This window comes from Neolamprologus multifasciatus, chromosome 1 (genome assembly GCF_963576455.1).
Source record: "Neolamprologus multifasciatus chromosome 1, fNeoMul1.2, whole genome shotgun sequence".
NCBI classification, from domain to species: Eukaryota; Metazoa; Chordata; class Actinopteri; order Cichliformes; family Cichlidae; genus Neolamprologus; species Neolamprologus multifasciatus.
Genome location: NC_140439.1, coordinates 30,564,130 through 30,708,308, shown reverse-complemented (window position 1 = coordinate 30,708,308; position 144,179 = coordinate 30,564,130). Strand labels below are relative to the sequence as shown.

Genomic DNA, 144,179 nt, shown 5'->3' with positions numbered 1-144,179 from the left:
CAGATTCTGACCCTACTATCAGAATGTCTTAGCAGAAATGAAGACTTAGAAGTCAGACCAGGCACTGTTTTTCCAACCTTCTATTGTCAGATTTTGGCAAATCTGTGCAAATTGTAGCCTCAGTTTCCTATTCTATTCTTTTGAGTGGTCTTCTGCTGCTGTAGCCCATCTGCTTCAAGGTATGTTCAGAGATGCTCTGCATACCATGTTTGTAACAAATGGTTATTTGAGTTACCTCCTGTCAGCTTGAAGCAATCTGGCCATTCTTTTCTGCCCTTTGGCATCAACAGAGCATTTTTGCCCAGAGAACAGTGTGTGGATCAGCAGCTTCCAAAATACTCAGACCAGTTCCTCTGGCACCTGCAAACCATGGCATGTTCAAAGTCACGTAAATCACCTTTCTTCCCCATGTTGAAACTCGGGTTGAACTTCAGCAGGTTGTCTGTATGCCTACAAGCATTGAGTTGATGCCATGAAATTGGCGTAGAATTTCTTTCTTTTTTTTTCGAGCTAAATAGTGAAGTGGCTGGTGAGTGTGTATGGACAGTGTGAAAAATAATAGTGCAAAATGATAGAGCAGATGTGAAATGTGCAATAGTGTGATACCAGCTGAAGTCATTTTTCTTTTACTGACTAGAGTGTGTAGAGTTTAGTTCAGTCCAGTGCCCAGAGTAATTCTTGCGGGTATTTCAACAACAACTTCAACACAACAGATATATGTTAAATATGAAACTCATTCATGCAACAGTTAATGGTCGAAATCATTTCTGGATTTCACAGTCACCAATGTATGTATACCCATGACATCACAGAAGGCAAACAAGAGAATACTGTGGAACTGAAAGAGAGGCTTTTCAGATTTTTCTTACTCTGCAATGATAGAGGTATCCATAGTAATTAAGTAAGTCAAATAAAACCATTGATAGTACAGTAATGAAATAAGCCATGTTATGACTGAAGCCTCAGAGTCTTGGAGAAGCTATTGTAATTGAGGAGCAGTTGTGTTATCCCAAGCTCCATTAAAATTTCATCAACCTTGCACATTTCCATGAATGGCATTATTGAAATTATGCTAAATCACATCAGCTTGCCTGCTTGGCAATGCAACGTTCCCCATTACAATGACCGAGGCAAGATTTCCAAAGTCTAGAAAGGGTCTGCATTTGATTTAACAGCATGCTTCATATTCTAAACAGATGCTGAAAAGCTACTGAGTATTGGCCCTTGGCCTCTGAATATTTGGATAACAAAAGTAATAACATTGAAACCTACTCATTTTATTTATTTAAACAAATGTAGAACATGTTTTGAAATAAAGTATGAACTAAACCGACTCGGGAGGCAGTTAGACCTCATTTTTAAAATTCTGTAGATGTATTCTCTTTATTGTATAGCTATTTTGTGGATCATACTGTTTTTCATATTGCTATTATTCAAAAATATTCACATATTTAATCTCTGCATTTACTAAATAATGTTGGGGGAAAACATTGTCCCATATATAAGAAATTGATTTGCATACAAAATAACACCATGTTATTCAAAATGCAGTGCAATTCATGCTGCACAAAACACATACAGAAAAGCCCATCGCAGCTTGACACTGTGTTGTTATTGCATGTAACTTGGTTTGTGGTGAAATATTCATCCGGTGGAGAGAGTGCCTACTCTGCTGCCTCTAATAAGTCACCTGCTAACACACTGAGTGTTACCTGTCTTAACCTAGGCCATGAGAACATTATTATGATTATAGCAGTGATTTCATGATACCTTCCTGTTAATAATACATGATAAATAGCTGGATGAATGGAACAAAGCAGTGTGTAATATTAGGTGACCCCATGTTATTAGCACTGAGAGGAACCATTAGTGGGTTGCCTTAACCTGCCTTAATGAGGTCTCCCTGCTCTGGGAGTGAATGGGACGATTGGTGCATACAATAAAGAAAGTTGAGGCTGGAAAGCCCACACAGCAGCGTCTGTTGAGGGAATGCTTCATTTGAAATGTTATTTTAAGGATGAGGAATTTGGTCCATAGATAGGTTCACTTTATAGATTTTTTTATTTTTTTTTAAATACTGCTGAGTTTAAAAAATAACCCTTGCCAACTTAATCTTATTATTTTTTTAATCTTTTGTTGAATACACTACACTTTGATCTTCCATCAGTCTATCAAACATCCATGTCAGACATACTTAATTTTAATATCTGTTCCACAAATATAAATCCATTCGTGTTTACACTGTACACTGAGCCATTCCGTCTATAATGGGATTAAATAGGAAAACCAAATACTGTGTATTATTGAAGTAGTAGTATTAATAAAAATTATGTAATAGACAGGTTCTGGTAAACTGCATAAACATAACATGGAGATAATGCAAAGTATAAAACTGTCATGCATATGAGTAAAACGTTGGGCTCTGTTTGAGGGACAAAATAATTTGCTTCACCACCAAGCTCCAAATGTGCCACCTACAAATGTTTTCCCCTAAAAATGAGAAACTATTAACTTAATGTTATGTTCCATTTGCAGAAGCAAAGGTACACGTGGGCAAAAAATTGTCTTCAGGGATACAAAAGTCAGGGTGTGATATCTGTGTGTAAGAACATGAAAAAGCTGGAAAATCTGCATCCAGAAAGACAAATCAATGATAATAATAAATAAATGTGGGTATTTTACAAATGGCCAAAAATGTGTGGTGAAATATTAGATGTAATATTTAGGCATAAATAATTGAGTTACCTTGTTAAATTAACACTGTCCATAACAATTACAGACAGGTAGGACTGACAATACTTATTCTTTTACTATCAGTTGTGGCTGCTACCTGCTACTTAAAAATGGCTAATGTAGGTAACTGTGAACAGTTAAACAGCTAACGTTAACGTTGCCTGTGGGATTAATGTTCATGATAACTGTTTCATACTTCAGTGTAGTTGAAATGGAAATTTACTAACCTCTACTTAATGAAGACTGGGGTGCCAGTCTTTAATATGCTTCACCAAGTTTGTTGCATCACTGTTTGTGTGTTTAGTTGTTAGCAAGGTGGAGGGGCTGTGTGCCAGTCTGCAGTGGTGCTGGTGCAAATGACTAAAATGCAAATGAGTCTAATCTGAGTTTAGTAGGAAGTAATATCACTTAGTATATACAGTATACTGGCTATGGTACCTACTGAAAAAATAAAAAGCTGGATTTTCAAAGTTGTGGTGAAGAAAGGAACCATAAGTTGTGGTTATAGGTTATAACATATCCAGTTATGGTGGCATCCCTACATTTTACTAATAAATTTTGTTATAAACAAGTAAATTAAAAGGGGAATGGAATACACTGAAAAGCACATCCATTTAAATTGATATCTTGCCCCCCAAGCATCCAGAATTCCTGTTTTTACACTGGCAGGAGCACCCAGTCTGGCATGTAGTGGAACAAAATATCTCTTTTGCATCACTCAGCGCTACAGCTCTATCAGCGTGTTGCCAGTTTCTAAAGTCTATTCTAGCAAAATAATTAATGTCCTTGTCAATCACACATTAAAGGCGAGCCCAGTCTCGATAGAGTAGAAGTCAATATTTAGAAACTTTTCCATGTGTGACCCAGAAATTGCATGCTATGAAGTAAACAACAAAGGAAGGTAAAGAAACATTTCATGGGTGCAGTTTAAGCTCAATTGTGCTGTATGTGCTGGCTAAATGATGTAATGCTTTAAATATACAAAGCCATAAAGCTAATTACACGAGTCAGTTAATTAAGTAGGGTAGTTGCTTGTCCTCTCTAAATGAAGGGAAGGTATGTGGGAGGACTTTTAGCACAGAAGATGGGAGGAAGGGGGCTTAAAGATGTGCTATCAACAATTTACAAAGTACTAGACCAGTCAACTGGACATGACAGATGGCTGCCAGACTATACAGGGAGATGTCTCGTGGATTTGTGTAATATTTGTGAATATCAATACATGAGTGGACTAAAGATATGTGAGCTGTTGTGTGACAGATTGTGAAGTTGCAACCACAGGGTTTGCTGTGCTGTACGCCCACATACTGCTGTACATTGTTAATAGAGAATAATGTTGTCATGTAGAGCCACATCTTTATCCAGTTTTCCAGTTTGCAAAATAATCAGCAGTTTATGTCATATTTATGCCTTCTTATGTCATTTCAAAAGATAACCATTACTGCGTGAAAATGGAAATTGACCGCTGTCTCACTTGACAAAATAAATTTTTAAAAAAAAGTCCAAATAAGAAGACATGGATGTGACAAGTTTGCAAGGTGACATGCTGAAGTATTATTATTGTTATTGTTTGAGGTATTATTTTCTGGCAGCGACTTGCATTTCTTCCTGTGGGTGTCAGGTGATTGACAGTAAGCGCAGCATAAAATAACGTGCCTGCTGAGATGAAAATACAAAATGCAGCCACAAACAAAGGCAACAAAACAGACGCATTGCCAAAAAACAGACCGTTAACCTAATTAAGGTATTATATTTACCAAGACAAAATGATATGGGTTTCACAATTTGCAACTACAAGATGAATAAATGAATAAAAATGCATGTAATTCAAAAAAAGAAAGGGGTGCTCTTCAGAGACACTGCTCAGACTAATTTTATGGTTATCAAAAATCACCTTGAATGTAATACTTTTGTAATATTTGGCTTGTTTGATTACTGATGGGGCAGTTTATATTAATGACCTGTGTGTGGACAAGATGGACATGGAGACACATAGGGGGTCATCTAAATCAGAAAAAGAAGCGGCAGGAACATTACTTGTCAGTCATGTGACAGACCCTCATTACACTCACACATCACCAAACCAAGTGTTTATTACACTGGGAATCGGGGAGAAATCAATCTAAAATGACAGCTGTTCAGTCCAATCCTGCAGAGAGTGAAGTTGACGTGTACATAGTGTGCACCTTAGTGACTGGTCTACCTGAAATTACTGTGTTCAGCTATCCAGGGTGAGATGCTATCTTAAGATGTTATCTGGTTACATTATAGCTTCTGCTGGCAGCAGTTTTACAAGAGCGAAAAAGAAAGATCAAAGAAAGCAAGGTTTAAAACGAGTGAGCAGAGTTGTGCAGAGAGAGAAAAATTAGTAGAAAAGAGACACAAAAAAAATCCCAGTCTAGTTCAATAAAGCTATCAAAGCAATAACAGGAAATAAAGCACTTCATCCTCCAAATACCGTAATATCTTTTAAAAAAGAAATATTCCAGTTACCCACAGATATTCTTGAGAGAAAATGGAAAGAGTTGTTCCTTTTCTTCATTCAGAATGCTGCATTTTCAATATATACTGTTCCCAGAAGGATAAAGAAATGAACAACTGCACAAAGCAACACTTCTTAGTATGATGTGCTGTTCTGGGTCTATGGGGAACCCAGAGCATAGCACAGCTGTTAAGTACTTTTAGCAGTGCTATTGTTCAGTGAAACAAAAAAGCCCATTCAGCTTGGCTGGTTTCCAGAGCACTCCTATAGTGACCAAATGTTTATCATTGTTTTGACACTGCATAGGACAGGACAGCATGGGGTATGCTTATGGATAGCCGTGTTGAATCTGTGTAGTAGTATGCGTGTAGGGAGGAAGGTTGCACAGTTCATTATCCTACAGTAACAAATGAATGCTATGTTGTACCTAGCTTGGCTCTTTGATAACTCTTTGTAACATGCATCCTTGTTTTTTTTCTTTCTTCTATTTAATTGGGATAAATCAGAATCTCCAGCTCAGTGAAGAAGATCACGTAGAAAATTTAGAACATTCAAAATCTAACGTATTTCAGTATTTAAGGGAAAAGGAAAACATGTGTTTTTATTAGTCGTTTTTCCTATAAGCGATCTTTGTTCTGCCTCTAATAATCACTGTTTTCTTCCGCCCTTGAAGATTCCAGAATTGAGTCAGTCTTTGTTGTAACAGTATAGGACAGAAATGAAAGGTGTTGCATTATCTGTTCTGACTGCAGTCCGATAGCTGCTGCTGCAGTGATTGTGCTTCCCCTTTCTCCTTACCCATTTAATCTCTTCATTCTGGCAGTGTGCACAGCCAGGACAGTTCTGCTTTATTCTAATTGCATACTTTCGATTAAAAAAGCTTGTTTTCCTTGATTACTTTGATGTTGAAATGGGAGCAGGGGAGCAATTCACATTCATTCGGCAGTATGTTTTTCCCCCCCGCTCTTTTGTGCTAACAGCAGAATTCCTATTTATATATTGGCAGTGGAACTAAATTACTGCAAACATCTCTGTGGGCCAGCCAGGCATAACAGATTGGCAGGCTCCTGTATTATATCAGTGCCCCCTACTGGCTGCTGGAGGAAATGCACTATTGTTCATTCCGAGCACGTATGGCATCAGGGGCTGGTAGAAACAGTGGAATAGGCTCCTCATTTTTTTTTTCCTTGCTGGGCTGCTGGATATTTGCTAAATAAATCCCTCATGACTAGGGTTCATCAGCCAGTGCACTGCTATGTGCACATACCATGGATTAATCCACTTTAGCTCTACATTTTACACATTTAGCTTACACTATTTTCTAGGAAAACTTAACTTGCCTCTAGCAGGCGTCATCTAAAAATCAGAAACCTTAAGTTCCCTCTGGCTTCTCAAAAAATGAACTTTATAATTGCATGGAATTTGTGTATACTTTCCCCATGACCATGCAAAGATAAAAAACTGGACTAAAAAAGTCAGATAGAGAAGAAAGATATGAGGTTGGATATGAATCAAAGGGGAAGGACTGACATCCTTAAAGAGATGAGTATTCAAAAGAAAGTCCCCAGAGCAATATATGCATAGAAATGGTATTAAGATAGAGGGTTAATGATTTCTTATCTATGTTAATGCTAAATGCTGCATTCTACATTGTTTACATGACTATAGCAAAGCACAGGACTCAGCTGTCCATAGAACAAAAGCTTGATCAGCTATATATCATTCATACTCTTCACTGATGTTAACCCACTAGAGTAAAGGGGCAGGTTTGCAACTAAAGGCGTGGGTTGACTTCCCCACTGGGATGGAAGCTTTTCTCCCTAGAGTCCCATCACACACTGTGACAACACTGGCAAACATCAAGGGGCTTTTGCTCGTTTTATATTTATATCCTCTGTCTTTTCTTCTCACACAACAGTGAAAAAGCAAGTTGCACAAGGATGCGCAAAAATGGAACAAACACTGCCTTATTGGTCCATTAGCACTTAGCTACAGGTCAATTAGGAGTGTTGAACCACAGGTATCTCAGCAGGTAAAAAAGATACAAAGTCAAAGCAAGGTATTTGAGAAAAAGGATCTTCCTGCGACGAATTTGTCCAAAGACAAATAAATACTGACAGAGACAAAAGTCATGAAGGAGAAAGCTCTGCACACAGCGAGCTGTAATTACTGGAGACATAAACAGGGTCAAGTGCAGCCAACATAACATTGTGGCAAATGGGTTATGCCACATAATGAAATATGGATCTTGTATTGACTATGAATTAGAGTGTTTTATTAGAAGCAGTGCCATTTTAAGACTTGACACTAATGAATACATAGAAATGCCATGAAAGCCTTTTAAAGAAATTGCAATATCAGTAAAAGTATAAGATAATTAAGCTTTTTTTTCTTTTTTGAGAAAAGCTAATGCCAACCAGTGAAATTTCAGAAAAAGTCCACAGTAGCCTGAGAACTGAATAATGTTTTCTAGTTGTGCCCACCTGTCACATTCATAACACAAATATGCATCTTATGCCCTGAAAAAGTGCAATTATTGCTGCATTTTTTTCTTGTAGCAAATCAATGCTGCTCAGTTTCAGTTTTAATATAATGGTTCTGTTGACGGGCACCTTCCTTGTGCCATCGTGTCAAAGCTTATGCCAGCTGCACCTTGGGATGAGGTTGTTTGTCTTCATTAGCATCAAGTGATTCGTCAGTGTTTTCATTAACAAGGTCCCCTCCTGTATTTGTCAACTGCAGTGAAAGGCCAGAGACACAACAGAATCTGGGTCACGCTTTAATCGTTTTCATGCTATCTCCACCACTCTCCGAGGTGTTTGTCTTCCATTAGCCGAGGAGAGACTTTCCCACACTGGGGGTTTCTCGAGCAGCTGGTACAGCCCTACCCTGCCAGGCTTGAGAATGGAGGAGAACGAAGCTGTGGCTTCTGTTCTAAGCATTCCTCATCATGCAGGTGCATTCCCACCTGCATGATGGCTTTTCTGCTTGATGGCAGCAATGAGATCCAGATGAGGTGAGGTACAATTTACTCAGCCTGGAGATAGCCAGGTGTCTTGTACAAACACACCCTCGGAGTAAGTAATAGTTGCATAAGCGGCATTCAGTAACAACACAACAGTGTTACAGATTTGAGATTCTATTTTGTGAATAACACTGAAGCGGCACTTCCCAATGACCAAAATTGGGATGTTGAAACTTAAAGCCTGCATTGCAAATACACTGAGAATACAGGCTCAGTGATGCTTTAAACCTGAATGTTAAGCTTTTGAAGTAATGCATTCTGATTTTCAATGAGAGAGGACACAAATATATTTATTCAAAAATGTCTGTAGGGGAAATACTTGGCTGTAATATACCTACAAAAATAACATTGCCTTATGTTAAATTTGTCTTTTTTGTGGAACCTCATCTCTGTTCCTAACTCTTAATAAAAATGACTGTAGATACTGGGTTCAGTGTACATTGCAGTGATTAGCAGCTGTGATTTAAGTTCTTTCTTAATTAACCTTGTTCTTTAATTCCCTCCCCCACTAATTTCCAGGAGAGACAATGGAAACTGTACTGACTTTTTGTGGGACTGAGCCTATTCTGACAAGGTTATAGAGATGGTGTATCTCACTGTGAGCAAATTAACCAAGTTAGTCTGTAGTAAGTAATGAAGATAATATGAAATCGTTAATCTCACTGACTTTGAGTGCATTTTTGGTTATAGATTTTTAGGTAGATGTCTTCTTTTATCTATTGCCTTCACCAGCTATGTTAGCCTCTGCCACATTTTCAGTAAATATTAAAGCTGTACTTACCTGGTACTGAAATAGGTCTGTTGAAAAAATGAGTTTGTTAAATTGCCATGAATTGATTTCTGCACTCATTGTCAGCAGAGTGAAAATAACGAGAAAAAAACTCTAGTTATGCCAATTTGGGTATAGGTCCTCATTATTCCAAGAAGATCATATACTCTAAACTCGATGGACTAAACTCTAAACTAGCTACTTTGACTATCTAATCACTTCTATTGCTAACACAAAGCCATCTTTAAAGTTGAAAACCAGCCCAAAGAGCACTTCACAGAGAAATACTGTCTTAACTGCTGCAGGTTGAAATTGAGGCTAAGCCTGACTGCCCATCACTGCTTTTCTTACCTATTCAGCTTTGACTGCTTGACTTGGGTTGGCATGTTCTCCTTAAACTTGGAGTCTGGAGGTCTTTGCTATTAGCTTTGTGTTAACATGTTATCTTTTTAGATGCTTTACTATCATGGCCGTGCTCTTTCATGCAATAAAAATGAAAATAATGTCTTTATCTGCAATTTTCTGCTTCCTCCACAGCTGAAGTCAACTGATGTAGCAAGTGTGCTGGAAAATTGTTTTTTTGATTTTTGTTCTATCCTAAAGAAGAACTTGTATAACACTTTGATTAGTATCTATAGTGTGAATACAGATTTTTGTACACTACTGCATTACAGAAAAAGGTCATGTAAATACAGTCAGTGAGGAACAGACTGTGAGGTCTCTAGCAAATCCTTCAGCTTGTGCCTATTGATGTAGACCATTGAGGATGTTCAGGCAGATTTATGACAATTATCTTGTATGTTTTTCTACAATTTGCTAGAATTTAATTGAATCAGTTCTCTCATCTATTAGTGAAATGTTACAACACCAGTGGCACAATCAATCTACAAAATAGTTGGAGAGTTTTTTTTTCATTAAATTATTCTCAAAGAAGCCCATCATTTTTTTATATCTTTAGACCTCAACTTACAGAAACCAGCTTAACCTTAAACTTATTGATAACTGCCATGTTTTAATTATTTTATGAACCAAGGAATTTGCCACCTGAAATGACTTTATCTGCCTATAGCCTGTTTTGTCGGCATTATTTTAAGGAGCTATTTATATATTGGAATTTGCAACACCTGGCTGTTGCTTTCCTACTGATTATTGAGAACAAGCCCAAATCTTTTGGGGTTCCCCAACTTCTAAATCCTGTTCTCTAACTTTCCCATTTTGAAACTATAAACAAAACAGATTTTACTAACCTGGCTGAATATTGACAAGAACTTCCTTCAATTTAACCATCTTTATTTGCTTAGATTTCAAAAGGAATATGAATGGTTATTGTAATTATTTTGATCAGTATTGAAATCACAATTATTAGTCAGAATTATTCATTGAGTTTAGTGACATGTAAATATAATGGCACTTTCACATTCATGTTCTCCTACTCTGCTAATGTACAAATCTAAATAAAACTGGTATTCTTAAAACCTTATTATTCTAAATTCTTAGTAAAAAAAAAAAAAAAGAAGACCAAAAAAACATAAAATTACATCAACAAGGCACTCCTCTCCTGTCACTTTTATATTGTCTTTCATGCCTGTTAATTAAAGTATATTTACAGAGAAATAAGGTGTTTATTTAATGGAAACGAGTGCCTCACCTAGAGGCAAAATACAGTACAAAGTCTTTCACTCTATTCATTAGAGTTTCATGCATATGAATAACACTTGTACCTAAGTACTTCACAGCTGTGATATCCCTCTAAATGGGGGGCTAGCATATATTTTATCCAGTATGTTGACCATTTCCCTGAAGCCTTCATTACCCACTGCATTTATTTATCTTTGACCAAATGGAATGTGATTTCAGTGCATTTTTTTGAGCTGGACGGATCCATTATCAAGCTGCACAGGCTCACTTTTATGGACGTCTGAGTTGATGTTGGATGATTTACATTAGCAACCTCTCTATTGTTTTTCCTTGTCTTCATGCATTAATCATACTCTAGTTTGTGGTGTGTTTTCTGCCAGTTGAATAAGTTAGCATAGATACAACTCTGAAGCATTTTCTGCATATGATTTGTCCCTGGTTAACATTTGCCCTGAATCCAAAGTATTTCCAAACAATAAATGATGGTCTGCTTCGGGTGACAAGCTCTTGACCTTCTGTTGTGCCAGACATTTGAATTTTGTTGTGAATCTCTCTCTTAATGTAGTGTTATCAAGGCTATATGGGAAAAGTTCAATCTGCGTGGTAAAGCAAACAGTTCTGCACATGCAGGCATGTGGATAGGCAGTGACTTTAGGAAGCACTGCTTTTTGCTTTTGGTTTGTAGTGTGTTGGCACATATTGTCAGTATGGCTAAATCATGTTCATTTAATTTTGGGAAGACAAAATTTTGAGATATATATATATATATATATATATATATATATCAGGCAGCTGATAAATGCAGAATGCAGGACAAATAGTAAGGGAGTGGCAAGCTAAATTCTAAGAACATGGACTAGCTGTCAGCTCATAAGAGGAGCTCTGTGCTCAATGATTATGGGCTGAATAGCTGGAGGCAGGGCATCAGAATCAGGTCAGTCTGTTTACTGATCAGCTCTGAGCCTCCAGAGAGCTATCGGCTAACAGTGCTGTGCAGCAGTGTAAGGAGTGTTTTCACAACCAGTGTAGGTACCCACCGCCAAGGGCCAAACTTGGCAGAATTTATACATGCAATGGAAAAAATATCTCAGAAAACTTGATATTCATCCATACTTCAATACATGAATCTTTATGTCCTTCCAATAAACTTCTCAGTTAACCAAAAAAAATGTAAAAAAAAAAAAAAAAAAAAAAAAAAGACAGTCAGATTTTATTTGTTTTGTTTTTGGGGGTTTTTTTGTTAATTTGAAATGGAAAATGTTAAACAATGTCAATTTTTTGAAATAGTTTGGTTTGGCAATGATGTAAATGAATAAACATTTGTAACAATTATTATTCAGCATCTGTTATTGGCACAAGGTAAAAATGGGAGAATCATTAAATGACCTTTGTGGCTGCAGCGTCTCATAGCCGAGACATTTCCTGGGTGAGGATTTGGGGCAAAATAGTGTGTTGTTTATTTGCAGTGTATGTATCGGAAAATGTTTAATAAAACACATTTTTCATACATAGTTTTGGGAGATATTGAAGAGAGTGAAGTTAAGACAAGTCATTGCTTGGCTGTTTTTTGTTCAGACAAGATTCTCAGTGTGTGATTTTCACTGGCTTTTCCCATCATGCATCACAGTTACTTTATCCAGCAAATTATTAGTGCCCTATTCAGTTTAAATGTGACACACCAATGTGTGTAGAGAGAGAAAGAAAGAACTGTATTATATCCAGCATCGGTAGCAATAGCATCACCTGGTCAAACCTGTTGTTTTTCCAATAGGGTTGTCTACAGACTGTACAGTAGACAACCATCACGTTGTCTACTGTACAGTCTGCATAACAACAGAGACCATGGGCCAAGTTTAACATATGGAAAGCATAAGGGCAGGATAATTATTTAGTGTATGATGCAAACTTTAGAGAATTTTAGCTGGGATAATACAGACAGCTTACAAGAGTGGAAACAAGAAAGCCTCTTTTGATTAATTCTTTGTTCTACTTGTTTACAAGATGCAACATTAACAATGCAGTACTTTTTTTCTTTACTAAAATGGATATTGTGTGGGATTTCTTTTGCAAAGTTGCTTTGTAAACATAAGAAGACTGCTATATTCAAGCATCTGCCATGCTGCATCAAGGATATGAGGCTGTGAGAGCAATAAGCGCTAATTCATAATATTAGCAGCTGTGACTTCTTTTTCAGACAAACACATTTTCTGTATGTTGATGTATATATGGGATTAATTCATGATATAGTAACCTTCCTGGTAAAATGTTTGCATCAACTAATCTCTTAAAAGTATGAGTGTGTGTGTGTTCCCTGCAAGAAGGTGCTGATTATTCCTATTAGATTCGTGTTGTGTTTCAGGCAGAGTAACAGCAGTGTCATCTGCCAATGTTATTTCATGCTCGGTTGGGTGTGAATCAATTTCATTCCAGGGAGCAATTACTGAAGATTGCAGATTTTTTTCCATCCTTCCAATCATAACATTTGAATCAAATCATTGTGTGCTGCTCAACATACAGTGCCAGACTCAAAACACATCAACTGCTCAGTGCCGTGAACATGCTACGTCTATGACAGGCCGTTTCAGTTTCCCTCAGTTTTAAGCCACAGCAAAATAATCCCCCATGTTTTCTGACCTCTTTTCTCTGAGTCAATAAATACCACTCCTGACCCTGGTGAACTCTGACTCAGAGCGTTTACATTGTTGGGCCACCATAGTCAAACAATATGCTGGATGGATGGGAGATAAAGCCTCACACATTCTCCCATTACTCACATAAAGAATGCTGGCCCCTCTGCAATGGACAGAAAGCCTGGATTCCAGGGGCCTAGTTGAGCCAACACTGACAGTTATTTCTGGCCTCAGAGCTGGAATGAGGCAGACTGAAAGAAGGGCAGTCTGCACAAGGAGCCATGCTTCAACAGTTAAAAAGGCTGATCAGTTTGAGGTTGTGCAGCTCTCACTAACGTGGAAGCTGTCATTCAAGTCCAGCTACCTCTAACTGGAGGACAGGTTCCATCCATGGATCGCTGAACAACACAGACAGGCCCTTTTCAATTAGAACTGGCTGCAATGTATCCGCCCCATCTTTCACAGGCTTTTAGTTAGACATAGACGACTATACTGGGAAGGCTTCAAATAAAGATCATTATAATTAAACTGACAAAGCTTCCAGGACACAGAAGTATTAAATTAGTTCTTAAATTTATTCTGAAATAATATGTCCACTTGGTTGCTGATTGATAGAAATTAAAGTGGTACTTTTTAAAGTGTACTACAGTAGATAATATACTTTCACTTTTTCTAAATTTTCTTCTTTTTCTAATCTACTTTTTAAACAGATTTATAAGATAAAATACTATATTCGTAACTGAGAGTTCTTCAAGATTAATGTGCACGTTTTTTTAATTACTGCATGTAATACCTAAATTATGGAAAAGTGTGGAAAAGTAATAACTTACCGGGTTATCTTTAGCAGCAGCAACTACAATCAAATACTCAAGTATAACTTGGGGTTTTCATCTCTAACCTCACTGTGGCGAAAATTGGGCACTCTCATCTTTGCAGAAATACTTACTTGCAGCCATGTTTGAGGCTATGTGGGCATGAACTGCACTTCTCAGCATTACAGTGGGGTTTGGGTCTGGACTTTGACTAAGCTGCTATACATTCTTTAGTGGTTGACTTAATTTTATGGTTGGGATCATTTTTCTTGCTGTTCTTATTTTGGTTTATCACAAATAAAGATGAACTGACAATCACTTTTACTTTTATGTCGTAGAAACAAACTGTTCTACCTCAGTTATAGGAGGCAACTAGTGGTGATGCCATGACTACAGACCATAGAAGGTGCGACATGCAAAATGGTGGGAACACAGAGCAAGCAGGTCTCAAAGTTTGCTTAACCCCAAGATATGTGATTGAAGACTACCAATCTGATAACAATGAAAGGGTAGTAAATATGTTGGACAGCTGGAGTTTCCCAGCTTTCTGGATTCCTGTTATAGTCCAAGTTCCTTGTCACTTTCTACATCAGCAAAATATCCCTATTTTAAGTTCAGTGTACATTTATTTATCAAAAACACACACTACATGCAGTTTTTATGTGGGCATGAACTACACTCTAGATTACATATATTTATGTACATATGACATAAATACATAAATATAGTAGTAAGATTATAGTAGGATTACATCTGGCACTGTATTTGTTGAGAGATGATGAGATAAGCTGAAAACTGTCATTAACCTTGACGATATCAAAGCTTTTCTTGTTAAGAAACATTTCCTTATGATCCTTATGATAGGTCTGGTGTTTACTGAAGTAATGTTATCAGCAGTTCTACAACCAATATAAAAGTGCAGACTGATAAAGTTATTGTAATCAACCATGCAGTGTCTAGATATGCCTAGTTTTAACAGCTATCCAAATGTTTTGTTCTCTGTAAATGCCCTAAGAAAACAATGATAGGCCCCCCGGTGCATGCAGTGTTAAGACAGTATTTCTCCCTATAGGCCACACATCCCTGCAGAGGTGGCCAGTAGACTAAAGGTCACCAGCTAATGAGCCTGGCTACAGTAAAGACACAGTAACAGCTTGAACTTTTGCAGAACCTTCAAAAAATGAATTCAAACTTTGTGAACAGGAACATCCATATTATTCAGCCACAATGAATGAAGTGACCTTTTTTCCTAGGGTGCAGTTCTGGAAATTTCATTTAGTTTGTTTATATATTTGCAGGCAGCTTAGTGAAATTATTACAGTTTCATTGGAACAGCAATACTTGCATGAAGCGTTTTTCTAACAAGTCCATACTGAGGTATGACATTATATGTCAGCCATAAGGAAACGACTATTCTAAAAAATCTGATTTGGAATCTGTGGAGTACGAATTGCTTTGTAACTCATTCCAGGATATTGTATTTCAGTCGCCTACTTTTTCTTTTCTTCTGGTATTTTTGTTGATTTCGGAATAATGTGCTACTGGTGGGACATTTTAGTCAACTTTACGCCTGTGAAAATGCTCATTGTAAGCGATGGTGTGATTAAACAAAGCTGGTAGTAATCATGTCTGGTTCAGCCGCAACCCGTTATCAGTGCAGTTTGTCAGGTGTTTTTTTGTACTTAGTAACTAAGGGGGTGTACACTTTTTCCCACAGCCGCAGTTTATCCATACATAATTCAAAACGTTTGTTTTCTCTGGTTGCCTTTGTTTTAGATTGTAGATGATCTGGCACGCTACGTAAGGTCGCACATTTTGTTTAATTCCTAATGAACACATGCTTATATTGTTGCCATTGGATGTTTTGTATTAGCGTGCAGTCAGATAGGGTTAAATTTTACAGGCGACATTGTTATAGATAAAATGTCTGCCATGAAATGTTTTTTGAAATTGAGCGAGGAGCCAATAATTGCATCTCCCCCTTCCAGAAAGATTATCTGTTTTAGCATCATGTCTTTCCTTTGTCACAGAGGAACACCTGGGAGAGAGTGTGAGCACAGCATACACAGATTTCCGCCTTTCATGCCTTGTGAACTACTCATCCCTTTCCTGTCCATATCACACAGATAGCCGACTGCTTTCGACAAGGCTGCAATCATCGAGCCCTGATTTTTCACTCAGATCTCCACAATATCAAATTGACAAAAGGAGAAGAAGCTATTTCTGAAAGAGGCACAAGAGCATAAAAAGCCCCACAAATAGAAGAAGAATCGATAGAGATTCTCTTTTTGCAACATTGGGGATGTGCGATGTGGTGTATTGTATGGTACATCAACCTTCCACCCACACTTTGCAGATCTAAACAGACACTTCGCTTGTTGTTCGTTGTGTTGCCACAGCAATATTTCTATTTATCCTGTGAGACAGCTATACAAATAGATGAAGTGCAACAACATGACATTTTCTGTACTTCAATTACTTTGCAGGGCTGGGCCACGTGGGTTAAAAGCCAACAAACCATAACTTTCCCTGACATTTCCTCCCCCCACAGTGACCGTTGATGGATTCTCCCTGACAAAGCATTCATTATCGCAGAGAACAGAGAGTGCACTAAAATCTCTTCTCTTTTCTTCTCCCCTCCATCCTCTGCCTCTCTGTCCAAATCGAGATGAACTCAGCTGCAGAAGGAGAATGGGCTCCACACGCACACACCGTCTGAAGGAAAAAGCGTTGAATCGCTGCAGGATATTCACTGGCAATCAAAAAGTATATCCTTATTGCAAGGCAGCCATTATGGTGCAGTGGGCAGAGGGGCATATCAAATGGAAACAACTGTTCTGTGCCAGCTCAGATTTGATCCTGCTACAATGAAAGAGCCTTCTATGGAAATGAGCTACGATGGGATGCCATTGAAGATTAGCTCCCTTTTATCATTTATCTCAGAGTTCAGTGCACTGAAGCTCAGTGGTCCAAGATGCATCAAGTCACCATACGTGACAGGCAGTGCTCCAACCCCACCGCCCTACCCCCCATAAGCCCTCTGGAAGGGTGTAGCTAAGATGTACTATTCAGACAGCTCAATCGGTGAAACCGTTGCGCATACATATGCAGAGGTCGAATTTGAAGTCTGGCTCAAAAATAAACCTGTGCTCCTTGTTTTACTTTCTTTTTTTTTTAATGTGATCGCATAGTAGTCAAACATGCGTAAGGGAGCAATTTACATGCCAGAGTTAATGTCTTAATCACATCTCTTTTGGATGGATGCAAACATACACAAACACACACACACACACAAATACGCACACATTTTATTCACCTACAGGCAGGGGACTGATTGTCTGATAGCATTAGCATTCCTGTCCAAGTCTGGTAGAAGCAACACAGGAATCAGGCTCACTTCAAGAGGTGCACATCGCAGACAGAAACACATCCATTCACTGTGGACAGGGTAATAAATAAAAGAGTAACCCTGTGGCAGTAACAAGCCTATAAAATATAGCTATGTTTTACAAGTGAATCAGACGGATGGGCAAGAAAGATGGTTGTCTCGCGATAGTCAGGTATTTTATAAGGCTGAGAGTAGTGTGTGACTGTGCAATACTGCACTCTGCTGCAGATTGACTCTGCTTCATCATGATATGAAAATCTCACTGTCACAGCTTGAGTTATCATGTTTACACTGCAGAGATGACACGCTTCTCGGGTGATGTGCTTTTTTCGTAAGATATGAGCTGGATTAGAAATGCATCCAAACGTCTTGACACAAAAACTCTCTTTTAGAGTTTAAATACACACCTGTTTAAAAGCTTCAAAGCACTTTAATTATAAACTTTAATCTGAGAACAAAACTGATTAATAGATCAATGATGTAGTACATTAATTTATGGCTATAAAGTACTAAAGAATATTTTGTATATATCAATTTCCCAATCCTTATGATTTGATTTGAGTTGGAAAATTCATCAATTCTTAATAGGGCAAAGTTTTGTTGTCATATAAAGAATTGCTTGAATGGCAGTAGTGGTCAAAATATGGCACTTCTGGCATCTAAGATGTATTGATCTCGTGTTTTGCAGTTTGGACAGATTGACCCAATGATCTCGTTCTGAGTAGATTATAAAAAAGTGAAATAACACATAACATGTTGTAATCTGATTGTATGGCAAAATCATTTTTCTTTCATTCATATAGAATTTGCAAGGTAGGGCTGTTTTTTTTCTCTTCTAGACACAATTTCTGGTTTTTTATGTCAAAAACAGCTTGCAGTGATGGCACTCAGCATGTGCCGGAGGTTCTAGTCATGCAGGATGACCTGAAACTGGAAAAATCAACCTTTTAAAATACTAATACGAAAGTAAAAAAGTCTATTTATTCCTGAAAAAGTATTGGAATTATTCATTTTGATATTATGTTGTAAATCTTTTTGTCCTTTTAAATATTACAGTATGGATACTTTACATGCTTTCCAGTGTTCTTATTACCACACTAGACATTGCAACCAGAACACAACTATATCACAAGTGGACAAAAGATAGAGAAATTGCTCTCAGGCTCCAGTCTGGCTGTCATGCCACATTCACGCCTGGTAGACACACCACTGCTCGGTAACTGACTCTATGTCAGCTCCAACATATGCACATCAAATTGTGGATCAAAACGCTGGTGGACATAGCATCTGTTTCACAAGAACTAAAAGCCAACCAATCAAAGCAAGCTAACTCTGCTGCCTCAATTACTGGGATCTCCTGAGCAGCCAAAACACTGGCCTCATCATGTGAGCGTTAGCCCCACTCCTGTCCGCCGAGACTGCAATCAGCAGCACACAACACAAATATAAACACATTAGCTTTAATTAGATTGTGGCCAGCACTTTGACTCCATCAAATCTAATACATGTTATGCTGGATGTAATCCAGCTGGTTGCTATGGTATTGTTGCTGTTGCAGAGGATGGGGGCTGGGCCAATGCGTGCTGCTGTGGAAACAGATCTTTTTGACTGGAGATTTAGATGGGAGAATGTAAGTCTGGTTAATATGAATGCGTGTGTAGCTCATTCTCAAAAAATGTATACTGTTTTTCTGTAGGTTTGCATACCAGAGGGGAGTTTGTGCAAGTTTGTTAAAAGTGGTTTGGGCATAGCTGTTTGTGTAAATCCATATCGCACACACACGGGTCTGTACAACCATAAACCATCTAACATATGCTTTGTAGAAGTTCACTTTGGATGGAAAACGAATTGGGGCAAAAGGCAGGTCTGTTCATGATCCAAGAGGATAATGTGGAGCACGTTTGTGTTGGCCGCACAGATGACCCTGGGGCCTCGAGAAGGCTGGCGATCTGTTTGCGTCCTGACTGTTATTGTCTTGTCTGTTTACCGGCTGCTGGAATGCAAGATGCTATACAGCTATGCATTCCAGCATTTGGAAGAAGTGCAGTCATACACATTGAAATGTATGCACAGTTGTAAACACATGGCATTTGACTGGTGGACTTGTGGTCGTTTGTATACAGAGTCGAAGCTTTGATGCAAAACAGCTCAGGTCTGCAGTTCATCAGATTGAAAAGCAGTGGTTACAAACAGAGTACACATAAGCACACATACTAAAATTATAACCAAACACAAGTGTAGATAGAAACATAACTTTGCAAACATCAATACACAAATATGCACGCACATTTGTACAGGGTGAATTATATGTGTAGACTCAGTGATATACTGATTGCTTTTTTAATGCCATTAAAAATTCAAAACTCAAAGATAATTAGGAACATCACATGAGGCATAGAAAACCATCACATTTTCATCATTCAGATGCTTAAGTGAATGAAGTGGTTTGTCCTTAAATAATGTTTTATCATAAGGGTTCATTAGATAGGATTGCCTCAGTCTATTTTCAAATGTGTCCATTGTCATAAATACGTCATGGGTATTGTCATTACACCAACACACCATCATCAGTAAGAACTCATTGTTGCCCTGCCTATATTCTACATTTCCCAGTTTTACCTTTACCACATGACACTGGTCAGAGTCTGACAGCTCCAGAGACATCACCGCTGCCATAGACCAGAGTCTCTTCAGCCCCCCCAGACAAGTCCTGCAGATATTTCAGTCCTTTCTCTTTAAATTTATTAAGACACCTAGGGGGCTGGCCCATCCACAGCCTTGCTTCTTATCCATTATGACCTCAAGGAAACCCCTCAGGTTCAGCTGTCGCTCCTACTGTCTGTATTACAATGGCATCCCTATTGCCATATTGTCATTTTGTTTACATGGTGATCTATAAATCAGAACATCTAAATAATCCTAACATGTACTTTCCATGACAAAGAGAGGTAAAAAAAAAAAAAAAAAAAAAAAAGCAGGAAGACTTGAGGAGTATTATTCCAATGTTAAAGGAAGCATCTTATGTTTCTTAAAAAATAACATTTTGCCTAGTATAAGTGTTATGTTTCACACAGCAGCTATTATATCTGAGCAGGAAGAAGATGCCATTGTTGATGCTATTCAAAATACTAAACTCTTATGCAGTCCTTTGATAGTTAAAGACATTGGGAAAAAAGTAAATAAAAAATGTATGGAATTTGAAAAAATAGTAATTTCTTTGCCTTAATTACTTTGAATAAAATAAACAGAGGAATTGAATAAATGAATAAACATATATAGCTCCTGAAAGTTATGGGAATCTGCTTCCTTCATAAAGAACTGTTATGTTTCTGTCAAAATCACCCAAGAAAAATGTTTATTATAATATTAGATTTATTAAACAGCAGGAATGTCATTCAGACATTGTGTTTTTTTCAGCTTCAGATCATCAAACTGTGACCTAATCTGCCCCTTATACTTTGACAGGATGCGTATTTTCACAACAGCACTTGTATTCCTGAAAGCTATTAATAATTCCTTGAATAAGTCTGTGTTATGGCCACATAAAGTTGCTTGTTTTTGATTGGCTGGGATGACCACTGATACTGTAAACCCAAATATTTCAAATACAGTTAAGTGCATCTAATGATGTGTAACGGGTTGGTTACATAACAAGGCTTATATAACCAGCTTGTCATACACTATACTGATCAACCCTGTTGGTCAGTCAAATTAAAGGTAAACTGTTTCCCCACTCAGAGTGCTGGACACACTTGGAGAATATAAAGTGCCATGTTTATAAATTGCATTAGAGATTACATTAGGTGGTGGGGATGGACAGCAGTTACATAAATTACACAACTCTTCCAGCAAAACCTGGCATCCAGAGTTCTGTTTGGTTTGTTTATTCAGCAGACGCATTTTGTTGAGAACATGCAAAAACTGTGAAAATAAACAAGCTGGAGCTCAAGTCACTGTGGATTATTTCCATTCATTTAAACCAGACCTTGATCGTTCCCCACCCCTTACAAGGAGTTTTACTTACAAAATGTAATAATTAGAGGGCAACAACACAATTCATGACATATTTGCCTTACAGTTAATAGTTTCTGTAACACAAAGACAGTTATTTTTATATTAAGATAAGTTCATTGCAGCCTCTCCACAAGATGCAATGTGAAACTTGAAGGTTAATAGTTTTGATTACCTGTTAAGACAAACAATATAAGTTGTTTATAGGCTATTTACAATATGGTGCAAAAGTCTTGAGGCACCTTATTTCTTAATAGTTTGCTTCCAAGGAGCCAAATGTTCTATATACTTTTCAAAATGGTCTCAAAAATAGTAATACAAGTCCAGTCCCTGTACCTGACACATAACACCATTTGAGAAACATAAAAAAGTATTTTTGCACCTGCTATTACCCTGAAATCTAGCATACAGTGGGGCAAAAAAGTATTTAGTCAGCCACCGATTGTGCAAGTTCCCCCACTTAAAATGATGACAGAGGTCAGTAATTTGCACCAGAGGTACACTTCAACTGTGAGAGACAGAATGTGAAAAAAAAATCCATGAATTCACATGGTAGGATTTGTAAAGAATTTATTCGTAAATCAGGGTGGAAAATAAGTATTTGGTCACCTCAAACAAGGAAAATCCCTGGCTCTCACAGACCTGTAACGTCTTCTGTAAGAAGCTTTTCTGTCCCCCACTCGTTACCTGTATGAATGGCACCTGTTTGACCTCATCATCTGTATAAAAGACACCTGTCCACAGCCTCAACCAGTCAGACTCCAAACTCCGCCATGGCCAAGACCAAAGAGCTTTCGAAGGACACCAGGAAAAGAATTGTAGACCTGCACCAGACTGGGAAGAGTGAATCTACAATAGGCAAGCAGCTTGGTGTGAAAAAAATCAACTGTGGGAGCAATCATCAGAAAATGGAAGACATACAAGACCACTGATAATCTCCCTCGATCTGGGGCTCCACGCAAGATCTCATCCCGTGGGGTCAAAATGATCATGAGAACGGTGAGCAAAGATCCCAGAACCATACGGGGGGACCTGGTGAATGACCTGCAGAGAGCTGGGACCAAAGTAACAAAGGTCACCATCAGTAACACACTACAACGGCAGGGAATCAAATCCCGCAGTGCCAGACGTGTTCCGCTGCTGAAGCCAGTGCATGTCCAGGCCCGTCTGAAGTTTGCCAGAGAGCACATGGATGATACAGCAGAGGATTGGGAGAATGTCATGTGGTCAGATGAAACCAAAGTAGAACTTTTTGGTATAAACTCAACTCGTCGTGTTTGGAGGAAGAAGAATACTGAGTTGCATCCCAAGAACACCATACCTACTGTGAAGCATGGGGGTGGAAACATCATGCTATGGGGCTGTTTTTCTGCCAAGGGGACAGGACGACTGATCCGTGTTAAGGACAGAGTGAATGGGGCCAAGTATCGTGAGATTTTGAGCCAAAACCTCCTTCCATCAGTGAGAACTTTGAAGATGAAACGAGGCTGGGTCTTCCAACATGACAATGATCCAAAACACGCCGCCCGGGCAACAAAGGAGTGGCTCCGTAAGAAGCATTTGAAAGTCCTGGAGTGGCCTAGCCAGTCTCCAGACCTCAACCCCATAGAAAATCTGTGGCGGGAGTTGAAAGTCCGTGTTGCTCGGCGACAGCCCCAAAACATCACTGCTCTTGAGAAGATCTGCATGGAGGAATGGGCCAAAATACCAGCTACTGTGTGTGCAAACCTGGTAAAGACCTATAGTAAACGTTTGACCTCTGTTATTGCCAACAAAGGTTATGTTACAAAGTATTGAGTTGTATTTTTGTTATTGACCAAATACTTATTTTCCACCCTGATTTACGAATAAATTCTTTACAAATCCTACCATGTGAATTCATGGATTTTTTTTTTCACATTCTGTCTCTCACAGTTGAAGTGTACCTCTGGTGCAAATTACTGACCTCTGTCATCATTTTAAGTGGGGGAACTTGCACAATCGGTGGCTGACTAAATACTTTTTTGCCCCACTGTATATGGTGTATAATATGGAACCAGCTGTCTGTTTTGTCTTTTCCTCTCCCAATATGCACCATGACCAATGTGACATGTGCAAGTCCATCTCTGGACCTCCAGTAGAGCCTATGTTTTTACCAAGTGTGGACTAGTTACATCCAAATTGCATTTGTCTAGAACGATGACCCAGAAAAAAGAAGGTGCTGCTAAGGCATGCCATCAAGTACGGCAACCTTGTCTCAAATATCCCACTTTGTCTAAGTATCAGCCGGGCAGGAGGTTTAGCTGTGCACCTACTAAAGCTACGAAATCTACCACATCTGGTGTGTAATATGCCCAATAAAAAGTGTAAAACAAAGGAAGAGGCAGAAGGGTAGGATAGAATAGTATCTGAAAGCCATTGTTTTAAGAAATAGACACAGGACATGAAAGGTGCATCGGACCCAATACTCACAGAAGGGTCTCAGTGTAAGGTTGCTGTCAAGAAGCCAGAGAAACAGTCTAATGGAGTGATGAATCCAATTTTGAGATTTTTGGTTCAAATCATCATCAATACATACAAAGGAGGTCAGTAGAGAGGTACAACAGTAAGTGCTACAGTCATTTCTAAAATCTGGTGAAGGCTCTATGAAATAATGAACTATAAATTATAATATGAACACAGAAAACTGCTAACAGATTTTGACCCACCAAGGGAGATAAAAAAGAAGAGCTTTAGAATGTCCTTCAAGAAGCCTGGTGAGCTATTTCTGAACACTGCTTAAAGAAATTACAAGAAAATTGGCCTAAAAGAGTTCAGGCTGTGTTAAAGAATAAAAGTGATCTTACCAAATGTTAACTTTTCAATCTCTGTGTTTATGCGTTATATACTGCATTTCCATGTCTGTCCACACATGTTCCAAAAACGCTGCACCTGTTTTCCATTTTCCTACCAAAATATAAAGAAATGAGGGTTGGCTCAAGAATTTGTACACTAACATATACTAGATTCAGAATGCAGATGTACTGTACGTGTAATATTGATATTGTTTATGCTGTGTATATTCCTCTATTCCACTTTTATAGAAACAACTCCATAGGTTAATTCTTACTTTGTTGTCTGTCTTACTCTGGTTCTTTATATTACCACAGCTTCTTGGCTATGAAGGGAAATACTTGAGATGGGGGGGTTTTTTCAGTGTGGAGTGAACCCAAAGAGAAACCCTACAAATGACACAGCCGCAGCCTCAGCAGATCTCTGGCCAATGGACACAATGTGTGACGCGCAGAGCTTTTGCTGGTGTAATGTGCAAACATTACTGTTTGAGCTGATCTGGCTTTAGCCTGCACTAGTCTCTCTGCCTCTCCAAACTTGGAGAGCAGCACCCAAAGCTGTGTGCAGTTACACGTCTCTAATCCTGTAATTACTGGCCCATCAGCGCCTAGTAAAACCATAATTGGAACCAGCTGTCTATTTGTTTTGTCTTTTCCTCTCCCAGTATGCACCATGACCAATCTGACATTTGTAAATGCATCTCTGGACCTCCAGTAGAGCCTATGTTTTTACCAAGTGTGGACCAGTTATGTCCAAATTGCATTTGTCTAGAACGACAAGCCAGAATAAAGAAGGTGCTGCTAAGGCATGCCATCAAGTACGACAACCTTGTCTCAAATATCCCACGATTCCACTAAGTACCACCAAGGCAGGAGGTTTAGCTGTGCAACAATCCAAACAATAGGCCATATATATATATATATATATATATATATATATATATATATATATATATATATATATATATATATATAAAGGTTACTCAAACATAAACTGACAGGCAACCAGAAGATAAGGCCGAATGAGACAGTTGTATTTATGTAAGCATTTCCCAGAAAGAGCTGTGTTCTTGAAAAAAATAAACGCCTTGGTTCAAGAAATGTTTTCTGCTTTCATAATAGGTTATTTCAACCCTGTTGACCTACAGAAGCAAAAATCTAAATAACTCTGTAAAATAACTCTGTACTGACAATAAAAACATAACTGTGAAAACTTCATAGTTTCATCTGTTGACACGTTAGCTATGTAGACTCACACCACCCAGTTATATGCACATGCATATGATTACTATTGCTAGAATGCACTATAATAATTTGAGTGTGCAAGTGAGGCAATAAGAACTTGGGCATTTCCTCTAATCTGTCATTGATTTGATAACTGCTGCTGCATATGCCCTTAGTTTTATTTGCTTGGCTAATATTTAAAGGCACTCTGTGGTGTTTCCTTGTACTGTAAAAGTACAAAAGTTAAAGTGCAAAGCATTGCAGAAGGAACGCCTCCAACTCTGAAAATTGGAGAATGGCAAAAGCAGACTCTTTTATAAACCTCTGCTGCTGTTGTGTGTGTCAAGCACAGAAAAAAAAGAAAGAAAAAAACATTTCTATCTGCAAACATTATTCATTGGGTGAATAAAAACAAACTGATACAAGTTTATTTTCTCACAAATAGTATGCCTTATACACAAGTTTAAAAAAAAATCAAAGCACATACTTGATATTTTGGTGCTCATTCCCTGTGCATAGATAAGTGTTTACTACTCCAGAGAAGATGTTCCTCACAGCTATTCTAACCTTCATTTTCATTCAATTTTCCTGGTGAAGGTCATTGTTTGCTTTCCCCCCTCTGTATACATTACATTTCACAGTCTATTGCTTCATTCTCATCTAATGACTTGCAGGCTCCACTGTCTGATTTGCCAAAAATGAAAGTAGTCATGACAGACTAAATGACTTCAATTCTACTCGGCAGTAGAACTACATACCCTCAATGAAAACCACGCACTTGATAAATAGCGAATAGAGAAGCAGACAGAGCAAGAAGTACAGTCATGATGCAATAAAGCTGAACCACAAAAAAGACATGATTAAAGTTGTTTATGCAATACAAAAACGGAAATGGTTATTTTATTTTGTATTGTGCTTTTAAAAAATTGCATTTCGTCAGACTGCGTGATTATAAAAGCCGCCTGTGCGATGTTGTCTTTTAATAGTGCAACTGTTTTGTATTTGTGAATTTCATTTGGAACAAACATAAGGCACGGAACAATTCAGCTTGGACATATTTGAGTTTATTCCTGATGATTAGAACTACTTTAATAGATGTAAGAGGATAACCTGCTATCTAAAATAAATGAACCAAACTGTATTCCAAAGAGTTTGGATGAATTTAGCAATTATTGACACCACTTGATATGCTGTGTAACACTGATGTCTGATAATAGTACTGCTTATCTATCTTATCTCAAATTAGATAATAGCCTTAGCATATAGAGTTTGCAGATTTTGTTCATAGTGTTCAATAGAGTACCTTAAGCCAGCATCGCCTTTGGGCTCAAATTTAAAATGCTACAAATGCTGTAACAACACAGGATAATTTAATAGGTTTCTGACTGCCAGTCCCCAGGAGCCAACACAAGACAGGAGGGGGAAAAAGCAGCTATTCTAATGTGCGCTTGGCTCTCTCTTCCTTGCAACTAGCTCTGATAGGAATGATGGTTTTTATATGTATCTCTTTCTGAGTGGAGGCAGATGTTCCGCATTCTCCAGCAGTGCTCCGTTCCAGGGGGAAATCAGGGAAAACTACGCACTATAAAATTAAACCACTGACACTTCACCGGCCCTGAAACCAAACAGGGCCTGCAGCATCGGCAAGCTGGAGCGAATCCATCATTTCTCATTTTTAGAGGGTTCCATCTGCGCTTACTTTCATTAGCACGAGCTATATCTGCAGTGAGCTGCTTTATAAAAGATAAACACTGCAATACTTATTTGTCAGGTCCCATTGTGTCCTGCATGAAAAATTTAGGAACACCACATATAAACAGGTACAAAAGCTAACATTATCTGATTTTATTATGTGCAAAACATCAGTAATTATTTACATCATTGTGTGACACAGTGAGATTGACTCTGTCCTAACAAAGAGACAGCCTGTTCAAAATATGTGTTTCAGTCTGAATAAGATATTTTTGGCTCAGGATGGTACAGATGGTAGGGCTGATTTCCTGGATGAGTCATTAGAGCTTTATTGTTAAGTCCATTTTCCAGAAATGATTTGTTGCTTTTTCAAAGTAGGAACTAAAAATCTACTAGTTAGTAAATGCACTTGAATACTGCACACACACTGGTGTGCAAATGTTTTTGCCCATAAATGTAAATTGGGGATGCTTTTAAAAATGATGGCATGAATTGTTTTTAATCAGGATTGATTCAGTATAAAGCGGTAAACAAGGGACAAAAATCTCACACGTGCGGTTTTTTAAAGTAGCTGGCAGGTAGATTGCCAGCTACTGGCGATGCCAACATCTCTCCTGTCGGTGGCGCTGTCACTTGGTGTTCGCTCGCTCTGTGGTATAGTATCGCTTCCTGTTCCTGCTCAAACACAGTGGTGTTTCTGAGTAGCTTATTTGCTTAGCAGTTTAATTAACAACTTTTAAATACATTCTTTTTTCACAGTATAATCTTCACGTGCTTCATCCGAAGCACACTTTCTCTGTACTCACTACCTAATTTATAGCCAAAGTATTCACTCACTGTCTCTGTACTGTTTCGCTAGCTTAGCTCGTAGCCGACCCGTTAGCACCATGGCTACTTCACCTGTCCCTTCTGCACTTTCTTGCTCATTGTGTCAGATGTTTAGTTACTCCTCGGCCTCCTTTAGCAGTAATGATATCTGTAACAAATGTAGCATATTTGCAGCTCTGGAGGCCAGGATTACTGATCTGGAGACTCGGCTTTACACCCTGCTCTCACCCTTAGCTAGCCAGGCCCCTGTAGCTGGTGCAGCCGAAGATAGCGTAGGCCCCGCTAGCTGTTCCCCGGCAGACCCCAAGCAGCTGGGGAAAGATGGCTGGGTAACGGTGAGGAGGAAGCGTAGTCCTAAACAGAAGCCCCAGGTACACCACCAACCCGTTCATGTGTCTAACCGTTTTTCCCCACTCGGTGACACACCCGCTGGGGGTCAAACTCTGGTAATTGGTGATTCTGTTCTCAGACATGTGAAGCTAGAGACACCGGCAACCATAGTCAATTGTCTTCCAGGGGCCAGAGCAGGCGACATTGAAGGAAATTTAAAACTGCTGGCTAAGGGTAAACGTAAATTCAATAAAATCATAATTCACGTCGGCAGTAATGACACCCGGTTACGCCAATCGGAGGTCACTAAAATCAATATTGAATCGGTGTGCAACTTTGCCAAAACAATGTCGGACTCTGTAGTTTTCTCTGGTCCCCTCCCCAATCAGACCAGGAGTGACATGTTTAGCCGCATGTTCTCCTTAAATTGCTGGCTGTCTGAGTGGTGTCCCAGAAATGATGTGGGCTTCATAGATAATTGGCAAACCTTCTGGAGGTTTTCTGGAGGAAACCTGGTCTTGTTAGGAGAGACGGCATCCATCCCACTTTGGATGGAGCAGCTCTCATTTCTAGAAATATGGACAAATTTATTAAACCCCTCAAAACATGACTATCCAGAGTTGGGACCAGGAAGCAGTCTTGCAGTCTTACACGCCTCTCTGCAGCTTCTCTCCTCCTGCTACCCCCCCCAAAAACCCATCTCCATAGAGACTGTGTCTGCTTCCAAAAAGACAAAAAACAAACTAAAAACCAGCAACAAACAACTTAAACATTTACAAAGAAAGAACAATACAGTATCCACATCTGAACCAAAGAGTAAAACAGTGAAATGTGGATTATTAAATATTAGGTCTCTCTCCTCCAAGTCTCTGTTAGTACATGACTTAATAATTGATCAACAAATTGATTTACTCTGCCTTACAGAAACCTGGTTGCAGCAGGATGATTATGTTAGTTTAAATGAATCAACACCCCCGAGTCATTCTAACTACCAGAAATCTCGAAGCACAGGTCGAGGGGGCGGTGTGGCAGCAATTTTTCACACCAGTCTATTAATTAATGAAAGACCAAGACAGACTTTTAATTCATTTGAAAGCCTGATGCTTAACATTGTCCACCCCAGCTGTGAAACTCAGAAACCAGTCTTACTTGTTATCATCTATCGTCCACCTGGGCCTTACACAGAGTTTCTGTCTGATTTCTCAGACTTTATATCTAATTTAGTTCTGAGCTCAGATAAAATAATTATTGTGGGTGATTTTAACATCCATGTAGATGCTAAAAATGACAGCCTCAACATGGCATTTAATCTGTTGTTAGACTCAATTGGTTTCTCTCAAAATGTAAAAGAACCCACCCACCACTTTAATCACACTCTAGATCTTGTTTTAACATATGGCATAGAAACTGAACATTTAACAGTGTTTCCTGAAAACCCTCTCCTGTCTGATCATTTCTTGATAACATTTACATTTACAATAATTGATTACGCAGCAGTGGAGAGCAGACTTTATCAAAGTAGATGTCTTTCTGAAAGCGCTGTAACTAAGTTTAAGAATATAATCCAGCCACTGTTATCATCGTCAATGCCCTGTACCAACACAGAGCAGAGCAGCTATCTGAACGCTACCCCAACAGAGGTCGATTATCTTGTTAATAATTTCACCTCCTCACTACGTACGACTCTGGATACTGTAGCTCCTGTGAAAACTAAGGTCTCTAATCAGAAGTACCTGACCCCGTGGTATAATTCTCAAACACGTACCCTAAAGCAGATGACTCGTAATCTGGAGAGGAAATGGCGTGTCACAAATTTAGAGGATCATCATTTAGCCTGGAGAAATAGTTTGTTGCTTTATAAGAAAGCCCTCCGCAAAGCCAGAACAGCTTACTACTCATCACTGATTGAAGAAAATAAGAACAACCCCAGGTTTCTCTTCAGCACTGTAGCCAGGCTGACAAAAAGTCAGAGCTCTTTTGAGCCAACCATCCCTTTAACGTTAACTAGTGATGACTTCATGAACTTCTTCACAAATAAAATTTTTATCATTAGAGAAAAAATTACCAATAATCATCCCACAGATGTAATATTATCTACAGCTACTCTTAGTTTCATTGATGTTAAGTTAGACTCTTTTTCTCCAATTGATCTTTCTGAGTTAACTTCAATAATTACTTCCTCCAAACCATCAACGTGTCTTTTAGACCCCATTCCTACAAAACTGCTCAAAGAAGTCCTGCCATTGATTAATTCTTCGATCTTATATATGATCAACCTATCTCTAATAATCGGCTATGTACCACAGGCCTTCAAGGTGGCTGCAGTTAAACCTTTACTCAAAAAGCCATCTCTAGACCCAGCAGTCTTAGCTAATTATAGGCCAATCTCCAACCTTCCTTTCATATCAAAAATCCTTGAAAGAGTAGTTGTCAAACAGCTAACAGATCATCTGCAGAGGAATGGTTTATTTGAAGAGTTTCAGTCAGGTTTCAGAGTTCATCACAGCACAGAAACAGCTTTAGTGAAGGTTACAAATGATCTTCTTATGGCCTCTGACAGTGGACTCATCTCTGTGTTTGTCCTTCTTGACCTTAGTGCAGCATTCGATACTGTTGACCATAATATCCTATTAGAGCGATTAGAACATGCTGTAGGTATTACAGGTATTGCACTGCAGTGGTTTGTATCATATCTATCTAATAGACTCCAATTTGTGCATGTAAATGGAGAGTCCTCTTCACACACTGAGGTTAATTATGGAGTTCCACAGGGTTCAGTGCTAGGACCAATTCTGTTTACATTATACATGCTTCCCCTAGGCAGCATCATTAGAAGACATAGCATACATTTTCACTGCTATGCAGATGACACCCAGCTCTATCTGTCCATGAAGCCAGATAACACACACCAATTAGTTAAACTGCAGGAATGTCTTAAAGACATAAAGACTTGGATGGCCACTAACTTTCTGCTTCTTAACTCAGATAAAACTGAGGTCATTGTACTCGGCGCTGAAAAGCTTAGAAATATGGTATCTAACCAGATTCTTACTCTGGATGGCATTACCTTGGCCTCCAGTAACACTGTGAGGAACCTTGGAGTCATTTTTGACCAAGATATGTCCTTCAACGCACATATTAAACAAATATGTAAGACTGCGTTCTTCCATTTGCGCAACATCTCTAAAATTAGAAATATCCTGTCTCAGAGTGACGCTGAAAAACTAGTTCATGCATTTATTACTTCCAGGCTGGACTACTGCAATTCATTATTATCAGGATGTCCAAAAAACTCACTGAAAAGCCTTCAGTTAATCCAAAATGCTGCAGCAAGAGTACTGACAGGGACTAGAAAGAGAGAGCATATTTCTCCTGTTTTGGCTTCCCTTCATTGGCTTCCTGTTAAATCCAGAATTGAATTCAAAATCCTGCTCCTCACATACAAGGTCTTAAATAATCAGGCCCCATCTTATCTTAATGACCTTGTAGTACCATATCACCCTATTAGAGCACTTCGCTCTCGCTCTGCAGGCCTACTTGTTGTTCCTAGAGTATTTAAAAGTAGAATGGGAGGGAGAGCCTTCAGTTTTCAGGCCCCTCTTCTGTGGAACCAGCTTCCAGTTTGGATTCGGGAGACAGACACTATCTCTACTTTTAAGATTAGGCTTAAAACTTTCCTTTTTGCTAAAGCATATAGTTAGGGCTGGACCAGGTGACCCTGAATCCTCCCTTAGTTATGCTGCAATAGATGTAGGCTGCCGGGGGATTCCCATGATGCATTGAGTTTTTCCTTTCCAGTCACCTTTCTCACTCACTATGTGTTAACAGACCTCTCTGTATTGAATCGTATCTGTTATTAATCTCTGTCTCTCTTCCACAGCATGTCTTTTATCCTGTCTTCCTTCTCTCACCCCAACCGGTTGCAGCAGATGGCCGCCCCTCCCTGAGCCTGGTTCTGCCGGAGGTTTCTTCCTGTTAAAAGGGAGTTTTTCCTTCCCACTGTCGCCAAAGTGCTTGCTCATAGGGGGTCATATGATTGTTGGGCTTTTCTCTGTATCTATGAAGCGCCTTGAGGCGACATTTGTTGTGATTTGGCGCTATATAAATAAAATTGAATTGAATTGAATTGAATTGAATAGATTGTTGTAAACATCTAACACCTGCTTTACAGAAAAGAAATAGAAGTCAAAAAGCTGACATGGTAAAACAGTTTTGGTGGATGCAAATTTGTGAGTTCTTTATTATTGGAGGGGCTACAGTTAGAAATTCACTGATATTAAGAGATTTCCTTTCTATAGAAATGACTACAACCTCCCATAAATAATGTTGTGTTAAATATGGTTCTCCAGACTGTTGTGGGCTGGTTCTCATAAACATAGTAAAGGAGAACTGTTCTGTTGATTGGGGCTGTTTCAGATACTTGTGCCTCTTTATCTACCCTTAGTCTGATTTGATAATGTTGATAACAGATAATAGATCATGACCACATTATCGGAGAACTCCATGTTCTTCTTGTGGCTAAACTGTGTAGTACAAAATGACTCGCAGTATGTTTTTGGTCATTATAATGCTGCAGAAGAAATTGTACACATGCGGTTTTTCATGTATATTTGTTACTGTTGTTCTGTTTAGTAAATTTTTATTCATACTGCATGAGAATAAAAATAATAACAAAATGAAAGTGAAAGCGAAATGTAATTGGAAAGAAAGGATAAACATCGGATGCTTAGAACAAAATCAAAAGATGCTGTAGCCTGTAGCTTGATGCACTCTACAGTATCTCTGCGTGTTCCATTTGAAGTCAAGAGTTCAGAGAATTTTCAACTTGTAGCAGCCCCACAAACCCTGACTTAACAGTGCAAGAGGGCGACAGCATGCACAAAGATTAGTAAAACTGCACTGCTACTTTTATGTATTTGTGATTTGCTCCACTGGCCAGACTCTGTGCATGAAGTGTTTTAAAGTGCAAGACAACAAGCACTGAGCTGCATTGGCAGTGATGCATGAATGGCTCTACCTCCTAAGGAGCAAAACAAATGCTGTTTTTCTTTGTTTTTTCCACTTTATGACAAAAACACGCTCAACTCACAAGTGACATCACTCCCAGCTCCATCATCCCACTTCTGCAGTATGGAATTCAGCACCTGACCAGTTCGATCTCCCTAAGCTTAATTGATGGCGTTAATAAAATGTGTAAAATCAGTGTATTTACTTTCCAACACAGATTTAGTATAAGATCCTCATACAGACCATTTTAATTATAGTAACTCTATTAATTTTTTTTCTATTTTTTTTGAGTGAGTCCATTGTAACTATTTAGCCTTTAAAGTTGCCTCCACTAGTAGCCAATGACACCCAGTTGAACCTGGATAAGAGGATTAGGCCTCAAGCATTATGGAAATGGTAAAGATCAAAAGAGAACCAGCAATGGTCAGGCTGTTCATGCAGGTAGACTGGTGGAACAAAGCCTTTTTAATTACCCTTTTAATTGCCCCTTTAACAGCATGAATTAGCATTTTAATGATGGGTATGTAATTAGGGTGGAAAAGGCTACAAGAGCTGCAGGCTGCTAATAATGCCTCTCAGCTCAGAGATCACAGCAACAGGAGACAAGAGCAGCTGCACCTGAGTGCCAACACACACTGCATCACACAGCGAACAATGAACAGATGCTACATACACACACAAAAACAAACACCCACACACACAGAGCTTTCCGCACACACAGATATATGGATTCATATATACAAAAGTTTAGCAGTCACTGGGGTGAACAATTAATGGACATCCAGAAATGAAGAGAACTCAGTAACAAACGTTTTCTCACACACGACTGCTTGCCAACTCTACAAACGCCTGATTAAATCATTAAACTGATCATTAAAATAATTACACATCATCAGTCACTACCCCAAACCTGGCAGTTTCTTGTTTGTGTTACATTGTAGTTCTATATTGGGAGCAATGATCATGTTATCTACAACATACAATAACAGACACACTTGCAAACAGACCACTTAAATACAAAGACTCATACGCGCACATTTCGAACACATAGCCTATCAGTGCACGACTTACAGAGGATAGCTTTGAGGACCTTGGCAATTACACCATTAACTACAACCTCCCGAGCTTCCCCACTCTCATGTTGAGATGGAAACGATGGTAAAGGATGAGAGTAGTTTTGCTAAAGGCTTTCCAGCTAATTAAAAGACTAACGTTGCTTCCAAATGACCATTAGGATGCATTTGGCTTGTATGCAAAAAAGGCAGAGATGTACATCTCATCGTAACATCGAAACGCAAGTTGAAAGCAGGCACCATCAAACTTGCCAGTGTGTGTGTGCGTGTGTGTGTGTGTGTGGATTATTTGTTTCAACAGAAACCTTTACCTGTGTTTACACGCAATGCAAATTGTTCAGCAATCTAATTTATTTACATATGAACAATAACTTAAATCTGCCTGTAGGAGACACAATGCAGGCAGTAATTATGTGACATAATGACAATGTTTGAAAAACAACAGCAGCCACATATCTGATTATACTCTAGTAAGAATATCTGCAGTGCAATAATGGAGGCAGCTACCTAGAAGCTCATTGTAAATTCAAAGTATTCTTTTTCTTTTCCACATAATGAAATATAAATGCGCTCCCTCTCATTGACCCTAGATTTGTATTTTATGAGAGTCTTTGCTGCTATTATTTACATTTAGACACTAATACCATGTTTGTTTGCTTGCAGCTTTTTATTATGTGAAACTTGTAATCAGCCGCAGTCTGAAACCTGCCATTCTTTTCACTTGTCTTATTTGATTGCAGCGTCCTTTTACGAGCAAGCAAGTTTTATTTAGCACTGCAATAGGATTATTTAACCAGCACTTTGGTCTATCATGACCATCTTTGTGTAGTTTTGTTTCTGAGGAAGAGAGAAGGGGTTATTATGCTCTGGACGTTTGTCCTAATTATTTTTCCCACAGATGAGGTTGCATTCCTCATGACCCAATCACGGAGAGGGGATAGCTTGTTATTAACGATCTGAAGACAAACAAACATGCTGACTAAATGGCATCCATTCAAAATAACCTTTTTCCCTTTTTTTTCTTTTTTTTATTTGGCTGTCCTCGCAATGATCAAATTCAAACAAACAAATGTAGAAACACAGCGAGCAAAACAAATAAGAGAATAATCTTAATATTTTTAGCATGAGAGTTTCAGCTTTGGAACAATGGAACAGATTTTTCTCTTTTCCCTTGAGGCATGCAGGACTGTGGCATGATGACACAGCGGGCAATAATGCCATTAGCAGACTATTACTGTTATTTGATGTGCATGAAGCAGCCCTTCTACAGATGGTTTAGTAATGTTCAGGGTATTAGGCCTGTTGTCATGGTGAACACAAAGGCTCCAGCAAACTGTCGGGGAAAATTATTGAGATAATAAGCCTTTCTTGTCCTAATGGATTTGTTTCCAGTGATGTTAAATGTTGAACACACATAAGTGTGTCAAGCCAAAAGCACAAGCCAAACAGACAAATACAAACATTCAGTTGTATTTGCTTTATTATCCTTTTGATATATGGCATACATTAAATATGTAGGATTTCTCAAGTATCCCCATTCCTTTTCTTCCCTTTTGTGGTGCTTGGAAGTCAGTTGCAACGTTAGAACGAGGCCTATTCTGTTAGAAGTCATGTATACCCCACAGACATGTCAGATGATAATGAACATGAGAGCCTGTGAGTGGGGGTCTGTAGTTAAAGATTGGACTCAATAGCGGTTGGGCTGTTGGATGAATATGTTGGCTGTGATATCTGTTTGGTTTTTTTCACAGATATTTGTGGTCAGCTTCCTTCAGCTCTGTAAATAACTGTCTTGAATGTAAAAGCATATGCTAATGGGAAATGTAGTATGATTTAAATTGTCTTAACCAGCCCATCAAATACTGCTATTAAAGCTGCTGGATTCAGAGATACAAACAAGCTGTCCTTTGATGTCCCTTTATGCAGCGGCTCATGGTCCCAACCTTTTACATGTAGCCACTCATTGTTTTCAATTTTAATACATTTGATACTATTAATCAGAACTTTTATATTTTTGATCCAAATCGTGATTTTTTTTTTTTAAGTAATTTTGTTAAAATGTGGACTGAGTATCCAGCATACATCTTTAGTGACTTTAAAAAACAAGAATTGGGTGCACAAGTTTGAATTTATTTTGAATTTTCTCTAATTCACACAGGATCAAAATGATTGATATGGGCTGAAATATACAAGCATATAGTATGTATTTTTAAATAGGTTCCCCACTTTTCCTGCGGGTGGTCTTCAGACCAATTTGTCTTATACTAACTAAGAGGAACTACCAGTTGTAGTTAAATGATTTTGGCCTCGTCAATTTAAACGATGTTGCAGAGCCTTTGGCACCAGTTATTAAAAGATTTAGTGAGTATATGTGTTTATTTGAGCCTAAATCTAAACTTTTGATCCTGTGTAGATTAGAGAAAATTCAAACTTACACCCAATTCTTGTTTCATTGAAGTCACTGAAGCTGCATGCCGTACAATCAATCCAATCTGGAGTGAGAAACACATTAAAAACCCCAAAATACCATGACATTACTCATGGGCAGGCATTCACACCTCTGATGAGTCATCATACTCTAGATCCTTTTGGGTTCCTGGATGAGTACAATTTCAAATCATTGATTTTTTTTTTGTCTTGTCTTTTTTTCTCTCAGTGATTGAGGGTGGCTAACAGCATCGTCAGCATGACCTTGGTTTGTTAAGAAAGGAAAGGCAGTTGGAAAGGCAGTTAAAGTAAACTGGCCTTGTTATCTGAGCTTCTGCAGGCCCCGCTACCATCCTTGCAGTTTACTTTTTGGTACTTTGATTACTCTACTCTTTCTGTTTAAGCTAAAATAACCAACCCATAAAAATGAAACAGAATCAATATAGTATGCGGTTAATATTTACCTTCATGAACAACACAAAGCAATAACATGTACAGAATAATCACCAGTGGTATTAAAATCTGTTTAGACAACTCACAAAGCCTATATAGTGACACGCGTTTGCTTTTACACACTTTTTCTTATCAAATTTGATATTTCAGAGAGCTCACTTGTCCACAGTCACAATAGGAAGAGCTGATTCTGCTGAAGGTCACCCTGACATCAGAGCTGAATGAATGACATTTAGAGTACAATTTCCTATTTTTCACCATTTTCTTTGAAAGGAGTTATGCTACGTGAACAGACCATGCATGCGTCCACAGAGCCATACTCACACACAACCATACAGAAGCCTTTCAGCTGCCGCTAAGCTATTGTATTCTTCTACAGTGAGTTACATTAATGACTTGTCCTGTCCCCCGGCCACTTCCTTCTCTCTTTGGATCCCATCAGATTTAAAATATAGACTGATGATTCAAAATGTATTTAAAATTTGAAAATGAATTGATGGTCAAACACTGAAATAGAATATACTCAAAATAAAGTTCTTAGGGAAACACTCTAAAATATTTCTCAAGAGCCTTTGGTTATCTTCTTAATCCCCAGAAGAATCAAGAAGTACATTAGACATTATTTCAAAAGATTATGTATTATATAAATGTTCTCTTTTTGCTTATATAAATTTCCAGAATTATAGCTGGTACTTTTGCTTCTGTTATTAGAAGCTGGTATTTACTTTCTAACCCTGTTGCAAAAGGACATGTCTCTTTGTGCTCCTTTCCAGGATAATCAAGTCATCCTTGTTCACATGCCTCCCTATATCTTTCCCCCAGCACCTTGACCTTTATCTTCAGCTAAATCTTATTTGCCTTCAAGACTTTATAGGGTTTCCCAGTCATTCATAATCTATTTGCAGTGTCCTACAGACTTTTCATTGGTATGACATTTGACAAAAAACTTAATGGTAAGATATTTCCGTCCCTGTATTTGTTCACCGTTGACTTTTAGCGATTTATTTTGGAAATATTGAGTGAATATGTTGTGAGATGCTTTCCTCGGGTTATGTTTTCCACAGTTTAAGGAAATTTTAGATATATATTTCATCAATCATTTATATTTATGAAGGCAGAGGAAGAAATAAGAAAAAATGTTGTCTAAATATGTTACTGTTTACTGTCAAGTTTCAACAGAATGCAACGCACTACATAAAAAACTGTAGAATTACAATTATTAAGTGTCACAAAATATTGAATATAGTTTATGTAAAAAGTATATTTATAATCATGTAAATTATGTATAAAAATCTTCGACCTTGAAATTTCTTTCTACACATTTTTTAGGATATTTAGATGCGATGCATGTTAGGAACTCTTAAAGCTCATATTTTCAAACTGAAAGTACCCTGGGGAATATGTTAATGTTACTATGTTAATATGAAAATGTTACTGTTTACTGTCAAGTTTCACCAGAATGCAACGCACTACATCAGTGGTCTCCAACCTTTTTTGCGCCACGGAACGGTTTATGCCCGACAATATTTTCACGGACCGGCCTTTAAGGTGTCGCGGATAAATACAACAAAATAAAACTAGTACCGTACCGAAAAAAATAAGATTTATTCATAACACACATGAAAAAACCCAGGAGAACCGAGTTAACAATAAAAACGATAACAAAATAACGCTGAAAACCAATAAAAACCCTGAAAACCATACATTTCACACCTGAGCCTCAACTCTCGCGGCCCGGTACCAAACGACTCACGGACCGGTACCGGTCCGAGGCCCGGGGGTTGGGGACCGCTGCACTACATAAAAAACTGTAGAATTACAATTATTAAGTGTCACAAAATATCGAATATAGTTTATGTACAAACTATATTTATAATCATGTAAATTATGTATAAAAATCTTGGACCTTGAAATTTCTTTCTACACATTTTGTAGGATATTTAGATGCGATGCATGTTAGGAACTCTTAAAGCTCATATTTTCAAACTGAAAGTACCCTGGGGAATACCAACATGACTCTGATTTGCAGTCAAATCCACAGAAATAGCTGAATTCTTACCATAAACAGCTTCTAATAAGATCTGGACAATATTATCGACAGCATTTGGAAGTGCAAAATGATATGTGCATTCTAAAGTTTAGTACCATGGATACTGTTTGGTGGTATTATGCACAGTTTCCATTGACAAGAAAAGAAGAGCATAGAGCAGCAGGAATAGGAGAAAAATAGTTCCCAAATTTCACAGAACTGCAAACAGTGCACACAATGATTCAATGGCTTGTAGAATGACCTTTAACAGCGTTACCTTGAAGTTAATGCTTTCTGTATAAATTTATCAATTTCTTACACTGTTGTGGGTGAATTCAATTGAGGTTTGCAGGGATTTATTTAGGCACAGCTCTGTTGAGGTCAAATACAGCATTCTGTTGTCGATTTGCTACTGTGCTTGGAATCTCTGTCCTGTTGCATGACCCAAAGTTGACCAATCTTTAGCTGTTGGACAGATGGCCTGACATTTGACTCTACAGTGCTCTGGTGTACAGAAGAGTTCATGGTCGACTCAATGACTGCAAGGTGCCCAGGTCCTTGCAGTCATTGCAGCAAAATAAGCTCAAATCATTACCCTCTCCACCACTGTGCTTGAGAGTTGGTATGAAGGCTTTGTGTTGATATGGTATGTTTGGATTTCACCAAATATTTCCACTTTGGTCGCGTCTGTCCAAAGGCTGTAGTTTTAAAGGTCTTAAATTTTGTTCAGATGCAATCATTTTCTTTTTTTTCCTCCTGGCAACCATTCTAAACAGGCCATACTTGTTCAGTCTTTTTCTAATTATACTATCATTAACTGTGATATTTAACATACTAGCATGCTAGGTTTTTGTAGTTTCTTTGACCATTGCAACCTTGGGTTAAATTCACTGGGAAGTCCACTCCTGGGAAGATTGGCTGTCCTGAATGGTTTCCGCTCATGAATAATCTTTCGCACAGTAAAATAATGAACTTTAAATTGTTTGGAAATGGCCTTACAACACTTCCCAGATTGGTGGGGAGCAACAGTTGCTTTTTAAAGATCATTACTGATGTCCGTCCTCCTTGGCATTGTGTTAAAACCCTCCTGACTGCTCCGGACCTACAAACTGCCAAAACGTCTGATATAGAGGTGGTCACACTTGCTGATGATCAGTTAATTACGTGCATTTGAGTAACAGCACCTGGCTCCTCTTAATTCCTATGAAAGAAAATTTGCAAAATGGATGAAGACTGACCTCCAAGATCATGACATAATAATTTATTTTTTGCACCATTTGTCACATAAAGTAGATTTAATGAAAGAAGACAGAGGGAGATCCCAAACTCAAAGTATAGTTGCTCTTGCAGGACCCAAAACCTGCAGCGAAAAGAAAACAAAAATGGATGAGAAGAAAATGTTGGACTTTTCTGAAGCTGCTTGTTGTGGAATTCCAATTTAGTTCCACTTTGTTTCTGAATAGTGTGCTCTTGACTGAGCAGAAGGGTGCCATGGAATTTGAGACAACCATATCTTAGTATTTAAAAAAGAAACAACTGCAGAAAATGTTGTAAATGAACTGTTAATTTAATGTGTCAGCTCTTCAAATATACTCATTTCCCCATTAAAAAACAACAACAAAAAATGCTTTTAAAAATATAAGGTGATGGAAGCAAGTTATATCCAAATGGAGCTGTTACAGGAATTAAAATTTGCAGGTGTGATAATGTTTGTATTGTGAGACAGTGGCATATTTGACAGCCCACTTTTGCATCCTTTAAACAAGCACCACCAACTCATGAGTGTCAGATGACATACATGCAATTTTGTGTGCATTTATGTACCTTGAAATATTTACTTGCACCTTGATGTGCATTTGCCACAAAAGGTTTGAAAACCGATAGAATTGGGGTTTTCTACCAAACATTATTTCTCTATAAAATAACATGTTTCTCAACAACTCTTCTTCTTTTGTCCTTTAGAGCCGATGCACTCAGGACCTCATTTATGATCTGCTTCTACTTCCTGCAATCGGTGGCTATGGTGCAAGCTTCCTTGATGGTCAATCGTCAATTTTTGATATCTTTCTTAATGTGGTTTCTCACGTTGTCTTTAACACTGACTTTTGCAACTTCTGTTAGGCTGGTCTTTTGCACCATGGGAGCTTGAACGGTATCTGCCCATGATCCCAAGTACTTGAATTTGTGAACCTTGAGATGATGTTTGGTGTGATTTGGCACTGCATAAATAAAACTGAATAAAACAGAAGTGAATTGGACTTTAGCCTGTATGAGTATGCATGAGTTCATAGCGATTCCAAAAGGGGTGTCCGTGTCTGTGAATATTGAACTATCACCAGCAAACATCAAATGAGTTAGGAAGCCATCTTCCCCAAAATTGGACTCCAGTGTTCAATTTTTCTCCTTTATACGAGGTTTGGAGAATAGTTTATGAGTCACCTTTACTAGTTTAAACATATTTGAGAGAAAATAGTTTTTGGTTTTTTGTATTTAAGTGGAAGTCTAATAGTAATATTTGCCTCATCTGTAAGAGATGTCATAGTTTGATATAACCAACACAGTGATATATTGGCTAAAGAACCTGAGAGGACTTGTGCTTTGATATGATAATATGCACTACCTCGTTTAGATATGTTGAACCAAAGATTCAACCACAGTAAAAAACAAACAAACAAACAACAAAAGCACTTCTTTGAGATTCCTGATTTAAACATCCTTGTTTACGTCTGGTATCACATAATGAGGCACTGTGACATCCTAAATGTATAAATTCATCCACCACCACGTTTAATGCCTTGAAATACAGTTGATTGATTCAAAAACTATGTTGGCATTATTTCTGAGCGTTTTCCCAACTTCAGTTTTAGTTCCCAAACTTTTACAATTCATGGTTGCAGCTTTTTCTCTTCACACTTGTTTCTGTGGGCATTATCAAGCAGAGCAATTTGGGACACACCAACAGATAGATGTCAGACCCGGAGACTTCTAGCTTTGGAGAAAAATCATTTTGTTTTTTTGTGTATGCCAAATGTACCAGTGTTGGGGGTCTATGTTACGTCTTCAAATATAGATTAAACCAAAAACGTGTTATATTTCTGATATGAAGTCAAAGTGGGTTGCTCATTGAGAACGTCTTAGCTATTTTTATACAATCAGCTGTTTACAAACCAGCACTCCAAAGGCCTCTGGGATCAGATGGTTGTGACAAGTTCTTAACAATGTTTTTTTCTCTTTTTTTTGAAAACACAAAATAAAGAAAGCCATAGCCCTCTAAACAACCAGAAACATGTTCTTGCACCACACTGTGAATAGGATGGTCTCTGTAGCCTGCAGTTGTGGGGGTGTAGGAGGAGGAGGAGGAGGAGGGTGCAGGCTGGCTGGAATCAGTGACATTCTTCAAGGCCAGTGTAAGATTAAAGACCGGGGCTGTCGTGCCTCTGATCATATATTCACAAAAGATACCCTGTGAAGAACACATCTTTAAAGAGAGGCTGGCTGAAAATAACACCACTACTTGTGAATATTTGTGGCAGGGTATTATACATATCATATAAATGGTCTATTACTGAGTAAGGCGCTTACAAACCAAAGACTTTTTTTTAACTTGCCCTTCTCATTTTTTCTCAGTTGTGTGAGCAGCTGCCTCCAGTGGCATGAGTTTGTCCTCTGTGATTTTTTTATGTGTGTAAAAATCACAGATCCTAGATTTGGATTTAACCGAAAGACTTTGCAGTCTCTCTAGCTCTATTTTTTCTAATCGCAATACCGCCAACAATCTAGCATTGTTGCATTGAGCTTAAAGAGCACTGATTAAAAAAAGCTAACAGCCTTGGGCACAGTGTGCAATCACAAGCATTTATGCAGAAATGAAAAATGTCAATAGTGCTTCCTTCCATAATATTGCCTATTTCTCCGGCACATAACACTGGCCTGTGACTCATGAACATAAATTCAGTGCACATAGTATACTAAACCGAGCAATGATTAATATAACTTTCATCTTGGGTTTGCTTCACTTGGTGTGGCCTTGAGCTTTTTTATAGTCATGGCACAGTGGAAAAATGTAATGGCTTGCTATTCTGCATGTCCTTCAAATAAAATATTTCCATAATGGATTCTCATTGGTAGATATATATACATAGACTGCACCATAAGCTTTGCCCTCTTTGTATCTTTCACAAGAGAGTTAATCAAAAACTCCGCTTGATCTCACAGCCCCTGGAAAGCAACAGCAAATGGCTGTTGAGAAGTATTAATATAATAATCAAGCGTTTCAGGTTGCTCTTAATTCAATTGTCTCTCTTAACATTTCCCAGCTATGTCAATCAATGTGCCTGCCTTGTCTTTAAAGCAACAGAGGAGTTATCCATTCCGGCACCATTAAAACATCAATGTCTCATTTCTGCTAAATGGCAGAGGAAAGATAATTGGCATGTGTGCATGCATATTAATTAACTGATAATGAGACGATAAGGCCCCCTCTTTATCTGCAGGTGTGGAGCCACTAATCAATTGGCAGTGAAATGGGGTAAAAATGCGCTTCTTTTATCCCACTACTGAAATTAAAAACCTATTTAGTACCACGTTTTCCAACAAAGTGCTTTTCATTTATCTTCTCCGGCACATTATTCAATCACACTTTCCATTTGTATAATGGTAATATTTTCATGTAATTTCCCACTGCCTCTGAGATGGGTATTTTTGATATGGCTTTGTAAAATGGCTATTCCATTCCAGCTCCATTCACTGGTAATAAACTTACAACCTATATTTCAGATTAAATGTCTTCAGCAAATGGAACCAGCCTCAGAAGTCTCACAGCAGCAGGGGAAGATCACTCCTGCTCCCTGGTGGAGGCAAAGGGAACTGTTTCCCTTTCTCTATGCCCCCTGGTGGCAAGGAACATAAAGTTCTGGAAGGTCTTCTCAATCCAGCTCTTGGCAGCAGTTTGTTATTTGTTGTATAAAGACTGTCCAAATGAACACCGGTAGCAGCCCTCTCATATGCAGAGCATCCCATCTAGCTGAGAGCTGCAAGGTACACAGAGCTAGCACATAAGTTGACTGTCTTAAAGAGTTGCTGCTTTAGCCTACAGCAGTATTGGAAGCATTTAAAAGAGAGTGTTGTAACTATCAGCCCTGACCAGAGGTGTGTGAGTGCAAGTAAAGAGGAGGAGGAGAAGAGAATGAAAATAAATGATTGTGAAAAAACAAAGCAAGGTACGCCGCAGGAAACGACGCCTATAAAAGAACATAAAGGCAACAGAGGTTTAAGACAACACAATGTAATACTCCAAACGAAATATTTATCACAAAATAGTTTCTAGACTTTGACAATAGGAGTCGGATTTCTTCGGAAGTGTACGTATTTGATTATGTGTGCCTGGCCCAGATGACAGACGTTGATGGACAGTAGTGCAGCGTCGCCTCATCCTGCTTACAGGTCCTCCTTCACCCTCGGACAGGCCAATCTGTGCACACAGCAACACAGACACCACAGAACCCTTCTCAGTCACCACGCAGCCCATTTGTCACGTCAAACTGCTTCAGAAAGACACGGCGGTCAAGTTACAGAGGTAATTGTATCAAAGTGACCCCTATGCAATGGTCATAAATTGCTTACTTTACAGAGAGGTGCTGTATTCTTGTTCATTGATAGAACTAAAAGGAGAATGAAAGGACCTAGTCAGGTAATAACTAAAAATCTTAAAGGCAGATTATGAATAACATTTAAGGAGAAAATGGTCTTACAAGAAGAAGAGTTAGGTTCGGTGTAAAGGTGGCGCTCAGCTGGAACTCTTCGTTTTTTCATCTTTTTCTTTTGTTCCATTCGTTTCCTCTGCAGGCGCCTGCTTGGTGGAAGTGGCAGTTTTCGGCCTGTCCTCTGGCTTTTCAGAAGGGTCAACCACTGTGGCCCCCCTACTTGTGTTGCAGCCCATGATTTTTCAAAATTTGAGAGTGTGCAGCGTGTCGTTCAGCTGATGGTTGTCCACAGGAGTATGAAGTGTCAAAACCCTGGTCGTCACCTTAAAACTTGTGTGTTGTGGGCTCAGGTGCATTTGTTCTCCATGGCAACTATATGACTTCCTGTTGTGTTAACTTTGTTAACTTGACAGCCTATTGGTTTATTTTACAGTCCTTTGTCTGTTGTATCACATTGCCTTTTTGCAAATACTTCCCTAAGCGACAGTGGTTGAGAATTAACTCTGAAGCAAAACATGGTTACTGATAAACACTGAAGCGGGCTGTGTGTCAATCACAGAGTAGCTATGGTTACTGACTTTTCCACAGTGGAAAAATTTGTGTTTTGATTCCCTTGGAGGAGTGAGTTTTATCCATCGTCATTTCACAAAATCCAATTTACATCAAACTTTATAGAGCAGAAAGAAACAGGTGTAAAAGTCAACAACTTGTGATCAGAAAAGTTAGAATTTAAAAAAAATCAAATTTTTTTTTTAGATATTGGATCTATACATGACATGTTTCTGAATTATCTTTTTGTGAAGTGTCTTTCAAACTCTTTGAAAATTGGTTTAATTTACAGGTTAAAGTGGTTAATTTGCATTGTTGTAAAGTTTACAGGATTGTGATATGCTGGATGGTGCAGAGCAGGCTGTGGTGTGCACGGTCACTGGGAAGTTAAGAGTGTCAAGGGTGGCCGACATTAAATTAAATTTAAGGGGATGATGCTGTTTAGATTCATTCACTGAATTTGACCTTATATACTAGCTTTATTGTGTCTAGGGGTTTGCTCATATCTTTCTATATTCAACTGCCTAAATCCACAAAGACCAGTAAGCAACTGGTCATATTCTGGACACAAAGTAAACTCTACTGGAGCTAACAACAGGAATTCTTACGTGACGTATTTCTAAGTTATTCCGTCGCTGAAGTGCTACAGCTGAGGGTTACCCCACCTTTGAAATCGCACGTTAACCCTCGATGTAACACAACATAACAAAAAGGAAAGAGGCAGTATATCAGGAATAGCACAAATTAGTTACCAATTAAATTTTTCAAGGAGGCAGATTAAATTAGCAAAATAAACTACAAAACTCATACAAAAAGAAATCACCACAAATAGAACTGCGGCTGAACTGAAATTTGAAAAATTATATAGAAATAGAAAGGCATCTGTTCCATTGCCAAACCCTAGTTTTTTACATGATGTTGCACTGGTTTCTTGGAGGTTTCTGGTCCTGACTGGGTGAAATTGGTTGCAAAGAAGGCGCTGCACTGAACTGGTTGGGAAATAGACATTTTTCCTAGCAACAGGTAGTTGACAGGATGTCACTGACTAATCTGTAGGCCTGTATGACTGGGATATTAGCAATCATTTTCCCAGCGACTGCCACTAACCTCCAACCATTCGCAATCAGCTGAGGACTGCTCATTTTCCCCCTTCATGATGGGTTGGGGGGGGTTCACTTGATCCCACATTATTAATTGTCATCAAGTTAAAATCTTGTGGTTAGTGGTCACGTGTCTTCAAAAGCTCGGTAATACATCCTTATTGTTAAACTTAGATTTAAAGAAACTTTGTTGCATCAGCAAATGATAATGAAGCCAACTTCTGTCAACTGACACATGTATCATTCTGCGCAATAAATCTCAAAGCAAAACACTTTTCTGTTTGGAAAAGATCTTTAATAAAATCACCGTGCAGTTTTTGATTGATGTGCTGTTGAATCAGCTGTGATACTCAGTCTGTAATAAACGGTGGCTAAAACTGCTGACAGGATTTTTAAAGATTTATTGAGACTGAATTTGTTTTAGCTTCTACATTTATGTTGACCAGTGCAAGTTTCTGCTACTGTAACAGCACTTTTCATTTATTATTTTTGCAAAAGTCTTACTTTAGTTTATCCTCAATAGTTTTGCGATAAGTTGAATGTAAAAACAACTTTAAATTAATTTAGAGTGGTATGCATCAAACCCCTAGTATCACCAATATGCAGTCAGAATCAAATCACTTCAAACTTCAGTATTCATGCAGGTCATAGACAGGAGTTAATGTTAGTATGTACACTCAAAATTCCAAAAGTAAGTCAAACATAAATCAAATCAGTCTAATGAGAACAAATGAGTACATCCTCAAATTAATCACACAGAGCCTTCAAATATGGTGTCAGTTATTAGACTCTTCTTAGAGAGTAATAAGTCTTATTTCAACCTCAGACATTCAGGGTTTGGTGTTCCCCAGTTAATTTAAAATCAATAATTCTGCGAATCATCTAAAAAAAAATTCTTGTAGCTAAATTTAGTTAAATTAAAAAAAATAGCTGCCAAATTGTCCATAATGGGTTGCCTCAGCAAATTATGCAAGTCTCCAAAGACCCCAAGCTTTCATCAGAGGATCTGCGGTCAACTCTTTATGTTGTAGACAGTGCAAAAACTTGACCTGCATAACAGGAATGCCCAAAACAGCAAAGCTGTAGTTTTATAGTTAACATAAAGGCAAAGACCAAGGCTACTAAGGCACATCTAACACAGAGTTGTTCAGCCATGATAACAGTACATGTGTGGATATATTATGGTTATGGGAATGCTTTGCTGCTTCTGGGACCTAGCAATTTGCAGTCATACAACTATGAAGTGAGAATAAAATTTAAAATATACTTTAAGATAACCTTGAGTTGAAATCTTTCAACAGGAAAATGATGGGCATGCAGGGAAATCCACCAAAAATTGAGTTTAAAAAGTTCATTGAAACATTTCAAATAAATAAAACATTTTGCATACATGTAAAGGTACCATGTTATTATTATTATTATGTGAGATTTAAGTCATTAAGATAACAAACTATAATTATATAAATGTAGTCTAATTATGCAAAAATGACTAAATCAAAATTTTGTTTTGTTATATTAGCTTCAGAGGCCTAAGTTACACTTTTTTTTAACAGAATTGTTAAATTTGTGCACAAAAAAAACAATTTTTGCCCAAATGTCTATTGGATGCATTTGTGGATACATTTATGTTTTCATATTACTGTAAATATTAATTCCTGTGGATGCAGACAAACACTAACTAATCTGCCTTTTAGTTGCTAAAGTCCTGTCTCGGTCGTTTTTTTATCTAAGAAAAACTCACTGGGCACTTTGCAGCCTTGTCTTTCTTTAAATTCATACAATATCATGAAGGACACTTCCATCAGGCAGTAACCCAGGATGACCAGTCTTCTATTACTGTGCTGGGGATAAAGTGGCTCATTCACAGACCTTCACACATGACTATTGGTATCAGAAAAAATGGTTCCAAACAAAAGAGCCAAGCAACGGAAATTTGGTACTTTGAGCTGACAGAGAATTTGTCAAAAAGTAAATGTGTGCTTTACTTCCATCGGAGTGGAGGTTAGGCCTGTTAGCTGGAATAAGCTAGACCTGGTCCTGGTTCATTCTTGTAATGCGATCGTTGAACACATTTCTCAGTCGTCTCTGCCAGGCTGACTGCCCATCCAAACGAAGCCTCTTGGCTGAGGATCCATCTCCTAACTCATCTCTATCCAGTGATACCGCGTAGCATCGCACGTTTGGTGACCTGCCCGTTTTGATCATGTTGTTGATCTCACGCAGAAGCTGTGAAAAAACGGAAAATAATATTCTACTGTGTGCGAGCAAAGTCAACCATTTTTATTCACTAAATCATTTCCAAAATAGGAATGTAGAATGTATTCAGCCTAGATTGTACCCCAACACACAAAATTATTTAAGACGATCATGTGAAAACGAAAACACCATATCCACACACCTCTGGAGGACTTGAGTTGAAGTAGTAGCAGAGCCCAGTTCTGTGAGGGGAAGGGGTTTCCGTGTTGTATGGTGAAATGGAGATGGACGGGCTGTTGGACAGCTGATAACAGCGAGGAGATGCTTTCCACTGTCGAGGGTATGGAGACAAAGGAGGGGTGTCTCGCTGGACAAGAAATGAAGTGTAAGCATTACATGGAAAATAAACATTTCCCATTTTTACTGAGTTCTTTGTTTTGTGACATCAGCTCAGAAAAAAGAAAAAATGTTCACTTACTAATGAGGTTTGAGCAAACTGTTTGGCAAAATGCTGCATCTTTGTCGTGTAGACCTGGTTGTAAAAATGGATGAGATTGCCCCGCTCCTCCTGCCCAGGTCTTGGATAATGTGTTGATGGTGTGTTGGGGGTTAGGATAGTGCTGCTGTGCTTTCCATTATCTATAATCAACAATATAATAAAAAGTTACTTATCACTGTGGAACTACTCTTGGATAATGGATATAATGCAGGTAAAATGTTGTAAGTGAATCATTTGGTAACTTGATGGGTGTCATTTTTCTTGTGCAATGAGGCATTGCTATGAGTTCTACCTCTGTATAATACTTTATTTGGATCTAACACAACACATGCTGCATTCGTTTTCTTTAACTCTACCACCACTAGTGCCGCTGTTTCCGAGCCACATAGCCAGCTAACAATACATGCGCATTTCTTTGCCCACAGTGGATTGCAAGCATGTGAGGATGCATTACACATATAAAGCTACGATGGCAGTGAGGGCAATATTTAGTCCCATTTTCCATACTTATTGGGACGAATTATGTACATTACTGTAATTACAAGGCTATTTTGTAAGTATGTTTTTTAAAACAGGTGTTCCATAATATTTTAAATATATGACTTTTTTTATTTAAAAGCTTTCTTACTGATTTTTTTAATGGTAGAATTTTCCTCCATCCTTTCTGAAATCAGCACGTTTTTGCAGACCTGCAGATAGAAACAGTAAATGCTGAAACAAGTGCTTTGAGTTGCTACTGTCAACCTGCTAACCTCCTTGCAAGACTGAAATGCTCATGTAAAGCAGGTATAATGATATTGTCACAGTTATTTAAAAAATTTACCTGTTAACCTTAAAACATTTGATGATAAACACAAAACAGAATGTCGCTAAAACTGATGGAATCTTGGAATAAGTGGGCCCAGCTGATACACGTTTCAACCTGTATCGCTATATTTTGTTAATTCACAGCTGTACACTAAAGACAGCAAAAAATAAAAACCAAAAATAAAGAAACTTACACTTTTGTTGGCACGTGGCTGTGACTTGTAGCATTTCATTATCTGTTTGAAGGGTATCTCCATCTTGGTAATCTGTAAAGGCAAATGCCACCACGTAACTGCTGAGTGTGTGTTTTCCAATGAAGTCCATGCATTACCAACATGGATTCTTTTTAGGATTACAAATACAGTTTTCCTGTATTTTTCATGTCAGTGAAAAGCGATAAAAACTCAGAACATCAGAACATTAATAAAAAGGCTTTTTCAGCTGACAAGTGCCCTCACAACAGTCTTTAATTTTATTTCAACACCAAGTAGGTCTTTTCCATAAAACTGTAAATCTGTAAACCTCCCTGAAGGTTTTAGCTGATTCTGTGCCTGTGCTGAAGTTGCTTTTCTTTCGCTCAGCAAACAAAGTTGATGTATTAAACTTTTGATGGTGTGGTCACTTTTTGTCTGAATCCTTTCGATATGGTAGATTTAGTTTGTGCAAAATGTTTTACAGAACCGAGCACTTTAGAAACCTTCAGAAACTTGTCTTACGTGTCAGTTGTGATTCGCCTTACCATACAGGTAACTTGTTAACCTAAAAACAATGCTACATACAACATTGAGTAACCTGTTATGTACCATATGTAACAGTTTACTCAAATCCAGGGTTTCTGTTTCAAAGGAAGGGATACAAGCTAAAAGAATCTGACTTTTTGTACCAATGAACCTCACTGTGTGTGAGATTGTGTTACTAAATCACAAATAACTGTCATTTGTAACACATACCACATCAAACTCTGACATTACTATACTATTCCTCCTTGTTTGATGATTGAAATTTCACTTGGGTGTTGTAAATATTCATGTAGGTTAATTCAACTTTATTTTATTTTATTTAAATAGCACAACAGTCCAACAGCAGTTGCCTCAAGGTGCTTAAAATAGGTGTGAAACTCTTACTAAGACTAAGACAACATGTCATGTTGTAAGAATAAGTGGAAACTGGTCAACTGGATTAGTCTTTGGAAAACTTTTGAACCATCTCTTTCACTAATAATAGCCTCTAGACAACAGAGACACTTCAGATATTATAAAGATACTATTAAAACCCACCTTAGCTATGATGTAGATAGCACACATGAGCAGTTGGTCCAGGTGACGGTCTACCATTAGACAAGAGCAGTGGACCAAGGAATACTCAAAGCAGGTCCAGATCTTTAATCGCAGCTCATCAGATATTTCCAGCGTGGAACACAGCTCCCTCAGACGCTTGGCCATCAAGCTGTAAACCTGAGATAAAGACAGACATGACCACACTGAACATGCCATATAACAACAATGGTAACTGGACCCATGATATAGAACTGACCTTCCGAGCAAACAGATGGAGGGAGCTGCTTCTCTCTTGTCTGTTTATAGCTGATGGGGAACACTGCTGCTCTGTCCTGGTTGAGTGGTTCATCCCCAAACTGACATCCACTGGCAAAAATAGTTTACCACTCAATCTATAGTAATAGTGTAAACAGTTTGCAGGGAATGGTTTTATTTAAAATGAGTCTTTAGTGCACTGTGTTAATACCTCTCGGCACACCTGGATCCGTTTGCATTGGACCTTCAAGCCTATTTGGATGCATTACCTACATTTGACCCGAGGCAAAACTCTCATTAGAACCCGAACTGTTCAAAGAAAAATTTAATTGCTTTGGATATGTTATAAAATTTCCAAATATTGATAATATATGATGTCAGGCAAAGAGTATTTGTGTTATTCCAAACCTGTTGGCAGGTGGGCATATGGCCCTCGTTGGGTGTGATTTCATCCCACAGTGGTGAGTCGCTGATCCAAGCCAAGTTCTCCAAAACCTTCTCTTCCACTTGGACGAGGTGTGTGACCACATAGTGAGGCAAGCCTGACCCAACCCGCCAAACAGGCTCAATCACCTGTGAGAACAAAGAAAAACAAAAGAGGGAGCATTCAAATCACAGACTAAATGTTACTGTATCACTAAGTGTACAATATATGGCAAAAAAAATACCTTCCAAAAGTGGTATGGTGCCAGTTTGAGGATCTGAAGGAGCAGCGGGAAGTCACATGGTAAGCTGTTTGAGGTTACAGCGATCTCCAAGCAACAGGCCACCAGACAGCGCTGGAAAAGATCATGCTCCAAGATGCCCTGCATCAAACACACCTGTTTTACATGCATTACAAGCACCAGCTGCTTTACTTCAAAGATGACTCAAAATAAATAAAATACATAAGTTATGAGATCACAGGTGCTGTGAGACATTTATCTGTGACTGCTCAGTTAATATGGTCAAAGCTCAGTTCCATCTTTGGCCACCAGATGGCGTGCACTTACTGAGATGTCACTGAAGCCCAGCCTTTTCCTCTCTTGACTGATCAGGTTCTCCAAGATTCTGTGATACCAAACCCCTGCCTCGTAGCAGCACTTTGCTGCCAACTCTGGGAACAATATTAGGTAGATTATTTTTGGCACGTATCAACAACACGGGCTGTATTCCAGAATTTCACACCTGCTATCAAAAGACAGCCTGCTCTCTAATCATAAGAATTTCTGTCAACCAGATACACGCTAAAGGCCACATTCCACTGTAAAATCATCACTGTACCTTTGGTCTTCTCATTTCCCTCGTCGTCCCTGTAATGCTGTAGAAACATTTGCAGCATGCATTTCAGTCTTGTTTGAATCGCCTCAGTCGAATCTCTGGAGCAAGCCCTGAATCCAAGGCATCGTCACAGAAATTTGAGCAGCACAAAAGGAAATGGAAAATGTAATTCAACAATATTCTGCCGCTGGCATAAAGTGGAGGTGTAAGTTCTAAACTGTAAATGAAATGCCACACGTGTGTTTTTTAAAGCTCTTGCTTACAACAGTAGAAACTATATTAAAGAATTCCTAGTACAGAAACTTTATCAGCTCTGTGTGTTTACACATTATTGATCTTGACCACACCCTCAGTGCCTTTTAGCAAAACACCAGATGTTAACTACACTATGTAGCTGTTAAATTGATCTAGCCACATTTGTACAGCGTGTGAGGCTGGCTGATGAAAGATCTGAGGCGTGTTGCGTTTTATTGCAGCTATTAGTGCTGCGAGTATCAGTATCAGGTTGACGTACACACAGCCTACACAGATAAACACTGTGTGAGTCAGTAATGCTTTGTAACTGCAGGGCTAACCTCAACATTGCGATCAGACAGTCACTAGGGCCAAACCTTGGCTTTCCCACAATCCCCTGTGGCACAGTTGCCATGGTGACCTCCTCACTCACACAGGATGAGAGTCAGAGCAGGAATCAAATGGACACCTAAACATGGAGTGAAAAAATACACATTTTGTTTACAAACTAGAGGTAACTTTGCATGATTCATAATTGAAAATATTAGCTTGTACGAGGACTTGGTGCATTCACTGTCAGTAGGACCTGAGGCATAGGCAGACTAAGCAGCTGCTTATCACACCCCAGATAACTGCATCATCATCAGTGTCAACTACTGATTTAATCATTTTCATTCTAAATGGCTCAACTTGGTTCTCTATTGGACGGTGTGCTGGCAGACCATAGCGAGCTGCAGTGAGTGTGTTTTGCCACAGGGAGGCAGTGTCCAACATTTGTGGTACAATCAGTCTGTGTGCTACTCTTCCTTGCGCTGTTGTTGGTCTGTGCAAGTCACAATGTTATAACATACAAAGTACTGAAGGAAAACCAAGTGTTGGAAATATTCAAAAGCGTCCACTGCAGACCCTTGTCTGCTTTAATTCTGTATTTTTGAGCTTTGATGAATTTTGCCACTTTTACTGTTCCACTTTCACCCCCATTCTTTTCCAGTTGGCTTGTCAACCAATCAGCAATCACCCTACATCCAGTTGAGCTACTTACTATTTTAGAGGAGCATGTTTGCATAGGTTAAAGAAGCATGATAATGTTTTTTTATGATAAATTTGTTAATACTTTTAGCTAAATTCTTTATCCATAAATGTAAGTTTGCTAACAAAACACCACATTTCTGTCATTTTTTTAAGGATGTGGAAATGTACATACAATCTATATCAGACTCCACCAACAAAAAGGCTCTCAAAACAATATATGTATGTAAATTTTTGCGTGCATTCTTATAATTGTTACTTTTTTCTTTTACCCCTGGCTTTGTGTGTTCATGTTCTGTTGATTTGTATACTTCATCTGTTCGTATGTTGTATACTCATTGTTTGTTAAATAAAGTTTAAAAAAAATGTTTGCATAGGTTAAAAACCTCTCACTGCAGGCAAATAACTCGAAAAAAATACACGCAACCTTTTGACAACGACTAACCTAAAAGCAACTGAACGGTGCTGTGGCTCAGGTGGTAGAGTGAGTCCGCTACTAATTGGAAGGTCCAGGGATGGGTTGTCCGGTGTTGTGCGCATGCGCAGAAACAACGGGTAGGATGGTTTGCCAGGTAGGATGGATTCCCGGAACACCGGCTCCTCCTGGTCATGTGTCGAAGTATCCTTGAGAAAGATACTGAATCCCAATTTTCATCTGTTGGAGTGAGTTTGTGAGAATGTTAGATAAAAGTACGTAGGTACACATACAAGCACTGCATGATTTTGTGTGACTGGATGAATTAGACTTTTAGTAGAAAGTGTTTTGAATGCTCAAATTAGCAAACGGTACTAAATAAGTACCAGTCCACTTACAGCTACACTGCTATAAAGCTAGCTGTTTGTTAATGGACTGCAACAATTGTGTCTCAAAAAAATAAAACCACACTTTTAAGCCTGTTAATGTATAGTGGACAAATGGTCAAGCATGGAGAATATATAGTTAATACTGACTGGTGATGGATTTTACTGGGAAGGGTGCCCAAAAGCCAGCTTATTTACAGAAACGTCAAACTATGGTCTTACACCTGGAGTTTTATATTTGCTGCTGCCTTTCTTGTTATGGATGCATTAGATGGCCTGGTGGTCTTGTTGACAGCACCACTTTCCCACTCTGTTCATTTGCCTTTAGTGACTCATGTGTACTTCCTGCTCTGAGGCAGCTGTGAATAGTCACTTTTGTTCCTGCGCACCTCACATACTGAAAACCTAAGAAAAACATCTCAAACTCAGTTTCCCTGTGCAGGGCAACTGTCAATTTGGCAAGTCGTGTAACAACAGGAATATTTTAGATGCCAGAGAAGACTCATGAGGAAATAATAAGTTAAATACTGAACCATCCTTGGCTCACGTGAATAATAATGGTGGATAATATTGACTGTTAATCTCTAAAAGGTGTGTTTCAAAGCATGGTTCAATCACTCTGCAGATCTGCTGAGAATTGAATACTCCGTCCCCTGGCGGTAAAGTCCCCTCTTCTTTTTACAGTCTCTTTGTGTGCTACCACCAGCGTGAACGAGACTCTGTTCCTCTAACCATTCTCACATGTGCTGTTTATTACTGCCTGTGCTGAGTCAGTCTACAATGACTGCGGATGACACTGTAGGTGGATAAGAAGCAGTTTTGCTCAAAAATGTGCCATAAGGTTTTCAGAGTAGAGCACGTCACACTCAACATTACTATTGTGATTTCCTAATATTTCCTTTCATGTAGCTGTACTTTATCCCCCACTAACAAGACAAAATCAGAACCAGAATTAGTTTAATTCTGACCTTTTGCTTAATCTCCAACATAAGGACATTTCTATATACTTATGTGATCATTGCAGCTGAATGGATGTCTTTTGATTCTCTGTGTTCCAGATTTGCTCACAACTTACTGTTCGTGTTGGTTGAAGCAGCAGCTGTCTGATGCGTTTTCCATGTGGAGGAAACGGATTTCACAAAGATGGTGAGGTAAAATGGCAAGAAAAACTCTCATCGTGCACTCCAAATTTTAGTCCAAATGCTGATATCAGTCCAGTGGCATCTTAAAACATCAAGTTGTGTCTCATTCTGACTGACTTCCAGCTGCTGCATCTCAGAAGAGACAAACAGGAAGTTGGAAGCATCAATATGCATGCAGCTTCTCATAAATATGAATCACACCCTATCTTGTTATCTTTAGCAGGAAGATCCTGGCAGCACGGTGTCGATTTAAAAACACCACAGATGTGTTTTCTGCATGTTTGTTTGCTGTTTTAATTTTGCTAAAAGCTGGCACAATATCTAAATCACACCCATTTCCTGTTTCCTCTGGACTGGACTCCACTCAAGTCAACTCACATGCAACTCATGCTAAGTGAAAATAGGCCTACTTTCACTTTCTAACATGTGCTAGTCCCTTAAAGAGAATTAAACTAAACATCGCCTTTATCTTGGTTTATAATCAGACTTTGTTATTCAGTGCATTACAGCCTGCTGAAAAATAGCTATATAGATGGTTAATGTGTGCAGAGGATTCTTTTATTCTGCAGCTTTTAGGAACACTGAAGCAGATCGTGTAACTGTTGCATTTTACTCCAGATAGTCAGCTGACTTCCAGTGCAGTTTATTATCTCTGTGGAACTTTCAACATAGCTCAAGAAAACAGAACTCATAAACCAGGATCAAAGTCACTCACCAGTGTCAGTGGCTCTTCTGGGATGGTGTTAGGTCAAACTGACAGACTTCTGCTCTTAAAAATCTCTCCTGTGTGTTTGTCTAGTAGCAGCAGAGCAATGCAGCATGATTCAGTGCAGCCAACCTGCTGCTCTGCAGGGTGAGGAAGTTCAGCCCATTGGCCTCTCACCATAGACAAGCCTCAACTTGTCATCTGGTCTGGTTGCTAAGATAAGTGCCAAACAGCAGTAGAAGCAGTTAAACAGGTCACTGAGCACCACCCTGAGGAGAAAAGAAGGACTTGCAGTGAAGAAAGGCCCTCTGCTGCAAGAGTTTGGTATGTAGCCTTGTTCATTTGCAACATTGCTGGAAAAATATGGACACTAGAGTTCTGTATCTACTAACGTTTATGCAGTGTTTATGTGCAAATGGATCCGTTAAATTAGCAGTGAATTGAATGTTGTTTTAAAAAAAAAATAAAATCACAAGCAAATATGTAATTGTTTTCTTAAGAAAATACTCAGAGTGAAATAAATTATCAAGCCTCATCTAGAATATTAACAACAAAATTGTTTTTCCTACTGCGTTATTTCAGTCACACATACTTACCTGTTGTGTCTTCGCTCTACGGCCTAACAGTTTGGGTGCTCACTGCTTCATCATTGTGTGTTACTGTGAGGTAGTGCCCTTCTGCAGGATGTGTGTAACTAAACTAATGTTGAGGCTACACAAATATATTAAATTACATTATTAGTAGTATTATAACAATATATATATATATATATATATATATATATATATATATATATATATATATATACATACAAACATGTGTGTGTGTTTTTGCATGTGTTGTGATGCTGAACAAAAATTTGATATATACATGTACAATTTTTTTAAAGGATTCAAGACAAAGCGGTCAACTCCTTGATATAACTGAATTCTTCAAAAAGTCCCTGGGACAAAGTAAAAGACACACTTAATTGATAGTCAGAAGAATATGTTTAATAAAAATAATTAAACCTCAATTTCCTCTATAGAACTTCATAGAAAGTAATCCAATAAATTACAAATGACTTTTAAGACGTGTTTTCCTGCACTACATTAAGAATTATTTTGACTACACAGACCACAACTTGCAAATATATCAACTGTCCAATGAGAAAGAAAGAAAAAAAAGAAAGTAAAAGACACAAACTGACCAGGGTGACATTTAGGATACTATCAAGCTTGAAATAAAAATACAAACCCCATGATGGTAGTTTTGTCATCTCAGTGATTACATGTATGAAAACCTCCCTGTACAGCAGTAGTGTGTTTTGTCGTTCCTCTTGCATATTGGTCATTGTTTTCTTGTGTCTGTGTTTAATGCAGATTCAGCACAGCCTCTTTAGCAGCAAGCAGTGCTTTCAAGGTCTGTATACAATATAACCTTTACAAAAAGAAGGAAAAAAAGGAAGGAAAGCAATGAAAGCGAGAAGTCCCATCTTGTGTCTACATTTCTCTCTTAACGAGGATTAACACAGTCATCAATCCATCGCTGCGGGGCAACAAAAAGTAGCAAAAGTCATCAGTCAGTCACCTACAGCAGATGTAGCAGTGGCTGGGTGTTTGCATAAGGGCACTACAAGTTTAAAGAGCGTAGAGGTGCAGATATACAAAATGACAGTGGCATGTTTAAGTTCATTGCTCAGACATAGAAAAATACCGTACTGTTAGTAATAATAATTAAAAAAGAAAAAAATGCAATTGCATTGCAAGCAAACCCATGACGAGGTCTATATATAACAGGCATACAAGAAAACCACATTAAAGCAACATTAGAAATCAGGCATGTCTTCAGTCTTTGTTCATGTCTGAACCCACGGAGAAAAATGCTACAGCTACACTTAAGAACTAAACAGGTTTTTCAGCGGGCTGTCACCCTCAGCCCAAACAGAAACCTCACCTCGGAAATAATTTGTGTATCTAACAGTCCACTGTGTAACAGCAGTCCTAGAGCAAGCACTGTTGTGCTGAAAGAGACTTACAAAAAGGTACTTCGGTTCGAGTGAACTCCAGTGTTTGTGTGTATATCCTGGTTACAGGTTTAAAATGGACATGTGCACGGATGCTGAGCAAAACACACAAGCATGGACAGTGAGCGTAGATGTGAGCGGTGAATGAAAGAGAGTGAGGTACAGGATAAGGGCACTTCTACATCTATCTGAAGCTCTGTTTGTCAGAAAACAGAGTTGAGGGTGAAGTGAAATAAATCAAGACAGCGCTGAAAACTCCCAGCAACAAAAGCTATTATTGAGCCCTTCCTGAAGCTAACCCGTGTGGCACTGCGTAAAATTTAATACTTAGACAATGACAGTGATACTACAATCTTAGCCAGGAACTGAACTATCTTGTGCTTGTGCTCCATGGGCTTTGTAGGAACACAGGTTGCCATGCAATGCGTATCATCAAGGACTTGAATCCTCCAAATTTCCAAAGAGAAATTTCTGACGGTATTAAAAAAACAAAACAACAAAAAAACAACAACAGCAATGTGGTGTTTACGTCTCATAGCCTGCCCGCCCCCACACCACCACCTAACATACAGCCTGGTGAGTTATGGATGCGGCGAGAGGAGCAGCTCAGGAAGCAAAACACAGAGGAAGGTTTCATTTAAAATAAAATCAAAAAAGGCCTCTGACACACATTCCAGCAGAGATGAGAACATTGTGTACATTGACAGATCACACACACACCCATGCACATGTACATTTGCACAGTGAAGCCAATCCATTTAGCAAAGTTGAGGTAAGATTCAGTCAAATACATCGGGGTTGTAGAAATAATATCCATCAACACTACGAAGACCAAACAACTCCGTCAAGACCGCCAAGGGTCAAAGGGCAGTTTTTTGGCACACAGTAGAAGGTTTTTCTCTGTTACCGCAGCTCAAGGAGCTTTTAGTTATAATTAAGAAATGTGCAGGTGAATGTGAATGCCTACTGTTGGTGGCTAAAGTGCGCCTTGAACATGCTGTGGCATGTTTGTAAGGTGATGGTGAATATTAAAATGTAAAGTCAGACAGTAGAGAAATGAATTATGTTTAACTTTTTTAGATTTAAGATTGTGTACGTCTGGAAAAATAATCATTTTACCATTTTTCCAAGTCCTTACTAAGGAAGGAATCATTTCCTGACTGGACAAGGAGAAGTGATAAATAACCTCTTCAAGATGATATGAAGGTATTTGACAGGTTTGTGAGGCTGTGAGAGTTGTGCACTCGGGTAGAACATGGCAGACAGAGAATCTACAGCTTCAGTGACATTCATTAGCTGCCCAAGTTATTGCTGACATATCCAACGTATGATCTGCAAAGCATAAGTGTCAACGAACCTGTAAAAGTACTATTTACAAGAGAACCCAAAGTGTTTGTCAAGTGTCATTCCCCACACCCCTGACAATCAAAATATATTAATAGTACAGCTCAAAGAGCGTGTTGATGTAGTTTTACTTCTTTTAATAAAATTAATCCTGACATAATTACAATAATGCCTTTTTTGTTGCAATAATTGCATGGTACAAGTTCAGAGTTCAGAAATCTACTAAAGTCTGACATGCAAAATGTCTCAAAACAAGACTGTACCTTGTGAACAAACATTGACATTTTATTTCAGTTTCTTTAGGTCAGTTTTTCCTATTTTTTTATTTATTTTTTAAAGGTTTTTGTAGTCTTTATTACAGAACATTGTAGTTAGTTCTTGTATTTACATGTAAAGAAATCACAACAGAAGTGCTGGAAAATCCATATATATATGTGAATATATGTATACATTTCTAGGCAATACATAAATAAATTTATATTTATATATTTGTAGGATCAGTCCTCATCACTGGAGTCTGAATCGTCTGAGGATGAGGAAGAGCTCCCAGACTCTGATGAAGAAGACTCTGCTTTCCCTGAACCTTCAGGACCACTGTTATCCTTTTGTTCTATGGATTCATCCTCTTCCTCCTCCCCCTCATCCAAAGCGTCTTCCAAAAGCTCGTCTTCCTCCTCTCCATCCTTGTCTCCCTCTGGCTGCTCTGTCTCCTGATGTGATGACTGGGAAACTGAAGGTAGAGGAGGAGCAGTTGGAAGGGTGGGGTCACTGTTTGAGCTCTGTGGCTGTGTGGTGGACACAGGAAGGTTAAGGCCTGGAGTGAGAAGCATCCCTGGGTAAAGCATACTGGAGAGTAACAAGGGGTTAAGAGACAGTGGCTGACTGGAGGCTGCAGAGGCAGCTGAAGCACTTTGTGTGGCGGAGGAAGAGGAAGCAGAGCTGGAAGTGGAGGAAGGAGTCGTGTTTGAGCCCTCTGTCCTTTCTCCTTTGGTGTCTGAGGTGTGAGAGGGGGCTTTAGAGGCAGTTGGCTCTCCTGTTCCACCGCTGGTTATTCCCTTTGTTTTCTCTTCAGAGCCTCCTGCAGCTTCCTGAGCAGGCTTCCCAAGCAAGCTGCCCATACTAAGGAGGTTTGGCAGTCCAGCCATACCAGAAAGCATCATGGGAAACATGGCAGCCAAGTTACTTGCAGCCAGGTTACTAGCATCAGACGGCAGCCCCATCAGGCCTGCAGTGAGCTGCAGGGACTGTAAATTCTGGAGGTTTTGCTGGAAGGCCTGCAGACTCGTGAGGTCCATTCCAGAGAGGAGGCCGTTTGCCAGCAGTGGGTTCAAACCTAGTGCCGAGGCTGCCGGGTTAGGTGGTGCTCCTGCCGCTGCAGCTGCAGCTGCCGCTGCCTTGGCCAAAGGATTCTTAGGTCGCCGTCCACGCCGACTTACCTCCTCGGGAACAATGGGTCCAGTCAGGATCCTGTCAAACATGCTCTCTGGGAGGTAACCCTGGAAAAGATGGAATGATGTTGGTACATTCCCCAATATAAGAAAATAGTCAGGTAGTGACAGTGACAACAGTTCACTGTTACATAATTAGGCTCATTGAGATAAAACTAATGTTGTCCTAAGAGAAGAACAGCACATATTTGAACATATGCATTAAGGTTAGTCAGGCCAGTTTTACTATTATCTGCACTCAATAACATGAATGGGGTGAATTTAAAAACCATTTCGATGGCACCAAACTGCCGTCTCTAAAATGATCAGAAACAGGTTAAAACCTTCATGACAGCAGAACTTACGCCTGTTTAAATTTTATAAGGTATAAATTTTATAAAAGTGTTACTCTATAACTTACCGACTGTTTAACAACATCGGCCCATTCAGGCGGGACTCCGTACTCTGGGTTTTCCTGAAGGAATCGGCATAGGTCCTTCAGCGGAGGAGCAAAGGCTCCACCAATCTTCAAGAAAGAATACAGGCAACATAAACCCAAGTGCACATCACTGTTATAATGTACACACTATCAAAATGATTATTAACAAATTAAAAGCCATCTTTGTATTTGTATGGCTGGTTATGACTTAAAAAACACCACCAACACACCTTGCGTGCATTTCTCCTGTTGATGATCTGGACCCTTTCTTCTCCCGTCAAACTGTTCACATCAATCTTGTTGGGGTTTCTACAGCGGTGCCTTTTCTGCTTTGGCCGACCATCCTGGAAGTGGAACTGCATTTGCATCTTATTTACCCCCTAAACATGAAATGTAACGACAGTTAGTTACATAGAAAGTCTAACTACAAGAAGTTTTCTGCTCATACTGGTTCCTCTGTTTTTTAATTAAATATGTACTAAATAAAATAATGTTTCTAAATATCTATTATTTTAGTTAATCAGAAATTGTCTCTTTTCAACAGACAAGAAGAATTTGAAGCCCTTGGAGCAAAAAAGTAAAGACTTACACAGATAAAAGCTCCTGTGTCTGCCACAAAGCCAGGGTTTTCTTTTAGCCACTGCTCCAGTTCTTTCCTCCTGGGAGCATCATCCCCAGCCAGCCGGGTGCCATCTTTCAGGTTGATAACCGGGACCCTGCTCTCAGTGTCTGCAGGGACCTGACTGGGGTTCTGACTGTAGCTTGATGCAGGGCCTGGAGTCATGCCCACCTGGCCAATACCCCCCCACCCTGGAGGTACCTGAAAGCATATGAGCATGTCATTATATACTGTATACTTTGCAGAACAGCCATTAAAAAAACAAAAACAAATCAGAAGAGCACTTTTAACAAATATAATTGGTTCCAAAAAATAAAATAAAAAAAAAAATCAGGAAATTTGTGATTGTTTTCTGATTTCTAGCATAACACGCTTACTAAGAAGTATGCTCAGCTAACAAAACAACTGCTTACCTGATCGGGAACTGTTGGGACTCTACTCTTGTTCATGAAGAGCAGGTCCATTCCCTCAACGTTCTTCCTCCTCCCTCTCCTCCTTTTAACCACTGGCTGGCCATCTAATACTCCATTTGGCCTCATCTGACCAGTAAGACCTGTAGGAACTGGAGGAGAAACAGCCTGTTAGCAGTGAACTACTGTGTCAGAAAAAGGGCTAACTGTAAGTCTTTTCTTAAATTGGAGCCACATTCATATTTTGGTGTCAGGACTTCAACTTTTTCTTACATTTAAGAATATTATGAACAGACCAGATGATTTTCTTACAGAATTAAGATATTTAATGACTATTAAGTGTCTGTATTGAGTACACAAAGCCAATGCAACAGTCCAGACTGTTTTTCTCTGTAATTTAAAAAGATCCTTTGCTACCATCTTGTGGTGCTAAAGAAAAACAGCATTGTCCATTTCAGCACACTGTGCAGGAACAGATGCTCAGATCTTTGCTCTATTTACATTCAGATATATTTTAGACAGCACACATCATCAGGCAATAAATTTCTATAGTGCAATGTATTCCCTTTTTGGATAACACCAACTGTTTAACTGCACACAACTAAAGCCTACTCAAATATGAGTAGTCCTTCCTGTTGCCTAGAGATTTGCGTATTCATATGCCAAATTTGTTGAGGAAGATTATTTTTAAAGAAACATACCCGTCTGGAAGCTGGACTGAGGTTTGGTGATGTCAGCAAGTCCTGTATCTGAGGCACTCTGGAGCTCATGAAGCCGAGCCAGGTACTGCTGCTGGGCCTGGGGACCTTCCTCGGACTCCAGGGGCCTCTTCAGAGGTAGACCCTGTTTCTGGAAGGTCAACTTCAGACCTCCCTCCTGTTATACAGACACAACAGTGTAAGACAAGTCTAGGAAAATGACTGTCGGGCAAATGTACAGATTTATAAAGAAAGAAAAGCTTTAGACTTTATTTGTTGAGTCTGTCTGAGACTTTCCTGAATGATCACATTCTTTTTGTCTCGTGATTTAAGGATGACTAGGACTGTGTTGTTCTCATTGCTCTCTCTTAGTGGAAATGCTGACTTGAGATCTTTGTTAATTCATCTTGTAAAAAGTTTCTCACAAAATAAAAACAAATCTTGTTCAGATATTTTCTGGTTAGTAATACTGGGACACATGGACACACAGTGGGTAGTGCTTAGCAAAGCAGTGGGTAAAGCTTTTTCAGACTGGAGTTGAAAGCCATGCCAAAGCAATAGCTGCTGTCAGCATATAATATCTTAATATTGAAGGTAACAAGCTTCTGGTGTTTAATGATCTGTGATGGTAAAAACCATAAATTTGGAAAATGATCCCCATCAAAAAACAGCATAAAAGGAAAGATGAATACAAGCAAATCTGAAGCCTGCCATGTTAATGGCCACATTGCTTAGGAGCATATCAGAGAACACCCACAGCAGAGGTTTCCATTTCAATCTGATTATTAGCAAGACCCCCTTCAGTCTAGAGAGGCTTCAGACTGAACCTTATTATATTCTCATGACTGACTGATTTGTGCTCATGTAATCACAGCCCAAGAGCCCAATTCAAATTGAGTGTGTGGGAAAAGAGAGGAAGGCTGCTATTAAATTAATCTCTCCTCCTGCCAGGCAGTCAAAACCACTAATCATACCCAAAGGAAAGCAGGAAGAAAACCAGAGAAACATGCTGAACACGGCAACTAACACCGGTCATGGCAGCAGGAAGTGGTAGGGTCCTAGGATTAGGGCGAAGCGGAGGGAGGAGGGGAGGAAGGGAGAAATCAACATACATCGTTGAGTTTTACTGAGAACTCCTTGTTTTCTGCAACATGCTTGGTCACCTTTGACCCCTGTGGTGAAGCAGAGGGGTCCTCGCACATGCTGTTGGCATTGTCCAGCAGCTTGGTGGTGTAGAAGGAGGCCACAGCGCCTCCAGGCTCATAGACCCGACGTGTTCCCGGCCATTTGCCTTTAAGCACTGCCTGGCAAATGCTGTCCAGGCGGTTAATAATCACGCGATCCTTAAAAAGCAAGAGCCACAGAATTTTAGTGTGATTTCCCCACAGCACCTGACCACACTGTGAGTGGACATACTAATGTGTTTTCAGCATTACATCATCAGCAAATTATGCAAACCGCACATATACATAGTTAATCACCTTTGGCCAGTACGATGCAGCCAGCATGTACCCTCCACCCTGGAAAGGGTGTGAAGAGTTGTTGGAGATGCCATTCTCAGCTACATGGGTGTCTTGTGTTTCATCCTGCGTAGCGCTCAGAGATGCCACACTGTCCTCATCAAATCCCTTTACACTTGTAACAGTGGGGACTGAGAAAAATCGCCAAAAAGACATTTGAGATCCACAAAGAATGCAACAGAGAAAATGCATTTATTTGAACCTAGATAAGCTCACTGTCAGCACTCCTAACAAAACATTACTTGCTTTCAGTTTTCTGGAACTTACATAAGAAAGTACTCACCCTTCTTTTTTCCTTCCTCTCCCTCACTTTCACTGTCATCAGAAGAAGATGAGGAGGAGGAGGATGATGATGAAGAGCCAGAAGAGCAAGATGAAGAAGAAGAGGAGGAGCTGGACCCTGAATGTGATGAGGAAGATGAGGATGACGATGAAGAGGAAGAAGAGCGTGACGTCGAACTCGAGGAGGAGCCATCTGAGTCGGACTCTGTGCCACGCCTGGCGTCCTTGCGGCCCCTCTTGGTCTTCTTCGGTTTCCTCTCTGAGGAGTTGGGTGTGAGGGGTTTCGTCCGTGCTGCCACCATCTGCCTTTCATTGTCCCTGGCTACTGAAACAGGCTTCTCTTCCAGACCCGTGGGAGTAGCTGGTGCTTGAGTCGGGGTCCAACTTGCTCCCTGTCTTTCCTTGCTCTCCTCACCCTCTGAAATTGGTTCCACTTTGGGCGTGACCCCACATAGGTCTGCGTCTCTTTGAGTGGGTGGAGGCAGTGGAGAGCCTGTCAACACTGAGGTGGTGGCTTGGTACTGAGGGTGTAAGAGCGGTGTGGATGTACGTGATTGCTGCTGTGCAGCTTTTGTTTGGCTGTAGTTGCGTTGGGCAGCCATGAAGCTGAGTTCAGGGTCTCTCAGAATGTGGTAATCAGTGCGACTTACGCCATGCTTTGCAGCACCAATTAGCAGGTCACGGTCATGAGTACCAGCCTCCCACCAAACAGGTAAGTCAGAGCTCATCTGACACAGTGGCAGACGCTCGTACAATAATTGATGTCGAAGGACTTGTTCCCTCACCTGCCGAAGCAGCTCTATTCTGTACAGGGTACGAGATGCTCGCTCTTCTGTAATGGGCTGGATGTTTAGAGAAGGGTCCACTGCAGAGTCTGGAACAAAACGAACAAGCCGGTTTGAGAAAAAAAAAAAAAATTCTCAACAGGAGACTCTCAGACGTGTTTTTGTCTGGAGCGTCAATGTCACAGTGTTTATCTTTCCACAAATGATTAACCTTATCAGTCGTCTACCTCAGAACTGCTGATATAGCTTGTTTACTAAGTTGTTACAGACCATCCTCCAAAACAGAACCTTGGAGTCAGGATTGAGTAAGCAACATACTACATGAAGCACTGTTTTCACGTTAAGTTATCCAACTAAATTGATTTTCTTGATCAGATCAAATGGCTTAGAGACACTAACTGTTGAAAATAATCTGAAGGATCCTCCCTTCAGATATAGGTGTGACTGGACCATAATATATGACACTGTGATCTGCATACATGTCTGCAAATAAGAAAATGAGCATCTGACCTCCCTCTTTAGGTGGCAGGCGACACACACGTCGGCACATGGCAGTAAAAGCACAAAGGTATTTCTGCAGGCTCTCATCAGTCTTCTTGTGCAGCCGAGCCATAGCCCTGAACTTGGTCCAATCAAACCGCCCGAGGTTTGGGTCAAAAACGACACCAAAAGTGGAGACAACGCGATAAAAGTCAGCCTCTTCTCGTCTGGTCCATCTGTTGAAAGTGGAAAATAAATTTAAATTATATTAATTAAACATACGCTCTCTGTCTCTCAAAAAAAAAAAAGATTTCTGATGTCTGTGGTTGACATACTATTGACCAGTCACGTTTGAAACTGCGATACTAAGAATGGAATTTGAAAAAGTGCATCAGATAACTGATGGCTATCGTTAACAATCTTTATTTGTATTTACTATTTTTACTATTTTTAAAACTGAAAATGAATATCCATTGGCCCATTTGAAGTCCTAGAAAATTGGCTGCTGCTCTGGGAGGCTATGTCAGCACATTGGGTAATGGGTTCCCACACTGCCCATCCCCCGACACATAATATTCTGCTTTTACAAGAGCATATCAATTTTGAATTGCTTCTTTGTCAGCCATCACTGATATAATCTGTGTTCTAACCTTTGTTGCCGTTCAATCTTAGCAGCCATCTTGGGGTTGAGGGTGTCGTTGAGCGTGGGGGGTAGCGGGCAAAGTGGCGCAGACAGCACCATAGTCTGCTGGGAGGACTGAGACTGAGTCTGGTGGATGTGTAGGATCTGGCGGCTCTTGGTGTAGCGCTGAGAAGCTGTTATCAGACGTCTCAGCCTGGCTGTCAGCACTGAGGGGGAGGGCCAGTAGGCACTTTCACTTTCTGTCACTGGAACAGGATCTGAATTAAATAAACAGCAAAAAGAGTGGCATTATTTCTAATGTTTTTATTAAATTTACCACTTGAAATCTCTAGATTTCTCCTGCCCGTGGGAGGCCTGTGCTTGTAATCATGATAATTTGCTGTGAATTACAAGCATCTAATACTTACCTCCAGCACTGTCAGTGATAACCAAGTCTCCAGGAGAAGAGGCGTCGTCCTGAATGAGAAGAATTTATGTTTAAAGAAGAATACCGGAGAACTGACAACCCCAACAAGTCAAATTAAGTATCAAATATCTTGATGCATGCTCAATCATCCAGGTAAGGAAATCCTAAAAAGTTGATTCTGTTCAGCTGAACAGAAAAACGCTACATCCACATGAACAGAATAAAATTTGGGGGAATAAATATCAAATAGCAACATTCACCTTTGAGTCTTGTGACCTTACCTCCATGTCGTCCTTTAACAGTGCTGGAGCCGGCTTGTATTCTGGATCATCCACATCCCTATCCACATAGAGAAAGTTTGTGCCTTGTTGTTTTTTTTTGCAGATGACAGATTAAAAGATATCTGGACCAGCCTAATCAAATTAAAGTAAAAGACAAAGTATTTTAACAGTTCAGGACGGTGTCGTGTACTCACCCATCCATGAAATCATTGTTTCTCTGTTCAGCAGCGATGGCCTTCTCATCTGGTTTCCCCACACGCTCTAGGAAACACAGGGTAGGGTCTCCACGAATAGTGTTGTACTTCTCATAACCTGGGAAAGCACAGGAAGATAAGTAAACACCAAAATTAGTTAAGGATAATGCATGGAAACAGATATGAAGTAGACAAGCTGGTTCATTTCCCACCAACCAAAAATATTTTAGCAGGTTTCCACTGATGGTACTTTAAATAACAAATACGGACTTTTCCTTTTCACCAAACTCACCACTATCATCACGGAAAAAGCTTAACTTAAAGCTAACTTTTAGTTGGAACTTAAAATCCAGAATTACATTTTTTGTACTGAAGTTTTAAAACAAACAAACAAACAAAATAAAAGACCCCCCCCCCCAAGCAAGTCACATTAGTAGAAAAACTGTTACCATGCTTAAAGACACCCAGCAGAAGACACTTGTCAGAGATTGCATCCCACCACAGGGCTGGAAGCTCTGAATTGTCAGGCTCTGGAACCCAGATCTTTACTTCACTGTAGAGGACAAGAAGACGCACAGCTTTAGACGGGTATTATGGGGAGTGATGTTTATACATTTCAATATACTTGCTGATAGCTGTGACCGTTTTTCAAAATATACTTCTTGATGTATTGTTAAAAAGCAGCTGGATTTGATTAAACAACTTCAAAAAAACAAAACCCTTCTACATCTATTTGCTTCAATACAAACATCTTTTATTGTTAATCCATACAAAGCTATTTGTAAAATGTAAATAGTAATAGTCAAAGATGCAAAAGCACTGTAGTTGAACCATCTTGTTCTTGAGCAGAAAATAAATAAGCCCCGTCTTTCACCAGCAGGTGGAGCTCTGCAACCTTCTAATGAATTTGGCTGATCATTTGTTCCCTCAACAGGTTGATACCATAGGCTAATGACACCACTCCAGGAGAGAAGTCTGTGGCAACGCCTTTAATCCTTTAATCAGAGTTGTCATTTAACATCTCTATCAAGCCATTTACTGTTGTATTAAGGCAGAGGAAGCATTGGTCTTTTCTGTACAGTGAGATTGCGACTAGTGTACAATTATAAAAATGCTGCATAGAGGTTTAAAAGCTGTCTACTGCTAAGTATAAACAGATGAGTTATGTCCTAGGAAGAGTATAGTATAGTCTTTGCCAAAAATAAATTCTAATGGAGACCCAAGCAATAAGAGTTGCAGGAAAAACTCATCTTAGTGATAAACGGTTTTAATTCTCAGTGCAAGCAACCCAAGTTGACATCAGACTAGGTAAAAGTCAAGCTCACCTTGAGTCCACGCCATCTAGCACCTTCTGGGCCTGGCTTCCTATCACCTCTTGTTTCAGGTAGTAGAGCATTCTGACCCTGAGCAGCACCCTGCACAGAGAAAACCCACTGGTCAGAACAAAGCCCTGACCACTCAGCCCTGCTGAGCAAGCAGAAGTAATACACAATACACAGACGTACGCACACAGACTCACCAATTTGTTGGGCAGAATGCAATTAAATGTGTGGTCAGACTACAGACTGTATTGTAAACTCATTTCATTTTCACTTATACATTTAGTCACATTCATCAATTTATGCCTATAATCTCTCATCTTTAAGTGTACTAAGAGCAAAGTACAGCTATAAATACTCCACTGTACAGGCCTTTGACGGAGCAGGAGACACTACACAACTCTTCTGAAGAGACCGGCATATGTGCCAACACTGATCAATTAACTATGAATTATTGTATCACTTAAAGTGACATTATTGTATAGACGTCACAAGGGAGTCATGAGCACATCCACAGCTCGGCTCTGAGGACTGAATGAACAGACAAGCGTCTCTCTCCAGTTGTCATGTGGTTGTACTGGCAGTAGATGAAGGCTGGGAAGTCGAGGCTGACAAGGTAGAGAGGAGGCTGACTCACAGGGGAGACATTAGCTCTGTGATGCATGATCGCACATTACAGGCAGCAGGCTTTGAGCGCAGACAGTGAAGTGCTGGGAACCGATGTGCTGGTGTACCAGAGCTGTAGCGTCTAGCAAGCCTTGAGATTTTCTTGGTGATGAAGACCTACGGTCTAGTCATTCTGTAAGAATACATTATGATGCCTGTTGGCCAATTTTGGTTCTAAGGTTTCAAGGACAAAAATAAATAAATTAATGAATGAATTTTGAAAAATCCTAAAATTATTTTTTTAGGTCACATCTCTGTTAGTACCATTGTTGGCAGGCTAGTCTGCTTCCTTGTATTTGTGACCACTTTTCCTCATCACTTATACCACTATATTCATACATCATCATATGGATCCATTGCTTCTCCTGCCAAGGCTTCTTTTCAGCACAGCTTTTCTATCAAGAGCACTGAAAAAACTGTGGGCTGCTGCTCACAACTACATCATGTCAGGCATTCCATCTTTCTTCTGGTATAACTAGGCTAAATATTGTTATAAATGAGCCCAAAATCCTTCTTTCATTTACTGACACGACCATGAACAACCGGAGGGCTCCAGAGTCTGTCCGTCTGTAGGAGTGATGGATGTCTATGTTGACCGGCCTGGACTTGTGGCTCTGGTAAATTAGAGCTGAACGTCCTCCTCCCTCCGTCCTCCACCCTCCATATTCCTGTGTGACTGGACCCGCCCAGGAGCAGCTGCTGCTTCCTCTGCCTGTCAGCACCCCTTTTCCAAGCCTCTGTTAGTTGCATTTGTGTTTGTGTGTGAGAGATGTGGTTCACTCAGAGAGGCTGCAGAGGATCTCAGCACAGTCAAACACAGTCTTTCAAAAACAAATAACCCAAGTATGTCTGACATGAGTGGCATGCAAAAAATCTCCAATGGGCTGTACATAGAAAACACCATCAGCGTAACAGAGAGATTCTTCCTCATAGATAATATTCTCATCCAAAACACGCACTGACCATAAAATGCCTTCTTAAACCTGCATAGTATAAGTATATTTTCATAACTATATTCTTCAGCATGCAGTAAAAAAGGGGAAAAAAAATCGACTGCATTTTATTCAGTAAGGTCCAAGATGTTCACATTGTTATCACCCACTATGACCCAGTTTCATAACCTGTTGATGCTTAATCTTTTCAAGTCTTTTAGGAAACAAGCTACAGTAATTTACCCCTTCTTCCCATAGCAACCATTGCTGTGCAAGAGCTGTGTCCTACATTTGTGGGTCTGTTAAGAAGCCAGTGCACACCCCCACCCCACCAGTCACATTCCAGGTCCTCAGAGGGAAAACGCACAAGTCAGCAAACCCTGCTAGCTGCATGTCCCCAATTGCCCGGCGTGTCACATATCAGACAATCCCTGGATTCAGCAATACTGGAAAAGGAAACAATGGAGAACTTTCTATGGAAGCTTCAGTGCTCTGCATCCAAAGCCCAATGGACACAAGCTCTGCGTTTTATAGCGCTATTCCCCCCTCTGTAAATAAGAGAGATCTATGACAGCCATTAGATGGGCTGAAGTCTCATGAAGATTCTTATCAGCTAGTCTCAACGTGAAGTCTGTTAATCAATCAGCGGACTGTCAGCTCCAATACATGTTTTAGTGCTTCCTAATTATTGTTGCTTGAAGGTGCCGCGGTTAAAATTTGAGCCATGTGCAAACTGTATATTCATACACTTAGGCTTCATTACACGAAAAATAAATCGAGATCATCTTTGTTAAAAGAGAATAATCACCACCTGCCAGTTTCTATAATAGCTTAAAGTTTTACATCAGTACTCACACACCTCTTTCTCACGCACGGGAGACTAAACAACACAGCAATAGACAATTAGTCCCCATCTCCACTATAAGCCAGTTAAATGCATACTCTCTTTTATCTTATAATGCTTTTGAAATAGCAATATAGAACCTCTATATTGTGGTCATTTGGAACATTATTTGTCTTAATTGATGAAACTCAAATTGGATGAAAAGTGTCATAAGTGAATACTTACTTGTTGCAGTGGTGTTTCAGGTGCTTCTTATAGCCATCGTCCTGAAGCATATGCTCAGGGTTGTGCTTCCTGAGCCACTCAGCCTTGTGGATGTCAAAAGAACTAGACTGGGTCTTCATCTTTTTACCCTTTCTCCCCCGAGGAACTGGGGCAGACAAGCCTAGCAAAATAAAAAAGTAAGTGTTGTGGTTCAAATTAATTCTTACTACTTACTGATTGTAATAAAGTCAGTAAATGTCAGCTTGAATTGCTGAGACTCACCTAAGTGATTCTGCAACTCCTTTGTGCGTCCATCCTCGGTAGGGGCTATGAGGTCCCACATGAAGCTTTTGATTTTGTCATCTCCACGATAATGGACCAGGCAGTAGGCCAACAAGGCCCTGCAGATGGACTCCACATCCCACTCAGTCAACTGCTTCTTAAAACGGCCATGGTTGAGGATATCCTTCCAACGACCCCATCTGGAAACAGAAGGGGAATGCCACACTTAGGAATACTCATTTGAGTATGGAAGCAGACTCTATATACAGTTTGGATGACGTTTTTTAAGTGTTAAAGCAAAAATGCATATTGCTGTAATTTATAATCCTGATGGTCTTGTTTGTTTGTATGTGAATGGAAAAATTCAAGTGGAGATAATAGGATGTTTAATTCAATCTATTACAAATTTTTCAGGAGCCTCTTTGTTGACAAAAATTCAGGTGAGTCCTTCCAAATACCAGCTATGTTATTTAATAGTTAGTATTAGGTTAAACTTATTAAATGTATCTTACCCATAGACAAGCAAGTTCTTCTCTACTCTGAAGCACTCTGTGCGGCCATAGCTGTTCAGGCGATCGTAGTTTCGTCTGAGCTTAGGTTTGGTCTCATCGCCGTCACTCTCGCCCTCTGAAAGCTCTGCTAGCTCATCCTTGGTGGCACTAAAGGGCCTTGTCTGCTTTCTAACACGAGGAGTGTCAATGACCAGGCTGTTCTGTAGAGGGGGAAAAAATTTCATGGACTTTATGTCTTTTATGCAGTTAAAGGGGAATAGATGTCCTGTGTATGTCACATTCCAATTATCCATTTCTGTGGATATTGTATCCATTTTAGTCTGGTACTCACTCTGCCGTTGACCATATCCATATCAATGTCAGCCTTTTTGGCCCACTTGTCCCAGAAATTAGGGTCATCCAGGGAGATGTCTGTACGGTTTCCAGATGCTACAAAACTGGCCTGAAAGCAGACATCAGAATCACATTAAGTTATAATCATATTTGTTTTTCCCCGTATGCCTGTGTCAGGAATTGGCACAGGTTGAGAATTTTAAAAAGCCAGCGATATGCAATCTCCACACTCATGTACACAAAAGGTGATAAAGCTGATGTTAAATCATTTGTACTTAACGAGTTCTATTTATCAGATTTCTTGTTTTTTTACCTTGGCAAAAGTGGATCCTCGTCCCTCAGACTCAATGGTAATGGTCTTTGTCCTGCGCTGCAGGATCTGGTCAATGTCCTCCTCACAGAATTTGGCCCCTTCATCCTCCTCATCCATGATTGCCCCGTAGGCCCCACGTCGCAACAGATCTTCAATCGCCTTTTTGGACAGCTGCTGCTGCACAGCCTGTAAGGTAAAGAAAAAAAAATCACATTAAAGTCATAAAACTATAACACGGTTATAATTACATGATAATAGTTCACAGATTACAAAATAGACTTCAGGTGTGAAATGGAACCACAGGAGGAATGGCACTACATAATGCATGAGTTGATCAAATCTCCAGTTGACAGAAATAGCACACTAAATGCAGGCACACAGCTAGAGCAATTATTAAAATGACAAAATTAGCAGCTATATATCCAACCCCGGCATTTGTTTAGTATGCAGATATGTTCAGTCAGACCAGATGTAGAAAACTGCTAATACATCCTCCTTATAGTTCATATAACTCCCAGGGGACACAAACTGCAGCTAAGCATCCACCTACACACCTCACAGTGTTGACACACTCCTTCACAAACAGATTAGAGTCTAACAGGATCGGTTACACATCAAGTGGAAATTTTAAGAGTGACCTTCACGTTTTAGTTTTTATTTTTTTGTTGGCTTGACAAGAAAAAATTGGCTTAGTGTCATTTCACATTTGCTACAGTGTCCTCCTAATGTAATTCAGTATCCCCGGGTATGTATGTCAACTTTTATGTTACTGGAATGGCAGCTGAAAGAAATGCAGCATTGATCTCTTGTCTTTTATAAATGTAATAAATTTCAGGAGATCATTAACTTGTTTCATATCCAGCTTTTCAGAGTTTAAGATGGCAAAGCTGGAGAAGAGAGTGGACGGTGTACTGTTCGTTAACAATAAACAGAACACTTCGATCAAAAAACAAAAAACATTTTATTATAATTTATTTGCATCTCCCCATATGAGGGATTAGTCATTGGCGCTGGGGCTCGTGTAATTCTGCAAGATGGTTTCTAATTTACAAGATTTTAAGATTTAACTACTCGTTTCTATTCCAGACCGTATGGACAATTCTCAAACTTACCCCTCCCCCAGTGCCTCCTCCCAGGCTGTTATCTCGGCCACTCATGCTCTGCAACACTGCTTTATCCAAACCCAACTTGAGGCTGGCGCGATCAAACATTTCTCGCTCATATGAGTTCCTGGTGATCAAACGGTACACCTTCACTGCCTTGTTCTGACCGATGCGATGGCAGCGAGCCTGGGCCTGTAAAGTATACAAAAACTGAGGAAACTGCACCGAGCATATAATTTGTTTTAATATCTACACATTGATTTGTCAGACAGCTCTTCTTAAACGACTCATTAAAATGAGATTCAACAAATAACATGTAAGTTGTTTGTGGAATGACTGAGCATTCACAACATGTACTTTTGACTAGACACAGTGTAATGCACTTCCCATGGTGGCTAGTTTTGCTGCCTATTAATTGCGTGAGCAGATCTCAGATAACTGTTAGTATGCCACTTTCTCGAAACAGCAATAAAACATAATCTACAGCATTTCGCTGAACCCACTGCTGAGTCCTACCTGCAGGTCGTTTTGTGGGTTCCAGTCAGAGTCGAAGATGATGCAGGTGTCTGCTGCTGTGAGGTTGATTCCCAGCCCACCAGCTCTTGTACACAGAAGGAAAACAAAGCGATCTGAGTCAGGCTTACTGAAGCGGTCGATGGCAGCCTGTCGCAGATTTCCACGAACCCGTCCATCAATACGCTCGTACAGATACCTGCAACATAAATGAAATAAATATGATGAATGTTTGTACAATACCTTTTTAAATTGTTTATTCTGACTTCTTGTACATGGGATCCAGGTATAGTGCTTATCTAATCGAACACCTCGGTATGTTCAAAATGTGGGCGTTATTCTTTGACAGCCATATTTATCCATACTCAAAACAAGACTACAGTATTATGGTCTTCACACTATCAAGTATTCTTGTTTTGTTTTGTATTCCCTTTTTCTTAACCCGAGAAATATAAAACTATTTCTACAAGAGGTGAGTATGCTCTTTCATCCTCGTGTCCACAATCATCCCCTCCTACAGTCCTACCCCTTGCTCTTCCTGAGGTTATCCACTTCCACTCAAGAGAAACATCAGAATCTCCCACTTGTCTAATGTGATGGAACCCTGAAGGCTTTTGTAACCTACTGCTGAACCCTGTCTGAGGTCTGTGTTGCACAGCACCTCACATGTTTACAATAGCTTCAGGTTTGTTCTAGCTTCTGGTGGGCAGCCAGCAGAAAGAAAGAAGAGAAAGAGAAAGGAAGAGCTAGAACAGGACAGTGAAGGGCTTTAGCTGGAACTTAGTTTGTACACATTAGCTTTATATCTTTGATGAAAGAGGAAAAAAATAATTCACGTATACTGATTGAAATAGTTCCGTGTATTGCACTCTGAAATTTAAACCTAAAACCCTGTGAAGGAACTGAGACATTATCAAGTTAAAAATGCTAAAGAGAAGATTAAAATAGCAGGCTGTCGTGTAAAGTGCCTGGCAGTTTGGTGTGATAATTTGACATCTCTTTGAACATAAAGGAAATTAGAAATTTAAACACTGCAGGTAGAAAGGAACATTTAAAACTACTACTAAGTGTACAACTAAAACCTTGTTTGGTTGTGTACAGCAGATATGGTGCTTCCTTACTATCAGACTGGATAGAACGAGGTCAAAGGTAAGCGAGTAAGGGCCATATCACATTTGAACTGCAGGACTACAGTTTGTCTAGTTACATCCTGTTACCTTCTCTGAATGAGGTAGTCTTCCAAGATGTCCAGACAGCGGACCATTTGGGAGAAGATGAGCACCTTGTGCCCTCCTGCCTTCATTTTAGGCAGCAATTTGTCAATGAGGACGAGCTTCCCAGCAGACTGCACCATAGCCTGCAGGTGAAAGTCTAGGGCAGTAGGGCTGTGCACTTCCCTGAAGTCTTCTAGGATCTTTTCCTCTGCTCCTGTCATAGCAAAGACATGGGCGCATTAAAAATAAGGGACGCAGTATTGTCAAAGTTAATTATTTTATTTAAAGCCTGATTTCAATTCAATGACTGATATATAAGAGCATAATTATATGAGAAACAATGGTACTTGTGTACCATAAAAAAGCAGATTAAAGAAAGAATTTAAATTTGCTAAATTTGGCTGTTAGCTCTAGAAGGTGAGAACAAAAGTTGTTAGTTTGCAGTTATTACAGAACTTCTTTATTTAAGCTTTCAGCGCTGTCCTACCTTTGATTAGGTAGGGGTGGTTGCAACACTTTCTTAGCTCCATCATAGTGTTGACCAGGTTGGGCATATTTGCCGGGCCAGCTCCTTTAGCCAGGAAAGAAAAATTCTTCTCTAGGATGGCACGGTAGTATTTCTTCTGAATGTTGGTGAGCTCAACTTCAATGATGGTTTCCTCTTTCGGAGCCAACTTCTTCTCCACATCTTCTTTCAAACGACGCAGCATCATAGGCTTCAGGATACCCTGAAGCTTTTGCACCTGTGGGTCACAGAGACAGTTTGAACTCACCTTTGGCAGCTGCTTCTATGCTGCACTTGTTTGGGGGCTAAAAATTGTATGTTTGAAAAGGATACAACTGTAGCTGTGTTGGGTTATAACGAACAGTATTATCCAAGTCATCAAATTTCCATTTCCAAATTTAGATTTATTGCATTTAATAAGTGTATTTTAAAAGTTACAGAGCAGCAAAAAATGAAGAAATTCAATTTCTGTTCCATATCATAGACAGACACGTATCATTACACATGGAAATGTGTATTTCACAAGTATAGTGGGTGATGCAAAGAACCACTAAAAGTAGATGACATACATTATGTAAATAATCACTGGCTAGAAGTGTAACTCGGTGTTAGCTCAGCAGTTGACTGCAAAATTGTTTTCATTTCCAGCTACTGTTAAGAAATGCCACAGTGGGGAAACTATTTGCATCATTTGGTGTTAAGAAATTGTAACACATACAATTTCACTCTTAAAGCAGAAGTCGCTGAAGAGTAAAGCTGATCCAAGCACAGTATTTTATATTACAGAGACACCTTCTTCATATTATCATTATTATTGTAGCTTGCCAAAGAGATATAATCTAGGCCATCTCATATGTATGTCTAGTAATTTCTTTCCCTCATCTTATGAAGACCTACATCTCACAAATCATGAATTTGTGCTGTAGTGCAGCATCACTGTGTAGATACTATTACACTCCAAGGACTAGGCCAGCTTTACAAAGTGCTTTTTTTTATTACACACCCTGTGCAGGACTTCATTTAATATCAGTTATGCTGTGTGGAGAAAATAAGTCTCCTAACAGCACCAACAGCTTTTACTATGAAAAGGATTACACATTTCTAAATTTAGTTCCATGTGTTGAACGCTGGCTGCTCCAAATTTTTCAACTTCCACACTCCTGACATTGAGATGTTTTTAGCAGCCTTCCGTTGAACACCTCTTTGGTAACACTGACTAAAAATGAAATGCCAAACAGCAGTATGTAGCAGGAACTGCGAAACTGTCACATAGTCCAGCATTGAGCAGTGTAATACCTGTTGTTAGTTGTTATTATTCACCATGTGTTGGATGTGTGTGTTTTATGACTGTGCCCTAGTTAGAATAGGCTCCAGTTCAACAGTATCTTCACATCTGATGAGCAGTGTGTTTGAAATTTGGCTGCCCATTCATAAAAAAATTACCAACACTGAAAAGAAAGATCTCTTTTAGATTCTGCAAATATTAAGGTGCTGTGTGGAACCATAAAAGCACAACAACACAACACACATTGATGCAGTTTTTCTCTAAGGTGTATTTTTGTCATGGAGAATATTGAGACAGAATGTGCACATATCTAAGCTCACCTGCTCTTCAGTCTTAAGGTCTCCAAACTCCTGCATGAAGGTGTTTTCAGAAGGGAAGCGTGCCGGCTCCAGAAAGTGAAGCAGGCTGAAGAGCTCTTCCACTGTATTCTGGAGAGGAGTACCTGTCAGCAGGACCTTGTGTTCCTTGAAGAGGACAAGAGTTTAAATGTGAAGTGAAAATTGCTTCAATTGGTATTTCTGAATAAAATTCGGACAATGTGTAATAATTTTCTCTAAGCTCATGATTTATCTACCAGGTTCATGAGCTTGAATCCCTCTAGCAGCTTGCAGTTCTTGTTCTTGAGACGATGGGCCTCATCAATAATAACGCAGCGCCACTCTATGGCATTGAGTTCGGGACAGCCTCCAAGAATCATCTCAAATGTGGTAATAACAGCCTGAAACCTGTAGGCACCACGTATGATACGACCCTGAAGACAAAAAGGGGAGAAGTGTACATATTTCATCCGTTTAGTTAAAATATCGTATTTTATCAGCTAAAGTATGCTCAATGTGTTTTGTGATTAAAACTATTTTGTTTTCTGTTTACACAAGCTGAATCTGAAATAATGTACTGGAAAAAGTGCTATAAACAGATGCACATGAAAGGTACATAGTTCTTCTGACACAGCTTGTCCTTTTCTGTGTTGACATTAGAAACCCACATATTTGCAACCTTTTTAGCTGTTGACAGCAAACACAGGGTTTCCTTTATTTAGACTTCTCAAACATTAAAAAACATACATTATGGTTAGGAGGCTATCTACAGCATATCCAGTACACAAGCACCTGCCAGTGAGTATTTATTATTTGTTTATTTGTTTGTTTGTCTGGGGAAGCTTTGCTTTCCCCCGCCCCTCCATTTGTATCCATTGCCTTGACAACAGTCCTCAAGGGATACTCAGTTATCCAGTAACCCCCTCCCACAGCTAGCCAGCCAGCCAACAGGCTGCTGTTGAGGAGTCAGCCACTATGATATGCCTGAGCAGCGATGACAGAGATCTCCCCGTGGGGGCTGCTATGACATCACAGGCTGCCTGGGAGACAGGCTGGTGGCGGCTCCACTCTGTTCTCCTCTCGCCTTAGATTCCTCCTACGGTTCGTCAGAATACTAAAAGGTCCTAACTGCCTGCTGTGACACATCACATGGCCTGCCAACCACATAAAGCTTCTGTTCAAGGCTCACTAACTACCTAGCAGCCTACATATTGTCAGGCACGGGCCCTATTTGGATTCTTGCTATATGCATATCTTAGTATTATAAATCAGATATTTGTTGAAACGCTATCTCTCCCAGTGTGAGCAAACCCAAGCTGTTTATAGATTTATATTTTATACAGGCTGACAAAAATCAATACAGCTACGAAGTGATACCTTTTCAAGCGATTCTGAACACAGCCTTGACACAAACCTTACAAACAACTTGCACCAAGCACAGAAATCCACTGTGCTTGAACTGTTGTTTGTTCCTGTCTTACAGCAGATGAGTTTTCCTTGAAAAACATGGTGTTAAATGAGGTTGCTGCACTAGCTATAGGACTGTAAAGGGTATCTGGCGTTTGTGTTGCACACACAATCACGGTTTTCCTGGCTTTTCAATATCCGACTCCTATTGTTATAAGAAGGCCTCCTGCTTTGAAACATATCATTACACTACTCGTAGGATTTCATGTTACTGACACAGTGCTGCTGTTTTTTAAAAAGCACTGTGATTACTTTAATCAAAATGAATCACAGCCTTTCACTCTTAAAAGGTAAGCACAGCAGAATTGAGTTCTGCTTGCCTGTCTTTAAAAAGGAAAAATTAGGTATATATATATTAAAATGAACTAAAAGACCTCCAAATTCTTACATTTCTCTATGTGGTTGGTAAGAGAGACAAGCTGGGAGCCCCCCTGTGCATCCAGAGCTGATTCCTTTATAAGTCCTTAAGTCTTCTCATAGCCAAAAACAGCCAGCGTGGTGATATACAATCATATTACGGTACCTACTACACATTGGCCAAAACTATATGAAAGGATGCAAGTAATATATAGCACATTTCAGCTTCTTAAAGGGCTCCTTTCTATATTATTCTCTTTATTGTGTGACAGAATAACACTGGTACTTGTAAAATAAAAACTACTGTGCTCAAGAGCAATAAAGGTGAATTCTTGTGTTGAAGCTGTTGTACTCATTTTAAAATTTAAAATTTTCTGCGCTTGATATATTCATTTACCTGTGCATCCCTGAAATACATCTCATACTGCTGGAGCATCTGCCTGCTGACCATGCTTCCATGGTAAACGATGACATTGAGGTGGGTCCAGGTACGGAACTCCCGCTCCCAGTTGGTGATGGTGGAGAGTGGGGCAATTATGAGAAAGGGCGCTTGGATTCCAACGCGATAGATTTCTTCTAGGAAAGTGATGGACTGTATTGTTTTCCCTAGGCCCATCTCATCTGCCAGGATGCAGTTCCGTCTTAGAAAAGAAAACAGTGGATTTAGGACAAAAAGAAAGCAGGAGAAAATAAATTCCTTGCTTTGTACAAAAAGTAAAGTAGGTGGGGGAGGGGGGGGGGTGCAAATGTTTTGAATCTAAGTACTGTATGCAATTTTATCACAAACACAGAGTGGTGTATATTATGAGAAATTCTTCTCTTCTAACAATATACAAAATATGTACAGACGGCCAGGGGAATAGGTGAAAAGAGGAAAAGCAAGAAAGTGAAAGGAAAATGCAGAACTCCGGTGACAATAAAAAACAAACAAAAAACAGTGAAAACAAGATAATCAGCAGTAATAACAGTCCCAAGATATCATACAGCACACAATGGTAAATGCAACTGCCTCTGCTGCGTGGTGTACTCCAGCTAACCATTTATTCAGCTGTCCAGTGGGTGGGGGTATTATGTCTTGATGCTAATTGCAACGTGCAGATATTCCCACTGGCCTCTTAAGCAGCTCTCTACTTTTGATGAATCTCTCTGCGTAGGCATACACAAACTCCTGCATGCTCACACATAACAAAACCAATTCCCAGGGTTAATGCAAGCGCACTGACACTGTGTTCAGCAGATGTACTGTGCAGCACATCTTTTGAGATTGTAGGCGAAGAAAAGCAAATGTCGCAGCAGTATGCACCTTGACAGGAAATTTGACTACCCTCACAGGCCTAAGCAAATAATGTGAATACAGAAAAACACAAGATGGTCCCACACACACAGGATTCAAAGCAAGATAAATCATTCATTATTTATAATCCGCAATGCCAATACACCCAAAAGACCTCTTCTTGAAACACAAAATGTATGTAAAATAAATCAAATATACTACAGTATCCTGAACTGATAGACGTTTCTGTTATTAATCCAATTTGCACTGATACAAATAGAGCAAAGAAAACAACAAAAAACCTCTTTGTACAACGCTAAACAGATTAGCAACACTACATATTATATCCCCAAAAGAGACCACAGAATTGGATAAGCACATCTCTGAAGTATAAAAAACAAAATATTATTACCTTTATGAAATTAGGGCACATTACATAACCACTGCAATTTGTGATGTGTATGAAATTATGTGCCTTTATTTTTATAAAACAATGGTTCCATAATTAAATTTGATTTCACTTAAATTAAAAAGAAGTGTGTGTGGGGGGGCTCTGTGCAACATTTCACACAGTTGACTGCTGATGGTTTGAATCATATCTATGAAATAGACTCCAATTTGTTCATGTAAATGGAGAGTCCTCTTCAAACACCATAGGTTAATTATGAAGTTCCACAGAGTTACGTGCTAGGGCCAATTCCGTTTACATTATATATGCTTCACTTAGGCAATATCATGTATCATAGCATACATTTTTATTGCTTTGCAGGTAATACCCAACATTATCCATTAAGCAAGATAGCACACACCAATTAGTTAAACTGCAGGAATGCCTTTAAAGACTGGATGATTTTCAAATTTTCTGCTTCTAAAATTAGATAAAACTGAGGTTATTGTACTCGCCCCAAAAATCTTAGAAACGTGGTATCTAACCAAATGCTTACTCTGGATGTCATTACCTTGGCCTCCAGTAACACTGTGAAGAATCTTGGAGCCATTTTTGACCATTTAATGTGCATAACAAACAATACGTAGGAGTACTTTATTATATTTGTGCGCTCTCTCTAAAATTGGAATACCCAGTTTCAGAGTGATGCTGAAAAACTAGTTCATGCATTTATTACTTCTAGACTGGACTATTGTAATTCATTAATAGTAGGCCCTCCTAAAACTCTTTGAAAAGCCTTCAGCTGATCCAAAATGCTACAGCAAGAATACTAACAGGGACTTGGAAAAGAGAGCATATTTCGCTCATGCTGGCTTGGATCTTGTTAAATCATGTCAAATCTTATCAAACCAGTTTCTTTAACACGGCAATGACTTCAATGAAATGAAATGCTCTCCAAGTTTTCTATTGGGCTGTGATATTGCAACCCAATAGAGCATCTCTGGGGTGTGGCTGAGTGGGAGATTAACATCAGCTGACAACTACAAAAACTACGTGATGGCATAATTTCTGTACTGTGACACCACTTAAAAGCTATTTGGGTTTTTCACAATAGCTGCAGATTTTTTTACAGGTATGCATACTCACAGTGCTTAAAACTAACCTGTTGTACCAGTTGAAAAGAAGCCAGTTGACTCCTTCTAGCTGGTAGTCCCTGAGGCTGTTGCCATTCCTGTATTGTCTCGATTGTTCCCTCTTCTTCCACAGATTGGCAGGGGGACGCTCCTAAGTGACATATATGGCAGATAGGAAGTTAACTTTACATTTTTGATGAACACTTTTCAGTAGAACGTAAATATTACAAATGCATGACACAATTTCTTATACATAATGTTAGCATTATGACCGTACAATTGACTGGCACCCCATCCAGGGTGTACTATAGCCGAGATAGGCTAAAGGATCTGTAACTTATACAATAGTAAATTGGATGTGGAGCTAGCAGCAGTGGTCATAAGCAAAATGTTGGTTATTTGAGCAAACTGGAGAATGACAATGGTTTAGAATATATAAAAAATAAGGAAATCCAGCAGTGTGACATACATGCAATATAAAAACAAAATCTCCAGCACGCCAACCTTGCTGCATCTGCAAACCTATATGGTAACATTGCACGCAAAAAATGCCAGTGTATCTGATATATACACAGGGGTGTAGAGGTATAAAAACTGACCTATTGTTACAACCACAGGTATGCAAAGTGTGAACTATTATAGTGGACAGGGAAATAAAAGACGAAAGATAACCTGAAACTAAAACTGTCAGTCTTCATAGTACAAGTTACACGACTGATCTCTGTGTAGTCTAGTTATAAATACAACAGTTTGTTGCTCAATAAAGGGGAACTATAGAGTATGATAAAAAACAAAACCAAAAAACATTGTTCTCTTTGAAGATTAGTCTATTTCTTTTCTCCTAATTTTGACTTCAGTCTGTTCAGTACATCTTGCGAATCTTCAATAGAAAATGTTTTCCTAGTTTTACCTTTCCAATAAAAACATCAATCACTGATGTTGAAGTGACTGACAGCAGGTGTTTGTCTTTCAAGCTCGCTCATACCCCTGTGCGAGTGTTGTCTTATTTAGATCACTGTAATATGTGTGTGTACACGCACACGCACACACGCACACATGTATAAGAGTGATAAAGAAACATGGAAATACAGTGATAACTGAAGAAGGCTGGCAGGCACAACTTACCACCCTGCGTGAGTCTGGCTTGGCTGCCTGCAGCTGCTCAAACTCCTCAATCTTGCTCTGATCTACATCGTCCTTCAGCTCCCAGGTGCTGTCTTCATAAGGCAGAGAGCACCACTTTACCAGGTAGTACACCACTTCCTGTAACAAGCAGAGGAGGATTAGCACTGAAAAAGACTAGAGTGAGGCCAAGCTTTGCTTTTACAATATTAACAAAGGCTGCGAGGAAGCCCATTAGGATGGCCTTGGGCATTTCTGAGATACAAAGACATTGCTAGAGTGGAGAATCTTTTGAAAGGAACAAAACCATGAAAACCATTCAGGAACTTATACAAATACAGAACTCACGTATGTGATGAAATGAAAAAGGATTCGCTTACCTCTCTTGTATCTTTGTCCTCGCAATATGACACCTCCAGCACTCTATCTACTTCTACGTAGTCAGGGTTAAATGGCTCCTCTTCCATCTGAGCGAGACAGAAGGAAAACACAAAAGGAAATGAAAAAGATTAAATAAAGAGAATAAACCAAAGTGCCCACTCACCATCTGGAAACTGAGATAAACATTATATTGTATCAAATGAGTGAGCAAAGAGACTCAAATATATGCACGCAGATGTGTACTGAACGTGCAGTTGCATCCTAAAAGACACACCAAATTGTGGAGACACCCACACCCACTTATAGAAATGTATTCGACAAAAAGTACCCCCCCCCCCCCCCCCAAAAAAATAAAAACCAAATAATTGTGTCGACACACAAACCAGTCGCACATTCTTACATCTGCAAAGAAGAGTGCCCTCTGTGCCTGTTTCATCTTGAAGCGTTTGATCTTCTGCTGAATCCTCTTGTCCTTCTCCAGCTGCTGTTCTGTGGCCCACTCACAGTGTAGGTAGGAGCTGACACACACACACACACACACACACACGAGATCAGTAAGGTAAGGGACTCGTGCAATCACCTAAACAGCATCTGGGGGAACTGCTGAGGCCAGCAGGTGTGATCACAGATTGCAGATGTGGTCACAGTCTCTACTGGCATGCTGTTCTCAGTCATATTTGTTTAGAAATATTAAAGTGTTTTCACATTCATATTTCCATCCTCGTTATCATTTGGCTGCGAAATGATGGATGTGATCTGGCTGATGACAGATTATCTGCCACACACAAAAACAAAATTCTGGGAAGCTGAGTATGACACTTAAATCTTAATTTCCAAAACATTAAAACTGATAATTTGGTGTGTGAACACGCTAGAATTTGTATTCTTCTTTATTAACAGAAAAAACAGTAATCATAACATTGAGGACACGACAATACTAAAAGTTGTCTCATGCATGCCTGTGATGTATTGATGTTTGAAAAGTCAAAAGTTCTTAATTACGTCCTCTAGCTTTCATGTTGCCTGTGTTTCTATAGATATATCTATAGACAAAAACATATATGCCACTAACCACCCAGAAACTACACATGAATAACTTACTAGTTTTTGTATTTTACAAAAAACTCTTCCACCTCAATGACCACTCCTGGAGAGACCTAAAGAAAAAGAATGAAAAAACATAACAATGAGAAGCAATGCTTTCATTTAGTTTTAGTGCTATAATAAGGGGGGAAAAAAACATAATACAACGATACAACTCAATACATAGTCCCAAAAATCTATTAAGCTAAAAATTTGCAAGAGAAGCTTTTATCACAACTGTGCAATGGTTAAAAAATAAGGCAAAACAACAAATTAAATATTTACCTCCTTCTTAGCAATACGAGAAGACATGATTTTGTCAACAACAGCAGCATCCTCTTCACTGGGATTCTCCTACAGAGAACATGATATGGTTAATGTCAACTGATAAATTCATAACAGTCACCCCAGAGCATTACGTTGCATAAATGTCTTCATAATATGATAACAAAAACAAACACCAGATGCTCTCTTATGCTTTACACATCATAAATCCCTTTGTCAAATTTATGATTCTGCATTACATAAAAATATCCCAGAATTATCTAATTAGAAATTAGAGGACAACTAATTTTATTTTTAAGTATTAAAATGTTTCTGTGGCCCTTTCTAACTTCTGTGCTGTTGCATCTAAATCATAAAAAAGAAAAAAAAAAAAAAAAAAGGACAGTGCAGTGAGTATTATCCTTCTTTTTTAAAGCCTTACTGCAGTGGTCCTGGTTTGTACGTCACAGTGTGTTGTTGAAAAGAACAGGCTATTCAGCAGAGCAAGCAGTCCTATTGTTTTTTGTTTTGTTTTTTTACTGAGTGTGTTTGTGTTCTTTTATGGTACAAAAATAAGATCTTCCCAACAATGTTTATGTGCATTATTTCCACAAACAATTCTATTTCTTTTCAAGACAAAACTCTTAATACATGTGAAAAAGAGAGACAAGACCAAAGTGGAGAGGTTTGGTCATAGAGCAAAGCACCATGGTTGACAAAAATCAAACAGCATATCAGCACAAACACCTCATACCAACTGTTAAGAGCAAGTTGGAGGGACGATTATTTGGGCTTGTTTTAAGGCCACAGGACATGAGCACCATGCAGTCACCAAGTCGACCACAAACTCCCCTGTATACCAAAGTATTCTAGAGCCAAATGTTAGACCATCTGCCCGACAGTTAAAATCTTGGTCTAAAATGGGTAATTGTGGACCATGATCCCCAACACACCAGCAACTTTACAATACAGTAACTGGAAAAGAACCAGGTTGTTGCAGTTGCTCAGTACAGACTTTAACCCAATTCAAATACTGTGGCAGGACCTTAAGATAGCTGTGCATAAACAAATTCCCACAAACCTGATAAAACCATGCAGAAAATAAGTTACTTCAAGTTATTGCTGCTAAAGATGGTTCTACCAGCTAGTCAGTCATAGGGTGTACTGTATCTTTTTCACAAATGCAACATTCACTGATTCCAGTTAATACACTGAAGCTGTATTTTCCCATTTATGTTATAACTGAAAGAACTGAAATTAAACATGTTTCCCACAGAGTTATATGCAGAATTACTTACTACAAATAGCTGAAGAGCGGGTTCCCTGGATGCTGCAGTATTGGTTTTCTTGGCTTTGACAATAACCTTGACTTCTTCATCTGACAACCTGGTCTCCAGCTCTTCAGCATACTTCTTTCTCTTCACCTGTCGATTAGACCGCCTCTTCTAAAAAATAAATTAATTTAAAAAGATATAAGCCAAAAAAAAGGAGTAAGAAGCACATTTACACAAAAGAGAAATAATCTCAACTACTTCATTAATCAATTTTGAAACTGCAAAATAAAATTGGTAATTAATGACTGCTTCGCATGAAAATTTCCCATATGGCTCTAAGACTGAAGATTTGATCAAGACTGAGCAGATGTTGCTAACAGAATCTTGTGCATGGACTCATTTCATTCTTAACTAGTGTGCCTGTTACAAACCGGTGTTATTTATTAACAAAAGCAACAATGTAACTACTTCACATAGGTCGCCAAAGCAAGGTAATAAACTTAGCTAAAGAAAACACAAAGAAAAAAAACACTATATGATCAAGTTCATGATTGACGTATTATCAAGGCTCAGAGTGTCCTAGGGCTGTTCGATATAAATCGGATGACGATATAAAAACCAAGCTGAGCGTTGTGTACCTGGAGTCGAGTGTTTTAACCGATGCATGAAACTATGCATTTTTAGACATAGGTTGTAACGGCCGCCGTTTTCTTTGTGAGTATTTATTACACAGCGTGCTGCGGGGGAAAGCCTGTTCTAATGTTTGAGTCTAAGGTTTATTTTTTAGCACCTGAAGGCTCTTTTTTGCTTCTCATCCATAAATACTCTGCATACTTTTTCACGTGATTCAGTTTATTTTGAAAAGTCTCAACATGATCTTGAGCTTTATTGTGAAAGGTTTATGTGGAAAATAAACAAGCGGACACGCGATGGTTTTACCGTCGTTGTTGCTAACGACTGCGCATAAAACAGGCGCTTGTCCGTCCGTAGTGTGGTTATATTAAATATAAGAGAAAGAGAGAACTTTAAGAAATTAATATAGCCACTACAGTGACCATCAAAACGATGAAAAAATATTGCCATAAACAGTTTATTTTGCGACACCACGAAGCGTAAAATGAAACAATAGATGTTTTTATATTGTCATCCGATATACATCATTATATCAAACAGCCCTAGCAAAAGCACTTAACATTTATACATTTCCCTGTTCAAAATGATAATATAGAGTTTTCCATTGTGCAGGCCATTGCCCAACATAACCTATTACTGGCCTTACGTTACTAAAACCAAGTCAAAGTCCAGAAAAATATCCTTAAAATCAGAAAAAAAGTGCTCTAAAACCCAGCTTCTTTCTATTCCTTCCTGTCAAGCCTTTATAATTATCATATGCGTGGGCAGCTGCATCCTGCATCAATACACGAGCCCCTCCTAATGATAATATGTAGTTAATTAGGAATAAATGCCACTGAGCCACAGTTAATTAGGTGTGCAGCACAGTATTCCCGTGGAGATATACCCTTACATTCACAGACCCAAACTGACCAGAAGCTGGAGACTCAAACCTGCCGCATGCCACAACAATAGGAGCGAGCCCCTGAGGAGATCATGCTCCTGTTCCAGCTGGCGGCCAAGCTACTTCAACCTCTTCCACAAGATCATCATAAATGAGTCATCCACCGACTATTTTAATTAAGTCCTGGGGTGCCACTTAGCGGGCGTAATTATATCATACAACACACTGTAGTTAGTAGGGTGTCGTCCCCAGTCATTCATTCATGTCACTCATAACCTTTTGGATATCTGTCAGAACCTACTAGTGAGAAAAGCTCCACACAGACCAGAAGTGTGTTTTAAATGCTCAAGGGTAAACTCAGGTGACACCTACTTCAATTTGCCATTCTATCATTGATGCTCTGACCTAGATAAAAACCTCTGCTGTCAGTTTTCTCAATCATCAACACAGATGAGAATGTGTACTTGAGATAGCCACCCACTGTATGACCTCCATATGAACCAGAGAGTGGAGCCTTCCAGGATCAGACTAAAGCTGTTAAGTCTTCTACAATGCTCAGCAGCAGTGTGAACAGCCAGGCCGAGGACACCACTTAAGTTTTATCAGAAAGCTAACAGAAAAAGCGTCTCGTATTTCTCGTCTGCTCTCAATAACACCTGCACAAAATCTGAATAAAGTAGGGAAATAACAGTCAAATATAGCCAAGTTCCAACTTAAAATTCTAGTGTTGTCTCATATGTAAGGTTCATACTTTGGTTTGATAAACGGCAATGAAATGCACTAATTTCTCCCAGTCTCATTAGAGCCCCTGTTCCTTGTTGGCTTGTACTGTGCATGCATGTCTGCATAAGTCTGTGTATACTTTATACTGGAACTCACAGAGTCATCATCCTTCAAAGTGTGTTGAGGGGGAGGGTCATCATCCGACTCCTCTGAAGACTCGGGCTTTCGCCTTTTCTTCTTTCCAATCTTGATGACAATTTTCCTAAGAGAGAGAAAAAGACCCCATGAAAACAATGAAAAACATGTACCAAATATACAATTTTTACTCTGCTTTAGGCATATTTAGGCATACAAATGCCCTAATGGTACAATCCAGAGGCTTCTGATTAGTGTTTTCTGCCTTTTCGTGCTTGATTCTACACTGAAATTAATCCACATTTATTTTCAAAACATTGTTAAAAATCTTGTTTATCTCACAAATGTGTCCATGTCTAAAGTTCTTAAATAAGAAATGATAAAAAAATATATATATCTACCCAATAAACTTGTTCAAGTGTATGAAGTCCTGCTAAACATTCTACAATCTGTTTATCATGTATCATATCAGTATAAATATTCTACATGGGCAATTTGGCTTGTTCATTGTTTTTGACAATTCTTCGTATAAAGATGCACTTGCATAAACGTTATGGAGTATATTAATGCAAAGTGAATGCATTTTTAAGAGCTCATCACAGAAAGCAAAAACACTTCAAAAGAAGTGACATTTATTTCAGAAGAAACAGGGTTATTTTGAACTAAATCTACAGTGAGACATTTTAACAGCTTTTAAGTGGGTGGATAAGGAACTACTTCTAACAAAAAGGCTATCATTAATGGCTTCTAAGAGAAGGATGGAAAGACAACCAAAACATATACATTGAAAAAGAAAAGCATTTGCTGCATTGGATTCTGAAAGGAATAAATGCAGTTAAATGTAAAACTCCAACATACATATAACAACAGCAGTGGAACGATTGTAGAGAATGGCTGCACGTATTAACATGCTCACAATGGACGCTGCCTCAGTTTATACAGAGAGGAATTTGGTGCTTTGCTAAAGCTCCTCCTTAAATGGAAGATTCACACCAACGTCATTCGATGCTAATTTGGTAAATATTTTTTTCCTCTTTAAAATACCATTCCTAGTTTGACCTTGGTCTAATATACATTTATAGTACCAGAGCTCCAGATATCTTCAGCATCTCAGCAAATATCACTAAACTGCAGAATGACTATATGCAAGCTTTTAATTTTTTGCCAGCATTTCATATTCTAATCCCCTCTCCTCTCTTTCAGTCACATATCATTTCTGTGACCTTTCTCCATATATTCTCTAACCACATATGCAGACACTTCCCATCTTCCACTTCTCCACATGCATAATCTCTTGCTAGCCGCAAGTGGTAAATCTTTGGCTTGGTGTGATATTGATAGAAAATATATATATATCTTCTTCCCTATAAGCTTTCAAACATGTTAAGAGTGTGAGAGGAAAAATATGTGCAACTAGGACAGCAAAGAAACAAACTGTCAAGATAGCAACTTCAATATTTAAAACCACTAATTTTGTTGTTTCCAATTTATCATTTTATCCCCCTTACTCCTCCAAAATATGCTATGTCCAATCACAAAAGGGCATGAGTGAGGCATTCCCTTCTTTATTCTTATTCCAGCAACATGTTAAATTTAACCGAGGGATAACCACAGCACAGCAAACCAACTGCATTTTGTATATATTGTTTTGTATATATTTTTGTATATATTTGTAAGTGTGCATAAATATCCTTATAACCCTTTTTTTTTCATAGTTAAAATAAAGTAAAAACAAACAAAATAAAATTCCTCGAAAACATATTTTTGACACCTTTTCACGCATTTCACTTTTAATGTCAAAAGATTAATCATCTGAAGCTTATCTACATGGAAAAATACTTGAAGCAACATAGGAATTAGTGGTCTGATAGACTAGATACATTTCAGGTGATACAAACACTCATCCACATACCTATTAAAATATCTGACTGTGTAAGGTAGAAAATAACAGACTTCCAGCAATACTGAAGAGCTGTCCCCTCAGCTGTCATCCCTGTCCCCCCACCCCACCCCTCTCTGGATGATATTACATCTCACAAATCCTCTTGACAATGACACTTTATGGTTGCCATGCAACATGCCCTTGGGAGTGTATTTGGCTATGTGGGTGTTAAATCTTCCTCATGACATCACTTCCTGTGAAAACAACACCAGTACATGGTTACTAACACTACGAATGGCTAAGATATATGCCAAGTCAGAGTGACACAGTGGAAGAAAAAAGAAAGTTTCCAGCTCTGACGCCAAGAAAAGAAGACAAAAACCTAAATGAAACAACACAAAAACAATACTGATAATAATGATAATAATAAAGTAGCTAAATGGGACTGAACACAATGTTTATCGTTGACTAAATAAAAGCTGGCTGTGATATGGGTCTTGCTGAATAGCAGTGTCACATCACCATTTAGCAGCTTGGCAACTAACAGCACATAACAGGGCTAAAGCATCTCTCTGACCCCCATATGGGAAAACTTGAACTGTGAAGCAAGATACTTGAGGACTCTAGAAACATCAATTGAGCCAGACAGTGAAGACAGAAAATACGGATGTCGGTGTGATACATTTGTATCGACATCTGCTGCATGTGTGCATGGCATTTACGAGAGTCACGTGATTTACATAGATGCCATCGTAATGAAAAATAGATTCTACACTTGCACACACAAAAAACAAAACCCACATCTTAGTGATGGTAACATCCTGTTCCACCGCTTATGTGGCTGATACACAGGACCACCCAAAGATTTACTAACATCAGTACTAATGCACACTCTCCCTTTGACTGGATAGCCTTCCCACAAGCTGAAATATGGTAACTCAAATGACAGGGAATAAACTCAGACTTTGAAGTCAACCCCGTACTGACAAAAAGTGGTACAAAAGCAGACTCTTCTGGGTACTAGTTAGTTCTCCCTGATGTAAAGAACTTTAAAAGATCAGCATGAAAACCACTGAATTACAAAAATTCTATCCATTCTCCTAAGTATTCAAAATGCCTAACAGCCTGACCAGGTAAAGAGACAGCTGTAAAAAGAGGGGTTTTTTTATATTGAAGGAAAATGCCAAATTTATCAGAAAGTGAACACAAGAAGAAACTGTCTGCAACAAAGTCTCTGGGGCATGTGTTAAACAAATAATTACCTTATAATACCAACAGTCAACTCTATATTGATGCAATTTCCCATATTGAATTTTATCAATTGGGTCAAAACCATTTCAAATTATTAAATTTGTTCGCACTGATGTTTTCCAATCTTGAGCAAAACAAATGACCTTCAGACCAACCCTTCGAAACATTATTCAATGAATAGTTTGTCCATTAAAACTAACTGATATCAGAAGGTGACTTCATAACTTTGGCAACCATGTCATGTTTCTTGACACGCGTTAACCTCTATGGTTGCAGAGCACACCACTTCTACTCATTTTTGTTTCCTATATTTGTACTTTATGGTGCATTTCCACCCAGAGTTGCTGGGTGGAAATGTTTGTTCCTGATAAAGATTCTAAATTTTACAAGGCCATGTTCAAGACATAATCCTACATCTTTAATTTGACTACAGTTGCCCCTGATCTGACATTACTCTGTATCACTGATGATAGGCTATCACAAGCTTTTTCCTGAGAGTAATAATCTAGTTGCTCGGCTTTCTTGGCTGCTTTTCCCCCATTGTGCCAAATAACCCCATCCCTTGTCCCCCAGTGTTGTCCTGTCCTACTTGGCATATCGCCAGTGAGAGTGCATGAGTGAGGGTTTGATTTTAATAGAATCAAGATCTGATGGTGCTTTGCCAGCCAAAACTGCAATGAGGCATTTCAGAATGTCGGAGGAACAGTATTCACCTATTAGATAGCCTACCTCAGAAAATTATGATTTTGAGTGAACGAATTATACTCAAAAATGCCGTTAAGTATGCTGCGTGTTTGTGTGCGTTTCTTATCCTGAGGGGCTTATTGACACAGCACTGCAGGTCGTTCTCAGGAAATCCCCCTTCTTATGAATGGAAGGCTATAATCTCAGTACCACATAGCAAACAACTGGAAACAGTAGCAGCAGCAGCGCTATCAAGCACCCTCTAAAACACAAATACTATATCAGCGCAGAGCACATGGCCTCATGGGATTTCTGCTTTATACAGCAAACATTTTTTTTTTTAAATTAAAAACGGGTAGTAGCCTCTTTCTCTTCCACACAAACACACGCGCGCACACACACACACACACACACACACACACACACACACACACATATAAGAACATCTGAGTTTGCATTAAGACATGCACAGACCCCCAGAATGTTTATATATCACATGCCTGCACATGTGAACACGCACAAAAATGCACCCTGCAAGGGATTAACTAGGAAAACAATAAAAAAAAAAAAATAAAAAAAACAGCTTTAGCTTTCCCTAATGAAAAAAGTGAGGGAGAAGAGATTAGACAGCTAGCAGGCAAGCATTGAAATATGAACAGCTATACGCTGCAGCACATACACTAGACTTAAACCTCCATTTTCTATCATGTAATTGATCTCACAAGCACCATTTTGTTTGATATTTTCCTACTACCCTGCTGCTTTGTAGTATCAGCATATTTATAACATGCCTGCTCACAGGAAGCATTGGATGCACAGCTTTGAGCATGCTGATTGAACCAAATTTATATTAGGAAAAAAAATGTAAAGAGGAGGGGGAGGGTGGAACAAAAAGAGCAGCACACTGCTTTCATCTGATAATTATTTGAGGGTATTTTTCAGCAGGTAGGCTGCACGAAAAGCACATTCCAGCCTACAGAGAGCCGTGATCGGTCAAGCCTATCCAGTAAAATAACCACCTCCTCTCCTTAGAGTAGATAATGTTGGTTAATATTTAAATTCATAAAATTCTGGCTGAAAAGCGGAAAAAAAAATCTATCAGTGCCCTAGTCCTGTTTATTAAGTTTAGGTGTATTTACACAATATTAAAAACAGGATAGGATGCAGGATGCAGGTCCTATGGTGACCCTGAAAAAGGCATCCTGCCCACAACATCTTTTAGGGTCAGTCCATCATGTCATGCTGAAAGCAAGTAAAGCTTTTATAATTAAAAATGAATTATTTTACAATGATGGGTTAACTCACTAATCTGTTTTACTATTACAGTCTGTCATTTCCAAAGCATACCACAAGCAATTTTATGTATGATATTAAGGTATGATATATCTTTGAGGCACAAATACGTGCTTAAGTTTTAACTTTTGATTAAAACAAAAACAAAAACACCACAAACGAGTGAATCTGAAGATTCAACATAAACACCTGTAGTACTAACAGTTGAAATGATTCCCCAGGGTTATTGCACCTTATAGCAGCAAAGCATAAGAGCTTCCACGATGATGTGTCTGATTTGCCTAAATGCTGTGGGATCTAATGGTCTATGTTTAAGCTTTGATAAATATTCAGCAGTCGTAGTGATTAAAGTCAATTTAATTATTAAGACGGTTATAAACCAAGTTGAAAATTAGTCTCTATAATTCCCCAATAGCTGATTTTAATGTATCACCTCTTGTTTTGCCAAAGTAGGACATCAGTTAGGACTTTAGTGCTGGAAAATTCTTGTTGGGCTATAGTTTCATTAAAAATCCCCAGATAAGAAGAGTCATTTGATACTGAAGCATATTAGCCAAGACAAAGATAACAAATATGTAACATTTATTCTCCGGTTTGATTTTTCTTGGATATCTGTCATGTCCACCTGTCACAGCGGCTGTTGCATCCATATTTTAATCAGCTGCATTAATTTATTTATTCTCATCAGACAGGCAGATTTTCCATACGATTGTATGACCCCCCAATGTGCTTTCCAAGCATCTGGTGAGCAAACTATCCACGTAATCCAGAGGACACTTATTAGGCATTAAACAGAATGGATTCTCCAAGAAACATTGGTAGTGATGACAGTATAGTGGTCTCAGAGAAACAGAGCCTTAAGTATACTGACAATTAGGGTAATGGTCTTATCGTGGGATCCAATTCCCTGCTTAAAGAACAGTCAGACGATGCGATGGAAGAGTGAGCACATACTCAAACAGCACCAAATACACACAACCTCCAGCTTTCTGAACACAGCCAAGCACACACCCTCAACAGAGCAGAGCCTGAATTAATGACTTTAGCGGAAGGTTAGTACCTCTGCAGTCGGTATACATTAATATTTTATGTGGAGATCCTTGGTGGTGCATGCATATAAACAGGACTCTCTCCACTATGAATACAGAAAAGACGCTTCGTGTTATAGTCTCAATCACCGCAGTCTTCATCACAAGTGCAACAGATCTACCCCTCACTGTACATATATAAACATATTCCAACTGCATCTCTGTGGAGCAAAAATAGAAACTGTGAATCTTCTTCACAAAAAAAGAAAGAACTAGTAAACAGACTATGCATAATACAGCATATCTATAATTAATTGTGTACTCTTGAATGTATGCAAATGTGTGTAGAATTGGGCTTTTATTGCCAGACCAAGAGTCAACCCAAAATCCATTTCATCTATGATATGGGTAACTAGACTTCAATTCAGCTGTAACTACCCAAGTAGTTGAATGACAAGAAGATCATGACAGGTATGTCACATAAGGGCAAGAGGCCAAGGCACAGTCAGAAATACAGCCATTCATAGCCTTAATGCAAGAACACTATTATGGATAGGCCCTGTGAAGTAGTTCTACAAGTCCATAGTCAAAATGTACAATACAAAAATGAAAATAAACACTGTAACTGTTAGAACAGTGCCAGTCACTTCAGTCTTTTATAGCTGGTATGTTTGTTCTGTTAGCCTTGAAAGTTTTCTCCTTTCTGTCTTTCATCAACAAGTAGTCACTCCCTGTGCATTTGCAATAATACATTTACTTCATTACTGTTTAGAAAAAAGTTAAGTCAAAAAGTGGGTGTTGAAAATGGCATTTATGACAAAATCAGGCCATCCAATAGGTTTTAGTTTTTATGTTTATGATTAGAGTGCTGCGAGACTGTGGCGGATCATGTTTTGACTTCGTTATTCAAGGTCTACACCTGCCTGTCTCAGTTAAACTGGACTTGCTGGATTTAGGTGAATGCACATTCTATTCCTGTGTCTTTGTTTATATCAACATGGCCATCAAGAGTCACAGTTATTTTGGTTTTTGAGTCTTCAAGCAGCATCATTAACTGGAGCTCTTGAAAAAGATCCTCTCCAATTTGTCTGTTCTTTATTTGCTAATTAGCAAAGTAAAAGCTCCATTAGCCTCAAGATTTTCTTAGCTATGAATCTTCACACCTCAGAGGAAACATTCACACACTCCTACAAACCTCTTGTCATATACAGACAGCTATACGTCACTGCCGTGTTCGCACCAAAGTCTTTTGCATTTTAACAGCTTAACATATTTAAGAGCAATTTTAATAGCTTAAATAGCTTAAATCACAAAATATGATTAATTAAGGCATAGTAATGTCATGTAATGTTTAGCAAAATATAAAGCAAAGCAGTCAAACTAATTTGAAATGTTGTGCACTTTATAAATTTCTCAGTATGGTCATTCTAGTCAGATGACCGGTCCATCATCTGACCTGAATACACTTCATTTTTCAAAATGGCTGGAATACATGAAGAAATGGGTGCTATAAAATGTGGTCCATATCACTGACTGTATTTTGGTCTGACTGTTTTTTTGTTTTTTAAAACAACATTTACCCCAGGTATGGTTGCTAGGGTTACTTAGCTCATTAGCTTATAACAACAATGACTTATCTGTGACACATTTAAATGACAGACTGCAAACACACTGTTAGCTGTCCTTTAAAGCCATCAAGTCTTAGACTGCACTTGATTACATACTGATGGTTTTAAGAACTGTCTCAACGGATGCAAGGTGGTTAGAAGAGTAAAAGATCTGGGTGTGCACTCTCTAACCGATATGAGTGAAGCTTCCTGATCTTAAAAGTCAAAGATAAATAACAAGTTCAAACAACGCTTTCATTTTAAGATCACACCTTAGCTTGTTCAGAAATTCAATCACATCCACAAACCTCATGGAGCTCATCATGGAGCTAAGACATGACTTAATGTGAACACCAACAGACACCTACCTCCAACTAAACCTGAAAGTGTAGGCAGACTGTATCACAATGACTGATGCCTCCATCATCTCACTGTTCTCCCAAACATTAGCACTTCCACAACTTTGTCATTATCACACACAGGACATGTGAAATTCATTATGTGCTACAGCTTTTCTCCCTCAGCATACCTCATCTAATTATTAACCAAGGCCGCAACCAACCAGATATTCAGTTTGACCATTTCCAGCCACTCTCACGCTAGGTCTCAAATGTGGGTGCTGCTTTAAAACCAATAGCGATTTTTTTTCTAGCTGTACAATGTGATATATTTAAACATTCCCCCATTCCTTCAGTTCCCTGCCTCTGCATTCACATCTGCACCAGCTGATATCTTAACAGGCTGCGCTGGGTGTGGCTTAGAGCTACATACTGCTCATAGCAGTTAAAAATGGGGGGATGGGAGACAGATTAAGGTATCTTTACATCAGCACTACTCACCAAAACATACTAAGAAGCACTGTCCTGCATGTAAATGGAGTCTTTGTGTGCTCCTCCCATGTCTATGCTGATGACTGAGCCTGGTTTATTGTTATGGCGTGCAGTAAAGTCTGTTGAACTTTGAGCTTCCATCTTGGCAACCACAGGCAGAAAATAAATGTAAAAATGTACCAATAAAAATCAACCGATACACAAGAACCGAAAATCAGTCAAATGCTGCTGCTTTATTGATGCAAATAGCAAGCAGACATTACCTTAAGTCAGAAAAAGACAAAGTACATGTATAGTAACATTAATTCAAGTTTAAACTTACTGAGCTGTGACTTGGGAACTTGAAGAAAATATTTTTTTCCCCTATTGAACATTGCTCTTTTTAAACTGGCTCTTGAATCAAACATTTAGAACAATCATCATAAATATGTAATAGTTTCAAACTCTAAACCATCCCTTTAAATTCCTGTTAGAAAAGTGGATGTGGATGAAGTGAAGTGAAGAGCCTCAACATAAACTTGACTTTTACTGAACGCAAGCTATGCGTTTCACCATTTTCCAGTAGTGACAAAATAGTGATCAATAATGTTAACATGTTTTTCACTACATAATCTATAGAAAATACAATAGCTGACATAAGCTTTCCAATATGTAAGATTTGGTCCTGTAACTTTTCATTTTATATGAATCTCTGTCTCAATGTATTGTTTATCCTATTTACATATTAATGTGGTGTATATTGTTGCTATACAATTATTTAAAAATCCTAATTTGAATTCTGAAACGCTGAAGCTACAATTTCTTTGTCTTTTGTATATTAAGTATAATGACAGATAGTTAATCAGTGGCACATGTTACTTGCTCATACGGGCTCATGAAATGCCGCTGTTACTTAAGCATGAGTTGAGTTAAAAGAAATGAGATCAAAGCAATGCTTAGTGGATTATTTTTTGCCAAAGCAACAGTGCACTGCAGCAGTTTATAGCTGAGCATTTATGGTTTTGACTACATACCCGATCTTGGCCTTCTGCTTGGTCTTGGAGGAGGGTATAATACAAGCTTTCCTGCAGGCCTTCTCCTTGGACCGTGCCTTCCCATTTCCTTTGTGCTCATGATCACGGTGGGCTTTGTACTGCGAAGAAGAGCTGGGGAAGCTCTCTGGGCTCATAACCCTTGGGATGTTTTTCTCCCCTCTTTGCCGAGCCTTTGCAATAGCCTCTGATATTATCCTATTTGCCTTCTCCTGCTTGTCCTGTGGAGTTGAATCCATCTGATGATGTGTCCTCCGTGGAACCCTCTTCTCTGATGAGGAGCTGGATGAAGATGAAGAGGAAGATGAAGAGGATGATGACGAGGATGAGCTGCTCTTCATTGGGGGACTGAGGACCCGTATCTGGCTTCCGGGACCATTAGCGTTCTTTCGAGGCTATGGTCAAAGAGAAAAATAAACAGAAACATAGTGAGCATGGTACTGTAAAAGGTGTGTGATGTCATCTAGTCTTCGAAACAAAAAGCTGCACCTTAGAAAAATCTAGCGATGCAAAGATCTTTAAAAAGAAAAAGCTTAATAACAAAAATAATGTCCAAATGCTAGCTTCAAAACACTGACTCACAAAAAATAAATAAAAAATACAAAACAGGAAAAAAAACCCCAAAACATCAGCCTTAATTTACATAATGCATATAACAGATTACAAAGCCAATGAGGTACAATGTTGATGTACTGATACAGCCTGCAGCCATTTACAGGTTATGCATTTCTACTTATATAGGTGTGTTGTCACTAGGTTTGTTAACAAACAATTTTTTTAAAAAAAGAAAAAAAAAAGATATTGTTCAAAACATCTTCCTGTTTTGTAACACCATAAGCATTTATTTAAAAAAAAAAAAAAAAAAACAAGCCATTAATACCACTACTTGTATTTATAGCTGCATTCAGCATGTGGATCCACTATAGTCACACAGCTCAGCTAACGCAATCGAATTATTGTTTCCTTCACAGAATATCGTGGAAGCACAGTGTGATGCCATTTTACTGTACAGTAAGCAGCTGAATGTAATAAATATGAAACGAGGTCTAAAACAAGGAAGAAACTAAATGTTAAAATCCAGCCTTCTATGAATTCGCAACATACTAGGGTGCATTTGTGTGACGGATGAAAATATCACTCATTCAGAAAAAAGGAACCTTCTCAAGGCTGTGTGAAGCACTCCGGCAGCAGAGCTTGTTGCTGTCCCCATCTCAAAAGCTGGGGGTGGGGGGTGGACCTGCCATGCTCTGCATGATGCCCATTTTAACTCTACTCTACTAGTAGACACTGAGCTTGATGAAAGGCCAATGTTTCCTCCAAGAATTCATTTAGATCAAGGGCAGACGACCCTCTGTCTGAACTCTGAAACCATGTGACATCAAAAGTCAAATGAAATTCTTTTGGCTCAAGTAAGCTAAGTGAGCTTCAAACGGAGGGTTAAACACTGGTTCAATGTAGCAGGTCACAGTGAGCCTCGCAGACATAAATAATCTAGCCTGCCTGATACATGATAATATGTGCATAATAGATGGCGTGACTGCGGTTATGACTACACAAGCACCCTGTGGTGGGCTTTAAGCCCAGCAGAGAGGGAACCCATAAATGGATGACCTAATCTAAAAATGTGTTGCGTATGCCTACATGGCCCAGGCGCGGCTGGTTGCTTTTTTTCCACACTGCTAGCTAAATAAAGAGAATTAGCTTGAACCTCACTGACAAAGTGGGGGAGGGAACTGACTAACTAGCAATTCATTTGGAAGAAGTGGGGAGAAAAAAAATACACACAAAAGCTGCATTATGATTTTCACGTGTGCCACGCCGCTGAGGCTATTAGGAGGAAATTTACCAGATCATGCTGGAATGTTCTCATTTAAGTTATTGGTGAAAAGAAAGAAAATAGAGAGAGAGAGAGAGACAGAGGGAGGAGTAGAAAGTAATGTTTAAGAGCGGAAGAACATGAACGCACATGAAAGACGTAGGAAAGGGGAAGACTAAATATGAAAACAGGTTTCTATCAGAAAGGCAGCGCAAGGGAGAGAGAGAGAAAAGATAAAATGCACCAAAAGTGAGAGCACTGCAGCTGTGTAATACATCTATAAATAACTGAAATTACAGCCTGCCAGCACTGCAGTGATTTCAATCTCTCTAGCAGCACGCAGTCCCATGAAAACGGCAGGGACTATTACAGCTAATGAAAAGGTAGAGTAAGCTCCATTTGGGCCGGACACCTTTCCCTCGCTCCCACCCTCTCATTTCCACATGTAGTGAGGTCTCTGGTGACTGACAGGCTCAACTCATAGAGGGCACAAACACACGCGCGCACACGCACACACACACACACACACACACACACATCATACACTGTACATAAACTACAGAACAGGGCAGCAGAATTCAACTGAGAATGAAAAGTGATGTATGATTGGACAGTGGGGATGGGGAAAATACTGTACATCCAGTAAACCATGCTAAAGTCTAGCACAGCAAAGCAAATGAATATAGAGGCAAAGGGGAAAAAAGCAGCAATGAGTTCAAGATGGCGGCAGTGCAGCATGAGCCAGTAGCAGAGGAGGTTGTTCAGTTCCTGCCGGCCCCTCCTCCTCCCCCTTGTCCCTCCTCCCTCCCAGCTCTCAGCACAGCTCACTTACCCTTCCTCTTGGCCTCTTCACTGTAGACATGGTGTTTTTTTTCCCTTCCTCTTTCCTCCCCCTCTCCAACCGGCTAACAAAAGCCTTGCCCTTTTGCTGGGTTTCTTCTCTCTCCGTTGCTCACTCACACTTTCTGTTACAAACACACTCACTCTCTCCTTTTCGTTTGTCTCTCACTCTTCCTTGAGCCGTGTGTCCCCCCCTCCCCTCCCTCTCTCCTCGTTTGCCTCCCCTCCTCCTTCCCGGTCAGCTCTTCTCCTCGGGCAGTGCAAGAGCGCCGGATCTGTTCGTCTCCTCCTCCCCCAGCAGGCAGGGCTCAAGAAGAGCGCATGGGAGCTCACTCTCTCTCCTCTCTCTCTCCCACTCGCTCTTTCTCTCTCACCCTCGCCTGTCTCTTCACAGGGTGATGGGGGAGCAGCGCTGTTGGCGGTAGAGGAGGTGCGTGGCAGTCCAGGAAGCTCTCATTCTGCTGCTGTGTGCTGCTTTACTGTCGTCCGGCTTCACCCAAGTCTCCCTCACTCACTCTGTGTGTGTGTGTGTCAGAGTTGCCTTCCTCTCTCCTCCCCTCTCATTGATTCCTCTTTTTGCCTGCCTTTCGTGAGTGCTCTCAGTGCCTCTCTGAGCCTTCACCCTCTTGTTTCTTGTTCTTTCTTGCTCTTCCCGCTTAGCCGTTTCTCTTTTTGTGCCTCTCCTCGTCTTCTTCACCAGCTGGGATAAGGTAGGTTACTCCTTTTATTACACACAAAAGCCTTTTTTGTGTTATCTTGCTCGCTTGTTTGGCTGATTGTTTTTTCCTCCTTTCTCCCCCACTTATCTTTTTCCTTGTTCTCCCTCGCTGCCCTCCCCTCTCCTTGGCTCGGGCGTGTGTGGCGAGCTCGAGACTCTGGCAGGCAGAGCGGCGGAAAATGAAAGCACAAAGCAGCAAAATGCATCAGCATGAATATTAGAGATGTCGTTAAAACCCAGACTCGTTTTTCTCTCCCTCTCTCTCTCTCTCTCTCTTACTCACTCTCTCTCTCGCTCGCTCTTTGTAAGGAAGTAGGCCAGCAGATGGTGCTAGCAGTTATTACATTAACTTTCACAACTTAACCCCCAAAGTACTGGATTTCTCCCACGCCACAGATTGTCAACATCGTAGCTTTTCACTTCTTCATATTGGTTACTGATAGTGATATGTTGATTTATAAATAGAACAGCAGATTCCAAGAGAGACAGAAGAACAAACAGAAAAACAAATTTCCAAAGGCTAAAAATAAATTTCTCATACGAACAGAGTATAACAGACTTTCAACTTCCTAATTAAATCTGGCACACACAGCCTACACTGTCTCCAGCGGTGAATTCAAACACTTTTACCGGGTCAAGGCCAGGTCACCCTGCTACGAGTCTTGGAGGAGGGGTGACCAAGAGTGGAAGCTGGGATGTGTCCAAGACATGGAGCTCTTCCTGTGAACCACAAACTCTTTGAGCAAGAAGGCCTTTCAGGGAACTCCTGACAGCACAATGTAGGGGCCATGTGCACAGCCTGGCACATGGTATTGGGAATTATTTAGACACAGGCTGGCTTGACGCCAAGTACAATACCCCCCAATGACTGGGCTAGGCCTGAGCTACTGACGGACGTCATCAGCTGTTTTTAGTCTGTGTTTACTGTGCAAAACAAGGTAAAGCAATATCCTTCCCACACAACACAAAGTCAATTTCAAATGCAGCTGCACACAACAGAGTTTGTTGTCTGTCTAGTTCAATTCAAGGAGGGACACACTTTTTATGCCGTTTCTAAAAAAAAGTTATTCTAATGGCCAAATCTAAGACACCAAGAAACTAAAGGACTAAATGGTTGCATTCATGGGATGAATAATTACCACAATTCAAAACACGAACAGCTTTTGAAACACATGCCATCTGACCAGTCAGGGTGACACAAGCTGCATGGCGGTTGTGAAGACATTACTAAATAAAACACAGAGTAAGACATCATCCTAGGAAGCAAGGAGTCAGACTTCCAGGCAGGAACACATCCCATATAGTGTTACTTTATATATAACTTATTATATTATTAAATGCCGATCCTCTTCACATGGGTTGTGAGTTTATGGTGTGAAATGTGTGGGGTAGTGTGTTGAGGTTACAATACAATATGGCTTTACACTCCATGTTGTACACATATTCTAACAGCCTTATTCAAAATCTGTATGTGTGTAAATGGAGGTGTTGTTATAGCAGTGGCTTTAGAAATTCTCACACCATCTCCCTCTGGTTTGCTCTTAAAGCTCTATATTGTCTTTTCTACAGAGATCACAGCCATGTGTGCACAGCAATATTCCTTTCTAAGTGTTTGCAGCAGCGTGCCTTGTATCAACCTGCCAAGTCAGGCCTTGGAGTTTGGACTTTAAAGCAGACCACATGCTTGCTGCGAGCAGAGCAACAGCATTTTCTCCAAGCTAAACAAATCTATTGTCAGATAATGTCCACCAGGCTACACTCCCCAAGGATGACTTGACAACACACACACACACACACTCACACTGTAATGAGTCCACAGTCATATATTGCATAGTCATATATTCAATCTGCCCTAGACAAACATAAAAATAAATAAAAATACTGTCTCCTCACAGTCCTCATTAAACTGCAACAGTGAAAACAAAAAAACTTTGTCATTCATTACTTTAACTGCTACAGGTTTACACAAGTATGCAATTTTGTACATCCCACAATGGTTTATCTTCAGGAAAAAAAACCCATCAAGTATTTGAAGAATAAAATAACCTGGTACAATCCTCTAGAGAGTCAGAATAATGCCTCATTTAAAACCAGATTCAGTAACTATGTTGCTTTTAATGAAACATTTTTGCTGCATGGTAAATGTTTTTTCTACCCGGACAAGATTTTAAAAAATGAAGGTGAAAAAAAAGAGTATAGCAGTCAACAACGTACACATGCTTCAACGGTCACATGGCATGAAGCCACAGCTCCTTGGCAACTAGACAGTTAATATGCAAACAAGCTTGGCAGCTCTGTACAAGGGGAGTGGCTTCCTTTTAGGACAGATGAGGGAGGGGAAAGGAAGAGGGGAGGGAAGTAGAGAAGGGGAGGGGAGTAGCAGAGCTGGTAAAAGGAAGCGGGTGGAAAAAGAAAAATGTGTGTGCGCATAGAGAAGCAGCGTGGCTGCAGAGGCACAGGTGTCTGTCTCTGAACACTCCATTACTTCCTCATCAAAGGGTCTGTATTAGTGCGCCACTGCTCTCATTTCTTGCCTGAACCACCATGAGAGTCTCCACCAACTCACCATTAAGAAAATGGAGAGCTCAGCGCTAGCAATGCACTGGCTGTAAATGACAAGATGGCTAGCACCCACGAGGCTCTAGAACCAAAAGCCAGCTGTTACTCTCATATCCCAAACATTAATTCCTTATCCAGCTCAAATGCAATGACACCAAGTGTCAGTGACAACACTGTGCAGGATGAAAAAAAAGGCTGCACTGGAATAGACAATGCACACACTTCACATTTTTAAATGTTATTTAAGAATTAAATTTGAACAGGTGATTGATAAAACACTACTTCTTTCATATAATGAGGTTTTCACTGGTGAATACGTTTAAAGCCGTGTTCTCAAGCTATAAAATACACACAAAATCAAGGACAGCTATTCTGTAGCGGAGACTCAACTGTGTGATTTTGTTTTGTCTTCAGTGACGAATGCTAGATCCAATCTATCCTTGCCATGATTCGGAATTAGACATGCTATGATGAAAATGGATGGTGTCCTGTTTAACCATTTTTCTTTGTAGCCAAAAAAAGAAAGAAAGTTTAAACAGGCCTCAACAATATAATGATTTATGCATTTCTTGGAAAACAAAGCCAGCCTTCAAAATTTAATGAGAATCAATTCACAATATTCAACTATATCTATCTACTATTTTCATTTCATTTTGTAGCACAGAAGTAGATAGTCCACTTAGGTTTCATTTCAGCTCATATGTTTATAACTTCGCTTTTCTCCGTGGCTGGCTGATGGACCAACAATAGCACAAGCAAGAGTAGCCCACAGACCGGTTTTACCACATACTTCTGATACTGCCCCTATCTGATGATTTATGCTTTCTACAGGTAGATGGGCAGTTTGTAGCTGCCCATAGACATCTAACACACTGCCAATGCACTGCAATCACATGTGCACAATGAAAGATGACATGACCTTTTAACTAGGGAGCTCACAGAGTAAAGACCACTTGATGACTGTTTGAGCTGAACCTGTTATTTGTGTTCTTACCTACACCTCAGTCTGGAAAAATTTTGGATGACCATGACTGTTTAATTTCAGCCAGGCTGTATGTTTTGAAAGGATATGGGCAGGTTATTCATTCACCTTCCAAACAGGTGTCCTACTTTAGAATAACAGAAATTGTTTTGCAAATATTTAAACTTAAAAAACAAACAAAAACAAAACATTGACACCCATGAAAGAGGTTTTGGCTTTCTCCAAAAGAAAAAACAAAACAAACAAACACCAGAACTGCTATTTTTCACAAGGACTTTCTAAGCTGGGTTTAATATACTTAAGATCAAAATGTATTTTTCTTTTTCATATGGTGAAATTTAAGAGGGAAATTGAGAGACCTCACTTAAGTCGCTGCCTGAACTATGTGCCAGTTGTTCTTATATTCTGAGTCACCCCCTAAACATTTAAACCAGGATGAAGCCAGCTTTGAATATTTTTAATAAACTCTAAATTAGACATAGTTTTTTCTCTGTCTTCTGCAAGTGTGAAAGGTGTTAAACCATCAAAATGCTTGTAATGTAGGTGTTTTTAAAAAGGTGATGCTGCAGCTAGAAATAACAATTGGTCACAGGGGAGTTGTTCAGGCCACTTTCATCTTACTATTAGTTCAAAACATTTTGTATAATACAGATAATTATAATGCTGCATCCACTGGGTTAACCATTCAATAAACCCAACAATGAATGAGTGAATGAGCATGAAAACTGTACTAGCCTCAGGAGAAACAACACCATCAGCACACTATGCATTGTGTGTGCACATGTATGCATCTGTGAAGATAATTATAGATAACGTACAAGTAAACCAGGATCTCAAAGCCGAAAAGGAAAAAAAACAAATACAATACCCCGTTTTCTTTCCTCCATCCTTTAACAAACAAACATTCTCCAACAGACTGCATGATCTTTACATCAGGGTTATTTCAGTACAAATACAACACTAAGTGTACTGGATACAGTTAACTAACTAATAGGTCCAGCAAATTGAAGGACAGGCTTTACAAATGTAATCATGCTACACTCCTTAGAAGCACAACAACAGATCCAACAGGCTTTCATAAAGAAAGACCATATATCCTTGTGTTTGTGCAATGCACTATTTGACGTCTTCCTTTATTTAAACAAGTTCAGCACTGAAAGACATTCCTAATTCCAACAAAAAGCCTTTTGGGCGCAGATGGGATATAGGTATAGTATGCTGGACGTAATTATCTAGCTATGTCAGTATTAAACACTAGGGGGTGACTGTGAGGAGACAAAGCAGGATTGCAAGGTATAGAGAAAAGATGTCTACAGCCACCTTATGTGATTCACATCCAAGTATGAGTCCAGAGTAAATGTCAGGCCTTTGTCTAAATTCCACCAATAAAGCAAAAGAGGAAAAAAAAAAAAAAAAAAAGAGGAAATTGATTTTACATTAAACAGCATTGTTTTTAACTCCTGAAGTACTATCGGAAATGGGTAAATATTTGAAACTGTTTCTCTCTTTGACTTACTACCCACTTAACCAAATAAAACTGAAGCACTGTCTGCCCCGCAGCAGTGTTTCTAAAGTTACTAATTAAACTAAAGCCATGTGAATAGCAATAACGTCTTTCATTATGCTGATGACTAGATTTAAAATCATATTTTGTTAATTAACATACTGAGGAAAATAAACTCAGGCCTCTGTTTTGTGTTTGCTTTGCTTATGATGCTCATTTTCCCAGTGATTCCAAAAAATTAAAACATTTTAAAAAATTAACAGCCATGACGTGGGTTTGGGACTTGGTCAGAATACATAGTATGGTCTAGTCTGGGCTCTTTGACAACCAGGGCCAATGACTGAGAAGAGAGAGAGCAATTCTAAGTAGGACATTTGCCCCTCTTGCATCTTTAAGTGTCAGCTCAGAGGGCAGACACTCAGTGAGATTTAAGATGATATTTCAAGGACTAGCGCTGCTTGCATGCACGAATGAGTAGGAGTCAAAATGAAAGCAAGAGACCATCCATCCAGAGAGGGACAACTCTCACAATTAGTAGCTGACAAACACACTTTACATACCAGCAGTGCAACTAAGGAGCCTCACTTCTGAGTACTGGTTAATATAATTAGTATACTTTATTCTTGACATTCAAAACAAATCTGTGTATGTCTTATCGCACATAAACACCCCCACACACTCGGTCTTATCTTTGTGGAAGTGCTATCTAGTTGTATGTCACTTTCAAACAGAGGAGAGGACCCTATCCTAGACAGAATATAAAACAATAAGTCAATGTGACAACACCAGTTAGTGAAGTCCTGTCATGAAGGGTCAGTTTTGACTATTACCATCTTGTTGCTTTGAAATTGGACTTTTCAAGCAAGAAGTATAACTAAGAAACTGATGGACGGTGCATCATAATTTATATGAACTTTCTCAGTCTTGCCACCCCCTATTTATACATCACAGTTTAAGTGTAGGGAGAGTTTGGAAACTCATCTATTCCCTACAAAATCAGTTTTTATGTTGAATCAAAAAAGCTATTTGAGCTACTTGTATTGTAATATTTTTGATTCACATGCATTCTCCCAAATATATTTCTGTAGAGGGTCTACTGTTAGTCTCAAATGCGAGAAAAGGCTTATGCTCCAAGATGATAGATCCAAGATGATAGATCCAAGATGATAGATCCAAGATGGCGCCGCGTATGGATGCCCTGGTGCTTCAGTGCGTTACTTCTGTTTTGTTTTTGTGCATAACTTCTGTGTCTGGGGACTCCTCTGGATATTCTTACACCAGAGAAGAGCTTCTTAACTACAGGACTACAACACCTGTGGATTTACTTCCAATATTTGTCGCATCTGCGGCAGATTTACTGCAGACTTTGATCAGGAAAGTGAGACGCCGAATGAGAGGAAAGCGAGCTGGCGCACTCGTGCGTCTGAGGTGACACGGACTGCGGACTGCTCTTCCTGGGATCTTCCTTTCCAACGTACGCTCACTCAGGAATAAGATGGACGAGCTGGCCATGATGAGAAGCATGAACAGAGACTTTGCCTCCTCCTGTGTCTTATGTTTTACGGAGTCGTGGCTCTGTGAGGACATCCCGGACTGCGCGCTCAAGCTGGAGGGTTTTCATCTGCTGCGCGCGGACCGGCAGGCCTCTCTCTCTGGTAAGACCACAGGTGGAGGTGTCTGCTTCTACATTAATAGTGGCTGGTGCACAGATGTAACAGTGATTGCTCAGCACTGCTCTTCCTCTCTGGAATACCTTTTTATTCACTGCAAACCGTTTTGTTCTCCGCGGGAGTTTGCTTCATTCATCTTAGCCGCTGTTTACATCCCGCCAGATGCGGATGTGCAGGCAGCTCAGTGCGCACTCGCGGAGCAGATACTGCACATGGAGCGGACATTCCCGGACTCTCTCATTATTGCTCTTGGGGACTTTAACAAAGCCAATCTGAGCCAAGAGTTTCCCAAATACAAGCAGTATATTAAATGCCCGACCAGAGAGGAGAGGACATTAGACCACTGTTACAGCACGATCAGCGGGGCCTATCGTGCGGTGTCCCGCGCTTCACTCGGACTTTCTGACCACGTCATGATCCACCTGATCCCCGCGTACAGACAGAGGTTTAAGCTCTCCAAACCTGTTGTGAGGACTAAAAAAACTGTGGAGCAACGAGGCTGTGGAGGAGCTTCGCACGTGTTTGGGGTCTACAGACTGGGACACAATGAAGGCTGCTTCTAACAGCTTGGACGAGTTTACGGACATTGTCACCTCCTATATCCACTTCTATGAGGACAGCATTGTGCCATCACGCACCAGGGTGAGTTATAACAATAACAAACCCTGGTTTACTCCTAAACTCAAAAAGCTGTGGCTGGAAAAGAGAAAGGCGTTCAGAAGCGGAGACAGGGACTGCTACAGAGAGGCCAAGTACAGGTTCACTAAAGAAGTGGACATTGCTAAACATCAGCACTCTGAGAAGATGCAGGAGCAGATCTCAGAGAATGACTCGGCCTCTGTGTGAAAAAGTTTTAGGAATATCGCCAACTACAAGCCTAAAACCCCCCACTCCACTGATGACTTGCTCTTGGCCAACACCCTTAACGACTTTTACTGCCGTTTTGACGAGCCATCAGACAGCCTTCACACCTCCAACGGCCCCAACAATAGAGACACTTTGGACACTCATTCCCCCACCTCTCCCCCCTCCATAGAGCCATCACCACCATCAAACACTTCACCTACAACACCTCCCTCCACACCCAACACCAAGGAGGATTTCACACCACCTCCTCCCACCACAACTCTTCATATTCATGAAGCAGATGTGAGGAAGCAGTTTAAGAGTCTGAATGCTCGAAAAGCTCCTGGCCCAGACGGTGTGTCTCCTGCCACCCTCAGACACTGTGCAAACGAGCTGGCCCCAGTGTTTTCTGGCATTTTCAACTCCTCACTGCAGGCATGTCATATGCCTGCCTGCTTCAAGTCCTCTACCATAATCCCTGTCCCCAAGAAACCTAGGATCACTGGACTAAATGACTACAGACCTGTGGCTCTGACATCTGTGGTCATGAAGTCATTTGAGCGCCTGGTTCTCTCCTACCTCAAGACCCTCACGGCCCCCCTCCTGGACCCCCTGCAGTTTGCATACAGATTCAACAGGTCTGTAGACGACACTATTAACATGGCTCTACACTTCATCCTGCAGCATCTGGACTCCCCAGGAACCTACGCCAGGATCCCGTTTGTGGACTTTAGCTCTGCCTTCAACACCATCCTTCCAGACCATCTCCAAGGCAAGCTTTCCCAGATGAATGTGCCTGATTCCATCTGCCGGTGGATCACTGACTTCCTGACGGACAGGAAGCAGCATGTGAGACTGGGAAAGAATGTCTCGGACTCCCGGACCATCAGCACCGGCTCCCCTCAGGGCTCCCCACCACTAACACATGATCCTACGCTGTGTTCACTACATCATTCCATGTTTGGCACTGATCACCACCTGCACTCATGTATATATCTATCTACTTAGCACTTTTAATTCTTATTTTTATGTCTATATAAGCGTTGTCTGACAGTATGTTTGCACTAAGTACCGCAGCAATTTCCTAATGTTGTAAACCTGCTCAACATTTGGCAATAAAACCCTTTCTGATTCTGATGCTGCCCAAGATAACTAGCATTGCCTCCCTGCTGTATTTTCCAATCCACATCAGCCTCTTTACTTCACTTTAATGTGGAAATAAACCCTACTAATAAGGGATGACTCAGTTTGCATTTTTCAAGGTAAACTCATAACTCTTATTCGTGGTAACTCCATCACTGATCACCACAGCTGGCCAATCAACACTGTTTTTCCTTTCAACTCTGATAAATCCTGAGCTCTGCACTCTTTAAAAACATCTGTAGCCATGGCATTGATTCATCATCAGAACAAAACCAGAGAATGCAGGAGGACCTCTCTATCTGTTATCTTGATTTAAATTAAAGCTTAATGTAAAAGTCTGTTTGCAGAGATACTCAGTTATTTCCCCCCTACCTCACAGGGCCTGTTTCCAAATGAAAGACTCCAAAGTGTGGTGACTTTTGAAGAAGGGAGGAGAGACAGACAAGCTATTTAATACTCACAGCAACAGAATGAACGGAACAAGTTAGAACTTTAAGCATAAAGAAAAAAAAGAAGCAGCAGCAAATTCAATGACTTAACAGTTTTAACTTTGTAGGTGATATCCACAAATGTACGCCCACTAATTACGGTAGGCTCGTTATGATCATTCAACACTACATATGCACAAATGTCTCCTGCTGGTATAGCCTTACATGTCAGGCTGGAATTAATAAAATAAATCCAATTGTGTCTCTTTATTTCGCTAGCAGTCGAGCTAGTTGGATAGCTTTGCTGTGTGTTTGAGCCACACAGTACACAAACATGGAGATTGGACAGTGCCACCTTTGCATGACTTGTCCCAGCACAAGTGGTTTCACTTACTGGCAATCTCACAAGAGGGCAACAAGACCGATTCAGAAGATTGCCCAACCCTACCATATTCACACAGTGGAGACTTGTCAATGACAATGTAGGCCCACTCTAAAGGATACCCTGCGTTACTGTACTTTTTCACTATCAACTGAAATGATAAAGTAATAAACATCATAACAATCATAGATCAACTGAGCAGTAGGGTGGTTTCCATTTTCATTTGTAAACTCCTACTTCTACAAATGGACATCCAGATGAGTTACCTGGTCATGAGAAAGAATGCACGTTAAAGGAATCAGTGTGTCTGTCCTTTATATTGATTGATTGATTGATTGATCATACTTTATTCATCCCGAGGGAAAGTGGGTTATGTAGTCCATGGTCCATTCTCAGGGCTATGTGCTCATTCTAAAGTCAAATTTCATGGGATTTTGTTCATACTGGAAGACCCCACTAAGGCAGAAACAATTTAATATGGGGACCAATCTGAAATGCTTTCTTAAAAATTGTGAAACGGGACATCCTCGGTGGAGGATGTGCTTTGAAAGTGCCCTTCTAGAGGTTTTTTGAGTTAGTGTGTGCTGTGGTTGTTCTGAGTAATGATGTGGTGCTCTCTGAATCAGAGATGGCACAGCAGGTCAGACACCAGGCAGTGAAGTGGAACTGAACTGTGCAAAACAAGCAAGCCGGATGATGCCATTCATTAATGGGAACATCGGTGCAAACTGAAGAGTGGAGCCGAGAGGAGGTCCCTTAGGATGCAAGAGAGAGAGAGAGAGAAGGAGAGAGAGAGGGAGCCAGACAGAGACAGAAGGAGAGGGAGGGAGGATGGGAGGGATGTGGTGGAAGAGAACTCAGCAAAGGGCTTACTGCCAGACCTTTACAGCTCCTTCATTATTGAAGCAGTGCAAAGGCAGAGCAGGGCCAGTGCCTGCGTAAGGAGGAACACACATAGAGGCAACCACGTACATTCATGCACAAGAAGCACAGTGCGGGTGTGTAGTCAACCTACAGCCTTCAAGATTTGATGAAGTGAGGACTTTTTTTTTCCCCCAAGCTTTGAAACAAAGAGAGCGAGAGTGCAGAGCAAAAGCGTTTTCCCCGCAAAAATGGAAGGAAAAGAATTACCTTAGTTGCATCTTAACTTTATATTAAGATAATGACATTGTAATAGTTAAATCCAAATTATATATCATTTTTATGACATGTCTCATAAGCTGCAACATAAAACTGAGTTGTTGTTTTTTTTTTTTCAAACTAATATGCAATCTGAGCTAAAGGTAAAGAAGGTAAAAGAGCATGGTGAGGTCTAACACGATCGGGTCGTCACCCCCAAGCCAACTGAGGCATAACGTAATTCACACCTCATCAGGGGTTCCCTGTTGACTAATTTACTAGTCAATTAAACATGAAAGAAAAAATACGCTCAAATTGAGAACAATAAAAAAGGAGTGGAAACTGTATCCAAACAAATGTGGTTACACACTGCTCCTGTCGAGTTGCTACGTGCCAATTTACTCACTCATTTTTTTGGTCAAACTACTGCAGTCATCTGTCTTACTTTACCACTTACTAGTGGTAGGTGGGTGTGTTATCATTACTTCCACTTTCCCAAGCTATCAAGCTCATTGCTGACATCACTGGTCTGAACGAATCATCTTTCGGCCCATCATCTTCAAGCCAATCGGCCTCCACTTTGTGCACTTTCACTCAGTGCTCATCAGCCATTCTCCCTCAAATTCAAATTCAAATTTTATTTGTCACACACACACACACACACACACACACACACACACACACACACACAGTATGACATGAGGTGAAATGCTTATAGCTGTGCAATGCCCGACCATTAAATGACAGTAGGTTTACAGTAAGATATACAATGAAATATACAAATTTACAGGTTACCTTCGTGTAAACCACCTGCTCCTCATCTCCGCCTCTCTCACATTACCAGGAGCTTCATCCAAGCCTCTGTCTTCATCACCACCACCAGCATCTAGACTCCAGGGGGTCTTGCCTAAGTCATCACTAGGAATCTGTACAGCTGTGATGGGCCATTAAACTCTAGTTGCCAAATAGCTTAATTCAATCATGACTCGTGTTCAATCCACCCTAATGATCTTTTCTTATTAAACTTAAAGCTAACTGAAGTGAAATTAACAATATATGATTAGTTTAACCAACTAGCATTTCTGGTGCCAACATTTCATCAGCTAGTCAACTAGTCACACATTTCACTAGTCCCTTGTGGGGACTATATTCCTGGCTTTACTTAAATTGACAAATTTGTCCATCTTTTGTACTAGTATGAAATCACCTTAAGTCAAAGACAGACAGCTGTCAGCCACAAATGTCTAAATGTCTAGTGGCAGGGACGAGTTATGGCCAGATAAGAAGCAGTTTCCCTGCTGATAATGTTACAGCTGAACCCCAAAATAAACACAGAAATGAAGGGTTTAAACACACTTCATTTCAGTTATTCAGTTTCAAACAGACTGTCAAATTTTCATCAGTAGAGAACAACATTGTGAAATGTTTGGCCACAAAATCTAAACTAAGGCTCTTCAGGTTTGTTTTCCTGATGCATTATTGAACAAAGTACAAGAAACAATAATTATATTTGATAAAATTTGTAATTTCAAGAATATTTTGATTTTTTTTTTTAAATTTTTAATCACAAAATAAAATACAAAAGAGTCCAATATATATATATATATATATATATATATATATATATATATATATATATATATATATATATATATATATACACACATATATATATATATATAACTGAGTCAGAAATACTAAAATGAAGTATAAATATATTAAAACTATAGTTAGGTAAATTACTTGACTAAATATACTGGTACCATCCATGCTCTTATTCAGTGGCAACGAAACAAGTTGTATGAATCATATCAACAGTATTTATACTATATTTTATTTTTACGTTTTTATTCTTTTCCACTATGATCTCAAAATTGTAATGCAGATTTATGGTGTGTGAAAAACTGAAGTTATTTTATGCTATTTGCATTTCTTCTACAAATAATCCACATTTAAATGACAAAAAATAATTTAGCAATTTTTAAAGGGAGCAAGTTAAAGCAAGTCTTCAATTATGCTTCTGATTTCAGCTTTATTAAAAAAAAAATCTTGGCTATGGTTGAGTTTAATGTTTTCAGAATTTACTTTACAAAAATGTAAAGGTATTTTTTAACATACAATATATGTATTAATTTTACTGGTGTGACCTGGTTGAAATCAAACTGGGCTATAGACACTACAATACAGCATAACCCCCTTACCTCACTCTAAGACTGCAGACTTACTTTCCTAATGTACTTAAAAGTAAAGTGGGAGGTGCAGGTTCAGCTTCCAGACCCCTCTTTTGTGGAACCAGTTCCCAGGTTGGATTCAGGAGAGAGAGACACTTACTCTACTTTTAAGATTAGGCTTAAAACTTTCCTTTTTGATAAAGTTAGGGCTGGATCAGATTACTCTGAATCCTCCCTTAGTTACGCTGCAGTAGGTCTAGGCTACTGGGGACTCCACATGATGCATTGTTTCTTTTTCACTCACTATGTATTTATACACCACTCTGTATTTAATCATTAGCTATTATTAATCTCTGGCTCTCTTTCACAGTGTGTCTCGTCTTGTCTTCCTCCCGTCATCCCAACCAGCCGACGCATATGGTCGCCCCTGCCTAAGTTCTGCCGGAGGTTTCTTGCTGTTAAAAGGGAGTTTTTCCCTTCCCATTCTCTCCAAAGTGATTGCTTTAAGGGGGTCAAACAATTGTTGGGGTTTTCTGTTTTCTTTGTCTCTAAGGTAATGGGGTTTTGGGGGCTAACAGAAAGAGAGAAACTGCATAGAGCATGCAAGACTACAGCTCTGCTTGGTCCCAACTCTACATAGTTATGCATCACACAAACAGCAGGTGCTGCTCTCTCAAACCCATTATTTTCAGTGGCTTTCACAGTACAACAAAGAATGACTGGACCTTGTGGTAACTTAAAATGGGCCTTGGGGTGTTGATGAAGCAGCTAAGTATGATTAACTCAGTTGCATCCGCACTTTATATACGGATATAGCATTGTCCACATAACTGTTTGCATTTGTTAAAACAGGCCCAAGAAAAATCCTGGTGCCAAAAAAGTCCACCGGAGGATTAAATGACTACAGGCCTGTCGTGCTAACATCCGTGGCTGTGAAGTCCTTTGAAAGACTTGTGTTAAGCCACCAGAAGGACATTGCACTGGAAGTTCACCTAGCTTCCACCTGTCAGTGGATCACCAGACCATTAGCACCAGCCTCATCCAGGGATGTGTTCTCTCCGCTGCTCGACTCTCTCTAGACATGAGTGCATCTCAGGAGAACCATATGTGAAACTCCTATAGTTCATCAAGGACACCACTGTCATTGGTCTGATCCAGAAATATGACGTGTCCGCATACAGACAGGAAGTGGATCCCCGCAATCTGAAGTGGTCCTCACATATAGACTCTGTCTGAAAGAAGGCCCAGCAGACTTTGTACTTCCTGCAGCTACTCGGGAAGTTCAACTTGCCACTGAAGCTGCTGGTCACGTTCTACACTATCATCATCCAATCTGTCCTATGCATGTCAATCACTGTCTGGTTCAGCTCGGCCACAAAGCAGGACAAGGCCAGACTGGAAAGGACAATCATGTCTGCACAGAGGATCATCGGTGCTGATGTTCCCTCCATCCAGGACCTGTACAGGTCCAGGGCTAGAAGATGGACAGAAAACAGCGCTACAGGATGTCATTTACTAAAACCTATAACATTTGCTTTGACCACAGTTAAGGTAAAAAAAAGATAAACCCCCCCCCGCAAAAGAAAAACATCTGCAAACGTACAAATAGCAGCTGTTGATATAGCAGGTGTGAAACACCTCCAAACGGCTGGTGTTTGCTAGTTTTGCTGAACAAAAGAGAACGGCTTAGATTGAACTGATGGATTGTGTCATTGTCACTAATATGCGATCCAGTTTTTTAAATCAGTATCAGATTAATATTTGGTTCAAATACTTGACTGGCACATGGCTAATATGGTTAAGAGTGGGGTAACTTACTTAACAGAACTCTGTGCATTTTCCTGTTGTTTCTGGATATTTAAAAAACAAAAATTAAATTGAAGCTTGATGAAATGAAATTTTAATGGCTGTTTTTTGTTTTGTTTTCTGTTTTGTTTTTTTTTCTTTAATGGGTTTCAGATATGTTTTTACAGAGTACTGCTCATTTTCCTTTGGAAGGTCAACACCTCTTTGATGGTGACCAACATTGTTTTTGTCATATGCAAGAAAAAACCTGGCTCCATGTGGATTACATTTTGTAGGTTTGCTACAGCATGATCAATATAAAAAAATATATACCCAAAAAGACACAAATAAAAGTCAGATTTTCACATTAAAGGCCCAAAATTAAGGTGACTGAAATACTCTTGTCATTTTTTTAACCTTTGCAAAGCCTGTCTGGCAACACTGTAGCCTGACTCACAAAACGGGGAGCAATGATTGATTATGACATACCGGTTTCAACAGTCAACCCTCTTCTGCTAAGATAAACAGTCAACTGAGTAAGTCAAATGTTGTTAAAAAAATGAAAAACAAAAAACACACACACACACAGGCATAACACACAATAAAAGTCTCCACTTACAACGTCCGCATCCATGGCAACTATTTAATGACTTCCTACTGACACAAACCTGTTTGCTGAAGTTACAAATCACTAAGCCAACTGCCGTCTCTCGGGACAATACAATTGACATTTAGTTTGTCAAAGTCAAGCTGTGGTGCAAAAACCACAGACTGGAACAGAATGACAGACTTATGCACTTATTCCAGTCGTATTCACTTTAGATAACTTTCTTTAAGTTTTTAGTCATATTAAAGGTTTGCTTTTATCTTCTCAATTTTCTCACTCATTGTATTAGGTGTAAACACAAGGACAAAGGGGTCATTACTCCTCTGCGTCTTTTCTTATTTCATCTTTTGCACCCTATACTGAAATAATTTACAAGTGATTTTTAAGCTGTCCCCCTTGAACTGAATCTTTTCATACTCAGAGACACTGTGGTAGTCCAACTGCCCTTTCTGCCAGTCAAAGGTTAGCGTGAGTTCAAGAAGGTTGCGTCACAACCAAAAAGACATTCCAGTCACATACACACACAAAAAAAAACCTCCACATTTTGACCGCTGGGCAAACACTCACCCACCCATCACCCCCGAAAATATTCAAAGCCATTTAATCCCTGGAGAAGGAGGCAAAAGAGAGTAGAAAGGAAAGAAAAGCTGCATAAAAGGGCATACTTTAAATTCAGACCTACTGTGCAGTTGAGGCTGGCAGCGTTCCCACATGCTCCTGACACACTCAATCCAAGTACAACTCCCTCCTCCCTCTCAGTTCTCAGCCCCTCCCCCCACTGAACCCTCCCCTTCCGCTCACAGCAAAGGCCGCCTGACTTCCTGTCTACCTCTGACCCTCAGTTATCCCCCGCCCTTATCTGGCAGGCCTCCAAACAGACAGGACAATCAGAGCGGATGAAGCAGACAGAATGCTTCGTAGAGTGAGCAACCAAGACAGAAAGTGAAAGACAGACAGAAGAAGAAATGCACACATACAAAGCTCTGCGTGTCACACTGGAGCAGGTTATTAGACAAAGTGGAAAGTGTGTGAATAAGACAGGCTATCACCATGTGCGCACAGGTTTCTCCAAGTACAAATGTGTGTGTGTGGCACATGTCGGTTGTGGGGTGACAAACGGGGTGACGCATGGTGTCATGTTTCAGTACTGATTATGGCATTGCTTGCCTAGTCTGGGTGGCTAGAAGTTACATAAACCCCAGAGAGGTCAGGAAGTACTCAAGCTAGCCTGTCACAGAAACAGCAATCCTTTTTACAAGCATGCATATTCAAAGTTGATGACTGGAAATACAACGCAGAGGAAAAGGCTGGGCAGAGAGGGGAAAGCAGCAATACACCAGCGATACAGAAAGCCAGCAGGGAGGTACCTGTTCAGTATCACTGCTGGGGGGCCCCCAAATGACTACAACCACCAGGGCAATCAGTGTTCATCAGTCTCACTTCTCTTTTCTATTCAGCATGAAAGCCGTAGCCTCTAGTGTTATGAAAATTACAAACAGTAGAGTGTAGTAGCATGCCAAAAAAAAAATGACAAAGCCATTCATTAACACAACAAAGCTAGCACTCCACACATCCAGGTGCCAAAACAATGACAAATAGGGCCTTATATTTGCCACAACAGAATAAAATGAACTGAAGCTGAAATAACATCACATGGTAAAAACATGACTCCATAAGAAAGAGAGGCTTAATGGAAAAAGTCGTTTTTTTCTTGTTTCTTTTTTTTTATAAACTTGCAGCATCAAAATGCCAGTCCCAATCAAATGTGTAAGACCAAAATATGCGATGTAATGTCATATTGGCCTTATGGACTGTCAAGGAGCTGAGTGCCCGGAAATATTTTGGTTTTGAATGGAAATGGGTCCTCAACACCAAAATGCAATACATTCAGTATTGCCTTTTGTTTGGCAAATATCTGTTTGGCAAATATCTTTCAGTTTGAGTACACTAGGAACAGAAGTTTCAAATAAATTAATTTTCATTTTTTTCCACCCAAATTTAAGCCAGCACACTGGACTGCTCTGAGACGTCAGAAATTAGTCAAGTACAACATTCAACCACTAAAACATTTTTTTCTTTTTGGGAATGCAAGTGAATAACAGTAATTTGGCATCTTAATAAAAAAAATAATACCGTGCTTCACTTTTTCCTTCTTTTATATAAAACAGTCCATTTTAAAATTAATGGATAGCAACAATATGTATTAAAAAAATTAATTTTGATAAATAGCATTTTGTTAAAAGAGCTTGCACACATACTGGTGAATTAACCACTACAGAAACATAGAAAGTTCGTATTTAAGGAGTTTGCCAATCTTCTCAGAAGTGGATGCCCAAGTCTCAATGTTTTATCCAGTTTTCTTTCTGATTTTAAATAAGAAAGAAATACTTTTTTTCAATTACTAGTTATTTTTTAGTTTTACTAACTAAAGCACACAAGGTTCACATATTCACATAGTGCTTTTAATACAAACATTTCCTATTACACATATTTACTCCTATGTCTGCATCAAATATGCTGCTTGCAGCCTGTATTATATATATTTACCTTCTTAATATTTTTCTAATATCACAGAATCATCATGTCTTTCTTTATAAAATTGGCCGCCCTGCTAATATACACCTATAATGTAGAGCTGTCCTTGTTTGTGACTGGTCATATGCTGCCAACTCTTTCATGTGTTTCAACGTGTTTGTAGTTGCATTTGGAAACCTTAGGTTGATTTTTCAAGTTGATAACCACCTTCGTAAGGCCAGATAATGGAAAGATATCCTGGGTAGGCTGAACTTGTTTTGTAGTATGAGCCTTGGCTGACCAACACACACAATGAAGCATTTTCAAGTAAAGGTGGTTATCTAGCTAAAAAGCTCTAGCTGAGCTTGCTAACTAGTTTAGTCAATAGCTGATTTAAAAACAGGGCTAGACAACATTCTTAAAAGAAGAAAAAAGGGAGAAAAAGATAATCATATAACTTATATATCTAAGGAGATATCAATGTTGAGATTTTAAAATCATCTGTCCTTCACAATTAGAATCTCAAAATTCTGAGGACACAGCTGCCCTGTTTCTTTGTACAGTGATAAATAAAGTTAGAAAAAAAAAAAAGCAAAAACAAGCGCATGTCCTCGGGGTTGGAAAGGCCACAGTGAATTCAAACCCAGGACCTTCTTGCTGTGAGATGACACGCACCATTGCACCACCTATATAACCAACAATTAATTTTCAATTTGTAGCTCTAAAGGATTACCAAACCCTTAAGTCTTTCCTGCAAAAATGCCTAAGTCAATATGACTTGCAAAAAATAAACAAAGTGATGTGTGTGTGTATTTAGCAGACTTTCATTTTGCTTTACTGGGTACACTGCCAACATAGACATCAAACATTCAACAACATATGACACTGGATAAATGTCATTATTTCAAACATGCCTTTATCAAATCAATTCAAATTTCAGTGGCCAGTGTGACTGCATGGTGGATGAATATAAAATGAGTATTTATTGCAGTCTTCTCTTTGTATTACTCAATACAATTTCCTGACAGCACTATGGATGTCAGAAGACCGGTCCTTACAACATAATTTAATATCAAAATCCTGAAAACGTGATGGTACTTGGTTTGTTTTTGGCATTGTAAGCAGTGTACTGGCTGAGGTGGCTACTCTTCCAGAACTGCAGGGGGAGGCACATGGCTACAAGTATTCTAGTCTAGCTTTACCTTTTGAAGAACAAGGAAGCAAAGGCAAAACTAGAAATGGCACAACATATGAAAAATAGTGACTAGTGTAGCGGTCACAATAGCTCTGTTCTGAATCACTGATGAGAAGGGAAGATTCAGCTATAGAAGCACTTTGTGTTTAGAGTAGGGTGAGTTGAGTTGGTGGACCAAGGCATTGATTTAATTGATTCACAAAAGCCAATATCCAAACGATGCTATTTCAGTTTTTGAACAAAGGGACAAAATACTTCCAATTTAGTGAAGACAAGCCTCCTCCAGTTTCAATTCACGGTAACGACATCCACAGTATTACCTCTCTAATTTTATCCTGAAATGCTTGTTACTATTTTGTTTAAGACAGCTGAGACTGATATTCTGAAATCAGCTTTACTCCATATACTAAAATATTTTTCAATGGCTAAAATTAAATGCCTATGCTAACATAATATAACTAACATTAGTAGGCCAGAACAGCACAGTAAGGTGGTGGTTAGTAGGGCTGGGTATCGTCACTGATTTCTAGAATTGATTCGATTCAATTCCATTCAATTCCATTTGAATCTGGGAAATGTTGCCTCAGACGTTCAGAAATATCATAATTCAGATCAGTACATTTACATAATTTTGTATCTATAAAAAGGAAGCTGACACTCGCAAGACTTTATCAAAAGTGTAAGCATCACAGCAGATGCCTTTGTGTCAAAGTAACTGAGGATAAAACACAGAAAAACACGAAGGTGATTTTCCTGGCCTGGGATTTTATAAAAATATTCTGCAGTCGATCAAAAACGAAAGAAAACCATTAATCAACATATGAACATTACCTCTGAAGTTACAGAGGTTTTATTAGAGACATGGCTAAGCATTTTGCATTTTGCATAATTTTAAAAAGTTTATATTTGTTCAAAAGCCTGTTGAAGGGCAGAAATTAGGTTTTCTTTTTGGAAGTAAGAAAAAAAGGAAAGAAAAAACAGCGGCCAACAGCGCTGTAAACAACAGTAGACTTGTGTGTAACAAGCAAGCGAATAATGCAGAAAACAGATTTTTAGATGGGAAACTGTTCTTGAAGTATACAGAGAAAGCGAGAGAGAGAGAAAGAGCTGTGCATGAAGTGTGATTTTTATCGTGGTGAAAGCAAAACAGCAAAAGTCAGAGTGAATTCATGACAATGTTTATGTGAAGCATAGTTTGGATCGTCTTTTGCTGCTGGTTTGGTCAATATTGTTTGGAGAGAGATAAAACTAACAGCTTCAGTATCAGCGCAAAAAGGGCGTAAACACAAAGCGCGGACCCGCCAAAACATCAGAATCAGTGAGCTGTTGGCTTTCAGCCCCGACCGTGTCCGTGCCGTCGGGTGAGAAAGGCGACATCTCACTGCTTCTGATCCGTCGGCGGGTCCACGCTTTGTGTTTACGTTTTTGTGCAGAATCCATGTACCTGCTCTCATTTACTGTTTTAGCTGTTTGGTGGTTCTTGAAATTTTATGAGGTTTAACCTGAAATTCTGGCTTTTCGGGCAAAATAAATTTATATTAAAAAATCAATTCAAGATTTTAATGAATCGATATCACGTTATCCAAGCCAGAATCGATTTTAATCGATAAATCGATTATCAAAACCCACCCCTAGTGGTTAGCACTGCTGCCTCACAGCATAAAGGACCACACAGTTTGCATGTTCTCCCCTGTGCTTGTGTGGGTTCTCTCAGGGTCCCTCTCACAGTCCAAAGACATGCAATTAGTTGGGTTAAGTTAATTGCCGATAGGTCTGACTATGAGTGTGAATGGTTCTCTGTTTCTCTGTGTACAACCTGACCAGGGTGTACTCTGCCTCTCGCCCTATGGTAGCTGAGATAGGCTCCAGCCACCCCCAAGCAAACAAAGGACTTTGTGTTTAAGTACAACTGAATTTGGCATTGTGAATCATTTAGTTCTATTGGTATTGGTACCAACTACTAAATTTCTAGTACTGTAAAATCCCCAGTCATCACTAGCTCTAGTTTCATTATTGCTTTTACTACTGGATCAAGATGCTGAGAATTAGAGATGAACACTCAGAATTTTCCCACGCCTAAAAAAATAAATAATAATGTAGTATGATCTAATTGATTATTTACTCAAATTTGCAACTTAGTGTAGAGATGAAATGACCAGAAGAAAGGTACTTTTTAGTTTACCCATGTTTAAGGAACAAACTAAACAATTACCAAATGACCAAAGAAATGAGAATCATCAGAATCAGCCCACTAGCATGGAATACATGTTGCCAAATTGATTCATGGAAATAAAGCAAGAGTTCTACATATATCTAGTAGTAGCTGAAATACTGCTGTGGTATAATTATCTGTCACTGTGACAAAATGTGGTACTATTGCTTTTGGAATAGCAGGAACTATTCCAATGTTGTCTTGAGTACATCTGGCAACCGTTTATGTTTGAGGACTGATTTTTGTCAACACTACAGTCGTGCAAAACCAAGTCCAGAAATTTAACAGGTATGTAGCAAAAACCAAAATGGGTGTGGTTCAACCTTTGCTTATGTAATAATGCAGAAATTGCTACCAGGTAGGGTGTACCCAGCCTCTCACCCTATGACAGCTGGGATCATGGGCTGCCCTTCCACTAAGCGAAAGAGGATAACCAAAGCTATCTCACTGATTTAATGTCAGTATGCTGACAGACATGATATTTGATTTGGTTCCATTGCAAGAAGGTCTCTTGTTTATTTTAAAATTTATTTCAACCGAACTTTGAAATTTTCTAAATATTTAATTATGTAAAAGTTCAGAATATTGAAACCTGTGATAAGTCTTAAATCTTAACCCTGGTGAGTCATTACATCTGTAGCTGACCATTACAAACATTGGAAATCCTAATTAGCCACATTCACTGTGGGGGAGTGAAGAGTGGGCCGCTATCCCCTGATGCCTTGCCTGTTCAGCAAACACACTATCAGCAGGCTCTTCACACATCAGTGCACATGAATAGCACAGTCAGCCTGTAAGCATCAACACAGGGCTGGATGTTGACACAGACAGGGAGAGGCTTGTTCATATGGCTGTGGTTCATGGCCCCATTTCAATCAAGGACCTTTGCAGATGAGCAAATGGCCTGTGTGGATGAGCTCTGGTTTAGACGCAGCACCAGTTTTGTTATCACCTGCTGAATGCTGGGGTATAGATGAGCTACTCAAAATACAAGTTTTGTTTTGGCTCTGGGGCATATATTTGCTTTTAAAATTGGGGAGACATAATGGACCTGCTGCTAGTAAGAGGTCCCTGTTTACAGAGATTTAAATGAGTCACTCAAACACATACTGTAAAACTGTAGTAATATAAGTGTTTACTACACTAGGGTAAGTGCAGATACAGACAAAGGTGAGGTTGGTACAATATTGCCAAACAACACTTCTGTACTGTTAGTGGTTATGAGATGTTTTGTCAGTAGAGGGCCATAGGAAACACAAGTGCTTTTATGGTTTTAAAAAAGTGCCTATATATAAAGTGTGCCTTAAAAAAAACAATTTTCATTGTTTTAATAACACAAATTCTGAAATCTAACACAAATGTTCTCAAAAGAGAACACAAAAATATGTTTCTATCTACATATGCACATAAAGTGTGCAGAGCATGATGAAAGGTCTGTGACTTTAGCTGGTGGTCATGTGTCACTCATGGGCGATGGTAGTGCATGGATGCTGCTAAGTTACAAGCCATCTGAGGTCCAGGAACCGCCTGAAGCCTGTTACAGCCAGCTAATGCATTCACCCAACCTCCCCCTCCGCTTCTCTTCTCTCTGTCATGCTCTTCCTCTCTGTCTCTTTCCCTCCCTTTCTTTCCTAAGCTCTCCTTTTTCCATGAGCTGCTGCCCTCTCCATCTCTCAAACCCCCTCCCCCGCTCTGAAGTGCTAACCACTCTCCTTCACCGTGCTCTTTTCCTACCGCTCACTCTCTCACACGTGCACACGCACTCACGCACAGACACACACAGAAACTGTGGCAGCTACCACAACAGCGTGCAACCTCCCCCACACTCCAGCGAGGCAGTGTGCAAGTGCTTCTGGCTTGCCCTGACCCACATCTTGATATAGCCCTAAGTATGCTTACAGCTAAGTCCTGAAGACTCTCCTGCCACTCTTAGCCTAATCAGGCCTGAGCTGCTGTCAGTGCACTGGCCAGACAGACAGGCCAGGTTGGACTGACCATTATCATTTTCAGATAGCTTTCAGACTGCCCAAGATACACCTTCCCCTTTCCACTGCTGATTGCAGGTTTTCTACTAGGCAAGCACATGTTCTACCTGAGATAGCTAAGCATTATATGAGTGGACGAATTTTGTGCCATAATATGGAAAGAAGAAAATATTTCTCCATTATTAAAGAAAAGAAAATATTTAAAATTGTGAAATTCAACACATCACTATTTCATTTCATTCAGCTTATTCATTTTCATTCTTGTCACTGACTATAACTTAGAAATGGGTGTTAAGTATGAAGTGTGTGGTTATATATAAAGATCCATGCAGTGCCTTTAAACAAATGCTTTGGGAACAAAAAGGATGAAATGTGTTACCTTATCTTCACTGTACTCAATGGGTGATGGTTTCCTGTACTCAATTCCCATCTCCTGAGTAGTATCAGTCCAGCCACAGTTATATTTGTCCTCTTGCTTAAAAACATGCTCAAGCTGGGGCAGTAGGTCAGGCAGGAGTTCAGGAGGCTCCAGGCCATCCAAGTCTTCATCATGAGCTGCTGATGGTAAAAGGCTGTCTCCCAAAGCTTGGTATCCATTAGTGTTGATAACCCTACAACTCTGAGGGTGCTCAGAAGGCAGGTGGGTGGTGATGTTGGGGTAGGATCGCATAGATTCACCAAACATCTCAGATGACTTGCAGTTTCCCTGGGTTTCTCTGGAGCAACGTATAGCACGGAAAGGACATTCCTCTGCCTGGCTAATTGGGGTCCTAGTGTGCTGCTGACTCAAATGTGCAGTGGATGAAAACTGGCATGGTGTCCCTGTAAGTTCAGGTATTGTAGAAGTGAGTGGTGCAGTGGTGTTGCTGGGCCTAGACACCGAGGCTGAGGACAAAGATTGCTCATTGAGACTGGGTAATTCTGGCTCCCCAGGATAAGTAGGGTACTGAGTTGGTTGGTAAGCTCTGGCAGAACTGACAGAGCATGTGGGCAGGGAATGAACCATAGATGATGAGTGCATGGGAAAGGAGAGGTTAGATTCTTCCAGTCCTGTTCCAGGGAAAGCTTGACATTCCCTGACCAACTGGTAGTTACCTTGCTGTGGCTGTGTTTGCAAGCAAGTTGCAGTCATAGAAGCATTCTGACTTTCCAAATAATGCTTACTTGGGAGAGCTCTTGAGTGGAACTGCTGCTCTCTCACAGTTAGTTGGCGCTGAACCTGCTGCTGAGTGTGGTGAATTTGCTGTTGGCTGCTGGACTGGCCTCCCTGGTGAAACGGGAAATTGTGATGCTGCTGCTGCAGGGACACAGTCTGTGTGTTAATTTGTTGGTGCTGGTTTAATAGCTGTTGCTGATGACTTTGCTGTTGTTGCAGCTGCTGCTGTCGCATTCTGTGCTGCTGCTCCTCTTGCTGATAACAGGGATGGTGCTGTGTTTGATGTCTGCCATGAAGTTGCTGACTTTGTAGTTGTTGCTGTTGATGACAAAGCTGCTGTTGAGGTAAGGCCTGGTACATGTTCCCATTCTGGTCTTGGTTACCCCACATCGGACTGCCACTGTTACAGAAGAGCCCATTGGATTGAGGAACTTGACTCATGGGAGCATTATGGTATGAGCCATGTTGCTCTGTAATCATGCCTTCACTTATGCCCTGAGAACCAGAAAATGCCTGAGCCACATTGGCCTTAATGTCAATGTAATGACCCATTGACTGGCTGTAACTAGGCATAGCTTGTTGGGTAGAAGCTGGGGGCATCATGTCTTGATGCTTCCCAGGGCCAAGAGGCTCCACTTGGAGCGGTTCAAAGTCAGCAGTAAGATTTAGCTCGTCCACGAGTGATGGTGCTGAAGCGAAGCCATCGTCATCCAGCCCTTCCAAACCTCCACCAAAGAGGCTAGGGTCATTAAAGAAGTCCATGGTGGAGGCTGGAGGATGACTGGAACCTCTGGAACACCAATGGATCCAAACTGGTCCCCAATTGCCTCTCTCTAGAGCTACAGCATGCCGACTATATAGTTTTGGTGCCCTAAAATGAAGAGAAAAAATATAAATTATAATACTTATATCAGATGATAAAGTTTCAGCTGGTAATCTATGGCCTACATCAGATTTCATTTGGTAACTTATTAGCATAATCAACCTTTAAACACACGAACAAATAATTTCCAGTTAAAAGATGACACAACAGTTTATCAAGTATATTTTTGTCCACCATATTGAACTTTGTCATCCACTTCATCATCAATGATGCATTCTTTGAGAGATGTAAAACTGCATGACTCTATCAATCTGACATATAAAAGCACTTATCCAAGTGAAGGCTATGTCATGGTTCTGGAGAAACTTGGTACTGTCAGTTATCTGTCAGCATTGCCTTTCATGTGTGCAGCAAAGCAGCTGGTGCAAACCAACCGCCAGCCACCAGCAGGTGCCTCTTCCTGTACCCCCACCCTTTTCAAATACACACATACGCACAAATGCGCCTCAACCCCCTACCTTCACAACCAATGAAGCTGCCTGCCCTGCTACTGCAGAATGTGTGGGAGGTGCAGACAGCTGATAGAATTTCAACAGCTAAGGACAGAGGCAAAGGAGGCCCTTTAAGCATGCGCATGTGCGTGTTCTGCAACCACAGACCAGCGGAAGATGACAGAAGCCTACCGAGGTCAGTTATTATGCTGACTTAACATGCACACAGGCACACAAATGAACACAGACATTTGTCCCATATTTTTGTCTGGCATCTTTTTCTTTATCACAGCATATATTTAAAATAATAGCCATGCTAGTAAATGGTTTAACATAACATTCTATCAGCATAAAAAAAAATTATGGTGCTCTCAACTACTGACTGTGTGATTTGTTATCAGAGACACCAGCCTAATATGGATAATATTATACATAAAAAACAACAACAGAGCAATGTGCACAAGCTAATAAACTAAAAAATGATTCCTAAAAAAGATAAAGTCATAAGTTAGATTTTTCTTGTTTAACTGGCAGTTACCCAGCTGCTGCTGCAGTTTTGTGATGGCTATAAGAAAAGCCCACCTAAAAAATCCTTTTGACTAAGTGATTCTAACAGCCAACTTCTCTGTATGCAAGTTAAGTTCACCTTAAGGTGAACCAGCATAGGTTGCTTGGCCCATAGCAACAGAAATGTCTACATGAACTACATAAACAGTTCCACTAGCTACATTACGAGTTTTATAGTGACTTTATAACGTTACTAACATCAAACCTGAGTAATGTGTAAACTCATATATTAACAAACAATTCATAACATTCTCACCACCTCATGCCACTGCTTTGCATTCCGAAAGCAATATTTAAATCTTAAATTAAACACACAGAGAAAGAAAATCTACTTTACTGTACTATCACTACATTTCCTTTTAAGACTCATTGTCATGCACATTACCACTCTCCCCACTAACCACCAGGTCCCTGCAAAAGTCAGTTCACACAGGCATGAAGCAATTCCTGTTTTCACATTAGGCTGTTCTTCAAGCTCAAGACTCTCTCCAGTGCTTTCTCTAGTGATCATTATGTTTATTGGGAAATCATGTGACTGCCATGTAATTACTTGTCAGTTTTAAGTTTCTGTAGATCCCTATCTATATGCAGGTTCCCTATAGCTAAACCAAGCAACTGCTAACCTTCAAACGCCACCCATCTGGCTCCGAGGCATAGACCAGTCCCCTCTCCCCTCTGATGCTTTCCAGCTGTTTCCTTCATAATTGTGACGTTGTGAGCACCATCCAGGCACGTGCAACTCATGCCTAATATCAACATGAACTGTGTTTATAAACTGCCCCTGAAATCTGGGAAGATGTCCGTGTAAAACTAACAAAATTGAAACAATATCAATTTAATTGAAAGTTGAAGCAAAAGCTAAGCGCGTATACGAACGCATTTCAGTCCACTTTTAGGAAACTTCCAAGGTTGTTATTGGTAAAGTGTCTCAGTTGGCGACATGGCGATACATCTGTGGTGTTTTCAAAGCCCTTAAGCGACCATGTTTAAGTAAGACACCGAGCTCACCTCTTGAGTTAATATCATCCTCTTCATCTTCCCTCAGAAATGGCTACAGCCTCTGCGAGCGCGGTGGTTGATAAGCCGACGAGGCGGCAATGTGTTGCGCTACTTTAAGCGCAACTGCTCGGCGAGCGGAAAGAAAATGAACGCACGTGGAACATTTGAGTTTTAGATATAAAACTGTTTGTCGAGGTGCGCACGTGCACTCGAACCGTATAACCTAAGGATTCAAAAGGTGTCGTGACGCTGCTCACAGAAGAAGATAGGGAGAGGGAGGGGGGAGGGGGCCGGAGATGGATGGAGAGGTCGTCAATGATTGTGACCGTGATAACAGCCAACTAGTTTATCCTCGCCTGACTTTCGTTTTCATTTCAAATAACCTGTCGAAGTATTGGTACTGTTAACTACATCGGCGTCCACATTCAAGTACCATGCTGCTTTGAACCCGGCTGTTCGCTGTCAGTTCAGGACCACCATGACCAAGAAGAACCCACTAAGGAGTACTTTGGAGACACGCGCATTTACATGTAGGCGTCAAACTCTGAAAAAGTACGATGATATTTGCTGCTTTCGGTGCGAATTCAAAGAAAACAAACAAGTTTTTGGCTCCTGAACACCCTTGCTTCTACAGGGAAGATACACAGCCAGCTAGGCGGTGTGTCATCAGACAGCTGAGGCGACCCTCATTGACTCACTGTCCGAAATTTGACAGCTACTTGACTGTATGAAACAGAAGCCCACAAGTCCAAACGCGTCTCAGAAAAGTCAACGAAATTAGCGTAGTTTCTTACCTGAAAGAACCACAAAGCGCAGCTCCAGACGCCAATGAAGACAGAGCGGTATTAGCGAAGTTGTTACTGTGTTGTTAGTTGTACTCCTGCTGGCGACCACGGCACAGCGGCTCTGCTGCTGCTGCTGACGTGACTGTGATAACGCCGCATTTGCATATTAGTAACCCCCTCTGTGATTGGACCGCTGACAATTTGCCAAAATCACTAATTTCCATGTTAAATTAAAAACCGGTTCACCAACTGTGACTACTTTGAGGACGGTGGCGCCAGTGCGTTGCTGATTAAATCATGTCATCGTTTGTAAAGTTGCTGTGTTGACAGAGTGCATAAGATGGCCGCGTCTAAACCGGAGCCAATCCGGAGAGGTTTTATATTCGCACATGTACCCTAGTCTGTCCTCAGTGCGAACGTGACAGGAGCCGGAGATGCTTTCAGCTGTGGGTACATAACGCCATCTGTTGCCAGAGGGAAATACTTCGCTAAAATAAGTAACTTCAAATTTGAACGTAGTTTTCTTTGATATAATCATTTCTAGTGTAACAGAAATTGCCACTTTGTATCAGTAACTGTATGGAGTAATTACGTTTGAAATACGTTTCTTGTAATTAGGTTTTTATTAGTTCAGAACAAACACTTGAAAAAAAAATACATAAACATACATAGCTTTTAAAAATCCTTTTATTGATTTCAAAGAATACCGTTTCAATTTCAAACCTAAGCAGTCAAGAACAAATGGTTCACACATCAACACATCTGAACTTCTGAAGAGCCCAAATGGCATCATGTAAATTACAATTATTGGTACAACTTTCCCTCTTACAGCAGCTCAAACAACTTTGGCCAACATACCTGCTGTGCTCATTTCTTTATGGAATTTCTACTGATTTTAAATCTATTTTCCAACAGTATTTCCAAATACAGCAATCAAGCCAAATTCCTTTGCTTGAAGACTTCAAGTTTGAACTGACACTGGCCTGAAACTAAAGAATATGAAGCACCCCAGTTTATTACCATCATATTTTGCTGCTCAGAGTGTCCTAAATAACTAAACTTTATCAAAATAAAGGCGTTTGTCTTCCAGACTTTTGTAATGCTAGAGTATTTGGGAGTAATTTACAATTATCTACAAAAAAAAAAAAAAGGAAAAAAAAAAAAAGACATTCTCTTACAGAGCACCAATGCAGATGTCTCTTAAACCTCAGCATAGAATCCATTATTTACACATCAAACTTTTAATAACCAATGATATATATATATATAAAACATTCAAAATGATTTGAAATCTGGCAAAATACATAAGCTTACTTACTTAGAATCTTATTTAAAACCATATTTGCCAACTCTGCTTTACATAAATATTAGGAGCAAAGTAAGACAACCGTTTACACAGTGGAAATAAAAAGTAACTCATTGTCCAATAAGACACAAATATAAAGCAAATGTCAACCTAACTTGGTAATAGAGGAGGATGTGACAGGGTTTTTTTCACCGACACAGCTGTGATTAAACATTCCGAGTCTTACAAATAAACAGTCCTGAGCCAAATTGAACAAGTGGTATTGATATGCAATCCAATGTATTTACAATAAGAATGAAAATAATTTCGCTCACATCTTCCACAGCCTTTTGCAGCTGTATGTCATAACGTAACTAAATATGTGAATGGATAAGAAAACGAAAATGAGAATGTACTTTGATTGCATCTTACCCTAAAGGATGTTGACGCATCCATTTGTCATTGTTGATTTAAATATGATACAAACTTGGTTTCCTTTTTTCTAAAACTCTTTGAGGAGAGGCCTAAAAAAAGCTTTTAAAGCCAAGCAATAAATGTGAAGAGCTAATATAAAGTTGCCAACTACCAAGGTTCCACTTTCACACAGATGGCTGATGCAAGCCTGTGGCATGGAATCTGATGCTTCTGACTCCCTCTAGTGGCCACTATCTTGACATTGCAGGTTCAGCTCTGGGGAGGATTGTCTTCTTTGCTGAAGGGCTGTGTCGAGCCAGGCTTTACCCAAGACAAACCCGATGCCTGAGATGCCTTGTGGTGATCCTCAGGTCGTCTCTAGGGCAACAATAACAAATTAAAAGCTGCATAACAAGAATCACCAGAGAAAACATACAGATTAAACTCTCTCCTGCTTCGAAAGTGCAAAGTTTTAATTTAGCAAAACTTACCTTGTATGTGAACATCCTCTCTTTTGCTTCTTCATGCACAGCTGGGTTCCATGGGGAAAAACTGAAACCAATGGATCAAAGTGGAGAATTGAACACAAGATAATTTTTTCCCCCTTTAGAGTTTTAACAAACACACACACTTTTTTCCTTATTGTGGTCAGCACTAGAATGTGAAATAGACAGTTGACCAACCTTATTGCGTAGGGATCATCGATCTTTGGCTGATCAAAAAGATGACTGTTGCATAGTTTCACACTATCTACCACTTTGCTTTTGAACAACTGCACATCCTTCTCGTAGCTGGGGGGAAAAAGCCAGTGTCAAACTTATTTAGCTAGAAACATCACTTTGCACCGAGTGCTTAAAGACCAGTTTCTTAGTCTAGATTTTAATTATATGTTTTTCTATAAATGACTAACAAGATTTTTTTTTAACATTTTCAGAGGAAAAATAAAATATACACACACAACAAGTTCCATTAAGGTTAAAAAAAAAAAAAAAAAAAAAAAAAAAAAAAAAAAGAGGCAAAAACCAAGAATGTTAAACTCACAGTACAGCAGCCTCTGGGTTGAGTGGTTCTGTGGTGTTAATCTTGTAAAAAACTGTACGTGCATACATCAGGACTTGCCAGATGTGGTTGTGATTCCGTCTATACACACACATTGGTGGATGAAGTCAGTAAATGTTTGATTTATTTTAATTCAGTTACATATCGTATATAGAGAGCCAAAATAAAAATAAAAAATTACTGTCGCCCCACGGTGCTTTATATTGCAGCATAAAGCCCATATAATATTACTTTATGAATTAGTTGGTGTCACTAAGATGATTCCGGTGCAGCAGAGAGAAATACTAAGTTTGTTGAAGAAAACTTGCTAGCAAGCAGGTAATTTGTAAGTTAACTCAGGAACAGATGAGTTTTCCTCAGCCAAGAGTTAACAAACAGAGCTGTTAGCTACACCTGCATCATGGAGGAGTGCCAAGATGTCTTTAAATGTAAAACTTGTACTACAGTCCATGCCATTGTCAGTTCTTGCTGAATAGCATAATAAACTTGTTTTTACTGCCTTGTGCATAGTTCAGTTTTTGATAACGTCCAGAAGCACAGCTAGTCATGGCATACAGTTTTTGGATTTGTGTTACTTTTCAGAATCATGTTTCCTGGTGCATCTCTCCCTCTCTCTCATATTTTACACCTGTTCAACTGTATGTTACAGCAAATATCTCAGGCAATCGCATGACAGTAAATCAGTCAGGCATGTAAACCTGGTGACGTGCTGAATTTCAAACCAAACATAAGAATGTGAAAGAAAAGTGATTTAAATGACTTTGACTGACTGGGTGGTAGCATGGGTGTGGGCACCAGACAAATTAGTCTGTGTATTTAAGAAAATGCTGATCTACTGGGTTTAAAACACGGTCTGAAAATAGAAAATATCAGCAAGTGGCAGTTCTCTGGCTGAAAATGCCTTGTAGGCACCAGCAGCCAGAGGCGGCCAGTTTCCTTCCAGGGGATAGAAAAGTAACAGTTACTCAAATAAGCATTTGTTACAACCAAGGTATGCAAAAGAGCACTTCTGTTGAACCTTGAAGCCTACGGGCTACAGCAGCAGCCCACACTGAGCTTGGTGATTCATTTAGTTGCTCAAGTTTTTCCAACCTCCCTCCAATTTCTTCCACTTCAAAATATAATTCGAAAAAAGTAACAAAGCAAAGTACATAAGCAGAAAAATGATAAACCTACCTCCATTTGGTAAAAGCTCTTCTGACATCAAGCTCTCCAGACACAGGGTCAACAAGTGGATGGAAGACTGGTATGTCAAATACTAATTTCTGAAACAAATTGTTTGCACCATTTTTTCTTAAACCATATTTTATGACAGTTTATGTACACATCATTTATGCTGCTACTTCTTATTTATAATGACATACATCTTGTATTTTACAATGTTTACTCTTTTTAGCTAAATCATGCAATCTCACTTTTTGGTAAGGGGCAAAATATCAAACAAGAACATTTTTTTAATACTTACAGGACACTCCCCATCTGGATAATTGTCTGGAATATACACAGTGAACTTGAAGACACCATCCTGGTACAAGCCATGTCTGATGAATATGACACCAAACCACACTAGACAGTGAGAGATGCCATTTTAGAATCACTTATCACTTTTTTTTTCTTTCCCCTGATATATAAAAAGTGATTAATTGCATGAACTTTTAAAAGTGGAATCCTTACTTAGTGCAGACTTGTAGGATGGCTGGACATAAATTCCAGGGAGCTTCTGCTTTATCACTAATGTGCTGCAGGTCACAAGAAAAATCAGAAGAAGGGAAACCAAATAAAAACAATTTAAGTGATACTGTGAAACTAGTTTAATACAAAATGTATACAGTGGGTATTTTAAAAACAAGGGCTACCAGCATATTGGGGCATGCCAAGAAATTAACAACAAACTGAAATTTAAATTCTGATACTGGACCAATACGTACAACTCAGCCAGCAGAGAGTACTCCAAGTAAAAAGGGCCATAAGAGGCGTGCGTGCCATTGGCAGACTGGATTGGAGCACCCATTGGGGAAGGCTTGGTAATAGGGGCTGCATTCTTAGGAATCGGCGGAAGCTGCTTTCTGCCGAAGGGCATCCGGGCTGGACTGGCCCTCTGCTCCCCATGCCCGCTTTGTTCCTCGTTGTCAGATCTCTGCTGTTCAGGATTGAAAACATGACAGGGATCTTAACACACCAAACATTAAAGCCCATGCTATGTGGGAGGGGAAAAAAATCAGAAGGAACCCCCTGAGTCGAATTTAGATAGTGTATATAAATGCTCAAACGGTAGACCTAAGGAGTAATCCAATGGCACAGGGTAGTGACCATGTGCTGTGAGTGACCTCTCAGGTTACAATGCCCATCTGGTTTGTAGCTCGACAGCGAGCCATGTCTAGACAAGAGCAAGCGTTTTCATGCCTAGCTGTAACTCCATCTTACTGATGACGCAAGGATGATAGGAGGAGTTGCGGTAAAGTGTCACAGTGCACTCTGAACACAAAACAGAAGAATGCAATTTTGAATGGCAGGATACATCAGGAAGCCATAAGAAACAGTGCAAGAAATGCTTGCAATAAATATTGCCAACACACCAAATTTAGGCTGCATAATCACAAAAGAAAGAAGAAAAATAATACCCTTGACTGTAGAATGTGTTAAAATGTACCTTCGATGAGACAAACAAGGTCACTCACACTGTTTTCGTCCATCCTAAATCCCCTCCCCACCACTGTGCGTGCTGCTGGAAATTTAATCAAGCAGTAGCAAACTTCACCAAACACCACAACACAGAAAGAGTGGAGACTTTGTTATAATGGTCTCTCTTGGAAATGAGATTTTTTACCTGGATAAATAAAGGACTAATAATGTAGTTTAAAATCATATGGTTATAGTTAAACTTCACACAATATAAGCATATTTCCCCCAAAATGAGTGGAAAAACCACACCCTTAGGTCGAGTATGAAAGTTTTCCAGTTTAACAAGATTTGTTAACAAGATTAACAATATGAATCCAAGTGGGAACAGGTGCGGGAATCAAGGCTGAGAAAAGACAAAGCTATACATTTTCTCAGTTTGATGTTTGTCCCCTCAAATGTTAAATTATTAGGACTATCGTAATCAAGTTTTGGCAGACAAGTACAGATTTTATTTATTTATTTATTTTAAATCTTAGGAAGTGCAATCAGCAGAAATACAACCTTTGTAACCCATAGTAAGCTCTACTATGCTCTAGGTTTAATAGGCAGTCAAAACATTTTATATATGAAGATTTTAATAACAAACAAACAAACAAACAAACCTTACTGCACTGTCAAGTCATCAAAAATCTCCTTTGCAAAGCTCATGACTATCATGTGCAGCACATTTTAGAGAGAGGTTTCGACAGGCTTGTACATATCTGAAAGGCACCTAAGGGCGAGCTTCTGGACACTAAAGTCAATAGTCCACAACGTTTACCTTACGACTTGTATTGGTAGACATGCTCCAGAAGGGGTTTAAGTTCATCACTCGTTCAGACTGATGTCCCTCTTTTTATGAAGGTCCCACGACAAGTAGTCTCCGGGCCATTCGCTGCCTTGGTGGAAACAGGAAACAAATGCTATAGTTGAGGTCAAACACACACAACCTAAACACGTATCTCAAAAAATAAATAAATAAATAAATAAATAACAACAATAACGCTAATCAAGCATCCCATGCAAATTTAGCTAGCATAGCTACTTGCAACCACAAAGTTAACACTAGGACGGGTTGTTTCGGCTAGCTTAGCTTCGTGCTAACCTAGCTGTTTCATTGAAGACGTTTTAAAGCTTGTGTGTCTAACGTTGTTCGTCGGAGCCGTAACAAATTTTAAACTAATGTTCTGATTTTAACCAAATGTATAGTTAATGTCTCGTCATTTCTGGTACAAGCATGAGCTATCGTGTCATTCACCACAATCTGAGATTACAGTGCTACGTTAGCAAATGTTATGGACCAGGGTGTTGCAGCTGAACGTAACATATTTCTACTTGACAGCTGGAATTTTGGGAACATAAGCTGTCAAAGCATACGACGAGTTAATTTTTACCAGATTTACACCGTCTCATTTGTTTTACTTGACTTACCTAACGTCAGCTTTAAGTTTAAGGTTACATTTGACGTTGCTAACAAAACCAGTCTTTTAACTGTGGATATTGCACTTAAGAGAGCTTATTAATTAAACTCACCGTATTTGCTTGAACTGTATAAACGTCCCTTTAAATATTAATAAATGTTAAGGCGTGTCCCACCTTAATTTTCGAAGGAAAGTGCACAGCTGCTCACCATTCCTTTGGTTACCATTCCAGCTAGCTGGCTAACGTAGGTTAGCTAAATAATTTGACAAACACAGAAACCGGAGATCAATCTAACATGTGAAGGGCGTTTTGCTGCTGTACAACGCGTCCTTATTGGTTCATAAGGAAACAAATCTTAGCAGGTGATTTGCTGGTGACTTCGTCACGTGATAGACAGCGTGCCCTTTAACACAGAGGCCTCGAATTCAATGGGGACTTGGATGTTTGAAATAATAATAATATAAAATAAATCCACAAATAAATAAATCTAAAAAAAAAAAAAAAAAAAATCTAGAGAATAATAACATCCGGAAAACCCCAAAAGAGAGCAGTTCCACCAGCACAAATATTACAGTCTTCTTTTTATGGTGACTTGAATTCAAAAAAGACATGATGAATTTCAGACAAATACTGCAATGTGAAGAAAATGAAATAAGTTTAATTTAAACATTTGCGAATAATACATCTTAAAGGTCATTGTCTGTAATGTGGACGATAATTTATGTGATAATTTCTGTACTCTAAGTAAAAAAATAAAACAATAATCATATATATATACATATATATATTAGGGGTGCAACGATACTCGTATCGATATCGAACCGTTCGATACAGTGCTTTCGGTTCGGTACGCATATGTATCGAACGATACAACATTTTTAATTTATTTTATCAACTTTCCTTCTGATGATGCTGTCTGTGTTGAGCGCTCAGTGGATCTGCGCTCGACAGTGCAGCCTAGGCGGAGTAGTCGAACACAGATTCACTGAGCGCAGGGCAAGCTAGCGAGACAGAAGCTAGGCTAGTTGCAACATGGCAAATTGAACCTCCCCCACCCTCATTCAGATCTGGCGTTTGGAACTATTTTGGTTTTCATGTGATGTATGACCCTGAAGGTAAGCCTGTCATGGACAAAAGTAAAACAGTATGTTGGATGTGCCAGCAATGCTCAATTGGTGGGAACTAGTGTGTTAGCGCAGTTAGCTCGTTAATGTGTTGACGTCTTCCAGCCCCACTCATGAGGTGATCCGCGGTAGCTCGTTAACGGAGATTTGCCGTGTTGTGACGTTAATGTCATTTCAGATTTACGCTGACAGCACTAGTGGGAACACAACCAATATGACTGCACATTTACTCCGACATCATCCTAGTGCAAAGACAAGTGGAAGCAGAGAAAAACAACAAGCAGCATGCTACAAACTTTACCCGAGTCATTTAGACAGCCGTTAGCACACGATTCTCCTTATGGGGACCTGATATGTTTAATATGCTGCTGAGAATATAGCCCAGAAGAAGCGTATAGTATAGCTTTTATTTTGGAAAGAGACATTTCTCCATAATAAACTCTCTTTTCCAAAGATGAGTGATTCCTCAATCAGATACAGGGCTCGCAAAATCGCTAGCCCGACGGGGCTTTTTTCCAGTCGGGCTACCAAAATCTATCTCTGCCCTGCCCGTCGGCCTATCCTAGGAAGGAAAAATATATGTCAATGCTTTTGCATTCTTTTGGAAATGTAGCTGGGTAATTATGTCATTGGCATCGGCCACTGTCAATATGTGACATACTGAAATCGCGTTTGAATTTGCGCTTGTTTTTTGCTTTCACTTTGCAATCGCGTGAACTGTGTATAGAGAGCGACAGTATTGGTGAGTGATGATAATTTGCGCACCAATTCCTCTGACATCGTCTTATCAATCGTTAGCTTACTATGCAAACATGACAAGTGAAATCTCCCGCAGCTTAAACATGTGAGAGGTTGATCGCGCAGAGAATCGCTGAGCGTTATGTTAGTGCGTGTGTAAAAGCAGCAGGATATATATTTTAGTTCTGCTGAGCCAAATAAGACAGGTCAGCGTGAAGAAGTGACAGCCAAAGAAAAGCTTACCACAAAACGGAAAGGTTATGACAAATCAGACTATAAGGAAAAAAGAAAGTGCAGCTTTATGGTTTCATGGACAAAAGAATTTCTGTGGCTGCAATATGACGAGCTAAATAACCAGGGCTGCACATAAGTGGTCCGCAGGTGCGCATTCGCTGTCAAAATAAAAACCCGCACAAGATAAGAAGTTGCAACGCGTGTTTGCGTACATAAGATTTTCAGGAGGACAGACATTTGTTTAGAACTCTTAAAGATGTCGAAGAAGCTCCTTTAAGCAGTTACTGTGATGTTCCTCCACCTCCAAAGAAATGTCAGAAGGAGTCCGAACCACAAAAGAAGCGCGTATTCTCTGAAAAGTGGTTGCAGGAGGTGAGCTGGCTTCAAACAAATGATGAACGCACAGAGATGTGGTGCAGAATGTGCCGTGAAAATTTAATAAATGACAAATTAATAAAAAGGCATGAACATTTTTTTTGTATCGAAAAAATATCGAACCGTGACACCAAAGTATCGAACCGAACCGAACCGTGAATTTTGTGTATCGTTGCACCCCTAATATATATATATATATATATATATATATATATATATATACATATATATATATATATATACGTTTTATTTAGAAAAAAAAGCATGTAAAACAGGCACTTTTATGATAGAGACATTGCAATTTATTTTGTGAATAACTCGGTGGATGAAAACATTTGTTTTCCAACCCGTCTTCTCATCATTTTTGGTAAGTGTCATATAAATAAGGTGAAATGGACCAATTGGAAGCCAAACTTTGTTATATTTTCAACTGACATCAACGAGTTTTCTCATTCAGTTGAAAAATAAGAAGCAGTAAATAGCCTAACATTATCTAATACATATACAATTACTGACTAATGTCAACCTCTATCACCCCATGTTTCAATTTATCTTCTTCATCTCTCAGTGTTATGTTTTACACATTCCACCCACACTTTACCTTTTTACTGTAAGTCTGTTCATATACTGTTAATATTATTGTTATGTGAGAAAAAGTACATCCTGATGGAATCAGGTTATTAGACGTTAAACACTTTTTTGAATCATATACAGTGGAAACAATAAAGCAGTGATTATTCAGGGGTTAGATGTTGCAGAATTTTGAAATGATTTACCTTTTTTTGATATGAATTTTTCCTGCAATAAACTATGTATGATTATTTTTTTATTATTATTTAAGAGTATATGTTCCAACTCCCTTTTAAACTTTTAAAAACAAATCCCCAAGATTTTTACTTTATATATAATTTTCCATATTAAAGAGGTTAAATGAACCTCTGATAGAGGTTCAGCTCTTTTAAAAAAAACATGTTTGTGTGTGTGTCTAATAGCCAACTTTCTAACGACTATTTTCTCCCTACCTATTTGTTTTTTGTGTATGACATTTAAAGTTTTAACATATTTTTCACTTTGAATAAGCTAGCTTTTAGATTAAATAAATATTAGTGGATCCATGGATCTAACATTTTAAATAAACATCAAAATACACACTGCGCTGTTGCATTACTTTAACCTTTCGGTGTACTGCATAACAAATTCCCCTGGAGGCAAGATGGATCCAAGCCATGTGTCACACATTTTTTAAACTTTTGACCATGCTTCATTGACAGTTTACTCTCTTGATTGATTGATTTCTTAAAAATTACCCCTAATTATTTTTCTGGGTGAGAGGGGGGAAAAAACTAATTTAATGCATGGGTGATCGCACTAATTGGGAGAAATGACATTGTCCAAGTTTCAGAGTAAATACAAATTATTGACTCTGTTATTGTTATCTGATTGTATATTGTCCCAAGTACTCTTCACTGTCAAAGGTAATTAGTGTACTGCTTCTTTATGGGGCAGCCAACAAGGCAAGGTCACAATCACTACTTTGGCATGTACAAATCAAAGACCACCTCAAAACAAATAAGTTTATGCCTGCTTTGCCTTCGTTGACATTGAGATAAACTGTGTGACCCCAACAAGGGTGCAAATATCCACACCACTGCTCCTCTAATGAGTTTTTTGTCTTTGCCATTGATTCTTTATCTAATCAATTATTGTGACCTTGTTTGGTCAAACAAATATACTAATGAATGTAATTAAAACGAGGAGATTGGATTACCTAATTAAATATGTGACCTGTTGGAGCTGGATTTGCTTTTATATTTAAATTTTTTGTTTAGCTGAAATGACCAGAGTCAAATAGCATACCCTCAGTAGCATTCACTTTTATATTTGAGCAGGCGCTGAAGTTTGCCAGGAGATATACAGCAAATCTGGAGCGTGCATTTGAATAGGAAGCATCATATTGGCATCAGATCCCTTTATATACATTTGCCAAGTAGATCAGTGATGTAATGGGATATTTCTCTGTCTGATTGTTCCTGTCTAAAAGATTTATATAGTATATAGTGGTTTCAGCAGAATTTTCCAGCTGTGCACTTTTAGATGGAGCCAGGATTTAAATTTAAGATGAAATATGTTCCCTTCTGTCAGTCCATATCTTTAGAGAATTTTAGGCCCACTGATTCAGATCTACAATTTAGTTTAAATGACAGTTAAAAATTACAATTGGCTGTCCCTGGTGAAACCTGACTTGACAGCACATAGATAAAAAAAAGTGAAAACAGATGACTCCACATCCAGATAATATGTAATAACAATGTTAGTTTGAATAAAGAAAGCCAAATCTAGATTCAAATGTAATATTCATTTTAGAAATATGAACGACTGGAGAGTAAAGGTTAAAAAAAAGAAAAAAAGAGACAACATCAACCAAATCCTTCATATAGCAATAGTCTTTCCTTATCCCTGAGGCTATGGCCTGGCTAAAACCTCAATGCAGCAATTATTTGCTGTAATGACTGCAGTTGAAATAAGCCTGGAGATTTTATTAAACCAAATGAGAGAATCATCTGTGTATTATCACCTTGTGATTGACAGTGACAAGTGTTGGGCAGGCTCGGATGTGAGCATGATGAAGAAGCTCTCGGCAAAGCTCTCGATAATGTTACCCCTGATAAAGTTGCCTGGAAAACCTCAGCCAACATACGGGGAGGGAAAGCTCCACGCATATTAATTCCAATTGTCAGATCCCTCCAGTATGTGCGGGGGGGTTCTAGTCTGGCTGGCAGCCCTGGGTGCCCCTCTATTCACTGACTGGCATTTTACACAACTAATGAAAAAGAAATCCATTGTGCTGATCATATGCATAGATTTCATTCTATAATAATAATGAAATAGAAATATTCATAATAAAAGTAAAGGTCACTCACTGCTGTGGCTAAGCTTCCTAAGCTGCAACCTTTGCAAGAGCAGTTGTTAGGTTCCAGTGATAAAATAGGAAAGAAAATGGAGAGACGTCAAGTTTTAACCATACAGAAGCCAATATGTGAAACCCTGTGACCAATCCAATCTGCTGCGAACTGTACCACTACTGTACTCTCTCCAAAACAACACTGCTGATGTCTTCGGATTGAACCAACAGACCTGTTTCTTCAGTGTCCAGTGGCAAGGTTAAAAGTCAGATGCACAGTTCTGATTTACATTGTTCTCTCTCTGGAGTGAAGTTTGACAGCTAGTGTATACACACTGCGGATTTGTCTGTCTAGTTAATAAAACACAGGGAAATATTAACAGCCACCTTTCCTCTCTGCAGCACACTCATCCTCTATATGTAGGTCATCTGAGCTCCTACAGGTATATGAGCAGTGGAGCACAGGGGTGGAAGACAAGCATGTCTCTCCTGTGAAGGACATTCACAAGATTATTATCACCCGCTACCACTTCCTCGCTGAGCCTGTCTTCATATGCATCATACATTGGCATTTATTAGTGCCATGCTCTAAGTACAGGCCATGTTATTGAATTTGAATATCAGCTCCTAGCCACATTCACAGGCCTTGGAAATATATTATATTAAGATGAAGCAATCTCATTTAATAACACACAACTAATAAAAGGAGAACAGATTGGAAATTAAATTTATGAATATTGCTTGGCAGCAGGAGAGATAAAAAAAAAAAAAAGAGCTAAGTTGGTCTGTCATATGCAGATATTTCTTTAGCTGTAAGCACAGGTATTGGAAATTTTCTGAGACCCCCCCCCCCCCCCCCCCCTCCCCACAACCCATGAGTAACATGTTGAGAAGCCAGCATGTTTTCTGTTCTCCAGTTTTTGTCTTTGTTTTAAAGGAGAACTACAGGCTACCTTGACCTAACTGGATGGAAGCAGTTTGGACAAATTTTGGAAGATCTTATGTTAAATGCAGGATGGTGTGTTACGCGTGAGCTTGTGTAGCATTAAGTCTCCTAAGTTTTGGTTATCATTATTTTTACCCTTGTTAAATTGTGTGAGCATCTTATGGTTAAAGAGGATTCTTTTAAGCCAGTGACAAAATGTATAAAAAA

At 39.4% G+C, this 144,179-nt stretch overlaps 3 protein-coding genes and 1 pseudogene across 14 annotated transcripts; 1 reads left to right on the top strand and 3 right to left on the bottom strand.

Moving 5' to 3' along the window:
• Nucleotides 1–45,795: 45,795 nt before the first annotated feature.
• Nucleotides 45,796–57,684, bottom strand: LOC146526047 (retinoblastoma-like protein 2). Of its 2 annotated transcripts, none has more exons than XM_085160057.1 (16): nt 56,928–57,684; nt 56,146–56,338; nt 54,715–54,924; nt 53,582–53,709; nt 53,010–53,116; nt 52,739–52,842; nt 52,415–52,567; nt 52,155–52,319; nt 51,958–52,015; nt 51,748–51,857; nt 51,492–51,668; nt 50,409–50,480; nt 50,036–50,096; nt 49,387–49,547; nt 49,111–49,275; nt 45,796–48,938 (listed from the first exon to the last, which is right to left on the bottom strand). In XM_085160057.1, exons 4-16 carry the CDS (start codon nt 53,653–53,655, stop codon nt 48,738–48,740), a joined length of 1,608 nt encoding a protein of 535 aa, XP_085016183.1. In that variant the 5' UTR covers nt 53,656–53,709; nt 54,715–54,924; nt 56,146–56,338; nt 56,928–57,684; the 3' UTR covers nt 45,796–48,737. The 2 variants fall into 2 exon arrangements, with proteins under 2 accessions (XP_085016183.1, XP_085016193.1); XM_085160067.1 differs by having other exon boundaries at nt 45,804–48,938; nt 52,415–52,552.
• Nucleotides 57,685–57,888: 204 nt separating this feature from the next.
• On the bottom strand, nt 57,889–131,120 carry chd9 (chromodomain helicase DNA binding protein 9). Of its 7 annotated transcripts, none has more exons than XM_085147709.1 (39): nt 130,822–131,120; nt 126,371–128,018; nt 99,498–99,910; nt 89,931–90,036; nt 87,560–87,706; nt 86,283–86,351; nt 86,016–86,071; nt 85,315–85,432; nt 84,914–85,000; nt 84,537–84,674; nt 83,441–83,562; nt 81,015–81,258; nt 79,051–79,227; nt 78,797–78,940; nt 77,174–77,429; nt 76,690–76,900; nt 75,476–75,671; nt 74,969–75,151; nt 73,857–74,042; nt 73,542–73,652; nt 73,211–73,410; nt 72,699–72,898; nt 72,438–72,597; nt 69,777–69,866; nt 68,901–69,004; nt 68,452–68,569; nt 68,258–68,315; nt 67,978–68,026; nt 67,578–67,827; nt 66,958–67,163; nt 65,664–66,536; nt 65,342–65,511; nt 64,973–65,203; nt 63,864–64,038; nt 63,166–63,314; nt 62,723–62,953; nt 62,364–62,513; nt 62,116–62,220; nt 57,889–61,763 (listed from the first exon to the last, which is right to left on the bottom strand). In XM_085147709.1, the coding sequence occupies exons 2-39, from the start codon at nt 127,907–127,909 to the stop codon at nt 60,765–60,767; spliced, it is 9,021 nt and encodes a 3,006-aa protein (XP_085003835.1). In that variant the 5' UTR covers nt 127,910–128,018; nt 130,822–131,120; the 3' UTR covers nt 57,889–60,764. The 7 variants fall into 7 exon arrangements, with proteins under 7 accessions (XP_085003835.1, XP_085004057.1, XP_085003977.1 ...); XM_085147931.1 differs by having other exon boundaries at nt 65,024–65,203; XM_085147851.1 differs by having other exon boundaries at nt 87,560–87,703.
• LOC146526046 (uncharacterized) lies at nt 109,430–111,993 on the top strand (annotated as a pseudogene).
• Nucleotides 131,121–131,484: 364 nt separating the features above from the next.
• Nucleotides 131,485–137,940, bottom strand: aktip (akt interacting protein). Of its 5 annotated transcripts, none has more exons than XM_085148382.1 (10): nt 137,765–137,940; nt 137,013–137,130; nt 135,499–135,710; nt 135,245–135,309; nt 135,036–135,136; nt 134,747–134,835; nt 133,553–133,651; nt 133,195–133,302; nt 133,003–133,063; nt 131,485–132,889 (listed from the first exon to the last, which is right to left on the bottom strand). In XM_085148382.1, exons 2-10 carry the CDS (start codon nt 137,058–137,060, stop codon nt 132,782–132,784), a joined length of 891 nt encoding a protein of 296 aa, XP_085004508.1. In that variant the 5' UTR covers nt 137,061–137,130; nt 137,765–137,940; the 3' UTR covers nt 131,485–132,781. The 5 variants fall into 5 exon arrangements, with proteins under 5 accessions (XP_085004508.1, XP_085004807.1, XP_085004576.1 ...); XM_085148681.1 differs by having other exon boundaries at nt 135,499–135,707; XM_085148450.1 differs by having other exon boundaries at nt 137,013–137,126.
• Nucleotides 137,941–144,179: the final 6,239 nt, after the last annotated feature.

Excerpts from the sequence above, each read along its gene's own strand:
- aktip (XM_085148382.1), bottom strand. The coding sequence starts at position 137,060 with ATGAACTTAAACCCCTTCTGGAGCATGTCTACCAATACAAGTCGTAAG. Across the intron at positions 135,137-135,244 it reads ATCCTACAAGTCTGCACTAA|TGTGGTTTGGTGTCATATTC; the intron begins GTAAGGATTCCA and ends CTCACTGTCTAG. Across the intron at positions 134,836-135,035 it reads ATCCAGATGGGGAGTGTCCT|AAATTAGTATTTGACATACC; the intron begins GTAAGTATTAAA and ends AATTTGTTTCAG.
- chd9 (XM_085147709.1), bottom strand. The coding sequence starts at position 127,909 with ATGGACTTCTTTAATGACCCTAGCCTCTTTGGTGGAGGTTTGGAAGGG. Across the intron at positions 66,537-66,957 it reads CCTGCCACCTAAAGAGGGAG|ACTCTGCAGTGGACCCTTCT; the intron begins GTCAGATGCTCA and ends GTTTTGTTCCAG. Across the intron at positions 63,315-63,863 it reads TCAGTCCAGCTTCCAGACGG|TTCCTACAGGTCTTACTGGT; the intron begins GTATGTTTCTTT and ends TTTCTCCTCCAG.
- LOC146526047 (XM_085160057.1), bottom strand. The coding sequence starts at position 53,655 with ATGGCAACTGTGCCACAGGGGATTGTGGGAAAGCCAAGGTTTGGCCCT. Across the intron at positions 52,016-52,154 it reads ATATGCCCACCTGCCAACAG|GTAATGCATCCAAATAGGCT; the intron begins GTTTGGAATAAC and ends GGTCAAATGTAG. Across the intron at positions 51,669-51,747 it reads TCCATCTGTTTGCTCGGAAG|GTTTACAGCTTGATGGCCAA; the intron begins GTCAGTTCTATA and ends TCTTTATCTCAG.